This window comes from Dendropsophus ebraccatus, chromosome 2 (assembly GCF_027789765.1).
Source record: "Dendropsophus ebraccatus isolate aDenEbr1 chromosome 2, aDenEbr1.pat, whole genome shotgun sequence".
In the NCBI taxonomy this organism is placed as follows: Eukaryota; Metazoa; Chordata; class Amphibia; order Anura; family Hylidae; genus Dendropsophus; species Dendropsophus ebraccatus.
Genome location: NC_091455.1, coordinates 180463133 through 180607311, shown reverse-complemented (window position 1 = coordinate 180607311; position 144179 = coordinate 180463133). Strand labels below are relative to the sequence as shown.

At 43.5% G+C, this 144179-nt stretch overlaps 2 protein-coding genes across 8 annotated transcripts in view; one reads left to right on the top strand and one right to left on the bottom strand.

Annotated features, from left to right (window-relative positions):
• DLEC1 (DLEC1 cilia and flagella associated protein) overlaps nt 1–20105 on the bottom strand; it is a 35926-nt gene extending 15821 nt beyond the window's left edge. For 2 of the 5 annotated variants that reach the window (XM_069958826.1, XM_069958829.1), the window contains exons 1-16: nt 19567–19623; nt 17248–17363; nt 16780–16920; nt 14678–14834; nt 13856–13966; nt 13139–13335; nt 12155–12375; nt 11344–11428; nt 10572–10659; nt 9083–9256; nt 5974–6110; nt 2379–2471; nt 2183–2273; nt 1939–2095; nt 1465–1633; nt 816–874 (exon numbers count right to left, since the gene is read on the bottom strand). In XM_069958826.1, coding sequence (XP_069814927.1) covers nt 816–874; nt 1465–1633; nt 1939–2095; nt 2183–2273; nt 2379–2471; nt 5974–6110; nt 9083–9256; nt 10572–10659; nt 11344–11428; nt 12155–12375; nt 13139–13335; nt 13856–13966; nt 14678–14834; nt 16780–16920; nt 17248–17363; nt 19567–19600 — 2030 coding nt within the window. In that variant the 5' untranslated portion in view covers nt 19601–19623. Of the gene's footprint in view, nt 1–815; nt 875–1464; nt 1634–1938; nt 2096–2182; nt 2274–2378; nt 2472–5973; nt 6111–9082; nt 9257–10571; nt 10660–11343; nt 11429–12154; nt 12376–13138; nt 13336–13855; nt 13967–14677; nt 14835–16779; nt 16921–17247; nt 17364–19566; nt 19624–19652; nt 19852–19923 lie in introns of those variants that run through there. The other 3 variants (XM_069958827.1, XM_069958828.1, XM_069958830.1) reach the window with 3 other exon arrangements.
• A 25575-nt stretch (nt 20106–45680) lies between these two features.
• Nucleotides 45681–135382, top strand: PLCD1 (phospholipase C delta 1). Of its 3 annotated transcripts, none has more exons than XM_069958825.1 (15): nt 45681–45848; nt 94622–94786; nt 112913–113141; nt 114982–115111; nt 116336–116561; nt 117509–117710; nt 118747–118891; nt 120810–120959; nt 121095–121265; nt 121391–121547; nt 122248–122364; nt 124859–125037; nt 125152–125284; nt 131405–131554; nt 132185–135382. In XM_069958825.1, exons 1-15 carry the CDS (start codon nt 45824–45826, stop codon nt 132277–132279), a joined length of 2274 nt encoding a protein of 757 aa, XP_069814926.1. In that variant the 5' UTR covers nt 45681–45823; the 3' UTR covers nt 132280–135382. The 3 variants fall into 3 exon arrangements, with proteins under 3 accessions (XP_069814926.1, XP_069814925.1, XP_069814924.1); XM_069958824.1 differs by lacking the exon at nt 45681–45848 and adding an exon at nt 83402–83530; XM_069958823.1 differs by lacking the exon at nt 45681–45848 and adding an exon at nt 83553–83927.
• The last annotated feature ends 8797 nt before the right edge of the window (nt 135383–144179 follow it).

Sequence of the window (144179 nt, the reverse complement as noted above, 5' to 3'; positions counted from 1 at the left end):
GCATGCATGGTCCGAAACCAAACTCTTAGGCTATGGCAGTATCCATGTTTTCCAGGACTTGCTAGGGCTGCATCCAACTTCTTTAACTACCGGTAATCAAATGCAGAGAGTTTGGTTTCAGACGACCCTGAGCTTGACCGAGATTCGCTCATCTCTATTTACTACTACAAAGACAACCATTTCTATTGTAACATGTATGATATACTATACATAAGTGACTGGTAGAAATAAACTCATATAGACTAAAGTCTCCTGGTTTTGGTTGGAATGGTTTTCTGACATCCCTATAGTTTTTTATTACAATTAATGTGACTTGTAGAAAGAACGCTTACAGAATGACTCCTGATACTGTTTCCTGATAGATTATTACATGTGGCCTCCAGCTGGGACTTCACAGTAGGACTCTCTTCATACTGTGTATCCATGAGCCATCATTTTTACATACACTTGTGCTACAGTAGCTCTTCTGTAAGTTTAGACCAGGCAGGATAGCCTCAGCTCCCTATGTACATCAGTAATCCTTGGGTGCCCCATGACCCTGTCGCATCAACTTTATGAACTGACCACTAACTTGTTGCTTTATTTATCACACCCCCTGACAGCCATCACCGCCATGAAATAATCAATGTTATTCACTTGACCTGTGTGTTTTTATAGCCGATAGTTGCGTCTGACTCTATAACTTCACACTAATATATAAAACCAGTGACTACTACATCTTGCTATTACATGTCATTATATGGTAAGTAGCATTGTAATGAATACATTATAAACAATAGGCACTGGTTATATTTACATATAATCTTTATTCTTACCTTGGAGGGTCTGGAACATCTCTTAATATCATCTGTGCAGTACTGTGATAGTCAGTGAGCTAGAATTAAATGAAAACGATGAACAAGTATCAGCAAGAGCACAGAAAAGCTTCTAAATCATTGTTAATTATAGCTGGGTGAAGCACTTGATCCAACTCCAGTACAGTGGCGTAGCTACCATAGAGGCAGGGTAGGCAGTTGCTATGGGTCCGGTGCAGGAGGGGGGCCCTGTGCAGGGGTCAGGGGTTATCGGTGCCCCAGCAGTAAAGCAAAAGTATATATATATATGCGCAGTGCTTTATGTTGTGCATAGGGGAGGGGGGCCCCTTAAAATGTTTTGCTATGAGGCCGTGTGAATCCTAACTACGCCCCTGCTCCAGTATAAGTCTATGGAGCCCGACTCCTGTAATCACATGTATCGGGTGGCCTCCTGCTATCATCATTTTCACAACATTTCCTGTTGAAGCGTTATCAGACGTTGAGAAAAATAGCGGGAGGCCCAGGAACCAGCAGCTGTGGCAGAATGGGCTAGGTAAGTATACAGCACTGTTATGTCCCCTTCAGCCCTTACAGCAAATTATGAGTTTATGCCAGACAACCCCTTTAAATCCATATGTTCTGTTCAAATAACCAACAAAAGCTGTCCTACCTCAGTTGGTGTATAAGTCACAGTGAAGATGTGGTCCCTGTGAGGCTGCAGGATACCTTGTAATGGACTTATAGTAAAAGCTGTGTATTCTTCTGTGTTTCGCTCTTCTAGTTGTAAGGTTTGTTGATTTGGCTTCACTATATGCCAATAAAATGGAAGCTCCACATGTCTGTAAATAATCAAATGCAAAAGTTAGTTCCTAACTTAAAGCATACCTGTTATTCCAAAAGATTTAAAAAAAAAAATTGCCTGGATTTATTAGATGAACCCTACAGAGAGGTGACCAGATGATTTTAGTGCCCCTCTACGCGGATATGATCTACGGAGCTGAATTATTAGCATAAGAAACTGGGCCTAGTGAAAAATGCATCCTAGTTATTGTTGTTAGTTATGGTCCTCCAGTTCATTATAACATATCCATTCCCCATGGAAATAGAAGAAATTCACTACAAAAAGTTGTCGAAGCATACGTACGTTGTGTTTCTTACAGCAATGCTCTTCTGCTCCATTGAATGTAGGTTTGTGCTCTCAAACTGTACTAAATGTTCAGCCGAACCATTTGGGAACTCAACAGGGACACTCTTGTCCTCACTGAGAGAAACCAGCTGCAATCCTAAAAGTTGTCCATATCCTTCACCCCCCAAAAAAACAGGACAATGTAAGAGTCAGTGCAAATTATTATACATAAGTTAGTTCAGTACTTATATATATAGCCCACCTGTCAATGTGATTTCCTTCACTTGGCAGTTATCACACACGATTGTAAAAACCTGGCTGTAGGTTTCAGGATATAAAGGGAAAAAGACAACCTGGAAAAAGATGTCATAATCTATAATATTAATGCACATTGCACATATACAATATTATTACCCTGGCTGCTGGAGAATACAGTAGGTTCCATATTTGTTACTGACCTCGATGATGGTTTCTTGCCCAGGATATAGTTCAAACATGGCCGGTCGGATGCAGAATGGAAGCTGCTCCACAAAGCCTGCATTTGCCACAGTCTGAACACAGAAAACAGATTATTGAACATTGTCAAATTCTACATATGATAAAAAGAGGTCTAAACGTTTTTATTTTCCAGCAAAAAATTCTGCAAGTACCTGATGGCTCCCAACGCAGTGTCCTAGTACCCTTTTTACCAGCTGCCATAAATCTTGAGTTATCATATGACTAAGTAATATCTTGCTGTGCATCTTAAATTGTATCTGGCTATCATCGTATGTACTGCCAAACAGTGCTTAAAACAGCATACACTGAGGTATATTAAAAGTGCAAGGGTTAAAGAGGAACTATCAGCAGGTTAGCTGAATCTACCCTGCTGATAGCCCCCTATTGCACAGACACTGAGAAGGAGGGTATGTCTATTACCTTCCTCCTTGGCACTGCTCTGGTTCAGTTAGGAGTTTGCTTCACGATCCAGTGAGACGGTTAGGAGCACTAACCCACCCCCATAGCACTGATCTGGCCCAGCCACCCCGCTCCTAATGGTGCATGAGTGCTCCTAACAGTCTCACCAGACCTGCACCGGAACAGAGCTGAGGATCAAGGTAAGAGACATACCTTCCTCCTCTGCGTTTCCTGTGCAATAGGGAATATCTGCAGGTTAAAGTCGTTTAACCTGCTGATAGTTCCCCTCTAACATTGTTGTATATTTGCCACAAACAGTGGTCACATGTTAAGGAAGTAAAGATTCTGGTCACATGACACTTACTTACGCAGCTTCAATGTGAAGTGTGCTGTGAGGGAGGAGTCTCCTAGGTGCAACCTCTTTCTAGGTGAGAATCAATCCCTGCAAAGCAAAGTCCAACCCCAAGTCCCCCAAAGGGCTAAAACTTTCTAGTCAGGCCTGGCCAGAGAAGTGTAAGGAAGTGACTGTCTGTTCCAGTTATTCCCTTTGCCTAAAGACAGATCTGGGTCATGTACACAGAGATCATGGCATTGTGTGGATTTAGGAGGTTTTACCCAAGAGGACAATTCTGCTTTAAGCATCTGTTCCTAGCTCAGCCAGTGAAAAAAGGAGGGGGAAACATGTTCCAGGGATCTATTTAGGGACTTAATCTGGAGTGCAGCATGTAGCCTTCTGCTCCCCGGAGGGGCAGGTCTAAGAGGCCTATTCCACGGAACGATAATCGCGATTATCGCTCCGTGGAATAAATACAACGATCAGCCGATGACAACGTTCATCTGCTGATCATTGATATAGGTTTGAACCTATAATTGTCGGGCTCCGACCGCACATCGCTATGTGTAATAGCGGTGCACGGCCGGCAACTGACAATTTACATTACCTATCCAGACTGCAGGGCTCCTCTTGCGGTCTTCTTCTCCCCGGGTTCCGCGCGCTCCAGCTTTAGAGGGGCCTGTCTGAGCTGACAGGCCGCTTAGCCAATGATGTCCATGCAGCCCTTAATAAATGATAATCAGGCTGTGCAATATGGCCAGTAAATGAGCGCCAATCGAGCAGATCGGCGCTCGTTTACAGCTATTATTGGGCCCCCATCGGCCCGTGTAATAACAGCCTAAGGCTGGGTTCACACTACGTATATTTCAGTCAGTATTGGGGTCCTCATATTGCAACCAAAACCAGCAGTGGATTGAAAACACAGAAAGGCTCTGTTCACCCAATGTTGAAATTGAGTGGATGGCCGCCATTTAATGGCAAATATTTGCTGTTATTTTAGAACAACGGCTGTTATATTGAAATAATGGCCGTTATTTACTGTTATATGACGGCCATCCACTCAATTTCAACATTGTGTGGACAGAGCCTTTCTGTGTTTTTAATCCACTCCTGGTTTTGGTTGCAATATGAGGACCACAATACTGACTGAAATATACATAGTGTGAACGCAGCCTAATGTTGCGTTTACACAAAGTGATAATTCGCCCAATTGATCGCTTAACGATTTTGAAGCAATGATTTGGTTTTTATAACGATCAGCGTTTAGATGAATAATTCGTTAGAAAAGTCGTAAGAAAAATCATTATTGCGATCATTTTTAAGATCGCTTAAGCCCATCTGTCACATAGGGTGAATCTTTCAAAAGACTGTTTACACAAAGCGATCTGCGAATTCATAGCAAACGATGAACGACGATTTGAGAACATGTTGAAAGATCAAAATGAACGATTTCTCTCTCAAATGCGATCGTTATTGCGAAAATTCAAAAGATAACCGTTCCGTGTAAACGCAGCATAAGTCCTGATCATCGTGTGCTGAGGAAACTACACCTGCATGCAGTGATTGGGACTTAGGGCCCTATCACACCAAAAGATGTCTGACAGATTTGTTCAGCCAAAGTCAGGAACAGACTATAAAGAGAGAACAAACAGGTCGTAAAGATAAGACTGAGACTTCTCCTGTTTTCAAATCCATTCCTGGCTTTGGCTTAAAAAATCTGTAAACTAATCTGTCAGACATCTTTGGTGTAATAGAGCCTTTAAGGCCCTATTCCACGGGTCGTTTGGAGGAGCAATATCGTTCGTATTTGGCCGATAACGGCCGCTATGAACGATATTCGTCCCGTGGAATAGAGTGCAACGATCAGCCGACATCGTTCATGTCGGCTGATCGTTGCAGTCGCTTGTTTTTCAACATGTTCAATGATCAGCGATCCCCCGGGCAGCCCCCCCAGCAGCTCCCCGCCGCCCCTCCCGCACTCACCCGCTCGCTGACGCCGCGTTGAATAGCGGCGGCAGCGAGCGGGGAACGAGGAGCAAACGAGCGCTAATAGCGCTCGTTTGCATCTCCAAACGACTCGTGGAATAGGGGCATTAGACTTTCCCGTCATGTCACAGAAGGGATACTTCCAAGATGTGGAAAGTGAGAAGTTAAGCACCAGGGAGCAGAAGGCTTCAGCTCATCAGACAACCCCTTTAAGTACGCTACACCGCAGTTCACCAAGTTTGTGGGAATCCTCTCCAGCACAATCTAAATTATTTGGGCTGCACAGAAACTACTCCCGGCTTGCCTTTGGCATCACACTCATCATCGCTGTGGGTATCACACTTGTGCCTCCTTACCACGCAACCTCTAACATGGCTAAAACATCTCAAAACCAATAAACTTTCCTAATGTACTAATAATAGTTAAAACTATATTACTTGACAACGATATATACTATCTGAATCACCAATCATTACGATTTAAAATTAATACCTGGAACCAGTTCTTAGTTTTCTATGTATGTTTCACCTAGACTAGTACTATGTTAATTTCCCTCCTTCTCCTCTCTCCCTTACCCTTCCTCTCCACCTCTAACCCTCATTTCCTTCCCCATCCCCTTCACCTCTGAACTCTTTTTTTTTTATTGACAGATTCATATTCATATGTGCTTATACTATGAAACTTTACATACTATGTATTTATTCTTATTGATGAGGTGGAAATTTCTCTGTACGGTACTTAAAATAAAATGAATTTTGGAAAAAAAATAGAGCAAGATCACAAATGTAAGATAAGGCAATAAAAAGCAAATATTAAAAGATGGAAAATATACATACTCTGAAATTTGGTGGGGGCCAGATGCTTTTCGGCATTATACAGAACCGTCCACGGCTCAAACCTTCATTTCTGCAAAGGCATTCAATGAGCTTCACCCCACCAACTAAGCACGGGCCACAATCCAGAGTCCGGGGCACTGTACAAGACACAATTATTATGTCAATTATAAAAAAAAAAAAACACTGCTGTAACGGCAAATATGTTCTACTATCTGTCAATAGAGAGGTTAAAAAGGTTCTTAAAGTGTAAGAGTGTTTTATCTTCCCTGCTGGAGAGATAAGTATTACATTAAAATTAAAGGGGGTATCCAGGATTAGAGAAAGCACAGCTGGACATGGAACCAAGCTGCAAACCCGCACCCAAACTCAGGATAAGAGTGGTACTGTTTCTGGAAGAAGGCAGACATGTTTTTATAAGCCTGGATAATTCCTTTAATGTTGGGTCCTCCAGGTCTTTGTTAGCCGATATTTGCTCTGACTCATAGCTAGAATTGTCTAATTTAATTCAGATTTCTTAAGATTAACCCAAGTCAAAACTTTTTAATATGGAGGCTTCCAGGAAGCCAGTCATATCCAGCTTCTTGTTGCCTTCTGGCTGGAGAAGAGCAGTAGCATATATTCAGGCACTAAAGGGAGTGCATATCTAGCCGTCACATCTGGGCACTGATGCTTTAGGGGGTCCACAGGCCTCTCAGAAAACACCAGTATTGTAAGTGTCACATAGTAGGAGTGGGAACCTGTTAGAGTTTTGGGCACTGAGGCCCGGGAACTTTAATTGAGAGTCACTGACATTAAAAAGAACTTTTGTCATCAGGCATGAAAACAGAAAAAGGCAACGACAACCTGCAAGTGCCAGGACTTACCTACATACTTACATACTCCCTCCATTGTACACAAAATAAGAAACAAATAGAGTGTACCATCTCACCAAGTTAAGGTGACCTCAGAGAGATGGTCCCTACACTATCAATGGCCTCTCTTGGACTGGGCATGAAGGATCCATCTAAACTCCATTTAAAATGCCCACAGGAGAAGGGTGGATTGCAAGCTGAAAAGGAGGTAGCTCCCCCCTCCCCCCAAATAACACAATAAAAAAACAAAAAATGGCCAGCACACCAATGACACTGTTCACACTATCTAGGTGTACGCTGCTGTGGCTGATATACAGACAAAAACAGAAACAGTGGACTTACCATGTATATCCCCCCCACCCCCGTCGTACAAACAAAAATAAATGTGCTTGTGCAAGCCAAAGACAGTTCGGGTGTGGATGCAAGCCGCAGTATGGGGAAGGAAGGAGCTAGCAGTGGTGTACCATGAAGGCTGATCCAGCTTTGCCGGGCCTCCTTACTGCATGGGCCCCATAGCAGTTGCATGGTCTGGCTTCATGGTAGCTATACCACTGCCACTGGCAGAAATCAGAACCTTGTGACATATAATGGATCCACTGGGTTCTACTGCGATGTCTGCTGTTTGATTATAAACAAATGCTGCATGCCCCTCATGGTAGTGTGATCACAGCGTTAAATTTCTGCCTGTAAGCCAGTTGTCATGCTTCAATTTTACTTTTTAATAATAAAAAAAATCAAAACCTCTGTCTAGTTCACAATGAGTTAAATGAATCGAGCTAAAAACTGATTCAAATGAAAGGAAACAGACAGACTTAAAGCCACTGGGGTATTATAAAATTTTGTTCCAGTGGGGAACCATTGCTTCCTTCCTGACTTTGTCCTGTGGAAATTTATATTACTGTCATTTTCATTATTTCTCTTTTTTATTCTGAAGGGAAAAGCGCTTGGCGAGTAGAGGAAACAAGGTGCAGTATATTGTCAGTGAATGACAGAACTGCCGTGCATTGATCTGCCACAAGCTCAGAATGATATCTTTCATCTCACAATATAGATGGTGGCTAAGGGTATGTTCGCACCTCGTTTTCGGTCCAACATCGGGCTGCACGCCAGGAATCAGTGAAAAAAGGATGCGTACGTGGTCGACTACGCTTTTGAGTCCTGCACAAAAGCCGAGTACGTGCTACAAATAAGCAGAACACAGTCACATAATGACTCCGTCCTGCTCATTTAAGTCAATGTGGCCGTCATGTGGCCGTCGGACGCACGTGGGACCGAAAACGAGGTGTGAACATACCCTTAGCTGCAACATAAGGACTTAGGGGCCTATTCCACGAAGCCATAATTGGCCGAATTGGCCCGATTCGGCCGATTATCGCTCCGTGGAATAGAGACAACAATCAGCCGATGAGCGTGTCATCAGCTGATCGTTTATTTAGGTTCAAACCTAAAATCATAGGACACCGACTGTGCATCGCTGCTTAGAATAGCGACTGACGATTTCACAAGCGCCATGCTTTACCTAAGCATGTTGCAGGTCTTCTCCTGCGCTCCTTCTTCCTCCCTGTCCTGCGCACAGCAGAAGCTTTGGTGCAGCCTGTCTTAGCTGACAGACCGCTCAGCCTCAGCTCGGCCGCGGCGGTCCTGTCAGCTCAGACAGGCCGCATCAAAGCTGCTGCTGCATGCGGGATCGTGAGGAAGGAGGAGCGCAGGTGAAGACCTGCAACATGCTTAGGTAAAGTATGGTAAAGATGTCCCTGCAGCCCTTGCTAAACGATTGGCGGGCTGTTTAATAGGCCCGGTAAACGAGCCTTCTAGCAGATCGGCGCTCGTTTACATTATTGATCGGGCCCCCATCAGCCCGTGGAATAGGACCCCTATTGGCATTCAGAACATACCTTTGTTGTACAGTATGTGTCTGTGTTTTCATTTTCATAAAAAAACACCTTTATTTAGGCTGTGAATAGGTTCCCATGCTCCGTATCCTGTCTTACTGTGCTGTATGCACAGTGTATGTTGCTAATTATGCAAGGAGTGGGCATATGTGTACAGTAAGGCGTAGCAGTGCTAGGGTCGCCTAACGATAGACCCCGCCTCTTTGACACTATTCACAGCCCAAATAAAGGTGCTTATTTTATGAAAACGAAAACACAGGCAACAAAGTTGTGTTCTGAATGCTTTTCTGGATATCTGTCTAGCATTCAGGGTGTGACAGATTCACTTTAATTTTACTTTATTATACTAGTAATTCAGTGCATTACATGTCAGTATTGGAGGTGGTCTCCTTGCTTCAATAGGGACTAAGACAGGATACGGAGCTTGGGTTTCAATCAGTATAAAGTCCTCGAAATCTGCCAAAGAATCAGGAACAAATCGAACTGTATAATGGCAGCTCATTCCTGGTGCTACGATCCCTCCTTCTCCTGGAAACTTTCCTAAATGAAACAAATGATACAGGCAAATCAGACAGGACCAATAAACTGCATTCTATATTAACTTGCATTCTAGTAATATTCAGTTATGAAGACCATTTCCCAAGTGAGAAAAACACACATAAAAATACCATAAGGGTATGCATGTTGGTGGTCTTTCCCAATTCATCAATAGATGAATAGATGAAAGAATCACATGAGTTGTAATGAGAAACGTAAGGAGTAAAATGCCAAATAAAGGCCATTAAATGCTGGGAGATTTTATCTCTGAAGTCAGCAGAATGGCGGGGGCTCAGGGTCAGTAAAGAATAAGTAAAGTGTTCACAGTGTTGACTGACAAAGTCACTTAATATTTGCACAGGGGTTGTCCAGGCTTAGAAAAACATGGCTGCGTTCTTCCAAGACAGAACCTCTCCTGTCCTCTGTTGGGTGCAATTGTGCAGCTCAGTTCTATTGAGGTGAATGGACACCAGAGATGAGTGAATTTACAGTATATGGTTATATGTTCACCCGCTGTTTGAGACCGGCCGTTCCGTGAACCGGCCGGGTCACAGAACGGCCGGTTGTGGAAAAGATCATCCTCCCGGTACTGCAGTACCGGGCAGATGACCTTTAGTGCCGCTGAGTTTGGATGCGGGCGCATCCGTGTGCGCCCGCATCAGAACTCCCCACGGCACGCAATGGGATGTGCGGTCGGAGACGCTTGCTCCACTTTGTGCACTGAAAGGGTTTTCTGCGGCCGCAAGGGATCCCGGCTGGAGTGTATACTATGTGTATACACTCTGGCCGGGATTCCATAGACACCAATGTAACGTATATTTTTGTATTAATCGCGGCCATTGTTGCATTCGGCACTTACTCCTCATTCCCCGCTTGCTGCTGCCGCCGCTATTGCACGGGTTGGCAGCGAGCGGGTGAAAGCCGGGGGGGGGGGGGGGGGGGCAGAGAGGTGCGGGGGCCACGGGGAGCTGTGTGGGAGGCTGCCCGGATCACACCAGCGACACAACACTTTTCGAGACCGGTAGAGACGCTTGATAAGGAAACCGGACCGTCTTGAAACACATTTTGTCGCTCACATAATACTTTTAATAAATGTTATCATATTTTATATTCCTACTACCTCTTGGACCTGCGCCTGTTTTACCCATCTTGGAGTAAAGGAGGACATTGGTACATGGCAGCTGAATATTACTAACAACATCCTACCAGTATTTTTGGTTAACAGCCCCTCAGTCATTAGTGATCTAGATGATCCCGATTATGGATATAAAATATTTAATATAACCTTTTACATGTTACGTGCCATATCAAACCTTACCAAGGCCTATAGAGAAATATGGAGTTGACGGAGGGATCACTCTGACATGGCGACTTGATGCAGTCATATTTCTCAGCTCCACTGCCATCTTTATGGAAGAGAAGACAAAATTAGTTCTTCTGTCAAATCTCAACATTTTCAAAGAAAAACACTTTTATTTTGTTGATCCTTGTTTCCTGATGCCTACATTTACTAAAAGCATTTTTGCAAGACACATAACTACAACATGGCTCCCCATCTACACAGTAAGGGACTATTAAATAAGGGTTTCCTTTCAAATCAACTGGTTTCAGAAAGTTATATAGATTTGTAATTTACTTCTTTTAAAAAATCTCAAGTCTTCCAGTACTTATCAGCTGCTGTATGTCCTGCAGGAAGTGGTGTATACCTTCCAGTGTGATACAGTGCTCTCTGCGGCCACCTCTTTCCATGACATGAACTGTCCAGAGCAGTAGCAAATCCCCATAGAAAACCTCTCCTGCTCTGGACAGTTCCTAAAATAGACAGAGGTGACAGCAGAGAGCCATGTGTCAGACTGTAAAGAATACACCACTTCCTGCAGAACATACAACAGCTGACAAGTACTGGAACACTGGAGATTTTTAAATAAAAGTAAATCACAAATCTGTATAACAACAGTTTATTTGAAATAAAAACATTTTTGCTGGAGTTTCCCTTTAAGCTTACATGTAATTGGCTGCTTGGGAACTCTAAACAGGACCCAGTATAGGTGTTAATCCAATGAATCCCCTCAGGCAATTACATAACTCACTTCATATATCTGTCCAACCTCATACTCAGGGAAGAATACAACTGGAGGATTCGCCAGAAACACCGGTATTGGATCATTTGCACCACTAGAAAAATATGCAAAAATTCATTCAGTTATATTTCTACAAACCAAAAGGAATGAAGTGAATGTAACTCTAAACCTAAGCATAGCTGACCTTACCGGGGAAAACTGTAGATGGCTATATATTTATCTTATATGAATGATCATATATATATATAGATGGAGGGCCTCAACATCCACAAGGCGGATAGAAGGCATGGCCTCCTCCCACGCCTCATTTTTCATGATTTAAACCTGCACGATTTACGCTGGTTCGGGCGCCGGCCAGATGGATTCACTAAGAGGTGTGCGCCTCTTTTAAAACCGGCGTACTTGTACGCTGGTCTTCATAAATACCCCCCACAATATAAGCTTCAGCCGGGATCCCTAGCGGCCGCAACGAAAACTGACATTTCAGTTTTGTGCGGCCGCTATTCATTGAATAGCGGCCATGCAACCCTGACAGGTCACACAGTGGAGAGTGCGGTTTTGGCCGCACTTTCCATTGTGTGCAATGGTGAATTTTGATAAACTTCACTGACAGCGGACATTCTGTGACACGATGGTGTCACAGAGCGGCCAGGGTTATATGGTGTGTGAACGTGGCCTAAGATTGTATTTACCTTATCTTATTGAGATATGCTTGATATGTGAAATACTCTATAAATGTACAACTGGATAAACTAATCGTATTATTATGTATCAACCCTATAGAATCCGTCAGCACCATGTAGGTGTTCTGTATACTTACTGCTCCTCAATAACTCTGCTCTTCCCAGATATTAACATTTCTCTTTTCCTAGTTGGGAGAATGAGCGATCGTCCTCCATGCTGGCTGCTCGGTGGTAAAAAGCGGGGATTTTTCAGGAAATTGTGTCTCTTTTCTAGTTGAGCAAGACGCCCTCGCTCAGCTTCTCTTTCTTCTGCGCTCATCTCTATTTTCTGTAATCTCTTCTTGGATGATCTAGGCTTCTAGAAGAGAAAAAAACGCATTATTTCAACAAATACATACGCAGACCATACTTTTTCCAATCCTGTTGATTGGTCCATGATAATCGCTAAAGAGCATTCCTAGGAGAGCTCACTGAGTTTATAACTGGCCGTGTAAAAGTGGCAGCAATCAGCCGACGAGCGAGCAAACGTCCACTCATTGGATGATTTGATCTTTTGTGCGGATGTAAAAATCATTGTTATCATATTTCTCTCTGTAAACAAGAGATGTGCAGCTAATGTATTTAAATGGCCGCATGAACAATACAGTGAACATTCATGTGGCCTTGTCACGCAAATAATTGTGCTTTGTAAATCTCACTGAATGGTGCTCGTTTGTTTCTTTATACAGCTCCACATCAGGCCATGTAAAAGGACACTTAGGCCATGTTCACACAAACAAATCTTTTGCATAAATCATGTTATTATCTGTTAATATCTGTTATTTCAATTTGCAACAACGGCCGTGATTTATGCAGAAGATACGTTGTATGCAAATGAATGGAATCCATGCCGAAGCGTATACACATAGTATACGCTCTGGCTGGGATTCCAACCAGCTGCCCAAGAAACTGACATGTCAGTTTTGTGTGGCTGCTATTCATTGAATAGAGGCCACACAGAATGTCAGTTAACACAATGGAGCGTGTGGCTCTGGCCGCATGCTCCATTGTGTGCAATAGTGAATTGCAACAATTCAACAGTTGGGTTGACTTTTATAGTGATTTTGTGGATAAGCATTTACCTTACTTGTCTTACTTTGACTTATATCTTCAGAGCTCGGCAATGATGATAAAGTCAAGCTGGATAATGACCTCTCTTCAAGGCCCTTTGGAGATACGCCTGGAGGTGAAGGATCACGGTATCCGTCATCCACAGGGCTTCTAGAAATGTGTTGATGGAAACTGATTGTCTCTCTATAAAAAGACGGCTCAGATAATCCTGAAATGTGAATATATAGAGAACTATCACTGGGAAACCGATGCTCACTTAGGCTGGGTTCACACACAGTATATTTCAGGCAGTATTTGGTCCTCATGTCAGGTCCTCATAGCAACCAAAACCAGGAGTGGATTGAAAACACAGAAAGGCTCTGTTCACATAATGTTGTAATTGAGTGGATGGCCGCCATTTAATGGCAAATATTTGCTGTTATTTTAAAACAACGGCTGTTATATTGAAATAATGGAAGTTATTTACAGTTATATGGCGGCCATCCACTCAATTTCATCATTGTGTGAACAGATCCTTTCTGTGTTTTCAATCCACTCCTGGTTTTGGTTGCTATGAGGACCTGACTTGCGGACCAAATACTGCCTGAAATGTACGTAGTGTGAACATAGCCTTAATCCGCATAATAGCTTCTACTGACTAAGATATAAGAATCGGACACTCGGTCGGCTCCACCAGAATATCATATCCACAGGGAAGTCATTCTGGTTTCCGCAAGTTACATGCATACCTCTAGGAGCTTTGGTCATAGTCTGGGTGTCTGTGATATAATCTTCAGGGCAGATAAGTTTGTGCTTCTTCAGGAGGTCATTGTCTACACACCATCTAAAATAGGATTCAACTATAGAGAATAGAATATTACTATGTTGTATACAACTCCTTTCATTTTTAAACTTTTTTGTATACACAAAACTGATATCTTTCTGGTATTATTACAAACTCTACCGTAGCATTTAGGGCCGTATTTACAGCTTGTGCTGCCCTAGGCACTCTGCATAAATACACCCCATAAGGGTATGTTCACACTGAGGAATAGGCAAGGAATACATGAGGAACTGAGGAGGAAAGTTTTCTGCTTGAAATTCCTCGCCCATTTAGCTCTGGCAGAATAGACGCAGAATTCGAGCCCCATTGACTTCTATAGGATTTCTCTAGCAGAATCTGCTCTAAGAATTGACACGTCAATTCTTTGGGGGTAAAGTGGATCCGCGGTGGAAAATTCTATGTGAAAACTCCGAAGTGTGAACAACAGAGCGGAAATCCTATTGAACACAATGGGACAGTGCTCTGTTCATATTTTATAGGCGGATTAAGTGCGGATTCCACTTTGATTCTTTAGTGCAAACATACCCTTAAGCCCCTATTACACGGGGCAATGGAGAGGAGCAAACCAGCGCTGTCAGCGCTAGTTTGCTCCTCATTCCCCGCTCGCTGCCAACGCGTGTAATAGTACGGGGGTGCTCCTTATTCAGAACTGGTCTTAGAAGCATACTTCCCTTCATGATCTTATAAAATACATAAATGTCCAGTAACTTGCCCTCAGTCACCTTACCTGGGGGTAACCCTAGATTTTGGAATGAGTCTCCAGCTTCATTCTTCACACAGTTTAGCATTCGTTCCTCTTGAGCAGTAGCTCGAGCACGAGCCTGGATGATGTGACGTTCCACCTTGTCACACTCTGCCATTCTGTTCTCATATTCTGTACGTATCTACAGACAACAAATAAGAGAAAAATGTTTTATAAGTGACTCAGAAATAAGAAAACAACAATACATTAAAATAAGTTAAAGGGGTACTCTAAGCTTTTTTCCAGTAATTGAAACACATTACAAAGTTATATAACTTTGTATTATGCTTCAATCACCTATCTGCCCCCTTCCCTATCTTTTCCCCCCTCAATCCTGACCAGGAAGTGAAGTAAACGCATTCTTACCTAATGACTGTTGACCCCAGGCTTTTCTGTGGCAGCCATTTTGTGACAATGACATCATCAAGAGGGAGGTGGGTCTAAGCCCTCTTAGGCCAGCCTCCCTTTGTCAGATGACACATGTTGCTCAGCTCTGATTGGCTGAGCAGGATGAAAGCCATCTAACAGTTCTACAGAGTCAGTTAGACAGCACAGGAGACAAAGTGCATCATGGGAAAGCCCAAACCAGGAAGCTGTGCTTATGCAGATGATGTCATTGTCACAAAATGGCTGCCACAGAGCAGCCTGGGGTCAACAGTCATTAGGTAAGAATAAGTTTCTTACACTTCCTGGTGGGGGGCGGAGGGAGGAAAAGATAGGGAAGGGGGCAGATAGGTGATTGAAGCATATTACAAAGTTATATCACTTTGTAATGTGTTTAATTACTGGGAAAAAGCTTTTCGCTGGAGTACCCCTTTAATGCAACATCCAATTTGTTCGATCTGTTGGAAAACTAACATCACTGTTGGCTATATTCTTGGCTAAAATGATGTCCGTCATTACACGTTTTTGGCAGTTGGTACATGGGTACACTATTCTGTCTCAAAATGATGTCCGTCATTTCACATTTTTGGCGGTTGGTACATGGGTACACTATTCTGTCTCAAAATGATGTCCGTCATCAAACTTTTTTGGCGGTTGGTACATGGGTACACTACTCTGTCTCAAAATGATGTCTGTCATTTCACATTTTTGGCGGTTGGTACATGGGTACACTATTCTGTCTCAGGCTCTTTTGGGTGTTTTTTTTTTTGGAAGGTCCATTGAATTTAGTAGTAAAGATGGTGAAAGGACGGTAAAAAAAAATAAAAATGTGTGAACAGCTAAAAATAACGTTCATTGTTTTCAAAATAACATCTCCAAATAATTATCATGAACATAAATTTGGGCAGCCGTTATTCCATTGACTTCAATTATAATTCAGTAATAATGGACACTATTTTTTTAAAAAAAAAAGCGTACTCCTTTTCTCCTCTTTTACACAGTGTGAACATAGCCTATCCATAAAGCTTTATAATCTTAATTATAACAACTATGTCGCTGTTACATAGTTATTATATATATGGTATATTTTAAACCCAATATACATGACACCTCTTACTGCTGCCAATCAACAGAAGAATATATGTACATAAAAAACTATACAAACTATACAAAATAATATAACTTTATTGAAGCAACGTATTAGACCCTTTTAAGGGTCATGAATGGGGCATGTTTACACAGTGAGGGGCATATGACAAGTAATATTACCATGTGGAGGCATAAAATAGGGCACGACTACTACTTTGTGAGGGACACAGAGGACTACGGTTCAGTGGCTACACAAAGAAAGGTGCTATTACTTTGCGGTCAGGAAAGTAGCAGCAGGAAGGGGGCCATATCAGTCTGTTTGGCTCGGCCTGTGTACTAGAGCCCATGGTTTACTCTAACAGATTTATTGCAAAAATTTCTGTTTCGATCTTTTGAATGAGGATATTTTATGGGCATACAATCTGGTGTGTGTGCGTTTACCTACAGCCACTGCAATATCTGCTAGATATCTGCAACATAAGGGGCTACGTAAAACAGCATGCAGCATATCTGTATATGATCTGAATAGCTTTATTCTATAAACGCCCATTTACCTACCTTACCTAAAAATCTACAACAAATCTGCAACGTCTGCACATGGCTATAGTTCTTACCTGCTGCAGGTCCTCTACAAACTTTTGATGGTAAGGGTTGTCTCCTCCCTTTGATCGGATCAGGTTGGCTCCTGTGTCTTTACCAATAACTTCTCCAGTATATACGTTTTTGAAGAGACTTGTCAGTAAATGAGAGATATCCTGTATATGACGGGAATAATATCATAAATATAAAAAAAATGCTGCCATGTCAACTCTTTCAGTGTAGAGCCGCGGAGAGCGGAGGCGCCCATTGAGACACCAAGGCAGGCGGAATTCTGAGCAGAGTCCGCGGTGGGGATTCCATTCGGAATTTCCGCCTCTTTTCCTCAGTGTGAACATACCCTTACTCCAAGGGTGGGGAACCCTATGCCCCCAGCTGTTGCAAAACTAGAATTCCCATCATGCCTGGGGAATTGCAGTTTTCCAACAGCTGTAGGGCCGAAGGTTCCCCATCCCTACTCCATTCCCTTCTATCCAGTATTATACCTGGGTCTTTTCAGAGGAAGGCTTTGGCCGGTACATAGCAGGGTCCGGGGACAGATTAACCCTTGGAAGAACCTCATCTGTAGCCATCTTGTCTTTGTTTCCAGTATCTAAAATGACTAAACGGCAAAACAAACCTGATGTAACAAGATTATTATTTCACTGGACAAGTCCCAACATCAGATGTAATAACAGCAGAATAAGCGGCATGTGATATGCGTGTCTTATTAAAGCATTGCACCATTCTCTCATCATGTATGGACAGCTGTGACAACCTTGTGATGAGATGTGGCTGGGCAGTTCCCAAGTATTATCCTCATGTACGTGCCAGTAATAGTGAACACATACAACAGGCGTAACCTGTCTTATACCCTCACCCTCTAGTTTATATTTCGATACATTTATTTACATGTTACAGATGCAATGTACAGTTAGTATCAGATTTGCAAGGAAAATGAAATTAGTTTTACCAAAGTCTCCAGGGGGAAACAAGAAGCAGACAGCTCCATACATTGTGTAGTGGTCGTGCTGGGTTACTGCATCTTAGCTCCTATAGAAGTGATTAGCAAGTGAGATACAGTAACTGGCAAACAGCTGATGGTGAGGGTGTTGCACATGGGCCCTTCCAATCACATTTTGATGGCCTATCCCCATGATAGGCCATAAATATTAAAAGTCCCATTCCCCTTTAGGGTACAAACCCACTTGACGTATTTGCTGCGTGAATCAGTCTTAAAAATAAGCAGGCAAAACGCAGGTTGGCTTTATACAATTGTTCTGCGTTAAAATACGCAATTGCGTATTTTTGAAGCGTGAAGCTTGTTGTTAGCAAAGCATCAGTTGTTAACAACCTGTGCGAAAAACGCATGTAGCTTCACGCTTCAAAAATACGCAATTGCGTATTTTAACACCGAACAATTGTATAAAGCCAACCTGCGTTTTGCCTGCTTATTTTTAAGACTGATTCACGCAGCAAATACGTCAAGTGGGTTTGTACCCTTAAGCATTTTCAAAAGTCACAACTAGTGTTGAGCGGACCTGTCAAACTGTTCGGGTTCAGCAATATTCTCCGAACCCGAACACTTGGCGTTTCATTCCTTGTGGCTGCAGAAGTTGGATGCCATCTTAGGAAGTCCTGGAAAACATGGATCTAACCATGAGCTGTATGCATGTTTCCCTGGTAGCCTTAGGGTGACATTCAACTTCTGCAGTTGCGGGTATCAAATCATATTGTTCGGCAATCATGTCTCATACTGCGGTCACATGCTGAGATTACGTTTCATATCACGATCCCATCTCAAACTGAGATCACGTCACATCATGCTGCAATCATATCTCATATTGCAGTAACGTCGCATGCTAGGATTACGTCACATGCTGCGATCACATCTCATACTGCGATCATGTCACATCATGCTGCAATCATATCTCATATTGCAGTAACGTCGCATGCTAAGATTACGTCACATGCTGCGATCAAATCTTATACTGCGATCACATCACATCATGCTGCAATCATATCTCATATTGCAGTAACGTCGCATGCTAAGATTACATCACATACTGCGATCACATCTCATACTGCGATCACATCACATCATTCTGCAATCATATCTCATATTGCAGTAACGTCGCATGCTAGGATTACGTTTTATATCGTGATCCCATCTCAAACTGAGATCACGTCACATCATGCTGCAATCATATCTCATATTGCAGTAGCGACGCATGCTAAGATTACGTCACATGCTGCGATCACATCTCACACTGCGATCACGTCACATCATGCTGCGATCATGTCTCATGCTGCGATCACATGACATGCTGCGATCACTTTACCTTGATCACATGTCCCATACCACAACATGCTGCGATTACGTCACATACTGCGATCAAGTCACATCACGCTGCAGTCATGTCTCATGCTGCATTCATGTCATATGCTGCGATGTCTCATACTGCGATCATTTCACATCCTGCTGTGATCATGTCTCATGCTGCATTCAAGTTTCATGTTGCGATCACATCTCATACGGCAATCACATGACATGCTGCGACAGCGTCTCATACGGCGATCACATGACATGCTGCGATCACATCACATGCTGCGATCACGTCTTATACGGCGATCACATCACATGCTGCGACAGCGTCTCATACGGCGATCACATCACATGCTGCGATCACATCTCATACGGCGATCACATCACATGCTGCGACAGCGTCTCATACGGCGATCACATCACATGCTGCGATCACGTCTCATGCTGCGATCACATCTCATACGGCGATCACATCACATGCTGCGACAGCGTCTCATACGTCGATCACATGACATGCTGCGATCACATCTCATACGGCAATCACGTCACATGTTGCGATCACATGACATGCTGCCATCACTTTACCTTGATCACATGTCACAACATGCTGAGTTTAAAGGGAGAGAGCAGAAAGTTGTAATGGACGTCATATTATTACTCAGGAATCAGAGCAAATGCTAATGATGTGGTCAGAGAGAAGAGCCCCCGTATATAACACGCTGTGTCCTGCAGCCATTACATGCTAAGGTGAGATGAGGACACCGGGTCACGTTACACGTTATATTATCAGCGGTACCGCTTCTCCTATGTAGCCTGTAGAACCCAATGCACACATCGCGCATCACGCTGTACTTACATTAATAAATGGACTCGTTCGTGCGGAGGAATACATGAGACAGCGCCGTCTCTTTAGCGTCCTCTGGTTGCCGCAGTAACACTGGGCGGAGTAATACCACGTATCCGGCAGCTACATGAGTGAGTCTTGATGAAAAAAGAATGCACGCCACCTAGCGGACGCTCGTTGTGAGTGCGCGGCTGTTTCTCAGGTCACTTGTCAGAAAGAGAACGTTCGTTCTGCGTTCAGATTAGAACGATGTAGAGAGAGACTCTTTTATTAGATGGATTTTTTTTTCTCATTGGCTATTATTTATTTATTTATTTATTTGTATTGTTTATCACAGTGATTCCGCACCTGTAAACGCTGTCTGGGCATAATAGGAGTTGTAGTTGCTGGAGATCTACGGTTTAGGGTTATCTATCACATAATAAATGAATACAGGTTTCAACATGTTACAATCCAATGACCAGTAAAACAATATAGTAATACAATTTGCAATAACATAATAATAATAATAATAATAATAATAATAATAATAATATTTGACATAATTTCATGTGTGTTTTTAAATTTCATGTGTGTTTTTAATCATTGCCTGACAGGGCCAACAGAGACTGCAGGGAGCATGAAGGAATGAGCAGGGCAGATGTGGGCACATAGAGGGGTTACAGCTATGGAGAGATTACCTCCATAGTCCTGTCCCCTGATGCAACCCCCAGCCTGAAGTAGATCAGCTATGATTTGGAAGGTGAGGGAGACTTCCTGAGTCAGAGTACAGGGCTGTAGACCCTGCTGTGCAGACCACGCCCCTCCTCCACTCGCCCTCCCACCCAGTACAGGGAGCTCTTAAACCAAAGCAATGCTCTTAAACAAAGTTCCAATTTTGAAAACCTGTGAGCTCTTCTTGCAAAACGTCTCAATCCAAGTTACTCTTAAACCAAGGTACCACTGTGTGCCTGAGCCTGTGTGACCTATACTTGTCATTATCAATATAGTCTACTTCCTGCTAAGGACACAAAGACACTTCAGCTGATACAGCAGCTGATAAGTACTAGAGGACTTGAGATTTTTAAATAGAAGCAAATTACAAATCTCTGGCACCAGTTTATTTGAAAGATTTTTTTTGTTGCTAAACTACCCCTTTAATATTGGGGTGGAGTTACCCAGAAGGCCTTGACAAGGCATTGCAGTATGTGAAATGTCCATAGGTCAGTAATATAAAATCAGCCTGCTTTACTGTACATATATATATATATATATATATATATATATATATATATATATATATATATATATATATATATATATATATATACGGAGTCCTGTAATCTAAAATGCTGGCCTACTTGAGTACTGATAAATATGTTGGATTAGTAGTTTATCATGTTAGACACCAATTAGACCTCTTCATGTTAGTGCCAGGACTTGTCTCTGTTCAGTGCCCAAATAAACAGGATATGAGCATTAAGCACACTGGAAAGTTCAGCCTTATATCTCTCCGGTCAGGAAGCAGACTTTCCTGCGGGAGACCTCCAGAACCAGGAGTACTAGCGCATTTTTGGTCTTTATTAGTAAACTTGTATCATAGTAATGGAGAGGTTTACCAGATCCCGATAGATGATGCTTGGTGGCATTTGTATATACTTTGTATTGAGACTCTTGATATGTATGAGTTATCAAATGGGCACTAACGTTTTTAACAGACTAGCTAGCTATACAGAGAAAATATTTCTGGAATCATTGGCAATCCCATATGAATGGAAACAGCCATACTCTTCTTTACTGGGAGGCAAGGGCATATTTGTGTATACCCCCTTTAAGGGCATAGAGTCCAAGTAAAATCACATATTTGCCAGGAGTCTCGGAAGACCCTCATTGATATGAATGGAACCACTTTAATAAGGTTGGTTTCTGTGTCATATTCACTTTAAATAGATATAGCATAAGTATAATATAGTGAGGTATGACGTGAAGAATATATCCCCTCTCTAGTGATAAATCTAATCTGTCTCAGTCTTCTGTAAGTCCTATCAGACCCATTGTGTCTGTTTCCTGGTCTACAGACATGTGGAAGATGTCATAATTTAAAGGAGCCGTGTAGAAACTATTTCCTTTTAAGAAAATTTAGTGAGGAAGTAATGTGATAACATTTTCCAACTTTCTCTAGTGAAAGTTTTTACTATACCCCTAAAATAACTCACTGCCACAGGCCCTTAATGCGTAGCATTGTGAAAGTCTGTGGCATATGGCCAGGGCTACATTCAGGGGTGCAGCTTAAGATAAACGGCCGGTACAAAAACTCACAGGTACAGGGACCCTGTAGACCCTTGTACCTGTGCGGGCCCTCTCTGCAGCCATTGCTCTTTTCTGTATTAAAATACACCATCCCTTCCACTCCAGGGGACAGAAGAGGAGGGCCTTGAGGTAGAGGTCCATGAGGTGTAATGCTAATAAATAGTTAATGGATTAATTGTTGATAGACATTACAGGCAGACACCATAGGTGGTAGCCACATATAATGTCCTGGGGAGGAGAAGGTTACTCTGACCTTTAATCTTTGTGACACCTCTGCTCCAGTCAGTGCTGCCGCACCAACCTTCATATACTGCTAAACACTGAGTTTTAGCAGATCAAACATAAGCAGTCAACCTTAAAGGGGAACTCCGGATAAGAAAAACTTGTTTTCTATTGTATATCCTTGTATTTCCTTGTATATAAGGATATGTCTAGCTGTTTTGATGCGTGATTCCAAAAGAGAAATGGCCCATCCCTGCCTTCTTCATAAATTATGGATCGTTGAAAAAAATACTACTTTTATTGGTGTAGGGATCTTCCCGGGGGATGGTGTGTTTGGACACAGTTCACAGCAGACTTGGACTTGTAAAATAACAGCTTGGCGTTTATTTGCAGCATAAACAGTCCATAACAGAAATATAGCAACACTGCGCTTTAAGAACAAAACAAAAAGGTCTTGCCCGTCTGGGCGCTAACTAACACAGCAGGTTACCTCTCTGACACTTCAGTCGGCAGTATTGCGGGGTGTGAACAGGCCCCAGCAGTGATAGAACTCCTTGCTCCCAGGAAACACAGCATGCAGGCTGTTTACTCCTGTCTGAGAGCCCCCACCTGCATCTCTGTGGAGCTCTTACCTTCTCAGGCTGATTGCTCACCTGATGGCAAAACCCAAACTGGATCGGGGGGAGGGAATGGCAAGTCCCACTACCAAAACCTACCTGCCATTCCATGTAAATCCAGGCCCGGTAAAAATAAATAATAACTCAGCAGCATAACACTGCTGAGCAACAGATCCCTCCTGGACTTACCATCTCACACTATGCATCAGCCTAGGTGAGATGTACACCCCCTCGAACACATCTCCTGTGACAAGTCTACATATCCCCCCCCTCTTTTTCAGACCGGAGGGCTGAGCATTTTGTCCCCACAGACAGTGTACCCTTGATAGGGCGTCAGCATTCGCCTGTAATTTCCCTGGCCGGTGTTCCACAGTGAAATTGAAGTTTTGTAGGGACAGAAACCACCTAGTCACCCTCGCATTCTTCTCCTTGTTTATTTTCATCCATGTTAGGGGGGCATGGTCGGTCACTAGCTTAAATTTTCTGCCTAGCAAGTAGTACCTCAGGGATTCTAGGGCCCATTTCACTGCCAGACACTCTCGCTCAACAATGGCGTAGTTTTTCTCGGCCGGGGATAGCTTCCTACTCAAGTACATCACCGGGTGCTCCTCGCCATTCACGACCTGTGAGAGGACGGCACCTAACCCTGTATTAGAGGCGTCTGTCTGTACTAGAAACTCTCGCCTAAAGTCAGGGGTAACTAGCACAGGTTGTTGGCACAGGGCAGACTTAAGGCTTTGAAAAGCCTTCTCAGCCTCTGGAGTCCATGTCACCATTGCGGACTTCGCACCCTTTGTCAGGTCAGTTAGTGGGGCTGCAACTGAAGCAAAATTTGGCACAAACCTTCGGTAATAGCCCGTAATACCCAGGAAAGCTCTGACCTGTTTCTTTGTGAGGGGTTGAGGCCAATTCTGTATTGCCTCAATTTTATTTAGTTGTGGTTTCACTAACCCCCTTCCAATAATGTAGCCCAAGTATTTGGCCTCCTCTAAGGCTAGTGCACACTTCTCTGCATTGATGGTTAACCCCGCATCACTTATGGCATCTAACACCGCCTGGACCTTACAGAGGTGACTTTCCCAATCAGGGCTAAAAATGACCACATCATCGAGGTAGGCAGCAGAGTAATCACGATGTGGTCGCAGAATCAGGTCCATCAACCTCTGAAAAGTGGCAGGGGCTCCATGTAACCCGAATGGCATCACTACGTATTGGAAGAGCCCATCAGGGGTGGAGAATGCAGTCTTCTCTCTAGCCTTAGGAGTGAGTGGGATCTGCCAGTAGCCCTTAGTGAGATCGAGGGTAGTTATGTACCTGGCATTACCCATCCTTTCTATCAACTCATCTACCCTGGGCATGGGGTAGGCATCGAACTTGGAGATCTCATTTAACTTTCTAAAGTCATTACAGAACCTCCAAGTTCCATTGGGCTTTGGGATTAACACAATCGGGCTGGACCACTCGCTCTGGGATACCTCAATGACTCCTAGGTCAAGCATACGTTTTACCTCGGATGATACCGCCTCCCTCCGTGCTTCTGGTATCCTATAGGGCTTCAGGTTTACTCTGCTTCTAGGCTCAGTTTCAATATGATGACTAATGAGATGCGTACGCCCTGGTAGGTCAGAAAACTTGTCTTTATTTCTCTGCAGGAACTCCTTAGCTTCCTGCTTCTGGGACACTGATAGAGTGTCACCAATCCTGACCGGAGGGATTGGTGGTGACAGATGACCAACAGGCTTTGTCGCCACCAAGGATTCCCTGTCTTTCCAGGGCTTGATCAAGTTTATGTGATAAACTTGGAACGGCTTCCTTCTACCTGGTTGGTGTACCTTGTAGTTGACCTCACTGATCTTCTCTACAATTTCATAGGGACCCTGCCACTTTGCTAAGAATTTGCTTTCTACCGTGGGAACAAGTATGAGTACCCGGTCACCTGGGCTAAATGTCCTGATTCTTGCAGAACGATTGTAAATTCTGCTTTGGCCCTCTTGCGCCCTCTGGAGGTGTTCCCTTACTAGGGGCATTACAGTGGCTATACGGTCCTGCATTTGTGCTACATGCTCTATAACACTCTTGTATGGGGTGGACTCACTTTCCCATGTCTCTTTCGCTATATCCAATAAACCCCTCGGGTGACGACCATAGACCAACTCGAAGGGAGAGAACCCTGTGGACGCTTGGGGTACTTCCCTAATAGAAAACATCAGGTATGGTAGTAAGTGATCCCAATCACGACCATCCTTTTCCACCACTTTTTTTAACATATGTTTCAGGGTTTTATTAAACCTCTCCACTAACCCGTCTGTCTGTGGGTGATATACAGAGGTACGTAGGTGTGAGATTTTAAACAGTTTGCATAGCTCTTTCATCACCTTTGACACAAATGGGGTACCTTGGTCAGTCAAGATTTCCTTGGGGATCCCCACCCTGGAAAACATATAAAACAATTCCCGTGCAATTGTTTTAGAGGCAGTGTTTCTTAGGGGTACAGCCTCAGGATAGCGGGTCGCGTAGTCCAACACCACTAGAATGTACTGGTGTCCCCTAGCCGACTTTACAATGGGACCCACCAAGTCCATTGCGATCCGGTCAAAAGGTACCTCTATGATGGGGAGTGGGACCAAGGGACTGCGAAAATGCGACACTGGAGCGCTAAGCTGACATGTGGGGCACGACTCACAGTATTTTTTTTATGTCAGCATAAATCGCAGGCCAATAAAACCTCTGGAGGACTCTCTCCTGTGTTTTATCTGTCCCCAAGTGGCCCCCAAGGACATGATTATGGGCCATGTCGAGTACCTGACGCCGGTACGACTTAGGCACCAGAAGCTGTTCCACCACCTCATCATTAATCTTAGTGACTCTATAGAAGAGATCATTAGTCATAGAAAAATGTGGAAATTTTTTCTCAGCTTCTGGTTCCTGAGGTACCCCCTTCATAACAGTGACCTGCTCTCTCGCATTTTTGAGAGTGGGGTCCTGTAATTGTGCAGTACCAAAATTATCCCTAGACACCTCTAAGTCTGGAACATTCTGCGCAGTGGGAGGAGCCTCTTCCTCACCAGCCAGGACCTGCAAAGGAAAAGCATCATTTTCATCCTGTACATTTTTATCATTTACCGTGGGTAATGCAATAGACTTAGGGGTCTCCTCACTCCTTTCAGGGGATTGTTGTTTTCCCCATAGAGCCCAGAACAAAGGAAAATCACGCCCCAATATCACATTATGCATAAGATTTTTAACCACACCCACTTCATATTGTACAGCGCCTAGTTCAGTCCCGACATTAGCCCGTACTATAGGGTAAACCTTTGTATCACCATGTATGCATACCACACTCATATGTCTTGCTGGCACAAAGTCCCCAGTCACCAGGCTGGCATGCACCAAGGTGACAAGGCTTCCTGAGTCCAGCAACGCCTTAACAGGAAAGTCATTTACCGTAATGTTGCAGACTTGTGGTTCAGTCTCTAGTCCAGTGACTGCAACAAAAGACGGCTCCGCAAATAGCGACTGACGCCGGCTAGCGTCACACTCCATGGGCTCAGTGGTAAGAGGGCAATGGGCAGACATATGTCCCGTCTCATGGCATCTCCAGCACTGGATAGGGCCTGGTCTCCTTGGCAGGGAGTCCTTTTTAGGGCCACTTAGCCACCGGGGACCACCACCAGTCTTTTGCCCCTGAGACGCCTCCTGAGCGCTCTTCCCTCTATCAGCACCCCTCCACACTCCCCCAATAGATGGAAGTCTCTTACCAGCTGACGGCACAGGTCTGGCACTCCGGGGAGGTGACGGTGCTGCAGGAACATCACGGAGGTAGTCCTCGGTCGCCTGGAACCTCTCCACAAGGTTGACAAGTTCGTCGGCACTCTTAGGGTCACCTTGTCCCACCAAGCGTTGCAGATCAGCAGGAAGTGCGCGGAGGTAGCGATCCATCACGACCCTCTCTAGGATCTGTGCAGGAGTAGAGGTGTCTGGCTCCAACCATTTTCTTGCCAGATGAATCAGGTCGTACATCTGGGACCTCGCTGACTTGTCCAGACTGTAGCTCCAGTTGCGGACCCTCCGGGCACGAACAGCAGCAGTAACTCCTAGTCGGGCAAGTATCTCTGCTCTTAGCCGAGGGTAGTCCTTGACCTCTTGCTCACTGAGGTCATAGTAGGCCTTTTGAGGTTCGCCTGTTAAATAGGGAGCAATGACCTCTGCCCACTCAGTGGAGGGTAACTTTTCTCGCTCAGCCACACGCTCAAAGACAGTTAAGTAGGCCTCAACATCGTCATCAGCAGTCATCTTTTGCAGCGCACGCTGCACAGCTCTTCTCACAGACAAAGTCTCTGGCGCGGCTGCTGCCACCAGCTGGGGATTAGCACCTGCAGACGCCTCTTGCTTTGCTATCAGGTGCTCAATGAGTTTCTGTTGTTGAGCCATTGCCTGTTGATGTGCAGCCATTGTCTGTTCATGGCGCAGATTGGCGTCTGTCAGAGCCTGTTGTTGCTGCCTATTAGCCTGTTCATGGCGTAGGTTAGCGTCTGTCAGAGCCTGTTCATGGCGCAGGTTAGCGTCTGTCAGAGCCTGTTGTTGTTGCACACTCACTTGCATTAACTGCTTCATCATCTCCTCCATGTTGCTTGACTGTTTTTGGAGTGAAGCCGCAGCCTTCACCCAGGACATACGCAGCTGTAGCCAAATTGATGCACACCGTTGCCCCTAGCAACCGTTTTGCCCGCTCCGCAGCACCAATTGTAGGGATCTTCCCGGGGGATGGTGTGTTTGGACACAGTTCACAGCAGACTTGGACTTGTAAAATAACAGCTTGGCGTTTATTTGCAGCATAAACAGTCCATAACAGAAATATAGCAACACTGCGCTTTAAGAACAAAACAAAAAGGTCTTGCCCGTCTGGGCGCTAACTAACACAGCAGGTTACCTCTCTGACACTTCAGTCGGCAGTATTGCGGGGTGTGAACAGGCCCCAGCAGTGATAGAACTCCTTGCTCCCAGGAAACACAGCATGCAGGCTGTTTACTCCTGTCTGAGAGCCCCCACCTGCATCTCTGTGGAGCTCTTACCTTCTCAGGCTGATTGCTCACCTGATGGCAAAACCCAAACTGGATCGGGGGGAGGGAATGGCAAGTCCCACTACCAAAACCTACCTGCCATTCCATGTAAATCCAGGCCCGGTAAAAATAAATAATAACTCAGCAGCATAACACTGCTGAGCAACAGATCCCTCCTGGACTTACCATCTCACACTATGTATCAGCCTAGGTGAGATGTACACCCCCTCGAACACATCTCCTGTGACATGTCTACATTGGATATACTGAGTTAAGGTGAAGCATTTCTTCTTCTCCTGAAAAGCTTTAGAAACCTATATATGTGGTAAGATGCATCTTACCATTCTGTGTTAAGCTGAAGTCTGTTGTAAACTGATGTCTAACCATATCCTGTTGTTCTTATAGAGATTGGTATTGTTCCAGAAATGAGCATAAAATGTCTTTTACAATGACTGACGTGTTTTCATACCTGGCCATAGACGACGATAAAGAGTCGGGTAGTTTTAGCTCCGTCGTCCCATACTGATGGAGTAAACTAATCCAGTCTTATCAAAAACTAAGCTGTAGAGAACCAGAGCATCTGCTAGGCCTGATACCCTAACGCTACACTCATCTGATGATAAGAATGTGGATCAGCAACATCTTTCTGTGTATGCATAAGATGTTTTTACCAGAAAACCAGTGTAAAAAAAAGTCACAATATTTAGGCAGCAATTTTTTTGCACAAAACAAAGGAAAAGTTGCAAATTTTTGAGCAAATAAGCGAGTGCTTAAAGGATAACTCCGGCGGGACAGGAAAAAACAAGAAACACAGACACACACACACACTTCATACTCACCATCTCTCCGGTGACAATCGCCGCTTATATCTCCCGCCAGCCGTGTCCCCATCATCTCCGGCTGGCGTCTTCGGAACTCTCTCACTTCCAGGTTCTAGTTAAGTGAATGGGAGCAAACAGGGCTGAGCAAGCTAGAAGCCATGTGATCCGCTCCAGCCAATGAAAGGCAAGTGCACCAGCAGCCTTTTCCTCTCCCATTGACTTTACTAAAAGACCAGGCCCGTCCCCAGCTTTGACAACATCAACATAAGATAGCGCCTGGGAGAAGAGGACTTGGTCGACAGTTATTGGGTATCTATACTTTTTATCACTTCCAGAGGGGGGTCGGGGTGAGAAAGGGGGGCAATGGGGCTTTTTTAGGTTAAATAAGCTAAAAAAGCAAATTGTTGGAGTTGTCCTGTAAAATGTGCAAAAAATGTAAACAATTACCCAGAAACTATTGATAAATTCCCCCAGTAGAACAGCCCATTATCTCCCCGTGTAGTAGAGCCAGCAATCAGCTGGTATCCGAGCAAATACTCCTCGGCTGATCGCTTCATTTTGACCTGTGACCTGCTAAAAAAATGATCATCTTTTGTTATAGGATGATCTTTCCAATTTCTCTCACATTCCATCAATCTGCAAGATCAGAGCTTGTCGACCTTGCACATCGGCCTTAATAAGTCTCTGTGTCAGGAGGATTATTTTTTCACTGTGTTCACAATGAGACAGCACTCAACATTCTTCGGTTCTTCTACAGCCATGGCTGGAAACATGAACATTTTCGCTATGAAATAATTCCACCACTGTGTATTAATAAAAGAATGCTTTGTAGGTTGACCTTTGCTCCGACACAGTATTAACATGCAGATCTGTTTAGGGGGCAAGTGACGGGCACCACGTGGCAGGAATTGACTTTCTGTTGGTTACTGGTGAATGTAATAAACAAAATGAAATTATAAAAATCACAAGATGTGAAAGTAAACAAATTATTGAGTGAATGTTGGGTTATCTGCATAGACACAGCAGCTTGTACATTATATCTATGAAGGGACAATGTTTTATACACAAATGCAGGAGTCTATGTCGTTCCCTTACATATTTGTCTTTGTACTGTATGGTTTGTTTCTTTTTTCTTTTAGTAGGTCTTTCTCCTACAAATATACAAAAAAAAAAATGCTGGAATAACTCTTAGAAATAACAAATACAAGCATAGTGTCAGAAACTTACAGAAAATGAAAAGTTTAAGCGTTAAAGGGGAACTCCAGGCAGAGGTAAAAAAAAAAATTTAACTTCTGCAGAAGCATTACGCATTACTTACCTATCTATCCCAGTTTTGAAACTACCAAAAATCCATTTGTTTTGGGGATTTTGTTCTGTATTTTGTTTCTGTACTTCCTGATTCAGCAGTTCCCAGAATGCAGTACTGCAATGCTTTCCATCAGCTGTTCATCACAGTCTACAGTCCTTGCAGCAGCTGCTTCTGGCCGGTCAGAGATGGTGAATTACCCAGGGGATTGGGGGATCCAGCCAAGCCTCCTGTGAGATCACGCCCTGCCCCCGTCTGCATCATCAGCCTGTGCTCAGCAAACACACACAATGTGTAGGCATTTGTTTCCTAAGGTGGGAAAGCAGAGGGAGCAGGAGACATTGTAAATTGGCACAGAGGCCATTTTTCTTCACTTCCTGGATTTCTATCAGCTACCAGTGTGGCAGAACTGTACAGATATGGTAATACATTATTTAGACACACACACACACACACACACACACACACACACATATATATATATATATATATATATATATATATATATATATATATAACTTTTAATGTACTTTAAATAGAATTTTTTTTTCCTTATGTTGAGTTCCCCTTTAAAGTTTTAAAAGGAAGCATCTAGAAGCATCTAGCTGATATGGCCCTAAAGCACATGGGGCCCTGAGGATGTAGGTGAGTTTCTTACCTCGATCCTCAGCACAGTTCTCAAGATATTTGTGGGTTATTTCATATGCTAATGAGGCATTTTGGTGCACTGGGGGCGGGACTACTTGGGGTGCACCATTTTGCCCTGCCCGATCCGCCCCACCTAATGAATATTAGCAGAGCGATGCTCCAACATTTATTAGGTGGGCCAGCTGTTGTGGAGCGGTGCACTGGGCATGGTGGTATTATGCCCAGTGCACCAAAACACCTCATTAGTGTATAAAATAACCTGCAAATAACCAGAAAACTGCACTGAGGAAGGTAAAAAATTACCCTCATCTTCAGCACACTATCCGTAGTGTTTAGTCTAGTATTGATATATAGATATATATATATATATATATATATATATATATATATATATATATATATACTATGATGGTTGTTTCCCTTGAATTATCTGTGCTATAATTCATATTCACCTACAGACAGTGGTTTACAGACGTCAGCAGACTATACAGTTAATGTTGCCTCTGCTTCAGCACCAGATTAAAGGGTTTTTATAGAGATAAATGTTGGGATAAAACTCTTAGATTCAGTAATCTCTTTATTCTATAATTACCGCTCCTCCCTCCAGATGTGTTAAACAGCAAGTCTGAGAAGTAAAAAGCACCAAGTCTATGTAACAATATTCGAGCTGTAGTAGGAAGTGGTTAGATAGTTGTTGAATAACAGTACAACAATAGTATAGCCTCACAAAGTGGAGCACAGATATTTTTTTATGCTGACAGATGACTGGCACAAAACATAGTATCGTGCCATATTCAATAAAATATTTTGGGTAAATTGGACGTGAGGACAATTTTGCGGAAATGTAGTCTATCCTAGGTGGCTGTAAATAACAACACAGAAATGGGAAGTGGTGAAAGGATGGTAGCATATCCCCAGATACTCCTGTGAGATACCCTACTTGGTTTACAATCTGTCCTAGGCAAAAGTTACAGAACCTAGTGAAAGGCGTCCCATTGCAGAAGGAGCCTGTTCAGCCGCTGTGTCTGAGTATTCAAGGATGGAAGAAAACTATTATCCAAAAGGGCGGTGAAAATTGTTCCCTTCTTTCTGTGCTACCAGATTGGAAGACCGTCCATTGACCAGGTGAATGAGTAAAAAAAAATCAGGAACATTTGTACCAAAGCCACATAGAGACCTAAAGGTTTATTGGCCTTTTACAATGGGTAATATTTGGCTATACAGGGCCATTATTGCCCTGCATTATACACCCAGTGATAAGCCGCTGTACATGATGACAATGAAGCAAGTGATGGTCTGTATAATCATTGAGCTATATAAAAGGATCATTACACGAACACTGAACTGCCAGATCAGGATGATTCTGCTTGTATAAAAGGACTGTTAGGTCCCCATATACCTTCAATAACTGATGACTGAACATTCAGCCATCAGCCAATCCCTATCACCATTGACATCATCTGTCAGTGGTTGTTTTTGGGTGGGCACCGTACACCTTAGACTGATGGCCAAATCTGTTGCGAGCTGCAGGTTCGCAAGTTTAAAGTCGCAAGAATTGGTTTCCAAAAAAGGAACAGAGGAATTAAACACGGGCCGATGTTTAGGAGCAAGCAAGCGCCGGCCTGCCAGATCAGCTCTCGCTTGCTCCTCGCTGCCAGCGCTATTAGCGCCCATAGGAGATAGCGGCGGTGTGCCACTTCCACTTCCAGACCGTCGCTATCGCTATTTTCCAGAGGAAAAATGACAGTGAACCTTTGTCCGCACGGACAGGCTCCGTGCGCACAGGTTTTATGTAGAGACAGTGCGCCTCTGCATAAATCCTCAAAGCTCCGGCACTGCAGGGACTTTTGTAAGCCCGGCGTAATAAACACCTGACTTAATAAATGTTCCCACATTATCAGGGAAGGCGGCTGTCTTGTAACATAGACGGCCATTAATAACGACCATTATTGGCAGCCGTCTATTTAACAAGACGGCTGCCTTCTCATGATATTATAACTTAGTGGGAACATAGCCATATATTGAAAAATACAGCTGTATTATACCCTTAAAATTACAGACGTATTTTACCTTTATTTTGAGGTGGATTAAATAGACTGAGAGATATAATCACCAAGTGACACTAACGGGTCAAAACAGGCACGGCATTACTCTGATGCTTCACTAAACGTCATGATTTGCAATAAGAAGCTAGTGGGGTGGGATTATACTTCTTTCATTATTATTAAGACTGGTCAGTTTTATTTTTCTATTTTAGTGCTTTTATATATGTCGGCCTACAATTGGAGATCTCAGGCATTAAGTATTTATGGGTATTACTATCTATCAGTTTTGTGTGTGTTATTCCCATACACATATCATAACATCCAGAGAAGGATAATGCTTTTAGTGGTTTTGAACACAATTTTTAGATAATTGAAAGTGACATCTTTTATATGGATTGATGGTAGGCTTTCAGGATTGTTTCCTTCCCGGGGTCCAACATTGATCATTCCATTACATCCAACTCCCAAGGTACAGTTCATATGGCTTAGTCCTTAGGGTTTCCATCCACTTCACTGATAGCACAACCTAGGGGAAAACAGCTGTAACATGGTAAATGGTAAGCTATGTATTCACAATGAATAGCGTTGTTAATGAGTTCTCTCTCACATCTCTACAATAAATTTAGTATCATTATTAATATGCATTAATGGGATGTGGGCGGCCAATACTCTACACTGAGCATATTCATTTACTGGCACTGTATAGCTAGCAGGGTTCATGAATTATGGATTAATATTGGCTTTATACAGACTTAGAAACAATCATTCCTGGCAAATATCTTGTGCTGCATATTGATAGAACACTTATATCTACAAATTTTAAAATGCAGGAATTAAAGGGGTAGTCTGAATTAAAAAAATGTCAGGGTCAGAAAGTTATAAAGATTTGTAAATTACTTCTATCTAAAAATCTCAAGTCTTCCAGTACTTATCAACTGCTGTATGTCCTGCAGAAAGTGAAGCTTTCATTTTAGTCTAACACAGTGCTCTCTGCTGCCACCTCTGTCCATGTCAGGAACTGTCCAGAGCAGCAGCAAATCCCTATAGAAAACCTCTCCTGCTCTGGACAGTTCCTGTTACAGACAGAAGTGGCAGCAGAGAGCACTGTGTCAGACTGGAATAAAAACTCAACTTCCTGTAGGACATACAGAAGCTGATAAGTATTGGAAGGCTTACTTTTTTTTTTAAATAGATGCAAAATGATAAATCTGTATGTATAACTTTCTGATGCCAGTTGATTTTAAAACTTTTTTTTAAATACCCATTTAACCCCTTATTGACATATGACATACAGCGAGTGACAACTGGGGTCCTGATCATTTTACCTGACTGCAGGAGGTATAATAGTTATATGGACCCTTAATTTGTTGTGCTATGTAAAGGCACTGCAAACCAGCCACTGATCTGTCTGATCAGAGTTCTTTTGCGGCCCACGTGGCCAACAAATCTGTAGGTCTAAAACGACCCTTAATAGACTAGCCTAGCTTTCAAATATATTTCAGAGGGATTCTGTTCTGCCTACAACGTGGGTCTCCAACCCGTGGCCCTGCAGCTGTTGCAAAACCACAATTTCCATCATGCCCGGACAGCTAAAGCTTTGGATTTGACTGTCCAGGCATGATGGGAAATGTAATATTGCCACAGCTGGAGGGTCGCAGTTTGGAGACCCATAGCCTACAATGTAGATCCTGACCTTGTGAAATGACCTCTTATCCCTACTGGACTCTCTCTTAAATTATGTAGCACCTGGATACTTTCTTTTAGTCATCAGGATAAAGATTATGTAGACACCTGAAAACCCTGTCCTCAGACCTTCAAAGGGTATAAGTACGTGGCCAGATGCCTAAAGACTCATCTTCTCTCCAAATAGATCTATATGGCCCTAGACAGATTATATTGTATATAGTCTCCTACTGTCATTTTCTCATTAAAAGATTTAAATGAAGTACTGACTTATGTGCCTGGCCAATGGAATTGCCTCCAAAAAAGTTATTTTCTAGGGGAGGAATCTGAGCTCTTAAGGGACAAGTCAGGCAAATTTTTTTATTGATGTGTTGTATTCCCCCCCCCCCCCCCCAAAAAAAAAAAAGTTATACAAATCACCAACATACACTTATTATGGGAAATGCTTATAAAGTGCTTTTCCCCTGCACTTACTACTGCATCAAGGCTTCACTTCCTGTATAAAATGGTGATGTCACGACCCGACTCCCAGAGCTGTGCAGGCTGTGGCTGCTGGAGAGGATGATGGCAGGGGGACACTGAGGGACACAGGGCACTGGAGGGACACTGAGCATCCCCCTGCCATCATCCTCTCCAGCAGCCACAGCCCGCACAGCTCTGGGATTTGGGGCATTACATCACCATTTTATCCAGGAAGTGACATCACCATTTTATCCAGGAAGTGAAGCCTTTATGCAGTAGTAAATGCAGGGAAAAAAGAACTTTATAAGCATTTCTCATAATAAGTGTATATTGGTAATTTGTATTACTTTTGGTGGGCAATACTATACTTTACTAAATATTTTTGCCGGACTGCTCTTTTAAGGGGTCTGGTGTCCTCAGTGTAACATGTTTTAAACCCTTCTCAAAATGAAGCAGCAGCAAAGCATGCAACGTCAAAGTAGCCTGGACCTCCTAAGTGAACCTGGGTATCAGAGGAATTTGGGGGGCTATATACTCTGGATAAGTCCTATTAGATGGTGAATGCATCCAACTGCCTTAGGGTTGACATCTGGGAACATCTTTCATGAAGCCACCAGGTCTGTTTACTCTCATAAATGAAACAATCATTGGGTGTATCCATATTTTTCATGCAGCTTTAGGGCTGCATCCTACTTATTCAGTCACCAGTAATAAAATGCTGCACACTCCGGACTGGAGCATGCTCAAGCTTCACTCATCTCTAATAACTACAACAGCAACTATCCAAAACTGAGGGTCATTATAACTGAGGGTGTCAAAAAGTTATTCAGATTAGTGAATCACTTCTATTTACAAAAATCTCATGTCTTTTAGTACTTATCAGCTGCTGTATGTTCTGCAGGAAGCAATGTAATTTTTCCACTCTGACACCTCAGTCCGTGATAGGAACTGAGAGTTGCTACTGCTCTGGACAGTTCCTGTGTTACAGACACAGGACGGTAAGGTGGAGGGAAACGTGGCTGATCCTCTGTGATACACAGAAAAGAGTTCTTTGTATAGTTCTCTATTAATAGTAATATAACGCAAAATAGAATAAAAGAAAAGGAGGGGATTTTGTGCGTTTGTTATGTTTAGTGTTTCTCCAAATCCTCCCACATTCCGCACAAGTTATTCATCTGACTCATCAATAAGAAAAAAAACCCCGTCAGCAGCAGAAACTTCCTCCCTGTTATGTTTACTATCCCCTGTCCTGCTACCTTCCCCAGGGCTACAGAAGAAAAGTTGCTTTCACTCCTATGAAGACGCCTTTTTAAGTGATTCCTGTGTTGCCCAGTTGTGCACAGTGTTCGGTAACTGAATCAAAATCTGTTCAGCTGCAGCGATCCATCACAGCACGAATTATACTTGTAATGTCTATTTTTAGGAAAGCAAGGTCGCACACTAAGTTGTGGGTGTGGTAGACCAGTCTAACTGGTTTAGAAGTTCCCATTTTCATCAAAGCATCCAGTATCTGGCCAGATTCTGCCCAGAATCTACTATGAACACTAACATCCCCATCACTTATCTTCCTCCTACATAACCAAAAAAACAAATATAAAAAACTTTTACTTATGGAAGTTTGCAACCTAAAGAGTGTCTCTTCTATTTAGCTCTTCTTTTCTCTTACACACACACACTCAGCCCCACCACTCACAAAAGGGTTTAGTAAGAGGAGCTTAGCTTGGTTAAGGAAGTGTGGAGTTCAGACCCAGTATTCAGTGTAAGAGCAAACAAACAGACTCAGTTCCTGAAAAAGTTAAGCCAGGACCCCTGACAAGGACCCAAGATAACAACCACAGAGCACTCTGAGCAAGTAACTAGAACAAAGATGCTGTGCTAAGCTCAACTTAAGGGAGAAAAGCCACCTGGGATAACCCTTTCCCTTGCCAGAAACCTCTCTAAAACGTGCAGACCCCAGGAGGACAAAGCTACAAGGGAAAAGGTCTACGTATCCTACTGCGCAACAGGATAAAAACCTACTCTATAGATATTATTTTTTTTTTTAAATATCTATAGAGCAGGTTTTTATCGTTTTTATCTATAATGACAGGGACAATAAAGAACACTGCTCTATAAACAAAAAGTTGTCTTATTGTGTAAGATCTGACACAGTCCCATATTGTGCTTACTATATTGTACTGAGTATAAAGAAATCCCCATAAAAAGCCATATCTTGCAAACATAGAGCATCACACAATGCCTTTATACTGGCTGCATAGTATCTGTATGCTGGTCTTAAATAAAGCCCCACCCCCACACACCCTGTCGGATTTACTAAGAGACACATGCCTCTTAGTAAATCCGACAGACCTGGGCTTGTAGGTTTTTGCCATGATTTACTCCTGCTAGCAATAGTAGTAGCAGTGTCAGTAGTGCCCCCCCCCCCCCCGGTAATCTAATCTATCCAGACAACTGCTGTGCTCCAGTGCTCTGGCCTCTTCTAGTAAGGTCTGGATGATGTGTAATGTAGATGGAGCTAATCATTACTCTGCCAGCTTCACACAGAAGTGCTGGGTGGCAGGACAAAAGCACAGGGCTCCCTGCTGGTAGAAGGAGTGAAGGTCCTGTCTGCTGATGGGACACCTGCGGCGGTACCTGAATCTCGGGATCTGGGGCATGTAGAATGCCGGAGAAATATGCAAGAACATATGTTCAAAAGATCATATCCATGAAGTGCTAATTGTTGTTTTAAGGTGCAGCTGGGCACCATTATTCTCTTTTGTTTTGTGCCAGGAATCTAAAGTATAGGGAAACAAGGAAGTGACTTGGCTTGCTGGACTGCTTGTTCTCATGTATATTATGTGTACGGCTTGATGGTGTAAATTGCATGTCATTATAAATACAGGGAAGAGAAACAGCATTAAAGTGCAGCTGAAGCGTTACTCCACCCAATAGTAAAAATGAATAAAGGCATGGCAGTATATACAATCACCCCTTCTGGTCTATACCACAGATAGTAAGAAAATACAGGTCTGTAATTGAGGAAAGTATTGTACCCATTGATTTGAATGGACCTGTCAGGACAGGGAGCTAAAGACAAGATGAGACAGTGGACCCTGATACTGAACCCACCCACTGTCCCTACCTACTTGCCTCAATCGGCCCTAGGTAGCCGCGGACAACCACAAGGACGTTCCCTGTACTGAATACGTGCGACACAGAACAAGACAGACAGATGAACACAATAAAGGGGAGTCAGGGAGCCAAGTCAGAACCAAATGAGCAACGCGGTACAAAGTCGGAGAGCAAACGGATAGTCAAAGGTGAGGATCAAGCAGAGGAATTAGGTACAGGGATCGCAGGAATAGACAGGGGGAGCTGGGACCTTAATAGCCAGCGCTGAGAGACTGGCTCAGCTTTCTTTTATGGGGATCAAGAGCCCGGTCCGGATCCCCATTGGACCGACGCTCTGATCCTCCAGGTTCCAGAAAGTCAGAGAAAAACATCAATCAAACAGACTTGCTCAGCTGCGGCAATCAGGCTAGCAGAGTTCAGTGTAACTCTTTCATTGCCAGAAGCTGAGAAGCAGTCGGGTGTGTCAGACAAAAGCAAAAAACCAGGCCCAGTTCACACCAGGCTACTGCACATTCCTGATAGGCCCCTATACACATCCAAAATTGCTACGGATCCTAATAATTGCTACGGATTGCTAATGTGTGAATAAGGCCTAAGACAAACATCTAGGGATAAGCGCACTCAAAAAACTATGAACATAGGAGCCCTCTATCCCATGCTGAGACTTTCATGTGAAATCCATACTCTGCACCAGAAATCTAGTAAAATTAGCAGTTTTGCAATAGAAAGAAACAAAGTGAATAGGAAATGTTTGCCTTACATACTGGATGGAGTATATACCTCTGTGATATCGACATATTTAACTATATACTGTAGAAGACTGGTAAGGCCCCATTCACATCACATTTTGCCCTATCAGGAAAGCTCTTGACATATAAGTTAAACATGTTCATAAGAACACTCTGGCCAGTATATGGCATCATACTGCTAAGAATTAAGTGGCATACATGGTATGGGAACCCTTTAAAACGTATCTTTTAGGGTGCTTTCTCACCTACCGACTCACAGCGTAAATACTCGCATCACTACATAATTACAGCCTGATTGTGTGGGCTCTGCAACTTTGTCTACATTGACTGTCTGTGCTTTGCCAAGTGATTAACATTACCAGGCTTCATCAGATTATGCCAAGAAAAACACCTGTAATGAAGCCTGGTAATTGTAATCATAAAGCAAAGCCAACACAGTCAATTAAACCCAAATAGTCGAGTCCCCATAATCAATTAGGCTCTAATTACTGTATGTAAACAAATAAATATTTAGGCTGTATATCATGTTCTGACTGCGTTAAGGCCCTATTCCACGGGCCGACTGAGAGGAGCAAACGAGCGCTATTAGCGCTATTCCACGCGGCAGCAGCGGGCGAGTGAGTCCGGGGGGCCGCGGGGAGGTGCGCGGGGCAGGCCATAGCATACAGCAGCTGTCTGCTTCTGCCGCTCCTATTCCACAAAGCGACGGCAGCAGATCGTTGCTGTATGAGTCGTTTGTCTTTCAACATGTTTGAAAGACAAACGACACAACGATCAACCGACATGAACAATGTCGGCAGGTCGTTGCCTTTTACTCCGCGGGACCATTATCGGCCATAACGGCCGATATCGTACGATAATCGTTCCGTGGAATAGGGCCTTTAGCCACCTGACAGTACTGACCAGGAGAGCCCTAGCATAAGACCGCCTTTCCAAATTGTGCGTATCTCGTGCATTCAAAACCATGCATTCACCAATAGCCATGCCATGTTGCTGGAATTGGATTTTACTGTGACTTTTTGTAGCACTACTTCATTTGTTGTAACTATTGATTGATTGTAACTCAGTGTATCGCATTGTCCTGGTGCTGTAGATCAATAGTTAAAATCAGCAGTGTAGTGCAGCAAATAGCATGACTTTGGTATTGTAGAGTATGGTCCGCAAGAACACGCCCCACAATACCAAACCTTTTAACCCCTACCCCCTCCCCTATCAGCCATAACCCCCCCCCCCCCCACACACACACACACACACAAGAAGACACAGAGTCTCGTCCTTTTGGCTAAATATGGCCACAGCAGCCAAATTTTATTAAATATAAACATACAAAACATTTATCAAAACATTTTTTATTGTACCAAAAACATCCTATCAAAACTTCCTATGAATAGCTGTAGAGGAGGTCCTTGTAGTTCCCCAAAAAGATCTGACGCCCACTTTGTGCACTAATTCTTGCCATTAATTTTGCCTCCAGACGCCCAGCCCGACTCGGAGACACCATTTAACCATGTATGGCTCCCAAGCCAACCTCTGCTCTCTGGTGATACACCTTCAGTGAGAGCCCTTAAATCGCCAGACCCCCCAAAATTTCTTAATCATCATTGAGGAGGAGGGTCATACCCCACGATGATCCCCCCATCCCCCCATCAATTTTGCCTCCAACTACAAGGAGCTCCCCCCCCTGCCATGGCTGCAATGACAACCCCAACCCATGTTACCCCACTCCTGCCCCACTGCTGTGACCCCGCCACCCCCAACCACTAGTAACAAAGGGAGGGAGGGAGGGCCTGTTTGGCCCTAGCTGTAAGCAGCAGTCCTGGGATGGAAGCTAGAGGACCAGAAACCGGGAACTAGGTGGGTGACACACACAATCAGCCTATGTTCATACACTGTTTATTAAGCCTCATGTTAAGGGGAATCTACTGTTTGCTGAGAGTCCAACATGCCAACTGCATTGTGCAAGGATTAGGTTTGTATTTTTTGTGTCATTCACTATGTTGTTGCAGGTTGATTAGTAAATCCCTGTCCAGGTACAAAAATGCTAAGCCATTTACACTTTACACAAAAGTTGCACAAAAAACCCTTTAAACTTGTAAATTCATTGGAGAAACATACATCCCTCTACCCACTTTTCAGGAACTAAACCTCGAAACATGAATAAGTTGAATAAATGTACCTGCCGTGCACCAAACTTTAGTAATGTGGTGCATGAGGAATAGTAAATGTGTGGACATGTCCTCAGGGTTACAATAGTACATGACTGTTGCAGTGACAGAAACATTATACTTACACATTAGGTTACAATGACGCTTTGCACAAAATATTCATGTTGATAGATGAATTAATCCAGGAAAATAGCATCCTTAGGATTAAAGGGGTTATCCAGTCTATAAAAACTAAGGAACAATCATCTTGATAGGCCATCAATATGAGACTGTCAGGGATCCAACACCTGCCTCTAATGTACACTTGGATTATTACTGTTATTGAATATTGCTGTGAAAAATAATATTATTTATGTTAGTTTTTTTTAATCTACTGTTTGTCCAATTACATAGAACTGAACAGGTTCAGAACTCTCGGCATAAAAATGGTACCTAAATGTTGAGAGTTCCCAATGCCGATCCACAGCTTCACTGTCAGGACTCCGCAGGAGTCCGTAACTTACAGGTCGTGGGAATCCAGCCTTAGGCCATGTTCACACAACGTAAGTTTTGAATGAATCACAGCCGTTGTTGCCGATTGGCGACAATGGCCGTGATTAATTCAAAACTTATGTGCAATGCATATGCACATAGTATACACTCCGGCTGGGATCCCTAGAGGCCGAACGAAAGACTGACATGTCAGTTTTGTGCAGCCGCTTTTCATTGAATAGCGGTTGCACAAGCCTGACAGGTCACACAATGGAGCGTGTGGCTCGGGCCGCACGCTCCATTGTTGGCTATGGTGAATTAGGATGCATCAGCTGACAGGCCACTTTGAAGCTAGAGTGTGCAGGACCCGGGGAGAAGAAGACCGCAGCAGCAGCCCTGGAGCGTGGATAGGTAATGTATATCATCAGTCGCCGGCCGCGCACCGCTATTACACATAGCGGTGCACGGTCGGAGCCCAACGGAAATAGATCCAAACCTATATCAACGATCAGCCGATGATCGTTATCGGCTGATCGTTATATTTATTACATGGAGCGATAATCGGCCGAATCGGGCCGTTTCGGCCGATTATCGTTCCGTGTAATAGTATACTGGGACTACCACAATGCTGCTGCTATCAGTGGCTTTTTGGTAAAAAAATTATTTATTTAACAAATGTTGAATGCATCATCTGGAATGCCTATTGTCCGGTTTTGATCTTATTTGGAGCCGCAGAACCCTCTGAGCACTAAACAAGTACATCCTGATCCTTATCTACAAGTGACCCTCCCAGTTTTTCTTCCTCTAGGACATATGATGCAAACAGGTTATTAGTACCAAGAAGCATAACATTACAGTTATTTACAATGCACGCTTGTACCTTATGTACAACTTCCATAGACTGTGCTGTGCTACAAAGCTAAGTTGAATACAAAATGGCCCCAGTAGTGAACCATGGGCTACATCAGTTATGACAAGGGACTACAGGTGGTATAATTTACCACAGCACTCATCTACCCCAATGCAGGTAAGACAACCTACTGGCCATGGAGGGCATTACATAGCAGTATTGAGCAGTTTCAGCACTGGTCTGAGATATAACCCTTACCACAAGATGCTGGAGATGCTGGATTACTGAGTTTTCCATAGTTTACTGAAAGTGTATTGCCAATGACTTGTGACTAAGATGCCTGCAATAATGTAAGTCTATGGAGGTCATCTCGCTAACATTCACACCGAGCAGGGAAAGAGGCATGTAGCAGCTCGTTCTCATGATTGATCGTGGTATGAACATGCAGAAAGTGACTAATAAAAATTTTTGACATGTTACTTCAAAAGTTTTTTCTTTTCGGGTCACAGGTACACTTTAAGTATTTGTATTTATATTTGACAGCAGTTACTTCCAATCTATGGGTTTTAGGCTCAACATGACTGCAGATCTAACATATTGGTGCACATTCATGGAGCCTTTACATAGCTCAGCTATCATGGGAGCAGTGCTGCGTAATTGAGTGCTGTATCATTTGTGCGACCTTTCAGTTACATCATAAAAGGCCACACACCTCCTGTCTTCACAGGGGGAGTGCAGAAATCTTTTCCCCATTGCTGCTGAAATAAAACCATGACCCTAATAAATATCTGGATTATTAAAGGGGTACTCCAGCAAAAGAATTGGTGTATTCTTTCCAGTCTGGAGATCAGAAGAGATTTTTTGGGGGAATTTGCTACTGCTCTGGACAGTTCCAGACACAGACAGAGGTGGCAGCAGAGAGAACTGTGTCAGACTGGAGAGAATACACCACTTCCCGCAGGGCATACAGCAGCTGATAAGTACCGGAAGACTGTGGGTTTTTAATAGTTACAAATCTCTGTCACTTTCTCACACCAGTTGATTTGAAAGATTTTTTTTTCGCTGGAGTACTCCTTTAAAATTCCCCATTAACACAATTGTACCAGTGGCCTGGTCCATTAGTTTTTCAGCTCACCCTGTAGTCTACAGATTATATCAATAATTATTTATTTACTGGCTACCTCTCTTCATAATTTCAACATAACTTATTTCCTCTATTACATTTCTTTCATAGTACTTCTATATTATTACACACACTCCACCTTCTTTTCTATTCTCTTTCTGAATGTGTAAAACCATAAAAAGGGACAGCCCAGCTATGGGAAGAGTCAGCAAAAATTAGCTGTGGCTTTAGAATAGGAGAAGTAGAATCTTTTCTTCCCTTTATCATCCACCCCCAACATTGGCTTCAAAGACTGCCTCAAAGTGGCATGTATGAAAGTCCCCATGAATATTAACAGCAGGGACCAGGCATAATTTTTAAAGGAATTACCTGTTGTTAGCATGTGTTCACACATTCAGGTTTTTAGTTATTGACTACAAAGCCAGAAACATCATAAATGAAGGACTAAAGGGAAGAGTCTACTCTTTTCAAACTCATTCCTAGCTTATAATGGCCTCTGTCATGTTAAATAACTTCCCTCCATGTAATAGCCTATGTGATTCCTAACGTCTGTAAATCAGATGTAAAAAAAGCTCTAAAATCTTGGCCACTAGGTGCCTCACTTCTCTGAAATCTGCTGTCCGCTGCCTGTTGTCAGTGGAAATTCGTCCCCAGTAACAGACAGCCCAGGACAAATTACAGGAAGCAGGGGCGGGGCTTATCATGTGCTATGTGCTGGAGAGAGATCCAGAGAAAGCCTTGGCTGTGTATCTGTCTGCTGAAGATGTTCCTCAAAGGTAAATCATGGCTTCAGTGTCATCTCTTATCATCCATAAAGCTCAGGGCAGCTGTCCCTTGTGTAGATACTAGTATCTACTATTATGTACTGCTGTATGTCCACAGTGTATGTCCACAGTGTTCTCCTCTCCACCCTCTGTTTAGCTTGTCAGCAGCAGCCCAGTGCTTAGTGTAAGCCCTTCATTGCTGTGATTAGGGTTGAGCAAATTTACAGATCTAGCAAAGCACTTTGCTAGGTTCCTCAGTCGGCTTCCTTTGAACTCTGTGCCACTCTGCTATGGATGCCTAGAAAAGCTGGATCAAATCCTGAATAACTGGGAAAAGTTTCCCAGGACTGGATCCAGCTTTTTCAAGCACCTGGAGAGGAGTGGCACCGAGTTCAAAGGCAGCCAGCTGACAAGTCGATCGCCGAGCCTATCAAAGTGCTTTGCTAGATCTATAAATTCGTTCATCCCTAGTTGCAATGCTACTGCTTTTTCTCTCTCTTCTGCTCATATAGCATCTGGTCAGTAACTCTTCCCTATACATCTAGTGCTATACTGCCCAGCACAGTGCCAGTCTATCTGGTCCTGTGTACTTTCTCCTAGCCTATGTCATTTCATAGCAGAGAGGAGTCAGTGTTATTCGGTGACCGGCCAGAGAGGTCAGGGAAGCCCTGTAAAAGTATTACTGGCAAACAGCCCAGCCCTGGTCCCACCCTCTGAAATGAAGAGAATGAGAATCAGCTGTGCACCATGGAGAAGACTCTCAGGAGCTCAATAACAGCAGCGAGAGCACTAAAATCACCATGTCACCACCCTGAAGGGTTAACGTAACAAAACCATGCAGGTGCAGTCCATCATTTATACCCTTATGTTTATGTATTATTGCTTTGCCGTTGCATGTGAACCGCATGATTTCATTGACGGGAGTAGGGAAGAGCTTACAGCGGCTAATGGAGCGTTTAAACAGATTTATCTGACGGATTTTTGAAGCCAAAGCCAGGAATGGATTTCAAAAGATTCTTTCCTTTATGACCTGTTTATAGTCTGTTGCTGGCTTTGGCTTAAAAAATCTGTCAGATAAATCTCTCTGAGTAAACGCACCATTAGATTCCCTAAAATAGCAATGTAATCTCATACTAAAGAATGGATCTATGTCCAAATATTTCACTAAAAAAAGAAGGGAATGTAGGTTTATACTAAGTGCAGATCTGCGAGGCTGAGCAGGAGTCTCATAACTTTACATGTTGAGACACAGTCAGAGCAGAGAACACTGAAGCTCTGTGCTGCAGCTGAGTGTGCACACAGCAGACTGGATGGACTGGGATGGGCGTGTTCACATTGCTAGTGAAAAGCTGGACCAAATGTATGTGTCACACACACACATACCAGGATAAACCCTGCGTCCCATAACAAGAGCACACAGCCAGAGACCTCCTGACAGCAGCCTGTAACTAGGAGGCAGTGAACACTGGAACCCCTCATACACTGACTGTGCACCCTGCTGACTGCGGTGTTTCCCCACAATAATGGACACTAATGGCTCATTACCGGGTAAGTACATCGAAAAGTACAGCCGCTACCAGATGTTGCTTGCATGCTCGGATTTGCATGCGTTTATTTCCAAGCGACAAGATTTAAACTAGAAAACGTATACAGATGTAACAGAAGTGAATTTGTCATTTAACCCTTTAAGGCTGCATGGTCATTTGTGCATGATGATGACTTGTGATAGTAGTTGTACCTGCAGGTCAATGGGAAACCACAGATTATGCATTGGGACATCTTTTTGTAACATGTGGCATATTGGGCTCTTCTCGGTAAACTAGAATGTGGATTACAGGGCACTGGGTAATGATCTGTAGTTCTATCTTGCTTTAGGATGTTTGGCATACCTTTGAGTAGGTCAGCTGCAATCGCCCCGCTTAGTTCTTTGCTAGATTGGAACTAGATAAAAGTAAGAAGATAAAGAGTCAGTGTTCCTATACTATATAATGCCTTGTTGTTAGGGTTTCCAGTAAGACACATATTGGTACAGTGACAGCCTGCAGCTAATGGACTCTGCAGACTCTAACAATGACAGTGCACTTCAATAGAGTAGCTTGTTGTGGTTCCTGTGTGTATTTTATGCTGTTAGGGCATCATTGTATCCTGACTAGGGATGGTCCAAACCTGCCGAGGTTCGGGTTCGGCTGAACCCGAACGCTCGGCATCGGATTACCGCTGTCTGCCTGCTCCGTGCAGCGGGAGGACCGCCTGTAAAACTGGGATACAGCCATAGCCATAGGCTGTATCCCAGTTTTCCAGGCGGTCCTCCCGCTGGATCCGCCCGCTGCACGGAGCGGTCAGACAGTGGTAATCATTGCGGATGGTTTGGGTACGTACGAACTCGGTTCGGACCATCCCTAGTCCTGACGGCATGCGGTCTTAGTGTTTCCTAGGACTATCTTGAATTGTTTGTTGTTGCACCACAATTGAAGAATGTAAATGGTTAAAGCAAATGTATCACTAGGTCCAGCATTTGGTTGCTTTTTTTCTTCTTTACATGAACAGACCGGTGCCATCAGTAGCGGATTATAACAGGTCCGTTTCGGGCGGTAGCCCGGGGCCCTGAGCTCCTGAGGGGCCCATGGCCCCCCCCAAACAGACTTATACTTTCAGTGGTGTATTATCTCCAGACTACAGTTCAGCCATGCTTTGCATAAAAATCGCAGCTTTTTACCGCAATTTTGCACAAATCAGGGCAAAACTGCATCCAGGAGACAATGTAGTAACATTAGAGAAAATATTGAAGGACCTTATCATGTGACAATGATCTCACCACAGGTCCTTTACAGGCTGCACTATGGAGGAAAAAGACTTAAGTTAGTGCCACCATAGTTACAGTAAGTTATGGGGCCCAAGCTTGGTGAACAGCCCAGGGCCAATAGTAAAGTTAATCCGCCCCTGGGTGCCATGGTCCTTTTTTTTTTTTTTTTTTGGAACTAATGCCCAGCTCCTGCATGTGGCACTGGTCTATTACCCAGCACAAGCCGGGCATGAAGCACTGGGGGCAGGCCCACCGACCCCCAGTGTTATGAGACCCCCTCCCCTCTGTGATGCAGCTCCATTAAAGATAGCTACATTGGGGGCCAGAGCAGTTTGTGTCTGTTCATGTAAAAAAAAAAAAAAAAAAAGCAAGGTGCCTAGTTGTACATTTTGCCTTAAAGGGAACCCCCCTCCCCCCGGTGGAGCCCCAGATACTTACCCTTTACTGCAAGTCCCTCTCCTGGACCCGGATAGAGATATCGGAAGGTGAGCGCGCGCTGTATGCTAATTACCAGAGATGAGTGTGACGCCCATAGAGAATGACTGGAGCCGTCATTCTCTATGGGCGTCAGACTCATCTCTGGAGCGCGCGCGCAGGGCTGCCGACAGCGATATCTTCGTCCAGGAGCGGGACTTGCAGCAAAGGATAAGTATCCGGGGCTCCACTGGGGGGTCGGGCGGTCTCTGCGCCGCAATGTCGGGTAACTCAAAAACACAGACTAAGCATTGCTCATAGGGTATTTACGTTAATGGATCAGATACATTGTGGCTCACCCAAACTCCTAATTCTGTATAATAATAATACATAGTAATCAGGTCCATCAGGCCATAACAGGAGAGATCTAAAGAAATGCAAAAATGTTATCTTGTGTTGTAACCTTATATTTGATAATATGGTTCTGGAATTGTTAAAGGGTATAACTGTTGTAATTAAATTATACAGATTGATAAATTATTTGTAAAAAAAAAAAAAAACCTCAAGCCTTCCAGTACTTATCAGCTGCTGTATGTCATGCAGGAAGTGGTGTGTCTTTCCAGTCTGACATGGTGCTTGCACTGCCATCTCTGTCACTGGCTTGAACTGTCCTGAGTAGTAGAGAAATTCCCATAGAAAACCTCTCCTGCTCTAGACAGTTCCTGCCATGGACAGAGGTGGCAGCAGAGAGCACTGTCAGGCTGGAAAGAATACACCACTTCCTGCAGAACATATAGCAGCTGATAAGTACTGGGAGACTTGTATTTTCTTTTTGAAATGAGAGTAATTTACAACTCTACACAACTGTCTGACACCAGTTGACACTTTTTTTCTGGGGTACATAATTTTAATTTGATATATAAAAATAAGGTCTTGAAAATAACCTTGCAGAGAGATTTAACACCTGCCAACCAGAATGAGGTCAGCTGTCAAAGGATTTATGCTTCTAGCTACACCTGGTATAAATGGGGAATTTAGGACAGTATAGGAATGTGAAAGTAGGTGGCCTGTTAGGAAATACCTTGTTCATTCTTTCGTCTTGGCCTGCTCTCCCACCTACATACTTATCATTCCCATCACAAGACAGTTGAGAGAAATCACCTCTTACTCCAGGAGCTGTATGTTCACCCTGGGCAAAACTGACGGAATTTCAAGCGGAGCCTACGCCGTGGACATTGCTTGAAATTCTGCCTGTCTAAATGATTCAATAGGATTTCTCGCATGCCTCCACTCTCCGCCCAAAGAATTGTCCGCTCGAAGTTCTGCCACTTCTGCTCACTGTGAACGGGCCCTAATGCTGGAATCACACAACCGTTTTTTGGAAAACTACCACTGCAGTACTTAGAGACCGGCCGTTCCGTGACCCGGCCGGGTCACGGAACGGCCACTCTCTAAAAAGATCATCGGATGATCTTTAGGGCCGCAGAGTTCTGATGCGGGCGCATCCGTGCTGCCGGAGCCGCTTCCTCCATAGTGTGCACTGACATGGTTTTCTGCGGCCGCATTTTTTTGAAAATATACGTTGTGTGAACATAGCCTAAAGTTAGATTAGCACTGGACTGAGTCCAAAGGAAGATTGCAAGCTACTCTGGATCTCAACCAATTCTGTAGTGAAGAAGGTGATTGTGGAGATCCAACATGGGCATCTCTGGTGATAGGTTCTTTTGCTAGACATGCCAAATAAAAAGATCACAATGCTAAACTATGAAATCTTCCTATAAATACTGTGCTAGTTTTTACCAGATGTGAACAAAGACACCTGCTATTAGACCATGCATACCTTCATTCACTGCATATTGTGTATACAATGTATATTCACTTACAGGGTTAAGAAAGTGTACAAGTGTGGGTAGTATTTTACTAATAAGTAATACAGGAAAAAAGGCTTGCATCTTGGTTCGTTCTTCCAGAATTATGAGACTCCTAAGGTCACCGACTATGTTTGAACTTCTTCTCTGGTGAGCAGTCATACATTATTCTCAGTTTCTAGTGACCTAGCAACAAAACATTGTGTCATAGTCTCGGCCACACATCATGCTGCTTACATCCATATACCTTATTTTGCTTTTCCACAGAGAGATTTATCTGACAGATTTTTGAAGCCAAGGCCAGGAACAGACTATCCTCTTTTCAAATCCATTCCTGGCTTTGGCTCCAAAAATCTGTCAGATAAATCTCTCTGTGTAAACGCACCATTAGAGCTGTCACTCAGCTTTGGATTGCAGTATGTGAAGTAGGACAGGAGTCTGTAGTATTTTGATGTTGATCTCCACAAATAAAATTGTGCTGGCCATGTGGTCACCATCATGTGAAGGTGTGGTAAATGAATGCAATGAGTATGGCATAGCAGATGCTGATCTTATTCATGGCTTGGATGGAAGGACTTTTTACTGGGACCCCCACAGGGCTCCGGGATCTCCACCAGAGTCTACGTCACGACCCGGCTGATAGACCCGTCCTCACAGCTTGGGGGGGTTTCCCTTCGGAATGGGGTCCCAGGGCCAGTCGCCCTGCTTATCATGGGCACAGGCAGAAGTAAGCAAAGATTACTTGTTATTTTCACTCCTGCCTCTGCCGCCTGTCAGATTTTTAACAGGGCTGGACTTCTCCTTTAAGTTCAGATGCAGACTTTGTCATGGATTTGCTCCAGGTTTCACATGATTGGCAGGGCACTGCCTAACGCCTAATAAATAAAACTGTATAAATGGAGCTCAGTGTACATGTACATCTATCTCTTGATACCTGTGGATACTATATTACTGCAAAAGTATTCATCTATCTTGGGAATTTCTTACGAAATGATAGAACTCCAAAGGTCACTGACTATTTCTGAACTTCTCTTTTAAGCAGTCATACATTATTCTCAGTTTCTAGTGACCTAGCAACAAAATATTGCGTCATAGCCACACATCATGCTGTCTACATCCATACATTTTCGAGCCGTCACTCGGCTTTAGGGCCAGTTCACACTGAGAAATCAGCGCTGAATTTCAGCTCTGATTCCTCACTGAAAATTCCGTCTGAAAATAAAATGCAGAGCCAAATTTCATTGAGTGCAATACTCGCGGAAATTCAGTGCGGAAGTAAAAAAAAAAAAGAATGAATTTGATCAAATGAAAAATGAATTTGCGTGAAACTCCACCAGAGGTGATTCCGGGAGGAACACCATCCTCGCGGATTCATGGAGTTCCATGAGAACACTTTCCTCGCTGATTCAGCGCTGATCCTTCAGTGTGAACTGGCCCTTTGATAGCAATGTGTTTGAGGAGAACATGAGTCTGCAGTATTTAGATGTTGATCTCCATGTCTAAAATCGGAGTGGGCATGTTGTCACTGTCATGTGAAGGTGTAAATGAGGGCTTGAGCATGGGATAACAGGTGCTGTCATAATCATGACCTTATTATTTATAAATGGGTAACTTTTTTTTTTTTGTAGTTGACTATGCCACTACATGGTACACAGTGAAAAAGGTAGATTGTGTGTGTGTGATATATAATATAATTTTTTATTTTTGTACAATATGTCCTATGAGTGACATACCCAAATGTATAGACATGCAACAGGATATGTTGCAGGGTTTCATCAGGAGAATATTTTAAACAGAAACCATTATTGTAATGTGAACACAGCATTACAACAGTAAGGATAATTACTAAGCCTGAGATCAAATCTACGCTTTGTCATGTTTCACATGATGCATAGCAATGGATGGAATTCACTGTATACATTTACAGAAAATCAAACAATCTGCAGCGTTCTCTGATTTCTTTACAGAATTGGTCTGCTCCTCCTGTTCTGGCCTCCATTGGGTGAATGGGGTCTATGGGTCCTTTTAATACATTTCATTTTCCTAGTAAATTTTAGAAACTCTGTACTGTACGGTAAATTGCTGCAGGATTGTAAATCCATTGTGTCTGGACCAGGCTTTAGACTTTTCATTTTTACTCTTCAGTGCTGGGCTCCTATCCCAAGCATATGACTTGTCATCAACCCTGTATAGTATGCAGGCATTGTACTATCAGAGAAGACTATAATAACACCTGTCATCTAATTTACTTGTTCCCAAAATTTGATGGATTGTCTACTCTGTAATCTCTGTGAATGACGCGATCATTCCAAGGCAGGTGCTTTTTATTATCGCTCTAGATTTAAGACTTGTGTGAAAAGTAATTGTACACATCCAGATCTGACTATATGTTATGTAATATCGGAATAATTATATAATTGTTATCCAGGCTTTAAAAACTGATGGATTATCCTTAGAATATTCCATCCATATTAGATTGGTAACGCTCTGACTCCTGACTTTTAAAGGGGCTGTGGCACTTGATGGCTTCCTCCCTGCACAGAGGAAGCTCAATATCTTACAACAGATTTAGCTAGTATTTCAAGCAATGGACCTCAGATTAAAGGGTGTCACTAGGATTTACTCACCCAGTCGGTATGCAGTTGCTCCTGTTGCCAGAAGTTTGGGTAACTATGGACACAACTACAACAGGTGGGTAAAATGCACAAGGCCTATTAAATCAAAATAGGGCCCATGAATGCAATCAATCTGGTTTGGTCATATCTATAGTTACCTGAACATTCGGTAAAACCTATTGACAGATACCCACACCACCCAATCTCCCCATACTAGGGCATAACGTTTGCAGGTTTTAGGGTAGGTTTATACTGAGGAATTCCCGCGGATAATGTCCGCGGAATTCCGCAGTATGTCCGGCCGCGCGCCTTTCCGCCGGCTCCATAGACACCATTCTATGGGCCGGCGTATTCCGCTATCCGCCGAAAGAAGTGACATGTCGTGGTTGACAATAGCAGAGTGTCCTTCTACCCTGACTTCTCCGTGGAAATACGGAAACAGCTAACTCAATTTACGGAAGTCCGCAACAAACTCCGTGCCAAAGGCTACAAATACTCCATGCTGTATCCTGCTCGTCTGAGAGTGGTGGATGGTAATACCACCAAATTCTTCACGTCACCCTCGGCCGCCCTGGACTGGGTGGAGGCGGCTCCGTGGGTTTTGCCGGCTGATTGAGGAGCATACTGTTGGGATTGTTGCCCATTCCTGATGTTCCGGCTGTCATCATATCAGAGACTGCCAGTCTACGCTAGATATTCTATGGGTCTCTGTTGACTATTTGCTCCTTGTTTCATATGCCTTAATAAAGGGGGGGGGGGGGGTTGTTCTTAGTTACTTGGTTAGGGGGGGTAGCTCTAGTGTGAGTTTTCCTTTTTTTTTTTTTTTTTAGTTGTAGTTGGAGTCCTCTGCCTGCAACTGGCCTCATAGTTTAGCATTCAGTTAGGGTTTAAGGTCTGCACTTATACTTTTGTAGTGTTAGACAGGGAGTTGGGTACCCAGTCAGGTTGACTAGGATGTTTCTGTTTCTCATGTGTTTTATGCTATGTGTTTGTTTCTCGTCTGTCTTGTGTGTTTGGTGGAGTGGTTGGTGGTGTGTGTTGCTGCGCCTTTCTCCCCTCGGCCGGTGGCTAGGTTAGGTCCTATATATTCTTATAGCCCATGCAATGGCGTCCCTTAAGGTACTCAGCTGGAATGTGAGGGGCCTCAATTCTAAGTTTAAGAGGGCTCTCGTGCTGGACTTTGTGAAACGTCATTCTCCTCACATCATCTGTTTACAGGAGACTCATGTGGTTGGACAGAAAACCCTGGCTCTGAAGAGGGCTTAGATAGCCAAGGGATATCATGCCACCTACTCCACGTCCTCTAGAGGTGTTTCAATACTCATCTCTAAGGCTTTACCTATAACGGTCTCTCAGGTGGCGTGTGACCAGTTTGGCCGATTTGTGATCCTTCATTGTGTGTGTCAGTCACTGTCGTTTTCCCTGGTCTCACTGTACGTCCCCCCTCCCTTTTCTGAGTCTCTCCTGGATGTCATATCTGTTCAATTATCCTCTTTCCCTGCAGACCCCGTTCTGGTGGTTGGCGACTTTAATGCGGTGCCCGTTCCCTCCTTGGACAGGACGAGTGGTGTGGACCCGGCCTCCGCCCGGCTCAACGCCTGGTGTGCTGCTCTCCATTTACAGGATGTTTGGCGCTGGAGGTTTCCGCAAATGGTGAAGTACTCATACTTCTCGCAGGTACATGGTACCTTTTCAAGGATCGACCTGGCCCTTGCATCTCCTGATTTATTGCCCTGTGTTGGGGAAATTTCATACACCAGTAGAGGGATCTCAGATCATTCTGCCTTGCTAGTCTCCCTCCAACTATCCTGTCCCCCCTCTTCTAAGTTGTGGCGTATGCAACCCGGATGGCTAACCTCTGAGGTGGTGCAGGAGGCTCTGTCGACTGCTCACTCCTCCTATTGGGAACATAACTCTGACTTCCCGGATCCACTAATCAAGTGGGATGCTTATAAGGCAACCATTAGGCCGGCATACGTCACGGGAGTTACTACCCAAAAGAACATATACAGGCGAGAGGAGGCTTCTTTGTCGGCCCTCGCCGACTCCTTGGAGGTGGAAGTGGCGCGCACAGGGGAGGAGGAGGTTAAGAGGAAATGGTCTAGGGCCCAGAGAGATCTCCTAATTTTACAAAAAGCGCGCACGAGAAAAAAGCTTTTTGCTACTGAAGCGGCTCTTTTTGAGTTTGGTGATAAAAATGGTAAACTGCTGGCTTATCTGGCAAGGGCTGAGCGCCCCACAGTCTCCATCCCTGGTGTCCTAAACGATCGAGGGGATACGGTGACCGATGCTATTCAGATCAACTCGGTCTTTCGGGCCTTCTACCAAGACCTCTACTCCCCCACTGTCCTCCTGATCCCTTATTGTATGCAACCTTCTTAGACCAGATTCCATTATCCTCTCTTACCCCCTCACAATCTGAAGCCCTTGATGCGCCCCTTACGGCTGAGGAGATAGTGGAGGCTATTAAATCTATGCCCCTGGGGAAGACACCGGGTTTGGACAGTCTAGTTATAGACTGGTATAAAAATAATGCCGATGCGGTGGCTCCTCATCTCCTTAATATGTACGGGGAATCCTTGGAGGTGGGTCGGCTTCCGCAGTCACTTCGGGAGGCCCTGATAGTACTGCTCTTAAAGCCGGGCAAAGACCCGTTGTCCCCTTCTTCATATAGACCTATCTCACTCCTCACGATAGATGTTAAAATTCTGGCTAAGGTACTGGCGATGCGGCTTAACGGGGTTGTGCACTCTGTGATCCATCCTGACCAGACCGGGTTTGTGCCGGGTAGAGCCACGGACATTTACATCTCTCGTCTATTCATGAACATAACGGCCAGTGCATCGGACGTAGTTCCTGAATACGTACTCAGTCTTGACATTCACAAAGCCTTCAACTCGGTTGAGTGGCCCTTTCTGTGGTCTCTGCTTGGCAGGATGCGGTTTGGTCCGAGATTTCGGGCCTGGGTTCGACTGTTATATGCGGAGCCTTCGGCCAGAATACGTACCAACCTGGATATCTCCTCCTCCTTCTCTCTTGGGCGTGGGACACGTCAGGGTTGCCCGCTATCTCCCTTACTTTTTGCCATCGCCATTGAGCCGCTCGCGGCGGCTGTCCGTGCCTCGACCTCCATTAAGGGCCTTCAGAGAGGATCAATAGTAGAAAAGGTGTCGCTGTATGCGGATGACACCCTAGTGTACCTTGCCGATGCGGGATCCTCTTTGGTAGCACTAATGTCGCTTATCCATGACTTTGGTGCACTTTCTGGCCTGATGGTGAACTGGTCTAAGTCGGTCCTTATGCCCCTGTCATCCTCTCTTCCCTTGCCTGTCACCCTGCCAGATAGGTTGCAGGCGACCCGCCAGTTCCGGTACTTGGGGGTGGAGGTCAACGCCTCAATTGATAGTTATATGGCATTGAATCTCACGGCTCTTCTGTCGGCCACTGACCTCCGGTTGCAAAAATGGGGGGCCATTGCCACTATCTCTGATGAGTAGGATAAACATTTTTAAAATGATCTTTCTACCTAAATTCCTCTATCTCTTTCATGCTTCCCCTGTCTTTCCTCCCAGGCAGTTCTTTGCAAATCTAGATAAGATTCTGAGATCCTTTTACTGGCAGGGCAGGTCTCCTAGGATTGGATACTCTCACCTCCTAGCGCCTAAGCATCAGGGGGGCCTTGCAGCTCCTAACATGTACCACTATTTCCTAACCTCTCAATTGGTATATGCTAATTGGTGGCTGGATCTGGACCTCAGTAAAGCAGCGGTGGCGTTGGCCGGGGCGCTGGTTGGATCTTACAAGGGCCTGACAAATACCCTTTATAGGTACACCCCCTCTTCTCCTTAGCTCCCTCCCTTAACTACGGTACAGAAGGTGTGGAGGGTTGTACAAAAACAGATGCCTTCTTCGTCCCTCTCTCCTCGTACACCCTTGTGGCTTAATCCCCATCTCCCGGAACTCATAGGTTTACAGGGCGCGGCTCTCTGGGGGAAGCATTGGGTTCGATATCTGTCCCACGTTTTTTCACCTGACAATATGTTCCGCTCCTTTTCTGACATGTGTGAGTTGTATGGGATCCCGCGCTCAGCATTTTTTCACTATTTGCAGCTGTGGCATGCTTTTCGCACTCAGTTTGGCAGCCTTACGGTTCCCTTGGAATTCACACAGGCAGAGAAGCTCCTGGGATCTCCTGACCTGGATAAGGTCCTGACGCTTGGTTACTTAATGTTGAGTCCAGAGGACTCGTCCCCTTTCCAGAGGGCGTATGAGAGGTGGGTGGTGGATGTCCCTTCTCTGGGTGATCAGCAGTGGAAGGAGGTGGTGCATACCTACTACCCTACTGTAGTCAGTGCTAGAGACTGGTTGATCCAGTTTCGCTTTCTGATGCGTACATACTATACTCCAGAGAGACCCCCTCAGATACCTGTTTCAAATGTGTCTGCTGTCGGTACTTTCATGCATGCTGTGTGGTCGTGCCCCAAAAATCAATCCTTTTGGCGCTCCGTTTTGCAATTTCTGTCCGATCATTTTGATTTCCCTTTTGTGTGCACCCCCTCCGTGTGCCTGCTAGGTCTTATCAATGGACTCACACGTAACAAATACTACAGGATATTCATTAGATTTCTTCTGTTCTGTGCCAAAAAGATTATAGCTATGGAGTGGAAGTATACAGATGCCCCCTCCTTGGCCCGCTGGAAACAATTGGTTAATAAATATGTCCCGCTGTACGAAGCCCTCTGTGAACATCGTAAATGCCCCAAAATTTTTTAAAAAATCTGGATTCACTGGCTTATGCTTGATGAAACGGCAGATGTGTAGACCTTTGTGCTGGCTCTCTGGTTGGGGGGGGGGGGGGGGGAGGTGTGGCGCAGTCTGGGTGTGTGTGAATGTGTTGTCTGTCTTGTCTTGTTCCTGGGGGGTCGGGTACTCCTGCTCTGAGGCGACCCTGATTGTATGCGATGCAATATAACTGATATTTTTTTTTTACTGCCATGCTAATGTACTTTGATCGAGCTTATAGCATTTGGTCCTTTATGGATGTGCCTTTGTTCACTTTGCAGTGGGTGGATTGTACTTGACCTCTCCTATGTATAGTTTTGTTTTTTCTGTGCAAAAAGTTTAAATAAATTCTTTTAAAAAAAAAAAGCTCTACAATAGTTATAGTGGCCCGGTGAGCTCTGTAGCAGGAAATCATGAGGACAAAGAAAAAAAAATTGAGGAAATAATACCGCTGTAAATTGAAAATGAAATTCAAGCCTTGTATTGTCAGACAGGAATAGAAAGCCACAGCATCATTCTGGTAGATATACCATGTATACAGGCAGATGGGGATGTGGTTTTCTGCTTTGTCCCATCTTGAAGCATGCACTACTCTCTAAATTACCATACTGTATGTAGAAAGTTCAGTAACTTTGGAAATGGTTTGTGTTGCGGATCTCACGTGGGTTCTAAGTTATATTTATTATATACCAGAGCTGCATTCACAATTCGTCAGGCTTCAGAGCTAAAAATCTCTCAGTATTCTCCCCTATCTTATTGTCTTCAGTATATAGCTTGTCGACTTTTTCCCTCTTCTCATGACTCACAGTTACTCATATATGGATGTGGTCGCAAATGCTGCACAGAATAAATTAAATAGGTTTAAAAATATTCATGTAGTTTAGTATTGGTCATTAGTCAGAGTAGTTGGTGTCTGAGTCTCAGGACCCCCACCGATCATCAGACTGACTGCTGCACCCCCTTCAGTGTTTATTCAGTAACATCAGCTCAGATCCATCCACTCCATTCAATCTCCATTCTGATGACTGGCTTCCAATAGATTCTGTATGGAGGAGCCATATAGCTGCATACAGAGTGCATACAATTTCCTAGTACATAGGGAAATCTGTGTGCCTTTTTCCGGGCTACGCGTATGTAGCGTCTCTTTTCTATATTCATTTCTGGTTCGGGATGACCTTTTTCCATAGGATTAAATATTTAGCATCTCTTTTGGTTTCAAAACGTATGTCGAGATTTAACCGTCCATGGAAACAAAGCTCTTAAGGTCCCCATACACTTTATAGTTCTGTCGGCCAAACTCGCTGCTTGCGTCAGTATAATTTGTATGGGGCTCTCCCAAGTCTCCACTGACAGGGTCGGCGTGATGGAATTTTATTGTCTGAGCCTTTTATTTTCAGAGAGATAAGCCGCTGCCAGAGCTGTCTGGATGAGGCCTACCCCTCCCTATAGAGAACATTTGGTCACAGTGAACATTTCTGTGCGTGGGGAGGACGCAAAAGATAAGTCGGAGGAAAGATCGTATGCGTTCACACGGGCAAATGTTTTAGACTTGGAAAATGATTTGCTGCATCCAAAACATTGCGTCACACAGCCTGAAACCCTGCTCCCATTAACTTTAGTGGAAGTGGGGGTATCACACAGTAAAAAGAAGGTCAGCACTGGTTCTGCTGTAATTAAAGTCAATGGCTTCAGTGCAGCTCTTCTCCCCTTCCTGCATCTTGGTGGCAAACCGTGTAATCCTGGCTTAACCACAGACCTTCATGTATGACACTGTAGGACTGCAGTTTACATAAGAGGACACTCAGTAGAACTGCTTTACATTGCTTCTTATGTGCTTCATTGTTAGGATTTTCCTAAATATACGCTAGGATTTCTGGCCTGGGGTTTTGCTTATAACATTGAGCAAAGAGGTCACTTGTCATATCATTGAGCACGAAGAAGAATGAGCTGTTACCAAACAAGCGATATTATTGTCATAAGGAATACATGATTTTTTAGGCAAGGCTCACACGTTATAAAATATGGCCATAATTTTAAACTACATATATGGCTGTATTTTCAATAATAACACACTCCATTGAAATCAATGGAAAATTGGCTGGCCGCACACAAACTGTATAGAATAACGGCTGTAATTGATTGCAATAGTTTTATTTACTACTGGCTTTTGCAAAATATAGCTAAAAATTCAGGTCATTATTAGCTCTTAGGGCCTGTTCAAACTACAGACTCGGCGACAAGTCCAGCCTGCTATCTGTTTGAACAGGAGTGCTTGCACACCTTCCCACCTCTCTGCTCAAAGATTTGACATGTCAACAGCGGCCGCACAAAAAACTGTGCAGACAATGTAAAGCACGGCTCCGGCCATAATTTACATTGTCCGCTATAGCTAATTGGAGGGTGGGCATACACAAATGTGACCACATTCCAATTAAAAAGAAGTGATGTTGAACATCTCAGACAGCGGCTGTTCTGTGACATGGCAGTGTCCTAGAACAGTTGGTCTCATACTGTATATGTGTATGTAAAAAGTCTGGCAGAATGTAAAGCTAAAATTCACTAGATCTCAAGAGCTTTGGACTTTGCTGTTGCTTCATATTTACACATAATAATTATAATATTTATATAGAACCAACAGGGACATGTAATATTGAAAGAAGTGCAATATATTATTCTTAGTCTTGGTTTTATTTGTCATCTTTTATTATTTCGTGTATTTACTTACTGGTGTCTGTCGTTACAGTCTAACCTGGTGTGACCTGTTCATTTCTGCTTCAGTCAACAGATGTATAGCGCCTGTAGCAGCAGGAAATGACTGCCAGTGATAATGTACAGCAATACCAGAACACTCTCATCAGTGCTGAGCACACAGAGAACTCCAGAGAACATGTACTATTAGAGATGAGCGAACCTGGAGCATGCTCGAGTCCATCCGAACCCGAACTTTCGTCATTTGATTAGCGGTGGCTGCTGAAGTTGGATAAAGCCCTAAGGTTATGTGGAAAACATGGATATAGTCATCGGCTGTACCAATGTTTTCCAGACATCCTTAGAGCTTTATCCAAGTTCAGCAGCCACCGCTAATCAAATGCCGAAAGTTTGGGTTCGGATCGACTCGAACCAGAACCCTGTTGGCTCATCTCTATCTATATATCACAGTATTTTATAGAACAAAGCAATTCATAGTGATGAGCGAGCATGCTCGTCCGAGCTTTGTACTCGTTCGAGTATTAGGGTGCTCGATGCTCAGACTAGCATCTCGCAATACTCAAGAAGATGGCATCATCCTTTTCCTGCAAGTTTGGGCGCAATTTCTCAGCCAATAAACATGCAGGAGACTCTTTGGTACATCCTGCGATGAAGTGGGACCCATACATGTCGATAGCAGCAATTTGTTGGCCACATCAGATGACCCTGCCATATAAAAATCTGGGCCAGCGGTGCTTGCCTCATGCATGCTGGAAGAGAATAGGAAGAGAGCTGCTGCTTGTCAGGGAGAGCATTAGGGAGGGAATTAGCGTTCCTGTAGGCAGGGATACTAGAGAAAGGACCCGACAGCCCTTGTAAGGGCTTAAAATCTTTTTTTGGAGTACTCCAGACTGCTGTCTGGTACTTGCAGTGCAGCTACCACGATCTTAGCTGCACACTGTGGTGATTTGGCTGCTGGCAGAAAAGGGACAGTAGGTGATGCATACAGGCTAGAGATGAGCGAACCGGGTTCGGGTTCGAGTCCATCCGAACCCGAACGTTTGGCATTTGATTAGCGGGGGCTGCTGAACTTGGATAAAGCTCTAAGGTTGTCTGGAAAACATGGATACAGCCAATGACTCTATCCATGTTTTCCACATAGCCTTAGGGCTTTATCCAACTTCAGCAGCCACCGCTAATCAAATGCTGAAAGTTCGGGTTCGGATGGACTCGAGCATGCTCCAGGTTTGCTAATCTCTAATACAGACCCCAAAGAAGTACAATTATATTTTGGCTGGTGCTGCTGCTGTTGTACATTGTATTGCTGTGATTTGTAGTACAGCTGCATAGAACCTCACTGCTCATTGTCTTGTTTAAGAGGTGGCATACACCATAAAGCACCACTTACACACAGACTCTATACGACTACCTCCAAATACTAGTCTGACCAGTATCTGTTGTCATCTGCATCCAGTCTGCAGGGTTGCTTTCTTTTTTTATTGCAGCCATATCCAACCTCTCTGCTCATTGTCCTGTGTAACAGGTGCGATACACCATAAAGCATCCATACATGCTGCCCCTGCTGTTTCCTGTCCGATTCCGTGGTGTTTCCACCATTTTCTGAGGTTGACAGGTTTTCACGCAACCTTCCCTGGGCCGAGCTCGGGTCCCCTGCAAAAATACTCGAGTTTCCCAATAACTTCAATGGGGTTCGTTACTCGAAACGAGTGCCCGCGTATCGGGAAATATTCGTCTCATGTACGGAGCACCCGAGCATTTTAGTACTCGTTCATCACTAGCAATTCACCAAGACTAATATACTTTGGCCAAATTTAATTTTTTCTTTAGTGTTTTCTCATATGATCCATATGGTCACGAGAAAGCAATATGAGAATTAGTCCTTTTCCTAGGATGATACCATCCCGTCTTTTAACAGTTGACTATGCGTTGAGGGTTACAGGCGAGCAGTACAGTGTGGTGACATTTTATTTATTCCATTTATTAAAGTGTACCTGTTATAACTTTAAACTTTGCATTGGGCATTGACATAGAATCTATCTCCTGCAGAGAGTCAGTGAGTGAAGAGCTCAGCCATGCACTTCTCTAAGCTTTATTTACTGATCAGTGGGTTCTGAACACTCAGACCCCAACATTTTGACAGACATGTCAAGAGTTTATGCTTTATATGGTACTCTAATTCACATGCAGTAGCAACAAATGTTATTCATAAAGAAAAATTGGATGTCTAGTTTAGAAACGGCAATTACGTAATACCCTAAACCTAAAAAATAAAAAAGCCTATTACCCGGCTCGCTTATCATGTAGCATGGGCCATATATATAAATATAAATATATATGTTGTTAACAATGTCTGTGCAGCCCTTGCTTTATATAGAAAATAATGACGTATAACTTACCTGTTTATGCTCCCCGGTGTTCTTCTGTCTGTCTCCCACTGACCGGAGTGCCTCAGATCTGAACTCACATTTCACACAGTCAATCACTGTCCAAGACTGGACATCGCTGCAGCAGCTGATTGGCTAAGTGGCCTGTCACTTCAGAGATGGGCTGCTCCAGGAACCGGCAGGAGCACACCAAGGAGCATGGACAGGTAAGTATACATCTTTATTATTTTTTCTTTAATCAGCCACCGACCGTGCATCTGAAAGATGAGCGACCAATGTTTTTTCAACATGCTAAAAGACAAGGATCAGTCAATGATTGGCTTCTTGGTTGATTGTTGTCTTTATTACACATGGCGATATTCTCCCAAATTGAGCGTAAAATCACCCTGTGTAATAGGACCCTTATGCTACGTTTACATGGAACGATAATTGGCCCGATCGTAAGATTAACGATGTCGGAGTAACGTTTTTTTTTCATAACGATCAGTGTTTAGACGGTACGATATATCACACAGAAAATAACGTTGACAGATAATTGCTGCAGTTGCGGTCACCAGGGTTTGTTTTAGTTTGGGTTAGGCTTCTGTTGAGTTATAAAAACTTGTTTGTTCCAAATGGTGACAGTCTATATCAATATTGTGCCCCACGCATCTCCTATTACTGCCTATTCCATGCTGATTTTCAGAATTATATACATAGTCCTCCCTTGTGATTGGAAACTGTCAATAAAAATTGATTGATTGTCCAGATTGACTAAAGGTACCTATACACATGAGATCTCTCCCGATCCCTCCATATACATTTAACAATTATCGTTCGAAAAATCGTTAATCGTTCAGGTCTGAACAATAATCGTTTAGTGTAATAGCAGACATCGATTAAACCACCAACGAGAAACCGTTAGTCGTTTGATAGAGTTTGAACCTATTTTTATCGTTGATTGTTCACATGGAATAAGACGTTCGGTTGTTCGCAATAGCGACGACAAGACGACCGCAAGAACGATCATAAGTAACGATCATCGCTCCGTGTAATTGGGTAAACGATTTCAGGTCGTTTGCAATAGCGGTCGTTTGAGATAGTTTATCGTTAATCATTGAAAAATCGCTTTGTGTAATAGTACCTTAATGGTGGTTTTACACGGAGCGATAATTCGCCTGATCGCACAATTAACGTTTTTGAATGAGCAATGTTTTTTTTTATTATAACGATCAGCGTTTAGACGGAACGATCGTACGGAAAAATAGTTATGCAATCGCTTAAGCCAGGTGAAATTGTTGAAAGAATGTTTACATGGAATGATCTGCGTTTTTTTTTTTTTTTCTTTGCGAACGATCAACGACGATTTGAGAACATGTTAAAATAAAATAAGATAAAAATGCACGATTTCTCGCTCGTCGCTTGATCGTTCGCTGCGTTTACACGTACGATTATCGTTCGAATTTGATCGTTATCATGCAAATTCGAACGATAAATCGTTCCGTGTAAAACCACCTTTAGACAGTGTGGAGACCCCCCCCCCCCCCCAATTGGTAACACCCACTTGGTAATTTAGTCATCCATTTTTACTAAGAATGATAGAGGATCAGCATAACACAGAGCTATAAAAATAGGTGATCCACTTTTATAATTTATTCTTCGTCATCACATATGGGGGTGGATGTTGAATAATCTATAGTTTATAAAATATATAAAATATCCTGAGGAGCAAAGATTATGTCAGGCTATAGGTATGTGTATAGTCTCTTATGTTATTATGATGTTACCAAGGACGTGACTGCTCACATCATAGTTATAGTGGGAGGACGGTGACCTAATGTCCTCTTCATTCACGCTAAAATAGGGTCATTCACACATTAGGTAATAAATATGAATAGATTTGCAGTGGAAATGCTATTTCCATATCTAGCTGAAAGCTCAGGCCCCATTTTGACCCGGATAATTATAAGATCATGTGGACTTAGAAGAAACAAACGGCACAATGTGCGGGTGGTTTTACGGTAGTCAGTAATGTCCTAAGTGCAGAGTAGGAGACTGCACTATAATAGACTATAATTATATTATATTAAAGTCCTTTTTGGTAAAGTCCCTTTTTTTTTTTTTACTGTTGTTTACAGACTGTGTAGATTTCACAACTTAGTAAAATTCCATTAGAATTTAAACCTTGAGTTATGTGAAAAATGCAATGAAGAATTCTCATGCAGAAAACACATTTGCATGGAAAAGAGCCCTTTTCTTTAGGCTGTTTAGTTGTTTTTAAACTAAATAATATTTCCAAGGGCAAAGGATAGCAACACTTTGGTGTGAGAAAAACATGCTAAATGTAGAGTTCACACAATACTGTTTTGCATGGTAAGGCACATAGCTTTTGGGAGGGTATTTTGAGGTGTAAAACGTCTGTTATACCTCAAGAAACGTCCATTTTACAGTTGCTGTTTTTTTTCCTATTCAAGTGAGAAAAAGTCTGTCATTTCATATGCAGTCTAAAGGGGTACTCCAGCGAAACATTATTATTAAGATAAATAATCTATACAGTATAATTTTTTTATTTTTATTTTTTCAATCAGCTGGTACCAAAAAGTTAAACAGATTTGTAAATTACTTTTTTTTTATATAATCTCAAGCCTTCCAGGACTTTTTAGCTGCTTAATGTCCTGCAGGAAGTGGTGTATTCTTTGCAATCCGAAATATTGCTCTCTGCTGCCACCTCTGCCCATGACAGGAACTGAAGAATGGTTTTCTATAGAGATTTGCTACTGATCTGGACAGTTCCTGTCAGGGACAGAGATGGCAGCAGAGAGCACTGTGTCAGACTGGAAAGAATACATCACTTTCTGTAGGCCATACAGCAGCTGACAAGTACTGGAAAGCTTGAGATTTTTAAATCAGAAATCATTTACAAATTTGTATAACTTTCTGGTACCAGGTGAGTTTTAAAAAATATATATATATTTACCTGTGTGCTCCTTAATATTACACCTGTATTAATACCATGTGTAAAAGGTACCGTAATTGTAATTCGGATTCGCAGCAGATTTAACTAGATGAATGAACACAGCATTAAAAACGCACTGTCAAATCCGCTGCGGATCCGCAGCAGATTTGTAAGTGCGGATTTGATGCTGTGCTCATTCAGTTAGTTAAATCTGCTGCGGATCCGCAGCGGATTTTCTGCGGATTAAACTCTTTTTCATCTTACCCCAGTATAACAAGCTGTGACTTTTATTTTCATAGAAGGGGTTGTCCAGGGATTGAAGAAAAAAAGATATGGCTGGGGACCTTATAAAAAAAAAAATGTATACTCGCCTCCTTTGATCCCCTGCCGTTTCTGTTTGGATAGCTTCTGGTCCCCGTTTTTACCAGGATCCTGTGATGCGTCATCCCTAAAAGAACTGCCCCCATTATCCAGTAACTGGCCAGTTGTGAGGGTGACTCGTCAATGGACCGTGAAAGAAGTGGTGACAAGCAATGCAAAGAGTATTACTTCTCTCTTTATATGATAAGTTGTATTCCCATCTTGATGTTATGGTATATTATTTTTTTACTATAAATCCTCACTTACTGATCAATGGGGGTGACCTCTGGGTTCACCACTTATCCCATGAACAATAAACTAAGGACTCTTTCTCAGTGTTTCCCTGCACAGCCTCATACACATTTACCCCCTGTACTAAGTATTGCACATGTGCATAAATGTAGTACCTTATCCTCTACAGTGGGCGGCTGGGAGCACTGATATGCAGGGAAACAGCAGCAGCACTTTGCTTACCATAGGGTCCCTTCATTATACAGTTGTGTTGGGCTCCCAGCAGTCAGTCACCAATCATTAAAGAGGTTGTTTTGTAGAATATTTATTTTAAGAGGTCAAGCTGGTTACTGGATCCCAAAAAAAATCACCATTTTTTTAGTTCCACCTCAACACATAGGAAACGCCCACTGAGTATGTTGGGAGGTGATGACCAGGACGTGGTGATCAGTAGCTGTGGTTGGAATGGCAATGGCGGTAGATTGGGCAGGAGAGTAATGCTTTTTTTTTTTTTTTTTTCAAACTCACCTTACCCTTAAAAGAAACAAGAACAATCATAGTCATTTGCTATTATTTACTGAGGTGGGAAATCCCCTTTAAATATTACATAATTGTATGCACTAGCCTTTGTGTCATTGGTAATATTAGAAGCTAGCAGGGTTGGATGTGGTGTGTTTGCGTGACAACCTATAATATGTCCCTGACACGTTCTTCTAGTAGGTGATAATACTATAGTACAATATATAATTAAAGTGTCACTGTCGTGAATTTTTTTTTTTGCAGAAATCAATAGTCCAGGCGATTTTAAGAAACTTTGTAATTGGGTTTATTATCCGAAAAATGCATTTTTATCATGAAAAAGCAGTTTGAAGCTCTCCCCCCTGTCTTCATTGTTCTCCTATGGAGAGAGCTAAAGAAAAGACCAAAACAGGACAACAAAGAGTTAATCTACAAATCCCTCACGGGATATCTCCTGTGACAGTCACCAGTGACCTGTCTGAGCTCGGATTACAGCTGTCACCCAGCTCCGTGCCTGTAATCCTCTGTTATCTGCTTTCTGCTGTAGCTAACTCCCTCCTTCCTCCTCCCCCTCCCCTCTCCCTAGAACAGACAGGGTACGACTCCTGCAACAAGTCACAATTTTCAGATTTTTCAGAGTGGATGAAAAAGAGGAAGGAGGGGGGGACCTGGGAAAAGGCTTTCTACATGCAGATAATGGCAGATTTGGCTAATAAACCCAATTACAAAGTTTCTTAAAATCGCCTGGACTATTGATTTCTGCAAAAAAAAAAAAAATACGACAGTGACTCTTTAAGGGTTTTTCAGAGGTGTTTCCACGTTTGATTGACCCATATTTATTAGCTTCAGCCTTCCGCGCTATATATATATATATATATATATATATATATATATATATATACACACCTCGGAGTTCGAGCAATTCGGTTTTCGAATTAAATTTCCCCCAGAAGTTTTGCTTGGTATCCGAACAAAACCAGGGGGATAACTGTCAGCTGAACTGATGTTCAGCTGACAGTTAGAGGTGTTCGGGAACACTGAGAGGCAAGAGCGGGCGGCTATTTAAAGTTGCTGCCGTGCTCCTGCTCCAATCAGCTGCGGGGGACATCCTGTAAAGAAGTGGGGAATCCCATCATAATGATGGGATTCCCCACTTCTTTACAGGGTGTCCCCGGCAGCTGAGAGGAGCAGGAGCACAACGGCAAGTTTAAATAGCCGCCCGCTCCTGCCTCTCACTGCGGGGACCGGCTGTAAAGAAGCCGGCTCCCAGCGCTATCCTCCTGTCTCTCCCCACCAGCCCCTCCGCCCCCCCGCCGGCCCGGAGTGCTTCCGATAAACTTACCCAGCCTGTACACCCCTATAGGCTGCGGCGCGCCCGTGCTGTTGCGCCTGCAGCCCCGCTCACCAGCTTCTTGCTCCCGCTGCTCCCCGCCGCCTCTGCAGGGTAAGAGAGAGTCTGCAGAGGCAGCGGGGAGCAGCGGGAGCAAGAAGCTGGTGAGCGGGGCTGCGGGCGCAACAGCACGGGCGCGCCGCAGTCTATAGGGGTGTACAGGCTGGGTAAGTTTATCGGAAGCGCTCCGGGCCGGCGGGAGGGGGGGGGGGGCGGAGGGGCTGGTGGGGAGAGACAGGAGGACAGCGCTGGGAGCCGGCTTCTTTACAGCCTGTCCCCGCAGTGAGAGGCAGGAGCGGACGGCTATTTAAACTTTTTAAACTATTTAAACTTGCAGTCATGCTCCTGCTCCTCTCAGCTGCCGGGGACACCCTGTAAAGAAGTGATGGGATTCCCCACTTCTTTACAGGGTGTCCCCCGCAGCTGATTGGAGCAGGGCGGCAAGTTTAAAAAGCCGCCCGCTCCCGCCTCTCACTGTTGCGGGGGATGTGGAGTGTTTTTGCACTCTGTGGGCCGGGTGCTCTGCACCTGACCCACGGGAGTGTAAAAACCAATTAATCACATTTACATTGTTCCCTATGGGAACTTACAGCTCGGTTTTCGAACTGCTCGGTTATGGAACAGCCTTCCAGAATCGAAAACCGAGGTACCACTGTGTGTGTGTGTGTGTGTGTGTGTATATATATATATATACACATACACACATATAATCAGGGAGACCAGATTATTTCTCAGCTGCTTTGCTTCACCATTTTTTAAAGTGAATCTGCCATCTGCAATTTAGATTCTGTACTGCTGACACTGTTACATAGCTGTTGGGTCAAGTAGACACGTAGTACCCTTCATATATCTGTCTGTGCTTCTACGGTTGATATTGTTCCATATGCAGAATTTCCTACTGTCCACATGTAAGGTTGGTCTATAAAATGAGGATGCTGAGACTGGGGGAAAATATATGTAAATGGCTAGTAACTGGCTAGGTGATAGGAAACATAGGATGGTTATTGATGGAACATACTCTGATTGGGTCACGGTTATAAGTGGTGTGCTGCAGGGGTCAGTGTTGGGTCCACTTCTTGGGTTGGGGTGAATGGAAAAAAATAACATATACTTCCCTGACTCTTGCGCTTGTACTTTGAAGATCCGGTAACTGCTGTGCTGTTGCTTACGGGTTCAGGGGTGTGATGGTGCGGCTACTGAATGGCTGAGTGGGCCTACTTCTACATGTCCGCAAACCTGGAAGCGCCAACACAACCAGGAGCAGAGAGGTGGAGTACGGGCAGCAGGGAGGCAATTATACTGTATGTTGTTTGGCATTCCACAAAAAGGGGTCTTGACCAGACAACCTCTTTAATGACCTTGTAGAGGGGCTACAGAGTAGAATTTTGGCAATAGCAGATGACACTAAATAACCACAGAAGAGGATAATATAGTATAACAGATTTGGGGAAGCTGGAGGCTTGGGCAGAGAAATAGCAAAGTTTAATGTGGATAAATGTAAGGTTATGCACTTGGGCCATAGAAATAATAAGTACAGTTATGTGCTAAATAATAAAACAATGGGTAAAACTACTTCCGAAAAGGACCTGGGGGTATTGGTGGACAGTAAACTGAACTTTAATGATCGGTGCCAGGCAGCAGCGGCCAAGGCTAATAAAATAATAGGATGCATCAAAAGGCATAGATGCTAAGGATGAGAACATAGTTTTGCCTCTTTCCAAATCACTGGTCAGACCACATATGGAATACTGTGTACAGCTTTTGGCACCAGTATATAAGAAGCACATGGCTGGAGTGGGTGCAGAGGAGGGCAACCAAGGTCATCTAGGGAATGGGTGTGTTACAGTACCAGGACAGGTTATCAAGCTTGGGGTTATTTACGCTAGAAAAAAAGACGTCTTAGGCAGGCTCGAACTGGGCCACCGGGGAGCCGGGGGATTCCCCGGTGGGCCCCGCCCCCTCCTCCCTCTTGCTGGGCCCTGCCCCTGAGCCAGAGAGGGGCCTCCTGTTTAGATCCCGTTTAGTATGGGGAGCTCAAGGGGGCCCCCTGCTGGCTCCCCCTGCTGTGGGGAGTAAAGATCGGCATCAGCACCGCCCGGTGAGCTAATCATGGGCCCTCCCCTCCCCCTGCACTCAGTCAGTGTGGCCGAGCTCCCGGCACTGCTCTCTTCCTGCTTGTTATCAGGAAGATGCAGAGAGAAGGAGCAGCTGCAGGGCCCCTCCATCCCCCTCCCCTCTGCAGTGACATCTCTTCTCTTCTGCCACTGTGTGTGCTGTCGGTGCAGAAGAGAAGGGGGAGGGGCTGCAGGCTGCCAGGTCTGGCTGGGAGAAGAGGAAGTGAAGATGGAGACCAGAGGACTCCATGGAGCTTCCTGCCCTGCTTAACATGTGAGTTTTGTTTACTGTATATTTGTCTGTCTTTGTCATCTGTGTGTGTTTGTACATCTGTGTCATGTGTTTATGCATGTGAGTGTTATATCTATGTAATGTGCCTGTGTGTGTGTGTGTGCATCTACCATGTTTATAGTGTATAATATACACTATAAACATGGTAGATGCGCACACACACACACACACACACACACACACACACACACGTAGTAATGTAGTTCTATAGATATTTTATTGTATATATGTAATCTGCATGCTTTTGTATCTGTCTGTCCTGTGTCTGTGTGTTAGTATGATTAGATGTATGTATATATGTAAGGTGTGTTGTGTCTGCATGTTTGTGTATCTCTGCAGTATGTCATTTTGTGTGTATGTATGTATGTATGTATGTATGTATGTATGTATGTGTATGTAATGAGAAGACGTTCGCCTTTTGGAGGTCCCAGTTGTGCAGGAGATCTGTGAGGCTTAGGCGCCGATCAGCTGATTGAGGATTCTCACATCAAAGATGATAGGAGTTGTAGTAGACGTAACAGTAAGTCTTTAATCAATGGATAATGTGTTTTGTAGAAAACCCTCAATAGATCTGATGAAGAAGGTTCCCCTCAAAACATCCATTGATTAAAGTCTTACTGTTACGTCTACTACAACTCCTATCATCTTTGATGTGAGAATCCTCAATCAGCTGATCGGCGCCTAAGCCTCACAGATCTCCTGCACAACTGGGACCTCCAAAAGGCGAACGTCTTCTCAATTATTGCACTAACTCAAAAAATAAATATATAAGCAGCATCAGCTGCCGCAGTAGACGCAGGTAGGATAATGCACTCCATCTGAACAGAGTTTTAAAAAAGCAGCAGAGACTGCACCGAAGTAGTAAAAAAATTTTGTGACTTTATTCAAACCCTCTAGTGTGATGTTTTAATTTTAGTCGCACAAGAGGGAGTGAATAAAGTCACTTTGGTGCTGTCTCTCCTGCGGAATGATTGTACCGAGTCTCCTGGTTGTGTTGAAAAGGCTGCAGATGGCGTCAAGGTGTATAAACCACCACTAAAGTGACTGGCAGTGTTGGGCTTGTAGCCCCCATGGTGAGCAGCAAGTTTAGCTACTGGCACAAATCTGTTCTGCAGTAATACGCCATGTGCGCCTTATGGTGTTCTCTGCCATTTCCTTGTACATGTATACAATGGCAGATCACACCTTGATAAGGCTAGATTCACACTATGTAAAAGTACTGCCGTTGTTGCCATTTGAAACAATGGCTGTACTCTGTACGGTGTAGGACACTGCCTTTACTGCTATGGGATCCCGGCCGGAGAGTACACACATGGTATACGCTTCGGCCGGGATCCCATACTGCGCCGCAAAGAACATGTCAGTTTTCGCCCGCCGCAATTCAGTGAATTGGGGCCAAATCCTCTGGTGCACTCCCATCTGCTTCTTCCGGTCCTAACTAAAAATCTCCAGTCTTCCAGTACTTATCAGCAGCTGTATGTCCTGCAGGAAGTGGTGTATTCTCTCTAGTCTGACACAGTGCTCTCTGCTGCCACCTCTGTCCATGTCAGGAACGGTCCAGAGCAGGAGAGGTTTTCTATGGGGATTTGCTGCTGTTCTGAGACAGTTCTGGACAGTCTCACTGTGTCAGACTGGAGAGAATACACCAAGTAAAGCAATTTACTGATCTGTAACTTCTGACATCAGAGTTGAAAATTGTTTTTTCTTTACCGGATAACCCCTTTAACGCTTTAATGACCACTGATATGCCATTCATGAAGGTCCTTAAAAGTCTTATTCCAGCCCAACAGCTTGTGGTGAGGCTAGAATGAACCGTTATGGGTCTCCTCTGCTGGAAATTGTAATAGAAGAGAAGACTAGATGGTCATTTTCTCCTTCATCTTCTGAGGCTGTGTTCACACATGACATTTTTCATATGTTTTTGCAGCAATATTCTTGAAATTTCATTTAGGTTTCTACATAAATAATCCTGTTTTACCGTAACTGCATAAACCAGTAACAACTGTACAAGTGACTGGCAGTGCACTAGCATTGCTGCTCACATACACAACTCAATGCAAAGTCACTGTAGTAACGTGAAAGGTTTGCCGCTGATTATGGCTATGTTCACACTACGTAAATCTACGGCCGTAGTTCTCGCCGCAGAACTACAGCCGTAGATGTGCGGCGTGGAACATAGCATTGTTTGCTATGGGTCCGCAGAAGGACCTGGCAGTTCACACAGTGAAGCGAGCGGCTCCGGCCGCTTGCTTCACTCTGTGCTATGGGAAGCTCTGATGCGGGCGCGCGCTGATGCGCCCGCATCAGAGCTCCACGGAGGAAAGATCATCCGGCCGGTACTTAAGTACCGGACGTGATGATCTGGGCTGAGACCAGCCGTTCCGTGACCCGGCCGGAGTCACGGAACAGCCGGTCTCCTCCATAGTGTGAACATTGCCTTAGTCTGTGTATGTCGGGTGGGCCCCAAGAATCAATTTCCCTGGTGGGCCAAGGTACCCCAGTCCGACACTGGTCTTAGGGGTGATCTGATCACAATGTACAAATATATGAATGGGCAGTACAGAGATCTTTGTAGTGGTCTTTTTACTCCTAGGCCTGTAACCAAGACAAGGGGGCATCCACCAGCACAGACGCTGATTCTTTACTACCACATGAGTTTAGGGGAGGCCTAGATGCTTTTCTTGAAAATATATTACAAGTTATGGACATTAGATTTCCGGTAAAACGTCGATCCAGAGATTATTCTGATTGCCATCAGAGTCGGGAAAGAATTTTTCTCCCTGTATTGGGGCAATTGGCATCTGCCTCCTAAGGGTTTTTGCCTTTTTTCAACCTTATTATCTATGTAACTATGTTGTGATAGGTGTTTTAGAATGTTTGTAATTACTGTAGACAAACAATAACCCGGTTGCGTGGCATCACTCTGCTGCTATGGCTACTGTGTGAGATACAAGACGTGCTGCTGTGCCTGATCTGTAAGATCTGAACAATGACCCCGCTGACTGTTTTGATGGCAAGAATAATGCGGTATTCTGTCCTTGCCTACAAGTGACTGAATCCCTGCAGTTTCCTCATACCAGTGTAACACATATTAGAAGACTAGAAGCCTAAGGCTGCATTCACACGTTCAGTGATTTTCCCGGTCCGTGATTGTGGTCCGGCAGCCACCTCTGTGATCCGTGCAAAACAGTCCGTTTTGTATCAGTGTCCGTTTTTTTCACGGATCTGTCATACAGCATTTTAAATTACATTGATTTCATCACATCCGTGTTTTTCACGGATGAACACGGATGTCACATCCGTGTACATCCGTGAAAAACACGGATCTCATTGATTTCTATGGGGAATCCTTTCCGTGCATCCGTTCCGAGTAATGACATACTGTAAAATTGTCCGTGAGCACGGACAACTTCCCGGAACGTGTGAATGCAGCCTAATAGAAGCACGCACTCTTATGGATCCATATTGTACAGATCTGTAATATGGTGTCTCTTGCTTGTTATAGACTCCTTCTGTACCACTATGTTCCTGATTTTTATACTGAGGCACAAAGAATGTTTTTTTTTTTTTGTTTTTTTTTGCTCCACTGCAGCCTGTGTCTATGTGAGAATATGACACCTATGGGTCTGCAATACCGGGCTCCATAATGGCTTTGCCAGATGCAGATGGATTATATTAAAAATATTGAATAAAGATATATTTGTACCTTCAGGTGTATGTACACCACAGTTATGTCACAGAACGGTAAAATATTATAAAACCATTCTCTCTCCTATACAAAACTGTCATTATGACAACACTTCTATGATCTCTGATGCTGCCTTGGCCCTTCACACACATCCTATCCACAGCGGATTTCTTACTGCACATTCGCAGCGAAATCCGCTGCAAGTACTTGCCCATACATTTCAATGGGCTGCCATATAGAGATGAGCGGATTTCCCGAAGTTCGGGTTCGTATGAACCTAAACTATCGGCATCTGACTCCAGTTGTCTGCCGACTCCTTCACGAAATCCGCTCATCTCTACTGACATACTCGCAGCAAGATTGTCATCCAGAAACTCATCGCTGTTAACCCCTGTGGCCCTTAGCATACATTACCTGCTTCTGCTGGCTACGGGGCCTCCCAGTGTCTCCTGGCGGTCAGCCAATCAGTGCGCTGTGGCTGGGCAGCGCACTGATTGGCTTAACCGCCAGGAGGCCCTGAAGCAAGCAGGAGCGCGGACCCGATACAGTATCTTCTGGGGACGTGTGGGGTTAATGGCGCTTAGTTTAACATACTCGCAGCGCGATGACAATCCCACTGTGAGTATATGAGCCCATTGAGGTGAATAGGCAGGTATCCCCACTACCAACTGCAGTGGTAGTTTAAAAAAAAACTGCCATGTGTGATTCCAGCCTAATTCGCAGTGTCTATGGTTTTGTTGCAGAGCATCCGTCATCTCTCCTGACCTTTTTAGAACTTGTATTCCTCGTGAATTAAAAATGTTGGCATCAAGCAACAAGCTTGTACCTCTGCTATCTCAACTTCTACCTGAAATAAAAAATAGTTCTAAGAATCGTGAGCATCTGATATTTGCAGTTATACAGTTAGGGCCCTATTCCACGGGACGATTATCGTTTGGATAATCGTTAACGATTAACGATCTCAAACGACCGCTATTGCGAAAGACCTGAAAACGTTCACTCATTTCCATGGAACGATAATCGTTACTTATGATCGTAATTGCGATCGTTTCTCTTCGCTATTTATTCGCTATTGCGTTCGTATCTATTGAGAACGACCGAACGATGTCTTATTCAATGCGAACGATTTGCGAACGAGCAACGATAAAAATAGGTCCAGGTCTTATTAAACGATCAACGATTTCTCGTTCGGTCGTTAATCGTTAACTGCATTTCAACCGAACGATTATCGTTCAGATTCGAACGATTTAACGATAATCTGAACGATAATCGTCCCGTGGAATAGGGCCCTTACACTGCACTAGAGTAGTGGCCCAGTGTATTATGTAAGTGATAAGAGCAGGGGTAGGAAGCCTTGGCTCTCCAGCTGTTGCAAAATTAAAACTCCCATCATGCCTGGACGGACAGACAGTCCAGGCACAATGGGAGTTGTAGTTTTGCAACAGCTGGAGATTCAAGGTTCTCTACCCTCAGATAAGAGGATTTTCCTAGTGGGATTAGTAAAAAAAAAAAAAGATGTCTAATATCAATGATGCCATATCGCAGTGTATACAGTGAATGCAATGTGAATGGACTTTTGTTTGTTTTTCACCGTATTTATTGGTTTATTTTGCATATGAAAACAAACCAATATTTAGATTTAACATATAAAAACAATCCCAAGCCCTGCTATTAGACTGTAGTGAACTCTGACTGTGACTCAGGAAAATAAGTGCAAAATCTGCAGTGTACAAATGTTACACAATCTCACCACTAGATGTCACTATTTCAATATCATTTGTCAAAAACAACTGGGTTTCCTTCATTATATGCAAATTTGTTCTCCAGAAAGAAGGAAGCAATATTATACTTACAAGTCTCCCCTAAAAGCTATAGTTACAGTAGATGGCCAGTATGAGATTTTTCTTTCTTCTGGAGGATCGTGAATTTGTATACTACTTCTTTTTTTTTTTTCTTTATTGCATAGTATAACTAAAGGGGTAGCTTCCTCTGGATGATGTCCTTGGGGTGTATATGTATATATATATATATATATATATATATATATATATAAATAATATATTAATATAATAATGTGTGTGTGTGTGTGTGTGTGTGTGTGTGTGTGTATATATATATATATGTCTCACAGTTATTGACATAGGTGCCATGTAATTTCTGTGGCTACTGAAGATGAGAGGTGGTATGGGCCTTCTTTTAGAGATAACATCTGATCGACTGATCACTAGATAATGCTGGGAGAATGCTGAGGGCTTTTCTCCCTGAATGGCTATGGGCCCTATTACACCAACAGATAATCTGACAGATTTTTGCAACCAAAGCCAGGAAAAGACTATAAACAGAGAACAGGTCATAAAGGAAAGACTGAGATTTCTCCTCCTTTCAAATCCACTCCTGGCCTTGGCTGTAAAAAGTCAGATATCTGTTGGTGTAATAGGGCCCTACGATCCCACAATGTAAAAATAAAATAATCAAAAGATAATAATGATCACTAATAACGGCCATTATTTGCTCTTATTTATACATTGTGGGAACATAATCAACTCCTGCAAGCTCCATCATAAGCCTGTGCTCACATGTGGTGGTCTTGTTGCAATTCTTCTCACAATTTTCCCGCAATTTTGCAGCAAAATGGTAAGATTGTGTTATTTTATTTGTGGTTTCGCTAAAATCGTGCCGAAAAATTGCGCTATTTTCCCACAATTTGATGCAAAATGGCTGAACAATGTGTGAATACAGCTTCATTCTATGAAATGTGCAGCAAAACTCTTCCAGCTATAGAGATCTGTGTAGGGGTCTGAACACTTAGGGCCACATGTATCATCCGGCGACTGGCTGATTTTCGGCGGAAAGTGCCGATTTGCGTCTTTTTTTAAGCAAAAATGGCGGATTTGCGAATAAAATATTCGCAAATCGGCACTTTCCGCCGAGTACGCCAGGGGGCGGAAAGGGGGCGAAAAAGGGGCGGAGAGTGGGCGGAACGGAGGGCGCGGACTCAGAGTCCGCGCGATTTATCATCCGTTCCGCCAAAATGTACGCCGAAAACCTACTCCAGTCCTCAGCTGGCGTAGGTTTTCGGCGGTGCGCAACGTCGCGCACGGGATTTATGTAGAGGCAGTCCGCCTCTACATAAATCTCCGTAGCGCCGGAGCTGCGGGGGCATTTTTACGTCCGGCGTAAAAAACGCCGGACTTAATAAATGCCTCCCTTAGGCTATGTTCCAACAACGTATGAGACCGGCCGTTCCGTGACCTCGGCCGGGTCACAGAACGGCTGGTCTCTGGCCGGATCATCTTAAGTACCGGCCGGGTGATCTTTCCGGAGAGCTCTGATGCGGCTGGAGCCGCTTGCTTTACTGTGTGAACTGACAGGTCTTTCTGCGGCCGGAATTCACAGAATTCCAGCCGCAGAAAACTGACATGTCAGTTATTTGCGGGGCCGCCCAGATCCCGGTCGGAGCGTATACGATGTGTGTACACTCTGGCCGGGATCCCATTGCTTAATAGGCTGTGTTCCGCTGCACAAAAACCACAGCCGTTGTTGCCATCGGCAACAACAGCCTTAGTTTTACGTAGTGTGAACATAGCCTTATACTGCGTTTACACGAAGCAATAATTCGCCCAATCGATTGTTTAACGATTTTAAGCCAACAATTTGGTTTTTCATAACGATCAGCGTTTAGACGAATAAATCGTTAGGAAAAATCATAAGAATAATCGTTATTGCGATCGTTTTTAAGGTCACTTAAGCCCATCTTTCACATAGGGTGAATCTTTGAAAGACTGTTTACACGAAGTGATCTGCGAATTTTTAGCGGACGACTATTTGACAACCTGTTGAAAGATCAAAATGAACACTTTCTCGCTCGTCGCTTGATCGTTTGCTGTGGAACGATTATCTCTCAAATGTGATCGTTATTGCGAAAATTCAAACGATAATCGTTCCGTGAAGCATAACGGCCTATTTGGCACATCTCTACGTGTAATAATAATGTGCGATTGATGACTGTGTAAAAAAAAATAAAAATAAACCTGATACATTCCTGTCCCCGCTCCCCGGCATCCTTCTTGCTTCTGCCTTCTCCCTGCAGCTGCCACTGGAACTTCAGAGTCAGTGTCTGAATTGACAAGTCACTCAGCCTATCACTTCAGAGACCTGCTCAGAAGTTCCAGTGGTGGCTGCAGGCAGAAGAAGAAAGAAGACACAGACATTGCTAAGGAAATATATACATACATACACAATTACAGCCCTTGCGCATGATAGTCAGGCCATTTAATAGGCTTGAGTGCCAATCTAGCGATCTAGTGATCAGGCTGTGTAATAAGGCCCTTAGATCCTGACTGAAAAACCAAGCTTCAGTTCCTGAGATAGGGGCCGGCTCTTGTGCACCAGACAAGGTCATTAGCATAGTTGGAATTTCGGCATATCTCTGGAACTGGTCCTTGGATTTTCAAAAGCAGGACATCACTGGATTTAGATGGACGGCAACCGTCTGCACATGCTAAAAACTTCCATATTTGCAAGGTTAGTGCTAGTTTCGCTATAAAGTTAACCAAAATTTTTGATGGCAGCAGGATCGCTAACCATCTAATGGGGACTTCCGACAGCCGATGTCGAGAAGAGACATGTTGGATTCAACACTCCCGATCCCTTTTTTATTCCCTGGAGATAAGCGCCACCAGGGTGTCTGGCAGCAGCCTTCTTCCTTCTCCCATTTTCAGAGAACATGTACACACTCCAAACTGATCACATGTGTATAGGGGGGTCGGCGGCCGCCCCATCACACCTCAGATGCCCGTCCCTACGACATGCTAACATGCTAACTATATTCTCTAGGATGGGGGTAACAAATGGATATTCGACACCTTTGTGGAAAACATTACCACGGCAAACACTATGCATGCTTCCATTATGTACAATAGTTAGTCAGTGAACAGCTATGTGCAGCATTATAGATTCTCTGTAGTCACCTTATTGCTATTTTAAGCCATTTGTCACATTGTTGGTAGTCAAAATATTTGGCATAGGGCGTGACTATGGTGCCGGTCCCCCTCGGCACTCCTCGAAGAGGATGATGGGAGAATTGTTAATCACAGTAAATGAAGTTGGTGACACGTCACGTACACACCTGCAGGAAGCACTGTCATCTTATGTATGAAGAACAACTGAACTTGGTTTACCAGGGGTATTCTACCTGGAGCTATTTTTTGTGTTTTCAGCCATGCTGTATATTAACATAGTAAAAAATTGTTTCACCCATTGTGTTTTCTGGAAAAATGCAGGAAAAAAAACAGCCTTTTAAACTAAAATGCATTTTTTAAGTAAGAATAAAGCGGCCAGATTTTAGCTGAAAGTTAATGGGAAACTGGTGGAAAGAAGCTATATAGATTTGTAATTTACTTCTATTTACAAAATCTCCAGTCTTCCAGTACTTATCAGCTGCTGTATGTCCTGATATTGCGTTACTCTTTCACTAGTCTGACACAGTCATGTCTCGGATAGAGATGTCTGCAGAGAGCACTGTGCCAGAATGAAAAAGAAAACACCACTTCCAGCAGGACATACTGGAAGACTGGAGATTTTTAAATAGGAGTAAATTGAAAATCTATATAACTTTCTCACACCAGTTGATTTGAAAGTAAAAAAAAATTGCTGGAGTTCCCCTTTAGGGTATGTTCACACGTACCGGATCCGCAGCAGATTTCTCTCTGTGTATTCGCAGCAATTTCCGCTGCGGATCCCTGCCCAGTAAACTCTATGGGCAGACAAACTCGCAGCAGGATGAACTTCCCGCTGCGAGTTTGTCAGCAGCCCGCCCCCTGGCCACCAGAGCCTATACTTCACCTGGTCCCCGCTCTGGCTTGCTTCAGGGCTACCGGTCTGTTTAAGTCCCACTCAGCCAATCAGTGCACTGCGGCAGGGCAGCGCATTGATTGGCCAAGCGCGACATGCCGAGATCCCCCGAAGAAAGCCGGAGCGGGGACCAGGTGAAGTATAGGCTCCGGCGGCCGGGGGGTTAACGGGGCGGGCTGCGGACAAACTCACAGCGGGATGTAGCGAGTTTGTCTGCCCATAAGTGTACAGGGCAGGGATCCTCAGCGAATCTATTATGTGTGAACGTACCCTTAATAAGGAAATATAAAATGCAGCAATGCCTCTACTTTGTATCAGGTCACTTTGCCTCTACTTTGTACCTTGTCCGTCAGGTCTTTTCTGCTGATGATCACCTCGTATAATAAGACCACTGAGGAGTCCATACACTTTATACTAAAGTGGGTTGAACCTGGGTTTGGGTGGCAGTATAAGGTGCATGAGACTTCCCATTAATGTTGATGTGATGGATTTTTACAGTCCAACCATCATGTTCTAGGAGGGATAAGGGTGTTATTACACAGGCCAATGAAGGCCCGATAATAACTGCTAGATCGGCGCTCGTTTACTGGGCCTATTACACAGCCCGATTATCGTTTAACAAGGGCTGCATGGACATCGTTACCGATATCCTTGCAGCCCTTGCTTAACTTTATACATTACCTGTCCAGGCTGCAGGGCTCCTTTTGCGGTCCTCTTCTCCCCGGGTCCTGCGCACTTCAGCTTCAGAGTGGCCTGTCTCAGCTGACAGGCTGCTCAGCCAATCACTGGCCGCGGCGGTCCCGGCCAGTGATTGGCTGAGCGGCTGGCTGGGAACGCTGCGGCCAAAGATTGGCTGAGCAGCCTGTCAGCTGAGACAGGTCACTCTGAAGCTGAAGTGCGTGGGACCCGGGGAGAAGACCGCAGGAGGAGCCCTGCAGCCTGTATAGGTAATGTATATTGTCAGCCGCCGGCCTATATCAACAATCAACCAGTGAACGTTGTCATTGGCTGATCGATGTATTTATTACAGAGCGATAATCCCTTGCACCATTTCATCGGACCGGGCACCTGACTGTGGGAAGGCGTGAGTGGCTCAGATGAGCCTGGGCATGTTATTGCTTATCCTCTGATTGTTCATTGTAACGGTCTCTAGCTGATCAAACCTGTTATTATACAGTGTTCATTGGTGGAGTATTTTGATGTATTGGTGCTCACTGTCAGATTGTCTCGTCCAGAGTGACAGAATATGGGAGAATGGACAGTGAGTATACCCCTATTGTCTGGCCAGTGGGCTTCAAATTTTGGTCCCCTGATGATCCCAAGAAGGAAGAAACGCGTTGAGACTTTGGTGACCGATATGTGTCACCTTACTGATTTAATTTATTGTTGTTTTCTATTTATTGCAAGGGGTTGACTTTACCAAATATATTAGTCACAGAGAGTTTAGTAGAGTTTTTTTTCTCTCACACTCATTATTCAACCATTTGAGATTTTATGGACTTGTTACTATTTTAATGCATATCTAATAGTATTTTAGTTTTATTTACATGCTACAGTGATGGTTGGTCTTGAATTGCGTGTAAAGCGATAGCATTCTCATCTGTTAATACAGTGATAAGTGTCCCCATAGGGAACACATGAGCGTTCAGCCATCCTGAACCTTCATGTACATGGGGAGGATGGGAGAGATGACCGTTATTGAGGGTATAGTCCATAAAACATAAGACCATGTCTTTGTGACCCAAGTGTCAGGTTTTGGTAACTTGCTAACAAGCCTGGTGCCACTGGAGCACAACAGACAGTCGAGCTTTTATACAGTCTTTGTAGCCCAGGGTATATCTGGAGAGCAGGAAAGGTCCAACCTTTCTGCCGTCCGTGCTAATACTTTCGCAAACGAGAAGGGGGTGGTAGCATATTATGGGCAGTGATCAATAGCTGCCTGATGTTACTGATGTCGCAGCGACATTGGGCAGCTAACGGACATTGCGTTTGGTCGTGCATGCAGTGCCCGCAGCAGTAGTTATCAGCACAGATGGGGGAAGTGGAGCGCTGGAGAGCCTAAAAGGTAGGACCCTTCCTGCTCTCCGGATATCCCCTTTAACTGTGAATTTCTGTAGTTTTGTGTTTGAACGTCCCATGGTGTTAGATACGTCCCTATAGCACACAGGGTGCTGAGGATGAAGGTAAGTTTCTCACCTTGATTCCTGGCAACGTTTTTAGGAACTTTTTAGTTAATTACATATGTAAATGAGGCACTTAGGGTGGTACCCCCGCCCCAGTACACCAAAGTGCACCAATAGGCCCCACCCCTTCTAATAAATATTGGGGCAGTGATATCACTCCGGGGCTCATTGCAGCAGATCGCTGAATATGTATAAATTAGGTGGGCCGGCCAGTGCGGATTGGTGCACTAAGGGTCCAAGCCCCGTCCCAAGTGCGCCAAACCCCTTCATTTTCTTATCTTACATGCTACAAAATTCCTGAAAACCAGTGCCAAGACATTCACCTTCATCCTAACAAATATATCTTATACTTTAAACGTAACTTTTATTGAATAAGACTTTTGACAAGTCACATGCCAAAGGTTTGATCAGTCACTTGGTGTCAAACTGCGGCCCTTCGACTGCTGCAAAACTACAAGTCCCATCATGCCTGGACAGCCAAAACTTCAGCTTTGGCTGTCCAGGCATGATGGGAATTGTAGTTTTAAAACCGCTTGAGGGCCTGGGTTTGACACGTCTGAGAGGTTCTGAGACCCCCATTGATCAGGAAAACAATCTGTCAATCATCTCCATCCAGACGGCTACATAGACTTATGCTGCGTTTACACGGAACGATTATCGTTCAAATTTTCGCAAAAACTATCGCATTGAGCGATAATCGTTCCATGTAAACACAGCAAACGATCAAGCGATGAGTGAAAAATCGCACATTTTGATCTTCTAACATGTTCTTAAATCGTCGTTCGTCGTTCGCTAAAAATTCGCTGATTGCTTTGTGTAAACAGTCTTTCAAAGATTCACCCTATATAAAAGATGGCCTTAAACGATCTTAAAAACAATCGCAATAACGATTTTTCTTACGAATTTTCTAACGATTTATTCGTCTAAACGCTGATCGTTATGAAAACCAAATCGCTGCTACAAAATCGTTAAACGATCGATTGGGTGAAACGTGTAAACGTAGCATAAGGGTCTATTTTACACAAAGATTATCTGACAGATTATCTGCCAAAGATTTGAAGCCAAAGCCAGAAATGGATTTGAAAAGAGGAGAAATCTCAGTTTTCCTTTATGACCTGATCTGTTTATAGTCTGTTCCTGGCTTTTGGCTTCAAATCTTTGGCAGATAATCTTTCTGTGTAAATGAACCCTTTCAATGGAATTTCCTAGCTCGTTCTCCTAATTTGTGGAGGTCGGGGCTTTTATAATGACAGAGCCCATTTAAAGGTTTATCCAGGATCTACAAATCGATGGCTTATCCTCAGGAGGTCCAACTCCTAACTAGCACCCCACCCCATTGGCTGTTTGGAGGGGCTCCGGCACTTGTAAGAGTACCACAACCTCATCAATATTTGTTTACAGTGGACTTGTCCGAAGCTTAATGGGGGGGTAAAACAACGCCCGTGGCTAGATGGGGTTTTACTACTGAATACAATTGGTTAAAGGGGTACTCTATTGAAAATCTTCTAAAAAATCAATTGGAGTTAGAAAGTTATATAGATCTGTACTTTACTTTTATCTAAAATTATCAAATCTTCGAGTACTTATTAGCTGCTGTATGCCCTGCAGGAAGTGGTGTATTCTTTCCAGTGCTCTCTGCTGCCTCCTCTGTCTGTGACAAGAACGTCTAGAGCAGGAGAGGTTTTCTATGAGGATTTGTTACTGCTCTGAAGTGGACAGTTCCTGTCATGGACAGAGGTGGCAGCAGAGAGCACTGGAAAGAATACAGCACTTCCTGCACGGCATTCAGTATCTGATAAGTACTGGAAGACTGGAGATTTCCCTTTTCAAGCTCTCATATGGCTGTGTGGATGGAAAAATAAAATGCTAAAACACAATTGGCACAGTCCACAGCAGAGACCGCAATGGTAATTCAATGCAGTTGCTATGGGTAACCACCATTCTAGCCTGTATTACGGTGTGTCCCTCCAGCTGTTGCGAAACTACATCTCCCAGCATGCCCAGCAGCTATACACTATCAGTGCATGATGGAAGTTGTAGTTCAGCAACAGCTGGAGAGCCGCAGCTTGGAGGACAGTGCTGTGCAGCCGGTGGGTGATGTGGCGTGTTCCAGGGCACAGCTGGGGGTCCGTTACACTGTGCCCTCTCCGCCCCGTCACCTCAGGTGCCCGCACCCCTCACACTATTCCTGCTTTTCCTCCACTTTGTGGCGTTTCCTCCTCGCTGCCCCCCTCCCCGTCCTCCTCCTCCTCCTCCCGGCCCGCACACCCCTCCCACCTCCTCCTCTATGGACTCTCCCGTCTCCTCGTAGGCTTCTAGTAGTAGTCAGTGGTGGGTGACAGCAGAGCAGAGGGGGGGTCTCCCGGGCTGATGTTGCGGGGTTCAGCATGCAGTGTATCGGCAGAAGACCCGCCCGGACCAAGTCCCAGGAGCAGATCCTTGAGGAGAACAGCCGGAGAGTGACCCAGATGAACAGCACCCGGCTGGGTAGGAGACGCCTTCCCTCCTGTCTGCTTATTGCGGTTCTCTTAGGACCCTGTTCACACCTAGGAGCCGCTTGCCTGTAGCTGTCACTACTGTTTCCTAGGAGTTCCTCCTGTTGCGTGTAGGTCTGATTCTCCAGCTGTGCTGAAACTACACATCCCAGCATGCTCCAGTATGAAGAGGCAGGGATAGCATGCTGGGAATTGTAGTTCCTCAACAACTGGATAGCCACAGGTTGGAAAGTAGTCAGGTTCTAGTTATATCCATGGACTGTGACCACTAAGCATCCACCCCCTGCAGCTGACCCCATAGTCACTATTATAACTGGTATTATACCATCTCTGCCAATCAGGACGCACCATAGAAGTGAATGGGACCAGTTGTGGGATTGACCTGATCACCAGTCACTTCTAATGGGCAGTTGTGTTAAAGTGTGCGTCTCCATGCGGCAGGTGCATTGGGTGGCACATACATGGACCACCTCAGAAATAGCTGGTGGGTGGTCATAACACTCTGTGGGAGTCAGTGGAAAGGCTGGCAGACTACAACAGAAATTTTACACAAATTCTATCACTTTTTTCAGGAGGGGAGTAAGTTTTGCAAATAGAATCTCACTGCCATTGGGCAGTGTGATATATGGCGGGTACAGTCATATGGATCAGGCATTAGGATGGGCACCAGGCATTGTGAAATGTGGCAGGTGCAGTGCATCGGGCACTGGGATGGGCACCGGGCCGGGTGATGTACAGTATAGCGGATCCAGTGATATACATTGGGCACTGGGCAAAGTGATATGTGACGAATGCAGTGATAAGCATCGGGTACTGGGATGGGCATTGGACAGTGTGATGTGTGACTGGTGCAGTGATATGTATCGGGCACTGGGATGGGCATCGTACAGTGATGGGCATTGGGCACTAGTATGGGCACCGGGCAGTGTGGCGGGTGCAGTAATATGCATCGGGCACTGGGATGGGCATCTGGCAGTGTGGCAGGGGCAGTGATATGCATCGGGCACTGGGATGGGCACTGGGCAGTATGATGTGTGGCAGGGGTACAGTTATATGCATCGGGCACTGGGCAGTATGATGTGTGGCAGGGGTACAGTTATATGCACCGGGCACTGGGATGGGCACCGGGCAGTGTGACAGGTGCAGTGATATGCATTGGCCCTGGGATGGGCATCGGGCAGTATGATGTGTGGCAGGGGTACAGTTATATGCATCGGGCACTGGGATGGGCACCGGGCAGTGTGGCAGGTGCAGTGATATGCATTGGCCCTGGGATGGGCATCAGGCAGTATGATGTGTGGCAGGGGTACAGTTATATGCATCGGGCACTGGGATGGGCATCGGGCAGTATGATGTGTGGCAGGGGTACAGTTATATGCGTCAGGCACTGGGCAGTATGATGTGTGGCAGGGGTACAGTTATATGCATCGGGCACTGGGATGGGCATCGGGCAGTATGATGTGTGGCAGGGGTACAGTTATATGTGTCGGGCACTGGGATGGGTAGTGGAGTGGTCTGAGCTTTATTACTATACATCAGGGTCTTTTCCCCTTTGTGCCCAGAGACATAACTTTAAGCTCTTTGGCTCCCGTGCAAATTCTGCCAGGTGCCATTTGTAATTATGTGTCGTCTTATGTGGCGACAGGTGATTGGCACCACCCTCAGCTAGGGGGCACCTGCTACCTCCATAGCTGCTTCCCTGTATGTACTGTGTATTCTCTCCTGCATGTTACACACTTACTCTATGATGTATTGCCCCTGTATACCTGTACATGGACATATCACAGCCTGTCATAGCGGGCCTATTAATTCAGCTAATACAATGTATTTTTCACATCACATTTTGCTGACGTGTTGGCGGTATATGTGAGAAACCTGCCATAGAGACTGAGTTATACCGCAGTGTGCTCCTAGCAGACCCTTTAAGTGCAATGATCGCTCTTTTAAGTCTCATGTAAACTCAGGGAGATAATTAGCCATAGCAACCAATAGGAGCTCAGCTTTCATTTCTTAATAAGCTCTGGTAAAATGAAAGCTGATCTGTGATTGGTTGCTATGAACAACAAAGCCAGCTTTGCTATTAGATAATTTTTGCCTATCTCCGCCATAGACTACATTCAGTCCATTAAACTCAATGGGGGAGATTTATCAAGCAGTCCTACAGTGGGATTGTCCTTTGTTGCCCATAGCGACCAGTCACAGCTAGCAAATACTCATAAGCTCTGGTAAAATGAAAGCTGAGCTGTGATTGGTTGATATGGACATTAAACATTCCTACTTTAAGACTGCTTTAATTCCCGCCTATACATTGATGAATCAGTTTGACAGGTTGCTGATGAATACCAACATTATGTGTGCAAAACATGGTGTGAATGAGGCCTAACCAATATGCCGGTGATAACTAATGGTCACCTCTAAAGGAATGTTTTCCGTGTGTTGGATGATTTAGAGGAAGAGCCCATCACTATCCTATCACATTCATATACTATCAATAACTGAGGGAGAGTTATGCTACGTTTACACGGAACGATTATCGTTGGTATTTGCACGATACCGATTGAATTCGAACGATAATCGTACGTGTAAAAGCAGCGAACGATCAAGCGACGAGCGAGAAATCGTTCATTTTGATCTTACAACATGTTCTTAAATCGTCGTTCGCAAAAAATTCGCAGATCGTTCCGTGTAAACAGTCGTTCACCGATTTAACCTATGTGCGAGATAGGCTTAAGCGATTGCAAAACGATTTTTCCATACGATATATCTTTCTGTCTAGACGTTATAACGTTATAAAACAAAATTGTTACTTCGAAATCGTTAATCATACGATCGGGCGAATTATCGCTAAACCCAGCATTAGCCAGTATCCATTTTGACTGATATCTAATTTTTTCCCCCCAATGATTTAGTTGTTGTATTAGAGGGGCAGAATAAGATGTTACCAATTTCAGAGGGGTGCCTACTACTTTGTATCTGCAGCTGTCCGTGCACCACAGACTGATATCTACGGCTGTTTTTCCACATATGCATTCAGAGCGCAATCTGAACATTGTGGCCGTACTCCCAGCAACATTGTGCGGCTATTTAGGGTTACTCCAGCTGGGGGGCACTTTTTCGCTGGGACCGGGGAGGAGGTGGCTGAGGGAAACGACGTCCACTCACCTCCCTGGTTCCAGCGGGGACGGTGACGTCTCAGGTCCGCTCAGCCAGTCCGTGACAGAGGCGGGATCTGAGCGGACTTGAAACGGATCCCGCCTCCTTCACTGACTGGCTGAGTGGACCTGAGACATCACGTCTCGGGCCCGTGTCAGACACCAGGAAGCGGCCGGGGACCGGAGCGCCGCGATGAGGGACCCACTGCTGCAACCACGGAGGTGAGTGGATCTCTTTTCTCTCAGCCACCTCCTCCCCGGTCCCAGCGAAAAAGTGCCCCCCCCCCCGCTGGAGTACCCCTTTAGGAAAGAATTTGGATCGCTTTAATTCATTTTGTCTGTATATATGGACGCATACGGACCAGACTTCGTAACTCCTGGCATCATCAATTATGATGATGCCATAAGCTCCGAAATAGTTGACTCTTCATGCCACTGTACTGACACATCCCTGTACACTAATCAGAAGTATGAGAGCGTTTCACTGCAATATCTCCCGGTGACTCCATTATAAGTCTATGGGGCCACTGGATGGAGATGATTGACAGCAGGCAAATGAAGTGCTGCTGATTGCACCTAACATTTAATGTATAAGAAGTCAGTGTCATGCCCCGTCCCATTGTTGTAGGGGATATAAGGTGCCAACAGAGGTGCCTGGCAGTAGCTTTCTCCCTAAACTTTAACTAGGGAGATCAAAAGAGCTACATGGGCCAATGGCGACTTCCCTGTGATTGTAAACTACGCCATTTAACCCTTTTAGTTAATATATAACTGTATAACACCAAATTAACACAGTAATAAAAAGCTGTGGATGATATTTTCCAGTATTTAAACAATCATTTATTGGTTTTCTTGCAAGTCCCGGTGAACTGTGTGAATATATTCCTGCATTGCCCTACTCTTTATAGCCTGGGGCTTTGTTAGGACTGGGGACTAGTTGCTCAATAATAAATGGAGTGTTCCAGTTTCTTACCCTGAGGCCTTGTATTAGCACCCAGGCTTCTTTATTTCAGGATCTTAGGCCAAGCATCTGTTGCTGTGCACTTTTTTTTTTTTTTTTCAAGGATTGTGTCTGTGAACATAGCATTTAAGCCTACAACATACAGTGGTGTTCCTAGTCCCCTGACTGCCATTGTAAAAACCATATGGCACAATTTACATTTTTAATTCCGTAATCCTCTGTATAGCGGTATACTGTGGTATTGTGCAGATTCCCATACCTTGCAGTGGAAATAAAGGTATGCTGGTGTACATGAGCCTGATGGGTGTATGAAGCCCTATGATGTATACAGTGTATATGCATTGTGCTGATATGGAATATGGTGACAACAGCCAACAGATCCAGGCTGATGTTAGGCTGGGTTCACACTGCGTTTTTGCAATCCGTTTTTTTGTTGTTGTTGTTGTTGCAAAAAAATGGAGGAAAAAAAAAATGATGCACTTGAGTACTTTTTTTTAACGGACACAAAAATGAGGTTGACTACCTTTTTGTGTCCGTAAAAAAAAAAAAACGGGTCCGTTTTGATCTTAGGAGAATATTGGCTAATCCTGGTGGTTTTGGAAGGGCTGAGTTTGTATGGGAGTGTCTTAGCCTTAGGGTCAACAGCGGGTGTTGGAGAAATTAGAATTGGGCGTGATAGCTGTCCTTATGCCTGATCCTTTGTTTTCATTGAGGATAAGCTACGGCTAGAGGGGTCTCACAGCAAAATATTCCCCCCTCCCCATTGAGGACACTTGCAACTTGGTTAAACTTTTCTGTGAGGCGACTGTGGGTGTCTGCAGCTGATCTAAGATGCCTTCCTAGCCTCTTATTTCTGACCGTGAGTAATGATGTGGACAATACACGTGAAGCCCACACAATCCCTTGAACACTTGTTCTTCAGGTTTTGCATTGTTCCATTGTTGTCCCTATAAGTCATTTATCTCCTCCACGAGGTCTGCTCAGTCTTGCTTAGAGGTGTAAATGTCAGGTTAACCATACAACAGGTAGGTATAATAATCTTATATTCAGTTTCCAGGAGGTTTGCACATTTGTGTATCAATAATTGTTGGCATGGCTAGGACAATGCAGGACCCTCCGGATGGAAATGCCCATAAAAACAAGAGACCGGAACAAACTAAGAGCTCATACGTTCTACAGACCAAGAATGCTAGAAGATAAAACTGAGGATGAGAGTCGGCACAGCTAATGATTGCTGGGACCCCAGTCATTACCTGTAATCTGCAAGGAAACCAGGTGTACTCAGTTTCCCTGCACTGCAACAACAGGGCAAATTAAAGGGGAACTCTGGAGTAAAAGTAGTCAACTGGTGTCAGACAGTAATGCTGAGTTTACACGGAACGATTATCGTTCGAATTTTCGCAGTAACGATCACATTTGAGCTATAATCGTTCCGTGTAAACACATCAAGCGACAAGCGAGAAATTGTTCATTTTTATCTTTCAACATGTTCTCAAATCGTCGTTCGCTAAAAATTTGCAGATCCCTTCATGTAAACATTATACAGACTTGTGAATTACTTCTTTAAAAAAAAAAAGTGGTTTATTCTTTCCATGGTGCTCTTTGCTGATCTGAACTGTCCAGATCTGTAGCAAATCCCCATAGAAAACCCCTCCTGCTCCTTTTTCTGACAGGGACAGGGGTGGCAGCTGAGAACTTTGTGTCGGACTGGAAAGAATGCAGCCTTTTTTGCAGGACATACAGTAGCTGATATGTACTGGAAGGCTTGAGATTACAAATCTATATAACTTACTGATACCAGTTGATTTTAAAAAGAAAGAAAAATGTTTTTTGGGGGAATTGGGTGAGTATGTGTTTTTTGGTTTTTTTTTGTATTCTGAGACATTTTTAAGTGGTGTTCTCTTTATTAAGAATTAGCAATAGGTATGTTACAATAGATGGGGAACATTAAATTTGTTGCGACAGAATTTACAGATCCTGTAATCTAGTGTCCTTACCTAGACAGCTCCTAGGTTTCAGCCACATTGTGTGAACAAAACTTTCTTCTCCAGTACAATTTAACTATATCATTTGTTACTGCGGCTGAAATATATGAATCAGTAGCAGTGAAGGTAACCTGCGGCCTGTGCAACAAACTCCTCACTGTAGTGAACTATCAAATATAGTGTGCAGAATGAATCTGAAGTGAATAGAGCAGGGCTACAATACCAGACGCAGTACCTAGACAGGAGTGGCACTTTTTCTTGAAGAAATTGTCATGCCTTTTTAATTTCTTAGAAAATCCTATAAGGCCTCTTACCCACAGTTCCTAGCTGAAGGGTTGGACCTCCAGGCTGTCAGTGCTGAGGTCCTGCAGTACATGATTGCTCAGCTGACTCGGCCACATCTGGAACATTTCTAAAAGTTTATTTGAAGTTATACGATCTCTTCTTATAAGTTACCGTACATTATGGTTTATTAGAAAATGTTACATGATCTCTTTTTATTATTTACCAACATATCCTATATGGTTTATTACTAAGGAAAATATAGGATCTCTTATTATGGGTTGTGCTTTGTTAGTAAATAAGTTATAACAATCAAATCTAATTTTGTTTGTAAGCAAAATCCTTTCTGTCTGCTGGTGATAGGGTAGAACACTGTCAGATCTGTAAAGCATTTACATTCCTGAGGAGCCTCAGATGATAGTTGTATTTCTTTTTGTATGTTCAGGGTGGAAAACGTCTGCACTTAAAGGAGATTTTTAATATTTGTCAGCCGGCAGAGGCAGGGGGGAACATAATAAACAATCACTACTCACCTCTCCCCGTGCCTCTGCAGTGCTCACTTACCACTCCAGAACCCTCGCCAGGCTTCGGGATCTCTATCGGCTGAATGTCTTGACCCGGTTGATGGACTGCTTGCTCTGCCAGTCAGTGATGGCTGATGGGGCAATCCATTACCTGGATTGGGTATTTTGTGACACCATCGGAACTTGAGGGAGAAAATGCCTTCTGGTGGGGGTCCAGGAGCCTGTGGGGAGAGGTAAGTAGTGATTGTTTGCCCCCTGTCGGCTGACACGTTTAAAAAATCGCTGGACGTCTTCTGTTATGCTCAGCCAAAGGGCCGGCATGAGGGAGGGCTGGAGCAGTCAGGCCGGACTCCTGAAGATGTCGTGATCGTCCCAAGATGGCAACCGGGGTTGACAGTGATTCCGTGAGTATACTGTATCACACTTCCACGTCCATGGTCGGGGGGGGGGGGGGGAGGACATGGGGAAGGGGGCCATTCACTTAAATAACACACATTACAATGTTGTATAACTTTGTAATGTGTGTTATTTAGTGAAAAAATGTTTTACACCGCACTACCCCTTTAACTCCTTCTGATTGTAGTGAATTTTCAATGTATTCTGGTAGAAAAACATAGCATTGATAATACTCATGCACAGCATATTTCTTATTGGATAGTTGCAATAACTCCCATTTATTAATTAGATTAAAGGGGTAGTCCTGTCATATAAAGTTACTGCAGATCTCTAGGATGCTTTATCATCTCTGGGAAACCTGTCAAGAACTGATGATAAACGATCGTAAACAAAATTGTTTACCGTTAACCTGAAATTGTTCACCTTCTTACACATGGCCATAATGGTTTGGGTGCGTTTACACAGATTTATCTGACAGATTTTGGAAGCCAAAGCCAGAAATGGATTTAAAAAGAGGATGTATCCCAGTCTTTCCTTTATGACCTTATCGCTGTTTATAGTCTGTTCCTGGCTTTGGCTTCAAAGATCTGTCAGATAATCTGTCTGTGTAAACGCACCATTATGCTAAGTTTACACGAGGCGATTATTGGGCCGATCGTACGATTAACGACTTCGAAGTAACAATTTTTTTTATAACGATCAGCGTTTAGGCGGTACGATATATCGTACGGAAAAATTGTTTTGCGATCGTGCGCCCGTAGCCCGGCCTGCCTCCACCCCCCCCCCCCCGCTCAACTGCAGCCCCCTGCGCCGCCCCGATCGCTGCCGTTGCGGGCGGGCGTACGATCGCAAAACGATTTTTCCGTACGATATATCGTACCGTCTAAACGCTGATCGTTATAAAAAAAAAATCATTACTTCGAAATCGTTAATCGTACGATCGGGCCAATGATCGCGTAAACTTAGCATTAGTTACAATAGTTAGTACGATCATTACTACGATCGTTTATTGATCTCAGCAAAAGAAGAAACGAAGTGCAATTACACTGAACGTTTGTGTGTTGTTGATCGTTGTTTTAGATCTGATCATTCACTAAACGATTTTTCGATCTATGCCTGCAATTACACAGGATGATTATCATTTAAATTTGAACGATATAATGAACGCTATTCGCCCTGTGTAATAGGGCCCTAACACTGCAGTCCAATCAATTCGGAAGATCACTGGGGGTAAATCGACATTAGGTTTACTGTCTGTGTATAGGAACCCTGTCATAAGTGATATATAATGCTCCTAATAAGTCGCATACTACATGTACATAAGTAGTAAAGAAAAAAAAAATTGTGTCACTGTACGTGCATGTAGTATTTCTAGGATTATATCACAGCTGCCTGTGACTGTAAGTAGAGCGATAGATATCATGACGTGTCACCGAGGCCTCCTGCCCTAGTTCTGGCTCAGTATCATCCGGCCGCGGGCTATATGCAATGTGGCAGTGCCATTAAAGCAGCAGGACACGAACATGGAAAGAATTCCAGAAGCATTAGCTCAGAGAAGGAGACAGCATGGACAACCACTCGAGCTCCAAACAAGCTGCATAAACTTATATTGAGGTTAATGTTTGGGAGTGACTTGTGGCCAAAAATCCAACACAGTTGTAAATGGGTCTTTACTGTCATGCTGCAAGTTGCTGCACGACCCCATTGACAGTGATTTATGTCACATGGCCATGTAGCCCTAGCCTTTTTGCCTGACCTTACATACCTTCATTGTCCATTGATGGAGGTGTCACTCACTATAAATGGTGCATGCATTCCACTTCTTCAGTAACATTTATCTGCAGAATCCAGTTCCTAATTTGGATTTATTTTGTATGCAACATTATATGCATTACTGTTTAAGGGTATGTCCACACTACGGAATCCCGGAATGCACATTTCCGCTGGTCCCATAGGAGACGGGTTGATTCTTTAGGCAGACGGCGGAATCTGCCAAACCATAGAATGAAGCCCATGGGACTGGTGGAGGTGCATGTGGCCGCGAGCGGGGATGAGCTGTGAAATCCCTGGCGGGTAATTGGTGTGGACATACCCAAAGGGAGTGAAAAGCTGATATATAGTGTACTGGAGGCAAAGGCCACACCTGTAAAGCCTTTAGGTACCATTGGCAGTGACCAGGTCCACACCTACTATAACTTTTACCCCTCTCTTTATAAACCATGGGCCAGGTTGACATCTGTAATAACTTTTACCCATCTCTACATAAACTATGGACCCGAACCACACCTATAACCATCTCCGCATGTACTGCTGGCCGCACCTCATACCTTCCATGATCTTGTTGCTGAACTCTCCCTAGAGCTGGAAAAAAAATCTGTTATGGTTCAGTAGTTCCCCGTAGTTGTTGAGATTTCAGGATGTTGCTTATATACTGAGGGTGCGGTAACTGGATCTGTCAGAGGTTAACTATTGTGAGGGACTGAATGGGCTGTAGAGCCGGATGCAGTTATCCTTTTCCTATAGAGACTCAAGGCAGGTGTGTTACAGAGCAGCATTATACCTGCCCTCTAGTATATAAAGGTTGAAAGTTCATACATATCCTATAGTGAATAGACAAATTGTAACAAACTGCAGTCCTATATGTAGTATGGGTTTAAACATGGCAGTCTTCAAAAATCCCAAGTCTTCCAGTACTTTTGAACTGCTGTATGTCCTGCAGAAAGTGGTGATTTCTTCTCAGTCTGAGAAACTGCTCTCTGCTGCCACCTCAGTCCATAGCAGGAGAGGTTCCCTATGGGAATTTGCTACTGCTCTTGGCAGTTCCTGTTATGGACAGAGGTGGCAGCAGAGAGCACCATGCCTGACTGTAAAAAATACACCACTTCTTTTACAGCATTGCAAACTCTTTCTGGTATTGGAATCCACTTTGGATTTTACCTGTGCAACACTGCGTCATTTCCTCAATTTGAGAAATATTCCCCAACAGTACACTTCCAATTCCATTCTATAGGAGAGTTTTCTAAACATGCTGTATGACCTGTGCAGGGGGCATTGTGTAGGAAGAGGTGGGAAGGCTGAGCTCTGGCCATGACCTATTGTGAATAGCCTAATCCTGTCTTATCTATGTACCGCTGTTGCCTCTTTGTGTTCTGATTACAGAATTTAAGGTTTCTGGCTGGATTGTTTTCAGGGTGCAGAACCTTTGACTGGCATATAGGTTACTTTGTTATATTTCTTGATGACGGTGTTTGTACAACCTCTATGGTAGTAGAATACCTGCACAGATTTATTGTAAAACTCTAATGCTAATGTTTAGCTGTATAACTCTATTACATCTATCCATTGTATAGTTTCATTGATCATGTAAAATATTCCTTCTTCCCCAGGTTTACAAGATGATGAGGATCTGAAGTTTCTTCTCAAGGGAAGTCCACTGTCTAAAGTTAAATCAGCTTCATGGAAACGATTAAGATTTTACAAGTTACAGGAGGACTGCAAGACTGTATGGCACGACTCTAAGAAGATTTTGAGGTCCCCAGATGCACAAATGTGTGAGTAGATGAGCAGAAAACATTCATTTGTAATACAGTCATACAGTGAGGGCAGCTATCTATATATAGAACCATGGATACATTTAACACTAACTAGGATAGCTTCTCATTCATTAAGATGAAGATCAACTAGGTGTACATAGATGCCGCCTACTGTTTTCTATCTGGATGGTCTTGTTATGTTTAGGTACCCTGGTGGGAAGAGCTAAGAGGGGAATAAAGGTATCATTGGAACTTGGGTGCTGAGCATGACCACTCCACACCCAACAGGACAGGAAAAACCTCCAATCCTGATGAATAAATTCCTTACATGCTGCAGTCAAATTGTAATGGCATATAAGGAGTTTAGCTTGTTTACCTATTTGGCTTTCCAGAAAAAACATTCACCAGTTGCTGAGTAGCCAGAAGCCAGAGGCCTTGTAAAAGCAGAATAATGAAAGGTGAAAAACAAAGTTTCATAAATGTAATAAACTACATCTATTTAGTATCACCATTGTTTATAGGCCCACAATATACAGCTATATTCTTATTTTTTACAGTGAATGTTGTAAAAAAAAAATTAATAAATCAAACTGCTGTATTTTTCTAAGGTACGGATAAAAAAACACAATCAAAAAGTCATACATACAGTATAGGGATGGTCCGAACTGAGTTCGGTTCGGGTTTGTACGAACCCGAACCCTCGGTAATGATTCCCGCTGTCTGCCCGCTCCGTGGGCGGGCGGATCCAGCGGGAGGACCGCCTGGAAAACTGGGATACAGCCATAGCCATAGGCTGTATCCCAGTTTTCCAGGCGTTCCTCCCGCTGTATCTGCCCGCTCCACGGAGAGGGCAGACAGCGGGAATCTGATGCCGAGCGTTCGGGTTCATACGAACCCGAACCTCGACAGGTTCGGACCATCCCTAATACAGTGTTTACCTGAAAATGATACTAATGAAAACTTCAGTTTGGTTACTAAGGAGTTAATGTAAAAACAAACAAGAAACAAAACACATTTACACATTGAAATAAAATCCTTAGATTTGCAGATGTGTTCTGTGTTTTGTTACCTGATACTTGCCTTGTATGGCTTTATGGTTAGTATGTTTTTATGTTAATACCTATGTTTGTATGGTTAGTATGTTTCTATGTTAATACCTATGTTTGTATGGTTAGTATGTTTCTCTGTTAATACCTATGTTTGTATGGTTAGTATGTTTTATATATCCGAAGTCTAGCCTGTGTCTAGTAAACTCCTTTTGCTCTGAGGCTTTTTGAGCTTGTTGCCTTTAAAGCGGCAGTCCACAAGCTGATTCTTCCACCACCGACAATTTACAGCTCTGGTCCTCTGATTTTGTGGCTTGCGATCTATCCAGAACATGTTATTTGAGCTTCTGAAACATATGAACCTTCAGTTTTCCGAGAGAGAAAAACTTTCACGTTTCTAATCTGCTGACGTATCAATGATTCCCTGGCATTCAGAGAAACTCCATTTTCTGAGTGTGTGGGCTGCTTATACCGGACTCCATACCAAAACCTGCACATGCACTGACATGACAAACTATGCAGCAGCAATCCCTATGTGTGCAATGTGTATTGTGGTCAGGTATGCCAATAAATACTTTTTAGTTACTTCTTAACAGATTTAGTGAGAATCAGATGCATAGTTACTATTCAAATATGCTTGGAAAAAATTGCTTTTTATTATTTTTTTTTCCCTTCCATCCTCCCACAATGCATTGCATAGTTGGAAAAGTTTGTCAGATTTGTGTTACTTCCCTCAGATAGAGCTTGTAGTATTTGGATCTCTAATCTGCTTAGTGCATGACCGAGGCGAGTTCTTCATCCCATATGTGCTCAGAAGTGGTTTATGAAAACGTCTGTACACTTACAGTAGGGATCCCATGTGACCCTCAGTATTGTGCTGGAAGCAGACTGGAAGGCTACAGCATGACAATATGATAATAAAAGGCACCCAAAGCAGCGGAGGACACTTGTGTGATAACACGTTATGTAGACGGGGCATAGTCATGCTGCACCAGCACTGTAAACAGACCTTCAGATCCAGCCAGAAGCTTTTCATGTGACAGCTTTTATTTGCACAGTATGGCGGTTTTAGGGTAAAACATATATATTCATGTCAGTAGAACTTCTATGTATTGTATTTAATAAAGAGTTACTGCAGGATACAGAATACGTTGGGCAGCAGCCAGGTCTCGCTCTGTTCCATCTGTGTAGAGTGGAAAGTCCTGAGCTGTATATTACCTTTTAACTCTGTACTGTCATTGTACTGTTTAACCCCTTAAGGACAGAGCCTGAAATGGCCTTAATGACAGAGACAAATTTTATGAATATGACCAGTGTCACTTTAGTCATTAATAACTTCGGGATGCTTTTACCTATCCGGCTGATTCTGAGATTGTTTTCTCGTGACATATTGTACTTTACATTTCTGGTAAATTGGAGTCGATACTCATAACAAATCTTTATGAAAAAAACCCAAATAAGGTGAAAAAATGTGAAAAAATGCATTTTTCCAACTTTGAAACTTCTTTGCGTATACAGAAAGTGGTTATACCACATAAATTATATATTAAATAGCATTAGCAACATGTCTACTTTATGTTGGCGGCATTTATTAAACTATCTTTCATTTTTTTTAGACGATAGGAAGCTTAAAACATTAGCAGCAAATTTCCAAATTTTCAGTAAAATTTCAAAATCAGATATTTTTAGGGACCTGTTCAGGTTTAAAGTGTATTTGAGGGGCCTGTATGTTAGAAAGCCCCACAAAGCACCCCATTTCAGAAACTGCACCCCCCAAACTCTGCAAAAGCACATCCAGAAAGTGTTTAAACCCTTTAGGGGAGTCACAGAAATAAAAGCCAAGTGTGTAAGGAATTTGAAAATTTTAATTTTCTGTGCAGAGATTTTATTGTAATCCAATATTTTTCATAATTATAAACCTACTACCAGAGAAATGCACCCCAATAATTATTGCCCCGTTTCTGCAGTTTATAGAAATACCCCATATGTGGCCCTATTGCGCTATTTGACGCAACCACAAGCCTCAGATATAAGGGAGCGCCTAGTGATTTTCAACGCCTCCGTTATATTTGGTCATTTTTGACTGTACCACTTCAGGTTGGCAGAGGCTCTGGGGTGTCAAAACCTAAAAAACACCCCTAAAGGGACACCATTTAGAAAACTACACCCCTCAAGGAATGTAACAAGGGGTGCGGTGAGGATCTGGACCCCACAGGTGCTTCACAGATTTTCCGAACAATATGGCGTGAAAAAAGAAAAATTTATTTTTTACACTAAAACGTTGTTCTAGCCTTCAATTTTTCATTTTCTTAAAGGGATAAGAGGCAAAAAAAGACAAAAAATGTGTAGCGCAGTTTCTCCCGAGTACAGAAATACCCCACATGTGGCGATAGAGTGCCAAGGGGGCGCAGGACGAGCCTCCAAAGGGAAGGAGCGCCAATTGGCTTTTGGAAGCTGAATTTCACTGAAAAGGATTTCAAGGGCCATGTCGCATTTACAGAGCCCTCGTGCTGCCAAAACACTGGAAACCCCCCACAAGTGATTCCATTCTGGAAACTACACCCCTCAAGGAATCTAACAAGGGGTGCAGTGAGCATATGGACCCCACTGGTGACGGGCACAAATGTGGAACAATGTGACGTGAAAGGGAAAAATTTCATTTTTTCACTTTCATGGCACAAATGTGCCCGTCATCAAGGGGTCCATATCCTCACTGCACCCCTTGTTAGATTCCTTGAGGGGTGCAGTTTCCAGAATGGGGTCACTTGTGGGGGGTTTCCAGTGTTTTGGCAGCAGGAGGGCTCTGTAAATGTGACATGGCGTTCATCATCCATTCTAGCCAAATCCAACCTCCAAAATCCAAATGGCGCTCCTTCCCTTCGGAGGCTTGCCCTGCGCCCACATGGCGCTTTATGTCCACATGTGGGGTATTTACGGACTCGGGGGAAATTGCTCTACACATATTGTGTGTTTTTTTCTCTTTTAACCCCTTGTGAAAATGATAAATTCAAGGCTAAACCAACATTATAGTGTAAAAAATGTAATATTTCATTTTCACGCCACATTGTTCCACATTTGTGCCCGTCACCAGTGGGGTCCATATGCTCACTACACCCCTTGTTACATTCCCTGAGGGGTGTAGTTTCCATAATGGGGTCACTTGTGGGGGGTTTCAACTGTCTTGGCAACACAGAGGCCTTTTGAATGCAACATGGCCCCTCAAAATCCATTCCATCCAAATCCAGCCTTCAAAAACGAAATGGTGCTCGTTCCCTTCGGAGGCTTGCCCTGCACCCGCATGGCGCTTTATGTCCACATGTGGGGTATTTACGGACTCGGGGGAAATTGCGCTACACATTTAGTTTTTTTTCTCCTCTTTTAACCCCTTGTGAAAATGATATATTCAAGGCTAAACCAACATTATAGTGTAAAAAATGTAATACTTCATTTTCACGCCACATTGTTCCACATTTGTGTCCGTCACCCGTGGGGTCCATATGCTCACTACACCCCTTGTTACATTCCTTGAGGGGTGCAGTTTCCATAATGGGGTCACTTGTGGGGGGTTTCAACTGTCTTGGCAACACAGGGGCCTTTTGAATGCAACATGGCCCCTCGAAATCCATTCCATCCAAATCCAGCCTTCAAAAACCAAATGGCGCTTCTTCCCTTCGGAGGCTTACCCTGCACCCGCATGGCGCTTTATGTCCACATGTGGGGTATTTCCAAACTCAGGGGAAATTGCTCTACACATTAAATGTTTTTTTTATCTTTTAACCCCTTGTGAAAATGAAAAAACATGACAAGATTAATGATTTAGAGTAAAAATTTTACAAAAATTACACTAAATGTTGGTCTAGCCTTGATTTTTTTCCATTTCCACAAGGGGTTAAAAAAGAAAATGAACACAAAACGTGTAGGGTAATTTCCCCTGAGTACGAAAATACCCCACATGTGGACATAATGTGCCATATGGGCACAGGGCAAGTCACCAAAGGGACAGAGCGCCATTTAGAGGCTGGAATGGGGGATGGAGGCCATGTCGCAATTACAAAGCTCCTGTGCTGCCAGGACAGTAGAAACCCCCGACAAGTGACCCCATTCTGGAAACTACACCCCATAAGGAATCCAACAAGGGGTGCAGTGAGCATATGGACCCCACTGGTGACGGGCACTTACGTAGAACATGTGCCAAGAAAATAAAAAATACAATTTTTTTCATTTTCACGTCCCAAATGTGGCCGTCACCAGGGGGCCATATCCCCGCTGCCCCCCTTGTTAGATTCCTTATGGGGTGTAGTTTCCAGAATGGGGTCACTTGTGGGGGGTTTCTACTGTCCTGGCCGCACAGAGGCTTTGTAATTGCATCATGGCATCCTCTAATGGGAATGGCGGCCATACCTATTTAGCTGGGGAAAAGGGACAATTCTAATTTATTTTGGGGGTATTAGGCCAATTATTAGTTTATAAGGTTGGAAATGACAGGTGTCCATCAAACTCAACCTGTGTTGATCCAGAGGAAGGCAAAAAAAACCCCTCGTAAGGCAGACGACAGTAGCCTCATCACAGGGGAAAAATTCCTTCCCGACTCCATAATGGCGATCAGAATAATCCCTGGATCAACGTGACCCCTGAAATAGGAATAAGGGACAGAATTTAGATAATGTAGAACCCCAGTGACGTGTGGTGCGCCTTGAAGCGATCCAGTATGCAGAGGCCGGGGGGATCAGGACAGGTGTCACACTGGAAAATGTTGTCCTTCCTGATCCCCCTGTTACGCCACACTCTGCACTTCTTCTGGGGTCTCCCTTTCTCCAGTGTGGGGGACGTCACCTGGAAAATGTTGCCCTGGTGCGATACGGGGTCCCTCATATCCAGAAGCGCTGGGTCCGCTCCATGGCTGCTAAATATTAGGGCGCTATTACTGCTTCTGATATGTTCGGATCGTGCCGCAAGCTACAGGGCAGCGAGGGACCGGAAGAGGGGGTGCTGGTATAAAAGTTATCCCCGTACAGATGGTGACCTTTATCCAGCAGTGGGAAGATCAGTTCCCGGACGATCTTCCCACTAACTCCGAGGATGGGGGGGGAGGGGGCATCTGGGGGCAGGATTCGGGTGTCCCTTCCTACATACACTCTAAGGGTACGTGCACACTGCGGAATCGCGACAGATAACCCTTCGTGCATTCCACAGCTGGCACCCGCCGGCGGACTGATGCAGGCGCACGTCTCCACACGTGTCATAGACTCCATTCTATGCACGGGCGGATTCCGCTCTCCGTCCAACGTGTTCATTCTTTGGATGGACGATGGAATCCGCCCGTGCATAGAATGGATTCTATGACACGGGTGGAGACACATGCCTGCATCAGTCCGCCGGCGGGTGCCAGCTGTGGAATGCACGAAGAGTTATCCTTCGCCATTCCGCAGTGTGCACGTACCCTAAATCTGTAAGTGTACCCTAAGGTACGCTCACAGAGTTTGTAGAATTTCACTCCATACCGTCATCTCTTATTGGGACGGTACTGGCGGAAAAGATGTGTCTGGGGGGCAGCGTACGCTACACTACCCCCAGACACGTCACTGGAGGATGAGGATGATGAGGATGAATGGAGGAACGAAGGACCCCCCATTCATCCTCACTGGCTGTTTCGGTGTCGGAGGTAATAATAACGTATCCCTCTGACGCCGAAAACACCCAGGGGGCCATCTTTATACGGGGAATAGTATATGGGGTATGTAGTGGTGTAGTGTCAAACTTTATTCAATGTAGTGTGGTGTAATGTAGTGTTTTTTACGTGTTTTTTTACAGTAAGTATAAAAAAAAAACCTACGCCAACAAAGGAGTTGCTGATAAATGCGCACTTATGTGCGGCACTTATAAGCAGACTGTGGCAGTAGAATATAGAAAAAAAACACCCTACGCCAAAAAGGAGGAGTTGCTGATTAGCAGCGCACTTTCGTGCGATGCTGATCAACACTCAGCGGCGATAGGGTGCGGAAAATAGAAAAAAAAAAATTTGAAAAAAAAAAAAAAAAATTCTGAACATCCCTGTAGCTGCTGATAAGTGTATTACACATATCAGCCGCTAGAGGGCAGCAGAGCGCAAAATACGGAAAGAGCCGACGCTGGAGCCGAAAATAGCCGAGAGAAGCCGAACGTGACGTCACGGAAGAAGCCGAAGACCCGAACGAAGACGAGGATGCCGCGAACCCGGAAGACGCCGATCAGGAGCCCGGGACAGGTGAGTAATGTACAAATACCTGCTCTGGACCCCTCGGCTGCCTAGCTGAGGGGTCCAGGGCAGGTATTTACTATATTGTGGGACTCTGATCGCCGTGCCACCGGCCCGATCGCCGTGAATGGCCGGCCGGTACCGGCCGGCCGTTCACGGCGATCGGGCCGGTGGCACGGCGATCACCATTACTTTTTACAGTAATGGCGGTCGGTGCCGTCCTCGGACAGCACCGACCGCCATTTTTTTCCGGGTCATCGGGTCGCCGATGACCCGGAAAGGTTCCGATCGCCGCTATTGGCTGATCTGAATTGATCAGCCTATAGCGGCGATCGTAAGCACGGGGGGTGTTAACCACCCCCCGTGCCGTGAAGCTAAGATGGCCTGCTATGATTTATAGCAGGCCATCTTCCCCGACCGCTGTGTGTGAACACGCAGCGATCGGGGAAACATCGGGCGTAAATTTACGCCCTGATGCGCCAAGTACCAGGGCGCGAGGGCGTAAGTTTACGCCCGATGTCGTTAAGGGGTTAAACAAGGAAAATAAATAACTTTGCGTGATATAAAATAATGGTTGGAACCTGTCCGGCCACCTCAGCAACCCTTGACACCAAAAGGTAGGGATATGGATATATATATATATATATATATATATATATATATATGTCGGAAAAGACGTTATTTAGCAGTTTGTTTAGTAATTTCAATTGAGAATAAGTGTAGAAAATCCCCTGCAGAACCGCTGAAGTTTAAGTCACATGAAGCCTCGTTGCTTTTTGCGATCAATATTTTTCTCTTTGCACACGTGTTGGTTCTTATTTGTTTTGTCTGCTGGGGTTATTTTGCACAGTCCTTGTGGTGCAGGTATTAACAACACCTTCACAGTCTCTATCCCACCCGTATAAAGCTCCACATTTGGTGCAGATATTGCACAAGGAATGCTTCCAATCCCTTAAAGGGGTACTCCGGTACTGATAAAAAAAATAAAAAAAAAACTCAATCATAAACATAGTTTTTACATTTACCATCCCTCCTGACTCTGTCTCTGTTTGAATTTCCCACTGTTTGCAGGTCCCTGAAGCTCCAGTTGGTGGCTTAATTTTTTCTTTACTTCCTGGTTTGGACTTTCCCATGATGCACTTTGTCTCCTGTGATGTCTGTAAAACTGTTAGATGGCTTACATCTTGTTCAGCTAATCAGAGCTGAGCAACCTGTGTGATCTGACAAAGGGAAGCTGGCCTAACAGAGCTTAGACCAGCTTCCCCCTTGATGATGTCAATGTCACAAAATGGCTGCGACAGAGCAGCCTGGGGTTAACAGTCATTAGGTAAGAATGAGTTTACTTCACTTCCTGGTGGGTGGTTGAGGGGGGGAAAGATAGGGAAGGGGGGCAGATAGGTGATTGAAGCATATTACAAAGTTATATAACTTTGTAATGTGTTTCAATTACTGGGAAAAAGCTTTAAGCTGGAGTACCCCTTTTAGGGTCTTTTACAAAGGGCGATTATCGTCCAGGAGAGTTGCTAGAAAGACAGCATAGATACGATAAATGTGTATATATCTGTGCTGTCAGTTTCCAGATCACTAGCAGTGTATACTTACCATGTTACTTGTAATCCGGCACCTGGGTTCTCCAGTACTTCGGCCTTCAGCTGTATCTTCAGGCCACCGCCTCCTCCGGAATGGTTGACAGCCGGAGAAGGCAGCAGACTAAAGATATAGCAGTGGTCGAGGACGGGAGAATGGAGTGCCAGATCACAAGCAGCATGGCTGGTAAGTATACTGTAGTACTGCTTATGATCTAGAAACTGACAGCACGGATATATGTATATCTGTGCTGTCAGTTTCCCTTTTATCGGATGTACATCTCTTGTTTACACAGGATATTCAGCTGATAACAATAAATTTTGAAGCCTCCCCAAAAGATGTGATCTGCCAAGGATCAAGCGTATTCCCGCTTCTTGCCTAATCTTTGTCAATTGTAAAAGGCCCTTTAGGCTGAACATGGCCATAGGTCCCCTATTTTCTTTAAGAAGGCAACAAGAGTGTTCTTTTGGCCTCCTTCAGGCTATGCTTTTATTTATTTATTTATTTATTTATTTATTTATTTATTTATTTATTTATTGTTTTGAATGGCTATATAGTGGCATATGACGGATGTATACATTAGGTAGCACTCCCTATGTATAACTGTGATTTTGTACCTTTTGTTTGTAAAACTTTTGACATGTGGGTCCCCTTTCACTTATAATGGGGCCCATCATAACCAGCTATAACTAACTTATGATCTGTGGGAGTAAGAAAACTCATCATTGTCCATTACAGAGTGTGACCCGGCTGGTTTTTACCACTGTTTGCTCACAGTCATATATGTTTTCCTGGGTATTTCATGTTATCTGAGGGTGTCACAAAAGTAGGAGCAGTTTCTCACACTTTAAAGGTTGTGTTTTTCATAGCGAGACATAGATATCTGCAGATGGTATACAAACACTACCCTGGCTGACAGCTCTTTGATAGTCCAGGTTTCCTGGTATTGTTATATATCACAACTTACTAACCTGCCCTGTTCTTTCAATAATTGATGCCGATAACCCAGATGGTTACTTTACAAGCTGATATTCTTAGATGTCTCTTTATATGTTAAAGGCTTTCTATTTTGGTTCAGATATGTTTCCTTTATAGAATAAATCTAAACAATTTTGAAGGGTTTTTCCATGACTTTTCCATTGATGGCCTATCCACTTCATAGGCCATAAGTATTTGAAAGGGGGGGGGGTCTGACACCTGGCACCCCCTCTTCTCAGCTGTTTGCCATGACACCCACTTGTACAGTAAAAATAGCCAAAGACAAGCAGCTCTGTATGTTGTGTAGGGGTTGTGCTGGGTTATTGCAGCTCATTGGCCGTTCATTTCAATAGGAGCTGAGTTGCTGTAACCCATTTAACGCAACGTATGGAGCGGTCGTCTTCTCACTCTGTTCTTTGTATTTTGTGGGTTCAGCAACTATGGCAAATATCTGATCAACAAGGATGCTGGTTGTCTAACCTCCACCTTCAGATACAGATGGTCATTAGTGAGAAAGTCCTGGAAAACACCTCAAATTTGAGTGGTATGGTATTACATTTCTCAGCATATTTGATATATAGTGTATATAGGATAAAACTGATATTAATGAAAGGCTAGGTGGTTACCAATAAGATATTTGTATTATTTCACCCATTGTTAACTCTTACATAGAAAAAGCCAGAGGATATTATTGTGAGCAGATGTCCTCCCCAGCCCATCTCTGCTGTGTGTATGACAGCATCTATTCATTGACATTGCCGGCAGGTGTTCTCCACTATGTGTGCGCTTAACCTCACCTGTCATAGAATATGGGGTGAATGGTGTTGCCTCATCCACATTTACACATATCATCTGCTGCATTATACACATACATGGAGACTGGAGCTCCAGTGTTTCCTGTGCGAGAGCTCCTGTGTTATTCGCGTGTAAGTCAGGAGTTATCGCTTCGAGTTTCCCGCACTCTAGTCTGTGTCCACCCTCAAGCACCTTTTCCCAATCTGAATTCATTGGTAATTATAACATATATAAGAGCTGTATTCTGCTACAGAGCTTCAAACCATCTGTACAGACATAATAAATGAGTTTCTGCCCACCTTCAGCCACCACTAGAGGGAGCTCACTACTATAGTGTTTATAGATTGACTGCAACAATAAATAAATGTATACTAAAATCGTAAACTAATCCTACTATAGGCAGACAGAACATTTTTATATGTGAACACAACCTAAAATATAAAGTACGCTATGGTCAAGGTATGCAGATACACCAAGGTGAAGCCATGCCGGATGTATTGTTTTCTGTTGATCAAACTTGCCAGAGCTGGAGGTTTGTTACAGTCTGTAATATATAATCTATAACCATAGTTATTCCGTGATAATATTGGGGGGGAGGGGACATTAGGAGTTGCCCAAAATCAGGTTGGGGAATATTTTTGTCCTTTCCATCTACAAGCAACATTGAAGGTGGTGTGCAGCATCAGCCCAACATCAAAGGTGTCTGAAAGTTGTGTTTAGCTTCTGGCAGCGCCAAGCCGCGGCTTTTGATGTAGGGATTGTGTGGTAAGAGAAAAGTTATACTTGCTTCATCAGTACCATGCCCCTGCTGTGCATTCCGACAGCACTCCGGTTACATTACCACTATAAACACTTGTGGCCTCGGACGTCTTTGTATAGTAAGTTTACACTGCTGTATATATTATTTTAGATAAAGCCACTGTATTCCTAAGAACATGTGGTCTAGTTGTATGCTACTGGGAATAAACAGATGTAGATAAAAAGAACAATTGAAAATTACTTTTATTATTATTTTATACTATAACTTTTTCCATTTTTTACTAGGTCTATTATGAAATAATCCTAAAATATTGCAGTTTTGATACTGACCACTAAGCCTAACTAAGGTTGTCTGCTTTGACTAATCTTGCCGTCTGTAAATGACTGTATGTGCTTTTCTTCTAGAATGCCCAGTGATCAGCTGTACTCTGTAAGAATACCCAGTGCTCAGTTTACCTGCAGTGCCTCCACAGGGAAATTGAAGTATTACATGCAACATCCATGCTACCTGAAACGAATCTGTCCTCTGATTAACATAATAGGGTTCAGAATTGAGAAGTACATGCAGTAATCCATGGATATGATATGGGCATAAATTGCCTATGCATGATGGAGCACTTGTATAGGAACATTGGGTCAGATCCCCCCACCACCTCTAAATTCAGTCTATACAACTATATAAGATTTTATCATTGTGAGAGTCATTATGGGTATTGGGACCATCAGTAATTCTCAGTAACTATTTATATATTCCTGGCAGCATTTTTATTTTTAAACCACAAGTAATTGAAACCGATGTGAAATCCCCATACAAAGGGTATGTTTGATGTTCCTATTTACCTGTCGTGCTCGCCTCTTTGTAAGGCCTTAACTATACCAATAAGACTGTGCACAATTCTATTGCGGGGCTGCATCAGGTTTTCTATGAATATACATCTGTGTCACTGACTGAGGTAACAGACCAGGATCCATAACATTCTTGGATTGAAGCCATGTTGTAATCTGCTCCATGCAAATGTCCCAATTGTCTGAAAGCATGAAGGTTAGCCGCACATTTACATGTTGGCGTACGGCCTGCATCTCTGACACCCTGCTGAGAGTCCTCCTTAGGAAGGAGAATAAACATAAAAGTCAGTTAGTATTACAGCCGGATTATTACATTCCCTTGTTATGACATTCCACATTTGTCTCGCACTCCAATTTGGATATATCTCCATTTAGTCACTTTATAGTTTGCCTCCCATTGTTGTAATTATATACTTAATTATTAAGACGCTTTATCTGGGGACCCGTTGGTTGCAGCGGCAGATACAATGTCACCTTACTCCATGGGTTGCGCCTTGAGCTACACTGTTTCTGTATCTCTGTGGATCAGTCGGCAACTACAAATGTAAGGGGTCACTTTAAATGTGGTTTGGTCTTTGTCTCCTCTCTGTCCTTTCTACACATGGGAATGTTTGGCACAGCTGAGTGTTCCGGTGTTCTCTATAAGGAGTGGTAAACTGCAGTGAGAGCACTCTGGCTATGGCTTATCTCTCCCTGAACAAAGGGGTCGACCATGATTTGCCATCACACCCAACCTTTATCACCACCGACATAATCTGTCAAAGGTTGTTCAGTAAAGCCCCATACACCTTAGATTGATGGCCAAATCCACCACAAGCTGAGGATTCGTCATCAAAAGTCTAATGTGTATGGGGACCTTTAAAGTAGTATTCCCAACTTGAAGAGTTCAGCGATTACAAACTAGTCAGTGGAGCAACTTCTAGGGTCAGCTTGTTATCCCTTGTCCTGCTGATAGGGGATCCTTATTGGAGTTGGGAAAACCCCTTTAAGTGAAGTGTGAAAACGGCCTACTTTTGGCCCTGGCATCTTTTATGGCACTAAAATAGTATTGGGTGCATATTGTGATCCTTTCTCGGGTACGTAGAGTTCACAAAAAATTATAAATGTCCCTAAAGAGAATTGCAGTAATCTGAGTATCAATCATTGTTGTACGTTCTCAGTATCACAGAAGTGGCTGGGTGTGTTCTCTATTCACTAGAGAAATCAAAGGTATCTGCTTCCAATGTTTGCAGTGAGTTTTTCCCCTTTTATGACTGGACTTTGTATTTCGCTGATATCCGTCCTTGTGTTTCCCTCCCGCTCAGTTGGCTAGCAGATGCAATTGACATGCAGGCCTGGAGCCAGATTCAGCACACACTGAGCTTTCTGCTTGATGTGACTTTATAATCAGGATGACCCATAGGACATTGTAGCTCCTGATCTGTTGTTCCTCGCGAAACATCTGTATTTACAATGGCACTTTCACTCGCTCCACCTTGTTCTTTAGTTCTTTTGTATGGGAAAAAGAAATGGAATCATCTATGGCATGTGAAAAATTTTTTCTATGTTGGCTGGAAATGTGCCGCTGCATAAGAGCCGATACCAGAAAGTACATAGGATTAAGTAAGCAAAGTGTACCCTTTCAGCTCTATGATCGTATCCTTTTAGTCTTTTTTTTTTTTTTTTTTCTCCACAGCAGGGGGCAACACTGAGCACAGGAACCACCCATCTTTTAATTATTTATTTGATTATGCAAAAATATCCGCGGAGCCTCAGTTATGAGTCTCAATACACGGGAGTAGCCAGATATCCCTCCTGGGAAGGACCTAGCAAAAGGGTGGCTCCTGTAAGGAAGTGGCCCTTTCAGTCAATATTCAACTCCGTTACGAGTCAGATCATATGACCAGGGAATTAGCAAAGCCAGGTATGCATCCACAGACAGCTGTTTCGGGTGTTGCCCCTCTTCAGTTTGGAGCAGGATTTTGGTTTGGTAGGAGCAAAGCCTAGTAGACAGATCACCCAATAGTTTCAGTATGAAAGTTTGATCAAATTGTATAGAAAAAACACTAGATTCACAGCTGTATTGAAAATTACTTTAGCCACAGTCACATATTTTTGCCATTTGGGAGATGTATTAGTAAACCCGCCTATACACTTTTAAAAAACTGCACAAAAGCTGTCTCCATCCGGTTCAGTGTTGATCTGTGTTTTGCTGACTGTACATGTTTTTTCTATGGAAAAGACGAAGATTGAACACTTGCCAAAACCACAGATACAGGAAGAAGCTATCACCTGAGCGTGTCTGTCTCTTCGCTGTATAACACTATCTTCATAGATTTTCTATAGAATCTGTCGCCTGCAAAAGTATTAACTAAAACTATTACCAAACCAGACATGTCAGGAGTGATGACTGCTTTTCTATAATTTATACTAACTATTGACCTGTCATAGAGACACTTTAAAAGCTTTGACCAGTCAAGGTCTGGGGGTTTAAGGGGGTTTAAGAAAATCAGTTTTCAGATCATTTGGTATCAAAAAGTTATACAGATTTGTAAATTACTTATATTTAAAAATCTCAAGTTTTCCAGTACTTATCAACCACTTTATGTTCTGCAAGAAGTGGTGTATTCTTTCCCGTCTGACATGGTGCTCTCTGCTGTGTCTGCTCCCATGGACAGAGGTGGTAGCAGAGAGCACTGTGTCAGACTGGAAATAATACACTACTTCTTGTGGGACATACAGCAGCTGATAAGTACTGGAAGGCCTGAGATTTTTTTAATAGAAGTAAATTGCAAATATACATAACTTTATGGCACCAGTTCTTAAAACATTTGTATTTCTCTGGAGTACCCCTTTAAGATCCCCACTGATCGCTTCAATGTGCAATGAGAAGTGCTAAGCTGAGTGTGTCTGCATCCACGCTGCATAAGACATGCAGCCCTTTTCCATGAGCTATGCCTGTTATTACATACATCCAGAAACACATCAAAAGGAAAACTGAATAAGTGATTTATTTGTTTTAATATTAAAAAAATCACTTTTCCTAAACTGTCCACACTAAGTTTTATTCATGTAATGAGTTTTCCATATTACTTATCGGGAGAATAATGATAAATTGGCTGTACTGGGTCAGACCGAGCTCCAGACCGTACACGTTCTGCTGAGAGGATTATTTGTGTCTGCAGGAGGATACTGGAAGGAATTGGATTGCGTCAAGTGGAAACAATCCCTTCTAATGTCACTGTGAATGGAAGACGTCCTCTCAATGAACAATATTATGTGCTTAAAGTGAATGTACCATCAGGTACATCCCTGCTATTTTTTAACTTAATTGATCGGTGCCAGCGCAGGAATGCCTGTGGTGCGGTCCTTTTTTGAATTGGCGTCTGGTTCCCACACTTTGCAACAGTCTTTTCTCAAGCACTGGCCTGTCCTCGAGCACTGGAGGCAGACCTATCACCCCCCAGTGTGGCAATATCCCCTTCCCTCTGTGACAGGGCTCCATAGATTTTAATGGACCTGCGTCACAGAGGGGAGGGGGTTCATCACACTCTGGGACGGCCGGTGATTGAAAAATGAAAGGCAACCAGACGGCAATTCTCCGTGCTGGTGGCGATCCATTACGGTAAAAACAATAGCAGCAATGTGCCTGATCGTACATTCACTTTTAGTAATAAAGTAGTCACAAAATTGCAAGCTGGTGGCATCCAGTGCATGGTGGCTTACTGGCCAACAGACTAAACTTGAGCAAATCAGCAAATACAGTGGTACCTCAGTATAAGAGTAACTTGGATTAAGAGCGTTTAGCAAAAAGAGCTTGCAGTTTATCAAAATGGTAACTTGGTTTAAGAGCATTGCTTTGGTTTACAAGCTCCCAGTACTGGGTGGGAGTGGGAGTGGAGGAGGGACATGGTCTATGATTTGGAAGTCTCCCTTACCTTCCAAATCATAGCAGATCCACTTCAGGCTGGGGCTTACATCAGGGGACAGGACTGTGAAGGTAATCTCTTCATAGCTGTAACACCTCTCTCCCTGCACAGAGAGTGCTGCTATACTGTGCCCACATTTTCCCTGCTCATTCCTTCATACTCCCTGCAGTCTCTATCAGCCCTTGTGTTTTTCATCCTTTCCATTCCTGCTTTAATGTGCCTGCACTTACACTCAGCCACTCACATTGATGTATAGAGAAGTTTCTGTCACTGTCCTCCTGTACAGCTCTGTGATTCTCACTTCCTGATTGGTCCATGCTGAACACACCCCTTCCCCATTGCTGTCATGTGATCACACAGACCTCTGACAGCAGCCCTGCTTCTCTATTGTAGCCTAGTGTACAACGCTACTGCGTTATGGGGATCTGCAGCTCCATCTGCTGTTTTTTTTTTTTTTTTTTCAGGTTTATGCACTTACTATACATTATACTCCACATACTGATTGCTATACTGTACAGTAACTTATAATATGACCAATATGACATATTCATCTGTTTCTCATTGTTTCATCTGTTCTACATGTTATTCAGGATAAAAAATGATTATTTTTAGGATGTGGAACCAATTGTCTGCATATCAGTGATTTCTTATGGGAAAATTTGCTTTGGTTTAAGAGGAATTTGGATTACAACCAGGGTCCGGGAACGAATTATGCTCGTAATCCAAGGCACCACTGTATAGCAAATCACCGTCCTGATCCCAGTTTGCCACCCCTGTTTCCTGGTCCCTGTGATGAGCAATTTGAGTAGGAACTATCCATGTAGCTAGCCATTGTCCCACCTTAGTCAGTGGTTAAGTAAGCAGTTCTTGCTGAAACGACAGGAACTAGGAGGTGGCGGTGATAAACTGAGGCATTGTAAAGAAGTCTGGAGGGGGTTGGGGTAGATGAGTATGAGTTTGTTTTTTGTTTTTTTTATTATGAGCCCCCCTCCATATGTTATATATCCCCCCCCCCCCCCCGGTATTTAACGAAAGTATATATCAGCTGTTTCCAGTGAGCTGTTTCAGGGTGTGGTGAGGCTGCACTGCCAGCTTGAAGGGGTTGGTTGACTTTGCGATGCCATTATGCATTCCAGTTGTAGTTTCCTGCCAAAGCCTTACGATAACTTATGCAACTTACTAGCCTATCTTGTCATTGTTAATTGGGGCAATCAAATATACGTATTCTGACATTTAGCTGTTATAGTTGAGTCACAAAATAAGTTAATGATCTTCATATCGGCATTTTCCAGCTCTTCAGTTGATCGCTGACATTTTTACATGGGCCGATTATCGGCCAAATGACCGTTTCTAGGAACTCTCATTGCCGTAAAAACTATTAAAATTTATATTGATTTTTAAAGTGACTCTGTACCCACAATCTCACCCCCCTCCCCCAAAACCACTTGTACCTTCAGATAGCTGCTTTTAATCCAAGATCTGTCCTGGGGTCCGTTCGGCAGGTGATGCAGTTATTGTCCTAGAAAACAACTTTTAAACTTGCAGCCCTGTGTCAAATCGCTGTGGCTTGGAGTGTCTGTGCCCTAACCTTGCACCGCCCCCTCCGTCCTTCCTCCACGCCCTCTTCACCATTAGGAATGTCTCTGGCAGAACTTTTCCTATTCCCCACTTGTCTGAACACTGCATAGGTGCCTTAACGATCCATCTCATGTGCTGTGTTCACACAGGTGATGAAAAGTAGAAAACCTGCAGGGAGGGAGGAGGGACAGAGAGGCGATGCAAGCCTAATGCACAGACACAGGGCCGCAAGTTTAAAAGTTGTTTTTTAGGACAATAACTGTATCATCTGCTGAATGGACCCCAGGACAGATCTTGGATTAAAAGCAGCTATCTGAAGGTACAAGCGGTTTGCGGCATACAGAGTCACTTTAAATTGTAAAAAGACGTTGTGGCATGTGTTTTTATTTATGTCTTCCCTTTTCTCGGTCAGTCAGCATTGATGACATTGAAGATGTGCGCCCAGGTCATGAAACAGAGGGGATGAAGCGGTTTGCCCAGGATGTCCCAAGCGACCGGTGTTTCTCCATTGTCTTTAAGGGTCAACGTAAGAACCTCGACCTAATCGCTAGCTCTAATGAAGAAGCTGCTCGCTGGACTGAAGGATTAAACAAGATTATGAGTAACTCTCGGGCCATGAGCCAGAAGCAGAAGCTGCAACAGTATCCTTTACACAGTGTCTGTGGACTGCTTCTAATAAAAAAACAATGAATGTATTTCTAATTGTTATTAGATTTTAAGGGGTATTCCTGAAAGATAAGATTTATTTGTCAGATCAACTGGAATCAGAATGTTATAAAGATTTGTAAATCCTTCTATTTAACTCTGGCCTTTCAGTACTTATCAGCTGCTGTATGTCCTGCAGGAAGTGCTGTAGTCTTACCAGTCTGACAGAGTGCTCTTTGCAGCCACCCCAGAGTAGTAGCAAATATCCATAGAAAACCTCTCCTGCTCTGGACAGTTCCTGACATGGACAGAGGTGGCAGCAGAGAGCACTGTGTCAGACTGGAAAGAATACAGCACTTCCTGCAGGACATACAGCAGCTGATAAATACTATAAAGGCTTTTTTTTGTAACTAGAAGTAATTTACAAAACATTCTGGTGGATTTGTTTTTTTCTTCCCCTGGAGTGCCACTTTCATTGGCGTCAGTAGTCACATGTCATACATGTAAGCAGAGACCACTGAGGAGAGTGGTTGCAGCATTACATGAACAGTGTCTTAATAATGCAGCAAATCTAGTGTGGGGGCATCAGAGAAACTGGGGCCTTTAGTTTTTTTTTTTCCCCCTAAAACTTTCTATTTGTGGAATAATGACAATGTAATTATTTCTAATTCTGACAGCAGGTTCCATATTTGTCTATGTATAAATTTGTCTATGCTTCTATATTTTGTGGTCTTATTATGTAAACTGCTATCAGCCATGTTTTATGGTTCACGTATCTCCTTAATTACAGGGAGCAGTAAGCACAGGGCGTGGGCCTAGGATAAAAATATGGATGAAAACCGTCTCCTGCTGCCCAGCTCTTGTAATTACAGGTTGGCATGTTGTGAAGTGGTGCCGGGCAGACCAGCACAACCTTTCGTTGACTTTTGGTTTACTGCAGTGTACTACCTGGCTGTAGAGAAATGTGAAGTGTTTCAGTACAAGTAGCACTCAGTTACATCAAGAGGCCTCTGGTGTCATTTTGAGGTTGTGACCTTACAGAGGTTTAACGGTCTATGCCAATTCTATGATAGATTGTATCAAAACAATTGCATTCTAACCACCAGAGTTCCAGATCCCTTGTATAGACAAAGCTAAGTGATGAGGATTTGTTTTCCTGCAAACATCACAATGTGCTGCTTAGGTGGTGCAATTTTCTTTTCACTATTAATCTGCCCATATGGACATGGACAAATAAAATTCCTTTAATTCCTTATTTCTAGCACCATAAAGCATGACTGATTGCAGTGTTTCAAGTGATAGACAGCCCATGGCCTTTCCTTTCACACAGGCTGTGTAGCAGCTCCCTGGTTCACATGGGCTTGGGCAACCATAATAGTTGGTTAGGGTGGACTAGCAGAGGCTCTGGGAAAGCCAGTGGGGGTGCAAGAATTAACATTACCCATGCACCTCCACTGGCTTTACCTGAGCAATTGCTGGTCCAACCTGACCAACTGTTATGGTTGCCCAAGCCCATCTGAACCAGGATGGTCATGTGTCCTCTCTCATGAACACAGTCTGTGGCAACTCGCCATGGCCCACAGTTACTTATTACATGTCCATTAATTATATTGTACATTCCAGAACATTGAGTGGATCTTGTTGGGTGGAAGCTTGCGTTTTCTAATCTTTCTGCTTTAAATCCCTCCACATTACTCCACCCCATAATCCCTCCATTTAGTTACCTGTACGTCTTTATTCTTGTCTTCTTTTAGATAGACACTAGAGGAGGATTTCTGTACATCTAATTTATTGTCTAGAGCCTAATACCATAATAATCCTTAATGATGATGATAGCTGGATCCACACATGTCTACGGAAAGCTGATAAAAACAAGGACAACAAAATGAGCTTTAAAGAGCTTAAGAGCTTCCTGCAAGAAGTCAACATTGAAACCGATGATAACTATGCAAAGCAGATATTCCAGGTACGATCTCCTGAATGTATTTAAACGTAATGTGATATTGTCACCCCCTTACTCTATGAGCGGTTCTCCGCACCATCCACAAGTTTAGACGCTGCACATATAATATATACCTGTGTAACACTTGTCCGTGTGTTCTTTCTGCTCTAAAATCGCTTCATTTTATCTGTGGACAGTGTCATGTAGGCGGGGCTTCATGACAGTTAGCCACTCTACCTACCTTGGAGTTGCTGTGAAGCCCCGCCTAGATGTCTCTGTGCACCAATAAAATGAAGCAATTTTAGAACAGAGAGAAGACACAGACAAGTGTTATACAGGTATATATTGAATGTGCAGCATCTAAGCCTGTGGATGGTGCGGAGAACCACACATAGAGTAAGGGGGGCGACAATATCACTTTAAGGGCTATCTACGCAGACTGATTATTGGCCAGGAGCATTGCTAGAAGCACTCCTGTGGCCGATAATCGTCCGATGTGAAAGTGGCAAAGATCAGCTGAGGAGCGGGAAACTCCTCATCCTCGGCTGATCGTATTTTTTTATGCTGCTTTAAAATTTGTAATGTAAACAAGAGATGTGCGACCGAAAGCAAAGGGAAACTGACAGCACAGACTTGCATATATTAGTGCTGTCCGTTTCCAGATCACACAAACCGTGCATCCATTTTGATCCATTTTTCCATTGACTTCCATTGTAAAAAAAACGGATCCGTTTTTTTTTTTGGCTGACGCTATTTTTGTGTCCGTTAAAAAAAACTGATTCGTTTTGATCCTTTTTTTTTTTATTTTTTTTTTACAATGCAAGTTGATGGAAAAACTGATCAAAACGGATGCACACAAATGCATCGTTTTTTTCATCAGTTTTTCATCCGTTTTTTGCAAAAAAACAGATGAAAAAAACGGATTGCAAAAACACAGTGTGAACCCAGCCTTACATTCTTGACAATACAACTACAACAATCTTACTGCTATTTAAAGTGATTTCTATGGTGGTGTAATTGTACTACTTGTTTGGGTATACTGTAGCTTTTTTGTATAACTGTGAAGATTTGCGGTCACATCTACATTGGTTGTCTGTAAGTACTTGTCTTTGGAAAGCTATGGAATATTTGGTAAAGCTTGTTGAAGTGTAAGACGACCCTTGAACTTTTCTATGATAAATATTTTGTTTTTAAGTCTAAAATATTTAAATCTTTTTCAAAACTAAAATGTGGTTTGTTTATTTACAGCAATGTGACAAATCAAAGACTGGGTCCCTGGAGGATGAAGAAATAGAAGAGTTTTACAAGATCCTGACAACACGGGAAGAGATAGATGTTATATTTTCTACATATAAGGACAGTGATGATTTCATGTCTGCAAGTAACTTCCACAAGTTCCTGCAGACTGAGCAACAGGAAAGGACCATAGACCAGGCAAAGGCATTGATAGACAAGTATGAACCAAGTGAAGAAGGTAGGCTGGTTGTCATTGCTGCATAACCTGTGATGCTTTCTATCAGGTTTTTAAATCTTCTCCATAGTGATGTTTTAAGAGTCCCCACCAATCAAGACGAGGAGCCAAGAGAACACTGGCGCATTTCACTTCTCGGCTCTCAGTGATCTCTTTATAGGCAGCTCCATTATACAGGTCTTCTTTTTCCGGGGGAGATTATCTGCCCAATCGGGAGGATATCGCTTCATGAAATAGACTGTGCAATATAATGGAGCTGCCTAGACTGAGATCACTGAGGAGCTGGGGGGGGGGGGATGCACCATTGTGTGCTTCTCTTAACCCTCTTCTCTTGAGCCTCCTGATCAGTTGGGGTTTTAACAGTGAGATCCCCACCGATCAAAGCGTATGACGTCAAAAGTTCTTATTTTGATTACCCTGGCATTCTGCAGTTTTTATTCTGACCACTAAGCCTAATAATAAACTTCCTGCTCTATAAAGAAAACTATTCAGCAATCTCCTCCTTTATTACAGTCAAAGTATATGAATAAGATATAAAGTATATAAATAAGATGGAATCTGGCTATTTGCTATAGGTAATGGGCACAGCTCACTTTCTCCCCCTCCCTGCACAGGTCAGCATGTCTAGAAAGCTCTCCTATAGAAATCAATGAGTCACAGCACAGGGCACACAACATACCTAGAAAACTCCCCCTGTAGAAGTCAATGGGTTTCCCTTTTGTTTTGTTTTTTTTGTTTCTTATGCTTTTCCTTGGACATAGGTTTAAATGTTGTGCAAAGAGATCATGCAATATGGCTGCCCCCGTAATAAACAAAATCCACTACAGTCTGAAAACAGAAACAGATTAGAAAAAAATAATGTATTCTTATGCCGGACTCTAAAAAGAATATTTATTTGAGAGATTCCCTTTAAGTAAATCATAATTATATATTTATTTTGTTCATTGCAGGTAAAAAGCAATTTTCCTTGACTAAAGATGGCTTCCTCATCTATCTGTTGTCTGACAACGGCAACGTGTTTAATCCAGCCCACAATCAAGTTTACCAGGACATGAAGCAGCCGCTGTGTCACTACTTCATCTCCTCCTCACATAACACTTACTTGATGGAAGACCAGCTGAGGGGTCCAAGCAGCACTGAAGCTTATATACGGTAACCCCATCCAGTCCCTGTATATTACATCATCTGCTGACGGTCTCTAGGCTGCAGGTTGCCCTATAACAGGCATGTCCAAAGTCCGGCCGGAGGGCCATTTGCGGCCCGCGTTCCGAACTTTTACGGCCCCCCAGGTATCCAGCTTGCTATTATCTGCCTGTGTTATAAAGCATATAGCATGTAGCATGTAAAATGGTCGGCCCTCGCACATGTTCACTTCATCAAATTTGGCACTCTTCGAAAAAAGTTTGGACATGCCTGCCCTATAACTATAGGTGATGGTTCGCAATATTATTAGTACATTCTGACAGCTAAAGTTTTATGTTCGGGAGTTTCTCGCTAATGTTCTCTAATATGTTTATTAAAGTGAATGGTTTCATCATAATAGATGTGATAGGACATGGTGTGTTGGCAGCACATTAGGCTGATCCATGTGTATATGTTGCAGTGAAATGAAAGAATCAGGGATTTGATCTAATCACTAAGGGATTTGATCAAATCCTGGGTTCATCATTTCCCTAGGGAATTAATCAAATCACTGACCCCTTTCAGGGAAATGATGGAATGAACTACCCGTCCAGCTCTTTTCCCCTGCTATGCGCCTCCCGGTCTGCCCACTCCGCTCCCCGTCTGCCCCTGTCGCAGTCCGCCCCAATGCTGTGTGCCTGCTGGGAGGTGTACTGCTCTGCTTCTTGTCTGCCCCCGCCGCCCTATGCCTACCGGGGAGGTGGGTTGCTCTGCTCCCCCCATCCGCCTCTGCCGGCAGTTCCCGTCCGCCCCCCCCCCCCACCGCCATATGCCTGTCGGGGAGGCGTGTCACTCTGCTCCCCATCCGCCTCTGCTGCCAAACGTAGAGCCAGGCGATTCCACAATTGTTCCGTCATTTCCCTGAAAGGGGTCAGGCATTTGATCAAATCCCTAGGGAAATGATTTGGATCCCTGGATTCTATCATTTCACTGCAACATATACAGAATATCACTACATGTCTCTTATGATGTATACATTGATTTAGCCGTTATATTTCCCATGCAGGGCTCTTATTAAGGGCTGCCGCTGTGTCGAGCTGGATTGCTGGGATGGGCCTAATGGAGAACCGGTAATTTATCATGGCTACACGCTCACTTCCAAGATCCTCTTCAAAGATGTCATAAAAACCATAAAGAACTATGCCTTTAAAGTAAGTGAGTCTCAGAATGGCACTAGACCCTTGTGCTTAAAGGACAACTCCCATGAAAAACTTTTTTCCAGTAATTGAAGAACATTACAAAGTTATATAACACTGTAATATACTTCAATCACCTGTCTGTCCTCCTTCCCTGTCTTTTCCCCCCTCTTCCCCCCCCACCAGGAAGTGTAAGAAACTCCTTCATACCTAATTACTGTCGTCACCAGGCTCCTCTATCAGCTCCTTCTAGTGACGATGAGTCATCAGCAGGAGGGCGGGGCTAGGTCCTGTTACACCAGCCTCCCCCTCCCCTGCCTGGTCAGGTGACTCAGTTTGCTCATCTCCCATTGGCTGAGCAACTGTAAGCCATCTGTCATTCTGCAACTCAATAATGACTTGTGACTGACACCCGGCACATAACCAGCTACAGGACCCCCTCCCCCATACTCCCTCCTGCTGCGAGTGGACTCAGTGAGTGAGTGATGTCACTTGCTTATCTTTCTCCTCACTCCCGGCATGTCAGCTACACAGACCCAGTCTTATCTCTCCCCTGCTGCCCCTGCAGAATGTACACTACAGTGAGGTGAAAGTATGTGTGTGCAGCTTCAGTGTGTGTATATAGCAGCCTGACTGAAGAGAGCGAGAGAGGGGGTCATGTTTAGTGTATGATGGGAGTTGTAGTGAATGGAGGGGCAGGCACTTGCTGTGTCACAGCAGGGGGCTGGCTTGTCACAGCAGCCAAAGTGCATCATGGGAAGCTGAAACCAGGGAGCAAGGAAGAAATGAAGAACAAGACTAGAGATCAGAAGGTACAAAGATGGTGGGAAATTCAAACAGTGACAGCTCAGGAGGGATGATAAGGGATGAGGGATGTTTCTGATTGGTTTTGTTTTTTTTTCCTTAGCGCGGGAGTTGTCCTTTTAATATTGTGATGTTTTCACATTAAAAGTTTTAGAAAAGATTCCCATGAAGTATGCCTCATCATTGTTTTGGAATATCGCCACTCAGAAACTCTCCTCAAGAGACTCGTAAAGACATCTATTAATGTTGTCATTTTGTTTTGGCCATGAGAAAAAATATGTTACGTGTTTTTGTCAAGTTCCTTTATTGTACTTATTGTTGCTTCTGGACTTTTTGGTATACTTAATGGGCTCATTTTGCACTGTGAGAGGCTCAGAGGGCATATGGGACACTGCAGGATCACATTATTTATATGCTGCAGTAGAGAAACCACCAGCAGCCAATATATATCACCATGTAATCCTTGCCAAAATAGTACTGATATTGCTCGATAATCGTGCAGCAAGGGCTGTGTGTGTATAATTATTAGCAATGTCCGTGCACCCCTTGCCTAATAAGTGAAGTCATACATACCTGTCCATGCTCCCTGATGTCCTGCTAGGCCCGCTCCCAAGTCTGTTGGCTCAGCCAATTACGGCCTCAGCGGCCTGGCACTTCAGACACTGCCGGGAGCCAGGCAAAGCTAGGAGGACATGAGGGAGCGCTGAGAGGTATGTATAATTTTTTTATTTTATTTTACACAGTTTTCAGCTGTTGGCCACGTGTTGCTATCACACATAGCACGGCCGATGGTTTTAGGTCAAGACATAAAGACACGATCAGCCGATGATCGCTGTCTTTATTACACAGAGAGATGATCTGCCAAATCGGCCTGATTCGGCAGATTATCGCACCGTGTAATAGGGCTCTAAGGCTTAGTTCACACTGCACTCGAAGGGTCTGTTCAAAGCCTCCTTTGGCTGTTCCATCAGATATGACGTAATAATAATTTCTTGCCATCAAAATAAGAGAAACTATATAGACAAATGGATGCAAAAGTATGCTTGTAGGTCATCTTTGACAACTCTTCTCAGCATTTTTAGCATATACATCCTACATCCACTGACTAGCTGTATATTCCTTCCTTAAGACTACACCTTACCCGGTGATCATTTCTTTGGAAAATCACTGCACCCTGGATCAACAGAAGACTATGGCCAAGCACCTGAAGAACATACTTGGGGATATGCTTCTGACTATGCCAGTAGAAGGAAAAATAAAGGAATTTCCATCTCCAGAGGTTAGACCTGACTGATCTCACAATTGCTAGCAAATCAAATGTAGCTGAAAAGGAAAATAGAAAGCAAGTAATGATCCACTATATATGGGAGCTTCCTTGCTTTAAACTTTTCCCTTTTTAATATTTTTTTTTCAGCAATTAAAAGGAAAAATCCTAGTGAAAGGAAAAAAGCTCAACTCACTGGAAGACAGCATGAAGGAAACTGAGAACAGTAGCACTGAGGCTGATGATGTGTCTGATGAGGATGAAGCTGCAGAAATGGAGGATGATGCTGTGAAGACCACTGTCCATGCCAAGAAAAAGGCAGTAAGTACTGCAGTCTTGAAATAAAGTTAGAATCTGACTTTTTTTCTTTAAACTTTTATGTTGTGTAAACTTTTTTTTTAAAAAAAGGGGTTTATAATATATATTTGACCTAACTTATATTTTAGGGTGCAACACTGAAGCTTGCCAAGGAACTGTCCGATACAGTGATCTACTGTAAGAGCGTGCACTTCCGTGGCTTTGAACACGCATTAGAGCATCAGTCTTTCTACGAGATGTCTTCCCTCACTGAGAGCAAGGCTCTGAAGCTGGCCAACGAGTCCGGTGAGACTGGGGAAATACTGAGTGCATGTTTGCATGGTATGAATGCCTTGAATCGCCTCCATGGAGCCAATAGTGGGTTAGGGCCCTAGTATCTGATGATTATTGGCCAAATAAGGTGACTGGCTAGAAAACGATTGTTCGTGGCCACACATCTCCCTGTATAATTGGGGATGTGCGGCTAGCAAACGATGAAAGCAAAGGGCCAAATACGCTACACCTACATTTAAAATAATAGCACAGAGTACCACTGCAGCTACAGTGTATTGACAAATAATGAAAGGGCAGAGAGCGTGATCCAACAATCATTTATGTAGCCCTTCCCTCATGGGGGTTAAGACTTGTACTAGTCTCTGTTAAAAAGAGGGATATACAAGAGCGGCACCCATTTGCAATGTCATGCTATTTAATAGAAGCCTAGAATCAATGTACTTGTGCATTTTGCTGTCATTGTTCTTTCTATTAGCTGGTATATAGTAAACAATGGCTAGTACATAGTAAAATAATACTACCCACCTTTCCCAGCCTAGTGCATGTTGGTGTGGTCTTATTTGGTGTGTAGTGCTTGAGTGCCTTTATATTATAGTAACCTACCAATAGCTTCCGGTTATCCCCTGGTTGCAGATTGTTAGCAGGTATGTGTCTGGGGATGTTACTGTAGAGGCTTCTAATCTTGTGTATTGTGGTTCTCTTTCCAATGTAGGAAACCGTTTTATTCGCCATAATTCCAGGCAGCTGACCAGAGTATATCCCGATGGCATGAGAACAGACTCGTCCAACTACAGTGCTGTAGACATGTGGAATGTGGGCAATCAGATAGGTGAGTGCATCCCTGTGAATCAACTGCAGTACATTTTCCAACTACCATACATTCATCAATATCTTTATTGGGCCAACATATTCAGTACATACACAACTATGTACAGCACTGTGAAATATGTTGGCGCGATATGAATAAATATATTATTATTCAGTACTAAATAGCCATTGGAAACATTTATTAATGGAGTATAAAAATAACAGTGTCTGTCCTCAAAGTGTTCAAACTAGTAGCCCATGCAGTTTAATCAACACATTATATTATAATATAATATAAATCAACAATATTATATTATAATTAGAGATGAGCGAACCGAGTTCGGGTTCGAGTCGATCCGAACCCGAACGTTCGGCATTTGATTAGTTGGGGCTGCTGAACTTGTATAAAGCTCTAAGGTTGTCTGGAAAACGTGGATGCAGCCAATGCAGACTCTATCTATGTTTTCCACATAGCCTTAGGGCTTTATCCAAGTTCAGCAGCCACCGCTAATCAAATGCCGAAAGTTCGGGTTCGGATCGACTTGAGCATGCTCCAGGTTCGCTCATCTCTAATTTATAATATTGCACATTTTGGGTAGTGTACTTATCTTGTTTCACCTCAGTGCTCTTATAAGTTTAGTGAGCTACTATATATTTTCCAGTTTATTAATGCAGTATTCTATTAGATCACTTGTCAACATTACAGTAATTAATCTACGATATTGCTATAGAACCAAAGACCGAAATTATTAGTTTTACTTTACACATATGTCCCTCTATTTGCATTGGTACATAATGGCAATGATCCAACTAGGGCAGGGGTAGGGAACCTTGGCTCTTCAGCTGTTGCAAAACTACAACTCTCATCATACCTGGACAGCCAAAGCTAAAGCTTTGGCTGTCCAGGCATGATGGAAGTTGTAGTTTTGTAACAGCTGGTCGGCCAAGGTTCCCTACCATTGAACTTGAGATCGGATAAAAAAAAGAGACGGGTGGTAAATTATTTCATTTGGTGTAACATATATTGACATATTGATGCCTGATCATCAAATGCTAGTACAACCCATATTAGCATCATGTTACATTTTAATACTTGCTATATTGTGGGTTCATAGTCGTGTTGTGGGGTTTCAAACTGATTATTTTAGTTCCCCCTGACAGTAAAAATCAGGCTGTCCTGTCATGTAAATTAATCTGTCATGCTGGATTTTCAAGAAGCTGACACATTCCCGTTCTTTTTGGTTCTGTATTTTAAAATGTCCTTCAAAAAATAAATCCTTCCTTTTATGAGCTGAAAATTGGATCGTGACAGATCAGAAACTATTGTACTAAATAAATGGATTTATCACCAAGAAGAAAGTCAGTTTTTTAAAGCAGAGCTATATCCAAATATATTACCATCTGTGCTCGGGATATTATAGGACAGATTTCTTTTTTTTTTTTCCTTTGCTTTAATCTTTTATGCTCAAGCAAATGAAATGTACTATATTTTTATGTGTGCTGGGTCTTTCTGCTGCCATAATTGTAATCCAGTGCCAGCTACATTTGTGACATTGGCAGGTTTTTTAAGGTCAGCAAAAAAGATTCAGGAATGAATCAGTAAATCCTGAGCACATAGAAAATTACAAATAAGTATTTCAAATGGAAAGTTTTTGTGTCCTACTCGTATCTCTTCATAGGTTTCTATTATTTGTAGTTGTGATAGTAACTTAGAGACTCTGTCAGTAGGTTTCTGCTGTCCTATCGAAGGGTAGCATAAACTAGTGTCAGAAGCCAAACACAATGATGTATCACTTACATTGTTCTGTGCAGCTGATCTAGAGATATCCTCCTGAATAACATGGACAATAAGTAGTCCTCTCCATTATGTACATCAGCCCAGTAGTCCTGAATATTCATGAGAAGCAGAAAACTCCTCCCACCAGCCGCTGATTGGCAGTTATCTATCCATGCTGTGTATAGGCAGTCAATCAGCAGCTGGAGGGCGGGAGGAGGGGTGTGGCAAGAATCCTATTCTCCTGCATATCAGGAGAACGGCTAAAAAAAATTATGTAAGTAATGCACTGATCTGTTCAGAATTTCTGTCACTAGGTTATGCTGCCCTCTTTTAAGGCAGAACAAACCTAGTGATAGATTCCCTTTAAAGAGCCCCTGTCATCGAAAATACCTTTTGACATGTCACCAGACAAGTCAAAAGTTTTTGATTTCGCCATGTGTCACTGCTGAGACCCGCTGTGATCAGTTGATATAGCCAGGGAGAGGATGCAGCAGCAGCGCAATCCTCTTCCCAGCCGTTTGCTCTGACCACCAAAGTAGTTTCATAGACTCCCAGTGACAGACAGAGTAGTATCGGAGATACAGCTGGGGAGTTAATGGCATGGCTGCTGCGGTCCCTCCTCAGCTGTGTCTCTTGACCTGCTGCGATCAATAACTTTTGACATGCTTGATGACATGTCAAAAGTTATTTTTGACGACAGGTACTCTTTAACATTGTTTGTGACCTTTTTTTTTTTTAGTGGCCTTGAATTTCCAGACCCCATGTGCAGAGATGGATGTCTATCAAGGCAGATTCCGTGACAATGGCTTCTGTGGCTATATTCTTAAGCCTTCGTTCCTCCGATACAATCAGTCTAAATTCAATCCAAAGTCCATTCAGGATGGAGAGTGGTGGACTCCGAAAAAGCTCAACATCATGGTAAAGTATTGACTTTTAAAAAATGTGTACAATCAGTGCTTATGGACCTTTCATATTTTTCTTAGCTGATACAAAGTATGTGTTACTAACATAGGAACTTAATGTGTTGTTAAGGTCATCTCTGGACAGCAGCTACCAAAAGTGAACAAGAAGAAGAGCTCAATAGTAGACCCCTTTGTGACTGTGGAGATATTGGGGGTGGCACGGGACAGAGAGAAGAAGCTCACAAAGGTGGTTGAGAACAATGGTAAGAAGGATCAATCCTTTACATCTAGGCTGTGTGCACACTTAATATTCTGTAATTTTTTTTAATTTAATGTTAACTGTCCAACAGCGTTTCTACAAAAACAAAAAAATTAGATCCAGTGGTAAATTTTTTTTGTCAGGTGACTTTTAGGTTAGTTATTATTACAGACATGAAATTAAGAAGCAGGGACTTCTTTTGAGCCATTTTAAGGGGTTATCCGGAACTTAAAATCTTTGTATATGTTGCTGCCATTTTTTAAAACAAAATAAACATCTTATCCTTACCTCCCCGCACTCCCCTGGTGTCCTTTTGCAGTGCCTCTGGGTTCACCACTGACCACAGCCGCTGCCACTACCGAGACAAACTCATCTCAGCAGTGACAGCCTGCTCAGCTAGTTGGTGGTCACTTTGTTGTTCCATCCCAGTCAGTGATTGGCTGAGCAGGCTGTCACTGCCGAGACAAATTCATCTGCAGATGTGGCAGTAACTGCAGTTAAGGAGGACCAGATGAAGCCGCAGGAGGACACCAGGGGAATGTTAAGAGGTAGTGATAAGATGTTTGTTTTTTATATATTCAAAAGGACGCTGGTTGACCTCAGGGAGATCAACCAAAACACCGCAGAGACACCATCACGTGTCTCAACGTCAGTGTATTCTAGAACATTGCCCCCTGGGAAATCGAATATGCAAAAGAACACTGCAGAGACACCATCACATGTCTCGACGTCAGTGAACTAGCCAGACCTTCCCTCCGGGAAGGAACAACCAAGCCAAAGCGTTCTCCAGTCAAGGAAACCACCTCAGCAAGGTATCCATCCACAGACAGCTGTTTCGGGGTTTTTGCCCCTCATCAGTGTGGAGTAGGTTTCTGGCTAGTGGGAGCAATGACTAGTATGTGCATGCAAAAGGACGCTGGTTGACCTCAGGGAGATCAACCAAAACACCGCAGAGACACCATCACGTGTCTCAACGTCAGTGTATTCTAGAACATTGCCCCCTGGGAAATCGAATATGCAAAAGAACACTGCAGAGACACCATCACATGTCTCGACGTCAGTGAACTAGCCAGACCTTCCCTCCGGGAAGGAACAACCAAGCCAAAGCGTTCTCCAGTCAAGGAAACCACCTCAGCAAGGTATCCATCCACAGACAGCTGTTTCGGGGTTTTTGCCCCTCATCAGTGTGGAGTAGGTTTCTGGCTAGTGGGAGCAATGACTAGTATGTGCATGCAAAAGGACGCTGGTTGACCTCAGGGAGATCAACCAAAACACCGCAGAGACACCATCACGTGTCTCAACGTCAGTGTATTCTAGAACATTGCCCCCTGGGAAATCGAATATGCAAAAGAACACTGCAGAGACACCATCACATGTCTCGACGTCAGTGAACTAGCCAGACCTTCCCTCCGGGAAGGAACAACCAAGCCAAAGCGTTCTCCAGTCAAGGAAACCACCTCAGCAAGGTATCCATCCACAGACAGCTGTTTCGGGGTTTTTGCCCCTCATCAGTGTGGAGGTTTCTGGCTAGTGGGAGCAATGACTAGTATGTGCATGCAAAAGGACGCTGGTTGACCTCAGGGAGATCAACCAAAACACCGCAGAGACACCATCACGTGTCTCAACGTCAGTGTATTCTAGAACATTGCCCCCTGGGAAATCGAATATGCAAAAGAACACTGCAGAGACACCATCACATGTCTCGACGTCAGTGAACTAGCCAGACCTTCCCTCCGGGAAGGAACAGCCAAGCCAAAGCGTTCTCCAGTCAAGGAAACCACCTCAGCAAGGTATCCATCCACAGACAGCTGTTTCGGGGTTTTTGCCCCTCATCAGTGTGGAGTAGGTTTCTGGCTAGTGGGAGCAATGACTAGTATGTGCATGCAAAAGGACGCTGGTTGACCTCAGGGAGATCAACCAAAACACCGCAGAGACACCATCACGTGTCTCAACGTCAGTGTATTCTAGAACATTGCCCCCTGGGAAATCGAATATGCAAAAGAACACTGCAGAGACACCATCACATGTCTCGACGTCAGTGAACTTTTCGATTTCCCAGGGGGCAATGTTCTAGAATACACTGACGTTGAGACACGTGATGGTGTCTCTGCGGTGTTTTGGTTGATCTCCCTGAGGTCAACCAGCGTCCTTTTGCATGCACATACTAGTCATTGCTCCCACTAGCCAGAAACCTACTCCACACTGATGAGGGGCAAAAACCCCGAAACAGCTGTCTGTGGATGGATACCTTGCTGAGGTGGTTTCCTTGACTGGAGAACGCTTTGGCTTGGTTGTTCCTTCCCGGAGGGAAGGTCTGGCTAGTTCACTGACGTCGAGACATGTGATGGTGTCTCTGCAGTGTTCTTTTGCATGTTTTTTATATATTGGCAGAAGCATATAAAAAGTTTTTAAGTGGCAGCTAACCCCTTTAACCCCTTAGCGACCCATGACGTATCTAATACGTCATGGCGCCGCGGGGGGTGTTCAGAGCGGGGTCCCGCCGGGACCCCGCTCTGAACGGCGCTGATCCCGGCTGACACGTGCAGCCGGGCAGTGCCTCTGTTAGCCGGCGCGGGTCCCGTTGCCGCGTCGGCTAATTAAGCACTTCAATGCAGCTGTCAAACCTGACAGCTGCATTGAAGGGCTTCAGACATCACATCCCTGGTGTCTAGTGGGTCGGATCTCCCCCCCACGATGCGATCACAGGGGGGAGATCCGTTCTTCTGGCCGTGCCGGGCCTCAGCGTCAGAATGACGCTGATCCCGGCTCGGCAATAGATTGCTATGGCCTGCAGCAGGCCATAGCAATCTATGACCGATCTAATGGATCTTTGCTGTGTATATACACAGCATTGATCTCTATGAGAGATCATTGCTGTGTATATACAAGCCCCCCAGGGGGGCTTCTAGTCCATGTAAAAAAAAAAGTAAAAAAGTGTTTTTATTAATAAAAAATCCCCTCCCCTAATAAAAGTCCAAATCACCCCCCTTTTCCCATTTTATAAATATAAATTAATAAATAAATAAATAGACATATTTAGTATCGCCGCGCGCGTAATCGCCCGAACTATTAATTAATCACATTCCTGATCTCGCACGGTAAACGGCGTAAGCGCAAAAAAATTCCAAAGTGCAAAATTGCGCATTTTTGGTCGCATCAAATCCAGAAAAAATGTAATAAAAAGCGATCAAAAAGTCGTATATGCGCAATCAAGGTACCGGTAGAAAGAACGCATCATGGCGCAAAAACTGACACCTCACACAGCCCCATAGACCAAAGGATAAAAGCGCTATAAGCCTGGGAATGGAGCGATTTTAAGTGACATATATTTGTTAACAATGGTTTGAATTTTTTACAGGCCATCCGATACAATATAAGTTATACATGTTATATATCATAGTAATCGTAACGACTTGAGGAACATGCATAACAAGTCAGTTTTACCATAGGGCGAACGGCGTAAATGCAAATCTCCCCGAAATCAAAACAAATTCGTTTTTTTTTTCAATTTTACAGCGCAAATGATTTTTTTCCGGTTTCACAACATATTTTATGGAAAAATTATGCCTGTAATTGCAAAGTACAATTCGTTTCGCAAAAAATAAGCACTCATATAAGTCTCTAGGTGAAAAAATGCAAGCGCTATGGACTTTTAAACATAAAATGGAAAAAGCAAAAGCGCAAAAACGAAAATTGGCTTGGACCTTAAGGGGTTAAAGGAACCAATCATCCCAATTTTGCTAAGTAAACACTTGCTGCAAGCAGGGCTGTCTTAACAGCATTATGGGCCCCTGGGCAGAGGTGCGAATTGGGCCCCCCCCCCAACCGCCGCCATCAAATCCCCCACATCTTTGCATATAGTGCCCCCCCATAGTAGTCAATTCCCCCATATAGTGCCCCCAATAGTAGCCAGTACCCCCCATAGTAGCCAGTGCCCCCCATAGTAGCCAGTGCCCCCCATAGTAGCCAGTACCCCTATAGTAGCCAGTGCCCCCCATAGTAGCCAGTACCCCTATAGTAGCCAGTGCCCCCCATAGTAGCCAGTGCCCCCCATAGTAGCCAGTGCCCCCCATAGTAGCCAGTGCCCCCCATAGTAGCCAGTGCCCCCCATAGTAGCCAGTACCCCTATAGTAGCCAGTGCCCCTAATAGTAGCCAGTACCCCCACAGTAGCCAGTGCCCCCCATAGTAGCCAGTACCCCCACAGTAGCCAATACCCCTATAGTAGCCAGTGCTCCCCATAGTAGCTAGTACCCCTATAGTAGTCAGTGCCCCCATAGTAGCCAGTGCCCCCCATAGTAGCCAGTGCCCCCCATAGTAGCCAGTGCCCCCATAGTAGCCAGTGCCCCCCATAGTAGCCAGTGCCCCCATAGTAGCCAGTGCCCCCATAGTAGCCAGTGCCCCCCATAGTAGCCAGTACCCTTATAGTAGCCAGTACCCTTATAGTAGCCAGTGCCCCCTATAGTAGCCAGTGCCCCCTATAGTAGCCAGTGCCCCCTATAGTAGCCAGTGCCCCCTATAGTAGCCAGTGCCCCCTATAGTAGCCAGTACCCCTATAGTAGCCAGTGCCCCCATAGTAGCCAGTGCTCCCCATAGTAGCCAGTACCCCTATAGTAGCCAGTGCTCCCCATAGTAGCCAGTGCCCCCCATAGTAGCCAGTGACCCCTATAGTAGCCGGTCCCCCCCCCCATAGTAGCCAGTGCCCCCCAAAACAACAAACCAGTTACTCACCTGTCCGGCGGCCCCAGCTGCTCCTCTCCCGGCAGCGCGCCACTCCCATCATCCTCCGGGCACTGGCAGCGGGGTACAGAGAGACTGCCTGTGCCGGAAGTGTCCTGCTGCATGACACATCCAGGACACAGGCAGCGTCTCTGTACCCCGCTGCCTGTGCCGGAGGATGACGGGAGTGCGCGCTGCCGGGAGAGGAGCTGCTGGGGCCGCCGGACGGGTGAGTTCCTGGACTGCCTGCCCCTTCTATCGCCGCTTGGCTGAGCCTATCAGAAGCCCAGGAAAGTGCTGCTCATTGCACTTTCCTGGGCTTCTGATCGGCTCAGCTGAGAAGCGATAGAAGGGGCGGGCTGGGCGGGCGGAGGGGGTGGCTCAGGGCCGCTCACTATGCATATGCTTAGTGAGCGGCAATACAGGGGGCGGGCGGGACGGCTTCCTTGCGGTGCTCAGCCCTGCTTGGAAGCCGTCTTCGCTTTATAGGACGCACTTAGTTTTATAAGTGCGTCTTATAAAGCAAAAAAATACAGGTGTGTCCCAGAGGGCAGGGGGCCCCCTAGGACGCAAGGGCCCCCGGGCAGCCGCCTACCCTGCCCAATGGGTAAGACGGCCCTGGCTGCAAGATCTTCTTACATATATCTAAACTGTTTCACATGCTGTGCTTCTGCCCCCCCCCCAAAAAAAAATACTTTAATCATTCTCACACCATATGCCATATTACCTGTTAAGTAAGCATTGGAACGGTGTTTGAAAAACAACTGCTCATGGCTGGGGGGAAATCTTCTGTAGTAACTCATCTCTGCCTGAGTTACCAATGAGGAGCTGGCCACTGCAGGCGTGATTACAGAAGGTTTCCGACCAGCTGTGACTAGTCGGGATTCAGACCCTGCCCTGATGACTACTTATGGGTAATCAGCATATGGAATGGTTAAGAAAATCTGAAAAAGCATACATTAAAAAAAAAACAAAAAACTTTTTAGCATGTTTTTGGGACTCTTACAACCTGCATAATCTGGGCAAAATTTTATAGATTGTAATTTTGCACACGCTCGCGGGCAGGGACCTCTTCGCCATGTACCAGTCTGCCATTTTCCTTCATGTAATGTGTTTTTGATCTTGTAATGTTCCTGTTTGTTACCCCTATCGCTTGTATAGCGCTCTGGAATTAAGGGCGTTTTTTAAATAAATAAATAAAAATAATAGAAGAAAAAAGATAAGTTTGAGACTCATTTTGCCTTACAGACCATAAAAATGCAGATTGTTTTTTCTGTGTAGCCTTTTTGTGCAGTATAAGCATTGTTTTTGTGAAAGATTTCTGTAATTCTTAAAATTGTTTTATTTATACTATCCAAGCAACTCATACTTTTTTTTTCTCAATTTCTTATTTCTGACCTGTTTTAGGCTTCAATCCCATGTGGAATGAACATTTTGAGTTTGAGATTGATGTGCCCGCTCTTGCCTTAGTAAGATTCTTGGTGGAGGATTACGACGCTTCTTCAAGGAATGACTTTGTAGGACAGTACACGCTTCCACTGACCAGTTTACAACTAGGTAAAAATATAAGCAACAGACATATATTTATTATGTGAATACATCCTGATTTTCTGATCGTGTACCAGCATGGCCACGATCATAAAACATGCGCCCCTGGCGTATGCCGCGGAAGAGTCAAAGTTTTTTATCTTTTCCATGCTTGCCTGAGTGGGGGGGAGGATGAACAGCAAGGCAGGGAGGAGGCGTGACCTCTTCCTGGCATTGAACTTAAAGGGGTACTCCTCAGGAAAAAGTTTTTGAATCAACTGGTGTCAGATTGTTGTACAGATTTATAAATGGCTTCTTTCTCAAGTCTTTCAGGCTGAAAGGGCTTGTGAGAGATGCTGACATCACACAGGAAGGGTCTAGATTCCAGAGACCAGTTCCAACCGTCAGAGGATGATGAGTTGTCTTGGGAGAGAGGGACAAGCTATGGAAAATACACATTTTGTAGTTCTATTTTGCATTTCAATGAAGCCAGTACTACTAGTGATGACACTTTATCAATGAGTTATTCAAATACAATTTTCTGAGTACCCCTTTCAAAGTGGTCCTTTAGTTTGATGTACAAGCTGGGATACCATAAGGTTTTCCAGTTATAACTAATTCCTGTTTGTATTCTCCTTTTGCTCCTCTTGTATTTTGCAGGCTATCGGCACATACACCTTTTGAATAAGAATGGAGATCCTTATCCCTCTGCCACGTTATTTGTGCACGTCATGCTCCAAGAAAGCAAAGGCTGATACAGGACTGAAATGTTTACAAGATTTTATATTTTTAATTCTATTTTAACAACTTTTAGCTGCCATTATTTTAGGTCAGAACTAGTTTTTTGTTAAAGGTTTACTACTCAGATTTTAGGAAAAGCTGTTCTACAACCCTAGCAAAAATGTTATGTATGTTTTTATATTTTTGCATTCATTTTTTCCCCACATATTTTAGATTTTTTTTTTTTTGCTAATCAGGTAGTGCTGTGGTTTCCCCTCTTTTGCACATGAACTTGAAAGGGAACACAATCTTGCACTTTCCTAAAAAAAAAAAAAAAAACATTCCCTGTTAATGAATTTTAAGTTAAATGGGCTCTGTCATTTAAAAAAAAAATGTTGATCTGTCTTAGATATATGTCAGAAGTTTGGATCGGTCCGAGTCTGAGTGTTCAGACCCCCACGTTCACAGAAACCAGCACGGAGAAGTGTTCACTAAGCACATTCTCTCCCCCTATTTGTCCTCATGGCAGGAGTCAGACTTCTATAGTAGGTCCATCGGCACTTCTTCTGTAGCTGGTTCTAGCAATTGGTGGGGGTCTGATCATCAAGACCACAACCGACCCATGTCAAAAGTATTTTTTTTTTCCCAAGTGACAGGTACACTTAAATAGAGGAGGTCCACTGTTCAGTAACCTTAACTCTTTCCCCTGATATAAAATTATTTCAAAACATCTTGAATCCCCTCATGTAGAATGTATATAAAATAAGATAAAACTGCTTTATTTGCATCCAAAAACATAGCTATCAATTCCTATGGACAATCACATTTCCCAAATACCCGTACATTACTTATGGTAGATTATATATGACTTAGGATAGGATTCCAAAGACAATACTAATAGCTCAGGTAAAAGTCTTGAAAATCAGAATCAATCACCCGAGCGCCATAGTATAACACTACTGCATGTGTCATTTTACTTGATAATTTATTATATACAAATCTGACCTCCCATGACACAGGGCACGTCATACCAATGCTGATCTAAAAGGTAATCCCTTCTTCTGCCATCAAAAATGAAACACAATCCTGCTCACACTTACATACTGTATATAGAAAAACATAAAAGTGATGTGTGATGAAAGATGGACTCCTTGGAGAAGCAATGGCAAATCTTCCTTCTCTAGTTCAGTGCTGGCATCTACAGCAGGGACTGGCGCCCCCACAATATGGAAGATCAGACTTCTCTCCATTCATATAGTTTGTCTTGAAATTACTATTCCGACAGATTTACCTTATTACCACCTGAAACGCTTGACACTACAGTCACTCTTCTCATAATTCCAATGGTTGTGGGTTTGTAGATCCCCTGCAATACTTTTTATATATATATTTTTTTTATTCTTTTTTTAAGAAATGCCAAAATGGTGGCTATGTGTCTACATAGGGTATAGACCCCAGTAACGTGTTAATCTAGGGTCCCCTGCTCCTGGTAAAGTTACTTAGAATTCCCTTTATGATGTATGTGACAAAGTAAACTTACTTCTTCTGGTATTGACACATACCTGGCTGTCTATAGCATGCACTACATACTGTGATTTATTATTATTACTGTTCTTTAGTAATGCAATGTTTATGATACACTTTCTACACTGAATGTTGTGCCATTATATCCTCTGCCCCATCTATAGTGCATCTTTCATTGGCTATGGCAAGTAGTAGCTGCACAGATATACCAGCAATATTACCTGAGCTTGTTTGCCATCTATGATGCCAGGGTTCAGCTGCTGCACAGTCTTGGCAGGGTTAGCCAATGCTGAGCACATTTGGACATATTGCATTTGCTTTATTTTGCTACTGTTATATAGTAAAAGGGAACCAGTGCCTTACTGCCCCTGAATAGGCTCCAGTACTTTACGGTTGTGTTCTTGTAGTCTCCAGATGTGTTGTTGGTGATATATATATATATATATATATATATATATATATATATATATATATATATATATATATATATATATACTTTTCTCCTTCTTGTGTCATATGCTAATGAGTTATATAAAGACAAATAGGTGTGGATGCTGCTGTTAGATGTTTGGATATCCTCTCCCTAATTCCACCCAGCCAGGCTTCAATGACATCCCTAAGCAATGGTAACTTAATCACAAATCTATCCTTTGGGATATAAATGAAGCCTGGGCATGATTAGGATGAAGGCTAACTGGCTGGCTCCACCTCCTTGACTCTATACAGCTCACTAGCCTATGATGCAATCATAGAATGAAGTTGAGTTTTATCTAAAATAGACAACTCTGAACACTCTTGGAAACTATTGGCCTGGTACTGGTGCCAGATTGGGGGCAAAAATGTGCTGCAAGTTGTTAGACTTTTTAGGCTAGGTTCACACTAGCTTAATATGGCTGTATTTTTACAGCTGCAAGTCTTGGCCTGACAGTGGGTCTTATGATCTGAACTGACAGCTGTCAGGATTTGTGGCTGTTATATGGTTATAAAAAAACAGCCGTAATATAGGGGTTATCTGGGATTATGAAAGAAAGTAATTGGGTTTTTTTTCTAAAGAGCACCTCCCTTGTCCTCAGGTTGTGTCTGGTATTACAATTCAGCTCCATTCACTTCAATGGACTAAGCTGCAAAACCGCACCCAAACTGAGGTCAAGAGTGGCGCTGTTTTTGTAAGCCTGGATAACCCCTTTTAAGCTACTGTGAACCCAGCCCTAAGACTAACCATAGACACAACTGCTACCTGAAAGTTAACACCTGAGAATATCTTTTATCTAAAAGCTGTCCTGTATATAGCATATACTCTGTATGGCCTAATCTCAGAACAATAATCTAGAACGTGCCTTTTATAAATTATTTTTACATCAACACATTGCTCTGTATAGTTTCTTGTATTGGCCTGTTTTATATGCCAGACAATGTGCAATCTTTTATGTTAATATTGTTATGTCTTTTATGGTCATTTACTCTTTAAATCAGATTTTTAGAGCTGGATTTGCCTCTGTGTCCCATACGTTTAGTTACTTCTAGCATGTGTTACTTCTATCTATGCAATGTAAAAAATGTTGGCCTTAAATTTATGGGACATGTTTTGCAAATAAAAAGTTATTCAGCCTCTTTCCTCGGTTTGGGTGTACGTTTTTGTTTTACCAGTAGATGGCGATATTTGAGCACATTGTTAAATACTACAGTCGATCACAGCCATTGCTGCATTTTGTTTAGTTTTTTATTATAAAATATGGTGTCATCAGGGATATTTGTGGAAATTAACTGCTACAATCTAATATGATCTTGTAAGAATTATTATGTATATATAAATACCTAGAATATATATATTTATATTTTACACACCACCCTCTTACTAGGTCTAAATGCCAGGTTAGGTCACTAAATGAAATACAAGAGCTAGTGTAAAATAAATCATATATAGTGAGTGACGAATTTTGCTTTTATAGTTGTTATAGGAAGTTGCACAAAAATATAAAGGAAGCAGAAAGAAATAATAATTACAAAAATCCAGTACAATGTGAACAATAATGAATAAACATTACAATAAACGAGGCTACAATATTACATAATAATTACAATAACACAATACTATATACACTGTAAACAATCACAAACATTACAATAGCCAAAACTAAAATAATAAATTTCTAATAATATGAATTACAACCATAGTTACTACTATGAGCTCTTCAACACACACAGGTCTCCATTACATTAGCCATGTTCCTATAGGTCTCCTCAACAAGTCTTGACTCTCTCAGTCTCCATCTTCTCTGTCCTCTCCCCCAATGAGCCATGTTTGGTGCTTTTTATAACCATTATGCCCCTTTTTGTTCTCCCAATTCTCAGAAACGTCCCACCACTACTTTGTTGGCCAAGAACCTTTTGATCATCGCAGGGACAAATTTTCATTTGGTATCACATGGTTATTTCACCACTGTAAATACTCTACTTGTGAAACAAAGTGATCTTTTGATGCGAGAATCTGGGCAAACAATGGGTATTTAGTAGAGATAAGCGAACCAGGTTCGAGTCCAGCCGACCCCGAACGTTCGGCATTTGATTAGCGGGGGCTGCTGAACTTGGAAAAAGCTCTAAGGTTGTCTGGAAAACATGGATATAGTCATTGGCTGTATCCATGTTTTCCACATAGCCTTAGGGCTTTATCCAACTTCAGCAGCCACCGCTAATCAAATGCCGAACGTTCTGGTTCGGATGGACTCGAGCATGCTCCAGGTTCTCTCATCTCTAGTATTTAGCAAGCTTGGAATCTAGGCATGAAAATCACAAGATCCTCCATCTTTTATTCCCTTTATGGCATACTACAAGATACTAATATGAGGTCCATTTCTTACAAGTTCCTTGAGTGTTGTGCCTATGCAGGTATATGCAGGGAAGTAGCGATAAGCAGAATCTATCAAGGATTAGATCAACCTCTGTAATGTATTTCTGTAGTTACAGCAGCATATTGCCCCGTGTACCACCGCGCAGGTCCTCTGGTCCACACGGGTCCCTGCGCTAACTCCACACCGTGTCGGTCAGCGGCCGCCACCCCCGCAAAGCGTGCACGTGCAGGGAATGGAGGCCATAGAATGGCCCTGCAACCCCAATGTCGCACGACCAGACCCAAAAAGCCCCACCAAAACCCCGCCAGCACCACCGGCGGGGAAGGCTGCCCCCAAATGATACAAGTATGGATATGGTATTACACTTACCATTGCTGCTCTCACAGAATGGGGAAGACATAAGGTCCGGACATGTGAGCACAGGCATATCCTGCAAATTTTGGTCATGTGGGTCTTATAAAGGAGTGCTAGCTGTTCAGAGAGGGAGAACTGTAAAACACGAACTGGAGAGAATGGAACGGCTGCACATCCCATCTATGGCTGCTACATGTTAGTACCTTATGTCTGCCCCACTCTGTGAGAGCAGCAGTGGTAAGTGTAATACCATATTCATACTTGTGTCGTTTGGGGGCAGCCTTCTCCGCCGGTGGTGCTGGCCGGGTTCTAGTGGGGCTTTTTGGGTCTGGTCCTGTGACATTGGGGTTGCAGGGCCGTTCCATGGCCTCCCTTCCCTGCACGTGCACGCTTTGCGGGGATGGCGGTCGCTGACCGACACGGTGTGGAGTTAGCGTAGGGACCCGTGTGAACCAGAGGACCTGCACATGGTACACGGGGCTATTATGGCTTGATCAAATCATATACAGACACTCTGGTGTTGATTTTTAATATAGGCCTAGCGGCAATAGTATCAGCCATAGATGGGATGTGCAGCCGTTCCTTCCTCTCCAGTTTGTGGCTCAGATACATTAGCTATCATCTCCATATGGTCTTCAATATTCTTTAGGTAGATGGAACAGTACGTGTCAAAGAAACATGTCAATGTCAGGGCCAAGATTTCCAGCAAAACCTTGCCCAACGCCTCTGCTGGTGTGCGTTCTTTCTATATTATGTCATGGTGCCATCTCTTCTTCAGGCATACATGTTCCAACCCATGATGTATCCCCAATTGTATTCTGTTAGACCAGATCCCCTTCACCATTGTTTTATAGTCCAGTTAAGATGCTCTAATGTCCATTGGAGGAGCTTTTTTGTGATAGTGGCCATACTGACCAATGTCTGACGGGTCTGTGGTTACTCACCCCCTTACACCACAAGCTGATGGCAGATGACATCCTGACTCCTCTTCTGCTTCTTGAAAGAGAAGGGTACAGACTGATTAAAACAGATATTTTATCATAAGACAAGATGCAATGTCTTCTGGCTGGAGGGGGTAATGTCTCCTGGTGGGTAATAGTAGCAAATATAGGGGTATAAAAGACCCAAACATGTAGGGAGGGGGCTGGATGTCTGTGAGGAGTTGGAGAAAGTGTAATGCTGGGTTTACACGGAGCGATAATTCGCCCAATCGAGCGATTAACGATTTTGAAGCAACAATTTGGTTTTTATAACGATCAGCGTTTAGACGGAGAAAAATTGTTATTGCGATCGTTTTTAAGATCGCTTAAGCCCATCTTTTACATAGGGAAAATCTTTGAAAGACTGTTTATACGAAGCGATCTGCGAATTTTTAGCGAACGACGAACAATGATTTAAGAACATGTTAAAAGATCAAAATGAACGATTTTTTGCTCATCGCTCGATCGTTTGCTGTGTTTACACGGAACGATTATCGCTCAATGTGATCGTTATTGCGAAAATTCGCCCAATAATCGTTCCGTGTAAACCCAGCATAATGCTGGGTTTACACGGAACGATTATCGGGCGAATTTTTTGCAAACGACGAACGACGATTTAAGAACATGTTAAGGGATGAAAATGAACGATTTCTCTCTCGTCGTTCAATCGTTTGCTGCGTTTACACGTACGATCATCGTTTGAATTTGATCATTATCGTGCAAATTTGCACGATAATCATTCCGTGTAAACGTAGCATAAGAGTTAACCCTGAGGTGTACAGAAGACAATGATAGGGGGAGTGTAACTAAATGTGATGTCTCCAGGAGCTGTCGTTAGTCTTAATTAACCGCAGAATAAACTTCATGATCAAACAAAGCAGAAGCTAAAACCAACAAACGTTTTGGGTCATCACAACCCGGAGTCATCTGACCTTCAACGACAACAGAAAAGAAAGATTCTGAGAGAGTGACACATACCAACTTAGCAGCACACTACAGAATGGGTGATTTATCTGGATCACTGATATAGTCCACCTGGTAAGGTGCAATGTAAAATATTTATGATTGTACCTGCATGATAGTTGTAATCTATCAAGATCAGAGACCCGAGACCCGTTCTTCTCCAATCCTTTAGGACTACATCATTTACAGTTAAACTGCAAAGTATGAATATGTGAAATAGACATCATCACGGCGCAAGACAGGTAGGAACATCGGTACCATCTAACCATCTATATATCACATAGAGCTGTGTACCTTGTAATCGTAACAGCTGATTATATATACCTGGGGCAATCACCGGTCTTTTCATTATAACCACCTTGATATACTTGAATTTATTTGCTTCACGCCATATCATCATTAGAAGATACTACATTCCCTCAGTTACTATAGCGCTATAGATCGTCTTGGTATTTTGTTTTAAACTATATTATATTATAAAATAATCCAGAGTTTTCATTCTCACCACTAGGGGCTAAAACTAAGCTGAGATTTCCTGTTGTGTCTGGTGATAAGAGTAGGCTGCTGTAAAGTGATCTCTACAGCATTACAGCAACATGTGACACCAGTAGGTAGAGGAGACAAAAGCAGCTTCCAGTGGAATGACCTTCTCAAAGGTCACAGAGCATGCTCAGTAATGTTTCATATTCATCTTGAGGGGACAAAGTCTGTCAATTGTCGTCTATGTCCATGAAGCTTACTGTTAAGCATGTCACTAAAGGGCCCTATTACCCCAAACTATTATTGTCTGTACTTGGCCTATTACCAGACAATAATCAGTTGGTGTAATAGGTCATATTAAACGGCAACCATCAGCCAACATGCGCTATGTCAGCCATTCATTGTCTTTCAACATGTTCAATAAAAACGATGACGACAGCCTGGCACTCCCTGCAATAAGAACGGTAGCAGCAGAACACCACTTTCCTCCTCCTCTATGGGCCACCCCAATCTGAGAATCATCCGCACACCCCTTCCTGCTACCCTTCACGCTCCTCCCAGCTTGCTGTCTGTGCATGTAATAGCACAGGCAGCTAGCAGGGAACAATAGAAGCGAGTGCTGATCTGACAGGTCGGCACTCACTTCCTTTTCTTAATTATGCAGTGTAATATGACTCTTAGTGTTGTTAAAAACAGCTCAGGCAAGATCTGGCAGCCCCGAAAACTATCAATGTTGATTTTCATTTTTCTGCTTTTTCTGTTCTATTTGTGTTGTGTTATTTTAAAAAAAAACACTCTCCTTTTTTATGGTGGCCTGTTCACTCACCTTGGCTGATCCTTGTCTATTGGCACTGTACTTCCTCTCATTTCGGAGGCTGTTTTGGTCATGTTGAGCAATGCCTTGACTGTGATTCCCGGCAGGGGATTGCTGCAGTTCTTCTCAGCAGGGCCGTTTCTGCCATAAAGTCAAAGAGTATATTGCTCAGGTGGCAGATTTGTAGGGGCAGCATGTTTTATGGAGTGGCCATAAATTATACTGTCTGCTGCACACCGCTGACTTCATTGACCCCATAACCAGCAGATGATAGTTGAACACAAACATATAATGCAAGGAAGTCAGGACTGCAAACACTCTGCAGGTATTGTTATATGCTTCAGACATTACGACACTACAAGTGATCACCACCCCTTTATATGGAGCATAAGGTGTAATGGACGTATGACCATGAATAAGATCACCATGAGTAGTCACAATGCATTGGCTCTTGTATATGTCAGATGCTTTTATTCTCATGGCAATAAACATTGAAGAATTAGTAACACACTTGTGGAATTGCAAACTTTGAAATGTTTTGTGTCTTGTCTTCACCAAGGATGGAAGACAGTGCTTGACCAGGGTGATGTATGGCAGAGCTGGAGTGTGTATGCATTTATTATTATAAACTGTAGGTTTTTTGATGGGGCGGTGTGGGCACTGTGGGTGGTGGGCACCATTTCAGGTTTCGCCTCAGGCAGCAGAAAACATAGAATTAGCCCCACTTCTCAGGTTATAACTAGAGATGAGCGAACCTGCCGAGGTTCGGGTTCGGGTATGCTTCTGACTGCCACTGTCTGCCCGCTCTGTGGAGCCTATGGCTATGGCTGTATCCCAGTTTTCCAGGCGGTCCTTCGGCTGTATCCACCCTCTCCACGGAGTGGGCAGACAGCGGCAGTCAGAAGCCGAGAGTTCAGGTTCATACGAACCCGAACCTCGGCAGGTTCGCTCATCTCTAGTTATAACCTCAAGAGCGCTGCCCCTTTTTCTTTTCACTTTCCCCTCTCTTTGAAACAGTTTAAATCTTTGTGCTACTGTACTGACTTGCTGTGTCAGTACTGGAGCGCAAGGATTTAAACTGATTCAGAGCTGTCGGCATCATCATTCATTCCGCATTCCAGTCGGTAGTACATCTTCCGTGCACCAACCATAATCACAGAACAAGTAAAAGACGTCTTAGTAATTATTATGACTTCCACCCATTAAAATCAACACAAAATTTTTTCTTTGTGTACTTTAATTTTTCATTCATTTACAGGATGGATTCCTTGTAGAGTGATTTGCCCCCTCTGTGCGGATCTATAAGATAAATGGATCTTTGAAAATTAAAACTTTATAATATGTTATATTTAATATAATATAGGGTGTGTCATTTAATGAATTAAAGGTGGAGAGTCATGTATATGGCTAATAGCAATGTTTATACAATATCAGTAGGGATAATACTCATTGTTTACTCTAATTCTCATAACAAAAGGTCTCTGAGGCTCCCAGGTATCTCTTACAGATGCTAACAAGGAGAGAACAATATGTCTCCTCCCCACTATAGTGTGCAAATGAGGCAGGCTCAGGGTGTGGTATCCTATCCTATCCTATGTATATAGAGATGGTATTCTATACTTATGTATATTGTGGGGGAAGAGCGCAGACTGGTTAATGCAGATTGTTGTCTGGAAGTGGGCAGAGTCTCCAAGTGGGGGAAGAGCAGAGAAAGGAGTATAAAAGATGCAAACATAACTTACCTGAGGAGAGAGCTGGAGGCCTGAGAGTACTGGGAGAAGAGAAGCTTACTTGGAGGTCTATTGGAAACACATGAGATAGAGACCTAAAGTGTGTGAAGAGTCCTCGGTTTGGTAAGTGATTAGGCTGTAAAATAGATATTGTAATGTTTGTTAATACAATTTTACACACACACACACACGTGTATATATATATATATATATATATATATATATATATATATATATATATATATATACTCTTATTTCATTTACTGCGCCTACTGTACCTAACCCAATAAAAGGGGGAATACATCTTTGTTGAATTCCACACCCCAGCTGATAGAAACTTTTGATGTCTCTAGTTGTTTTTTCTAATAAGTGACTGTGCCCATTTGAACATTTTGCTTTTCCTTGATCACTTATACCTGATGGGGTCATCCGTTCACTACCAAATCACATAGCAGCCAATAACAGATATAACCTCACCGCTTTGGACTGTGCAACTATTTCTATCAGCACCAGATCTTGATTTCTCAATTACCAGGACCAGAAACACGTATCCAGTGTTTTTCTCCAAATGTAATACTTTTAATATTTATTTCCCACAGGAACAATTATTAACAACCTACAAGATCTACCGCCAGTTGTGACAATCATGAGACCAACCATTGTCGGTCAGCAAAGGAAAGAATTTTTCCAAAAGCTCAGACTGCTTGTGGAGGCCCATCCTTACAGGAGAGAGAATAGACGGTATGTGTACAGAAAGAGAGGGGAAAGACCACTTCATTCGGAACACCTACACTTGATCATATAGTGTATCTCAAACTTGTATTGATTATAATATATGAGGTCTGTATAGTTGCCTCATCGCTAATGTACAATGACAATTCATATTATTAGTTATAGTTTTATTTTATTTTATTTTTCATTTTAAAATCTATTTGCTTTTGTCATTTAAATTTTTAGCTTCCTTTGATATTTCTGTTTCTTTTTCTTTTTTATCAGCTTGCTTTTTACCTTCTTTTTTGTATCAGTTTACTTTTCACTTTCTTTCTCTTTATATCAGTTTCCGTCTGACTTTTTTCCCTGTTAGTATCAGCTTCCTTTTAACTAAAAGAACAGACTTACAAATCTTGATTTCTCAATAACCAGAATTGGGAAGGTAGAATAATACTCCTTATCCTTTGTGTATGTTGCTCCATAGGTAATCATTTTATTGTGTTTCCTATAGGCATTGTCAACAACCCACAAGAACTACAGACAGTTATGAGAACCATGAAACCAACCATTTCCAGCCGGCAAAGGAAGAGACCATTTGTACAGAACAATCCTTACAGAATGAAGAAGTGGAAATAGTAACATTACCGAAGGAAGGAGAGAAAATGGTATCCTCATCAAAGGAAGGCGACAAGAGGGTATCCTCATCAAAGGAAGGAGAGAAGAGGGTATCTTTACCGAAGGAAGAAGAGGAGAGTGTATAACGTATTAATAAAGAAGTTATATATGGCTCTGCAATCATCAGGCAATGTTATGAATGGACATCTAAAACTTCTCACCATTATTTATGCCCTTATGGACAACAGTGATTTCAGTGATATTGTGGTTACCCCAACAGGACAGATCCCTGCTGACACATCAAACAGATTTAGGAGAATCCTACTGGACTTATAAGTTAGCGTGTCCACAGCTGAGAGAGATGACATGACTGAGATGTCTCTATGTTCTCTGCCCTTTACATCCACATTCTAATTTATCGTTATAATATTAGATTTTTTTTTAATCTACAGCCTTGATTGCTTATTATATTGTGTATATGACCTATATAGCTATTGTAGAGTAAACTTTACACTGACTAAAATACTGTTTGATAAATTTGTGATGACTTTTCCATTCTGAGATATATATACTTAGATAAACTGTTGATATATATTTTTTTTTCTTATTTAAGACTTGTATTGCAGCCAGCTCCATATTATTTTCCTGGTCATCCATTGTTGCTAGCTGTTTTATATTTTTTATTATATCAATTTATATTACTTACTATGTATTTATTTAAACCATTATGAATAAGATCTCTTTCTATCATTTTCTTACATTAGCCTCCTTACCACCTTCCTTTGGTATTACTTTTTGTTACAGCTGCCTTTTTACTTTTATTACCAATAAACAATTCACCTTTACCATTTTGTCTATGCATCTCTATCCTTTAGCACTAGAGGTGTCCCACAAATCTTGATTTATCAAAATTGT

Bases quoted from the DNA above. Each gene is read 5' to 3' on its own strand.
- PLCD1 (XM_069958823.1), top strand. From the start codon at position 83,828: ATGCAGTGTATCGGCAGAAGACCCGCCCGGACCAAGTCCCAGGAGCAG. The intron at 83,928-94,621 runs GTAGGAGACGCC...CTTCTTCCCCAG, and splicing joins GATGAACAGCACCCGGCTGG to GTTTACAAGATGATGAGGAT. The intron at 117,711-118,746 runs GTAACCCCATCC...TTTCCCATGCAG, and splicing joins AGCACTGAAGCTTATATACG to GGCTCTTATTAAGGGCTGCC.